General features: G+C 44.6%; 7 protein-coding genes across 14 annotated transcripts; 2 read left to right on the top strand and 5 right to left on the bottom strand.

Annotated features, from left to right (window-relative positions):
• The first annotated feature begins 15,170 nt into the window (after window positions 1–15,170).
• Window positions 15,171–34,527, top strand: STX1B (syntaxin 1B). The gene is made up of 10 exons (XM_074200770.1): window positions 15,171–15,200; window positions 24,629–24,703; window positions 25,175–25,274; window positions 28,110–28,184; window positions 31,333–31,406; window positions 32,038–32,146; window positions 32,446–32,519; window positions 32,967–33,104; window positions 33,201–33,311; window positions 34,447–34,527. The coding sequence occupies exons 1-10, from the start codon at window positions 15,171–15,173 to the stop codon at window positions 34,525–34,527; spliced, it is 867 nt and encodes a 288-aa protein (XP_074056871.1).
• Window positions 34,528–39,758: 5,231 nt separating this feature from the next.
• Window positions 39,759–43,959, bottom strand: HSD3B7 (hydroxy-delta-5-steroid dehydrogenase, 3 beta- and steroid delta-isomerase 7). 2 transcript variants are annotated; one of them, XM_074207042.1, is made up of 8 exons: window positions 43,782–43,959; window positions 43,455–43,537; window positions 43,155–43,316; window positions 42,751–42,906; window positions 42,389–42,497; window positions 41,658–41,757; window positions 41,172–41,334; window positions 39,759–40,836 (listed from the first exon to the last, which is right to left on the bottom strand). In XM_074207042.1, the coding sequence occupies exons 2-8, from the start codon at window positions 43,456–43,458 to the stop codon at window positions 40,376–40,378; spliced, it is 1,155 nt and encodes a 384-aa protein (XP_074063143.1). In that variant the 5' UTR covers window positions 43,459–43,537; window positions 43,782–43,959; the 3' UTR covers window positions 39,759–40,375. The 2 variants fall into 2 exon arrangements, with proteins under 2 accessions (XP_074063143.1, XP_074063144.1); XM_074207043.1 differs by lacking the exon at window positions 43,455–43,537.
• A 1,689-nt stretch (window positions 43,960–45,648) lies between these two features.
• On the bottom strand, window positions 45,649–59,386 carry SETD1A (SET domain containing 1A, histone lysine methyltransferase). Of its 3 annotated transcripts, none has more exons than XM_074207035.1 (19): window positions 58,640–59,386; window positions 57,828–57,980; window positions 57,552–57,650; window positions 55,532–55,802; window positions 55,162–55,283; window positions 54,690–54,916; window positions 53,298–54,156; window positions 52,389–53,162; window positions 51,497–51,673; window positions 51,303–51,390; window positions 50,750–50,907; window positions 50,343–50,424; window positions 49,755–50,096; window positions 48,273–49,313; window positions 47,627–47,799; window positions 47,429–47,539; window positions 46,966–47,085; window positions 46,275–46,412; window positions 45,649–45,917 (listed from the first exon to the last, which is right to left on the bottom strand). In XM_074207035.1, the coding sequence occupies exons 2-19, from the start codon at window positions 57,963–57,965 to the stop codon at window positions 45,744–45,746; spliced, it is 5,094 nt and encodes a 1,697-aa protein (XP_074063136.1). In that variant the 5' UTR covers window positions 57,966–57,980; window positions 58,640–59,386; the 3' UTR covers window positions 45,649–45,743. The 3 variants fall into 3 exon arrangements, with proteins under 3 accessions (XP_074063136.1, XP_074063135.1, XP_074063137.1); XM_074207034.1 differs by lacking the exon at window positions 58,640–59,386 and adding an exon at window positions 58,481–58,549; XM_074207036.1 differs by lacking the exons at window positions 57,828–57,980; window positions 58,640–59,386 and having other exon boundaries at window positions 55,532–55,873; window positions 57,552–57,640.
• Window positions 59,387–59,826: 440 nt separating this feature from the next.
• Window positions 59,827–65,400, bottom strand: ORAI3 (ORAI calcium release-activated calcium modulator 3). The gene is made up of 2 exons (XM_074207044.1): window positions 64,009–65,400; window positions 59,827–62,300 (listed from the first exon to the last, which is right to left on the bottom strand). Exons 1-2 carry the CDS (start codon window positions 64,234–64,236, stop codon window positions 61,584–61,586), a joined length of 945 nt encoding a protein of 314 aa, XP_074063145.1. The 5' UTR covers window positions 64,237–65,400; the 3' UTR covers window positions 59,827–61,583.
• Window positions 65,401–66,661: 1,261 nt separating this feature from the next.
• On the bottom strand, window positions 66,662–85,538 carry FBXL19 (F-box and leucine rich repeat protein 19). Of its 4 annotated transcripts, XM_074207039.1 has the most exons (13): window positions 85,171–85,319; window positions 84,064–84,127; window positions 83,543–83,743; window positions 82,338–82,481; window positions 82,020–82,106; window positions 81,638–81,850; window positions 81,029–81,061; window positions 79,690–79,915; window positions 79,404–79,509; window positions 73,546–73,709; window positions 73,285–73,446; window positions 67,210–67,428; window positions 66,662–67,102 (listed from the first exon to the last, which is right to left on the bottom strand). In XM_074207039.1, exons 1-13 carry the CDS (start codon window positions 85,230–85,232, stop codon window positions 66,924–66,926), a joined length of 1,860 nt encoding a protein of 619 aa, XP_074063140.1. In that variant the 5' UTR covers window positions 85,233–85,319; the 3' UTR covers window positions 66,662–66,923. The 4 variants fall into 4 exon arrangements, with proteins under 4 accessions (XP_074063140.1, XP_074063139.1, XP_074063141.1 ...); XM_074207038.1 differs by having other exon boundaries at window positions 66,663–67,102; window positions 79,404–79,915; XM_074207040.1 differs by lacking the exon at window positions 84,064–84,127 and having other exon boundaries at window positions 66,663–67,102; window positions 79,404–79,915; window positions 85,171–85,538.
• Window positions 85,539–100,640: 15,102 nt separating this feature from the next.
• On the bottom strand, window positions 100,641–104,510 carry CTF1 (cardiotrophin 1). Its single transcript, XM_074199926.1, has 3 exons — window positions 104,401–104,510; window positions 102,818–102,936; window positions 100,641–101,515 (listed from the first exon to the last, which is right to left on the bottom strand). The coding sequence occupies exons 1-3, from the start codon at window positions 104,423–104,425 to the stop codon at window positions 101,069–101,071; spliced, it is 591 nt and encodes a 196-aa protein (XP_074056027.1). The 5' UTR covers window positions 104,426–104,510; the 3' UTR covers window positions 100,641–101,068.
• Window positions 104,511–104,861: 351 nt separating this feature from the next.
• BCL7C (BAF chromatin remodeling complex subunit BCL7C) lies at window positions 104,862–108,748 on the top strand. 2 transcript variants are annotated; one of them, XM_074199924.1, is made up of 6 exons: window positions 104,862–106,186; window positions 106,483–106,561; window positions 107,628–107,736; window positions 107,855–108,019; window positions 108,104–108,189; window positions 108,322–108,748. In XM_074199924.1, exons 1-6 carry the CDS (start codon window positions 106,095–106,097, stop codon window positions 108,472–108,474), a joined length of 684 nt encoding a protein of 227 aa, XP_074056025.1. In that variant the 5' UTR covers window positions 104,862–106,094; the 3' UTR covers window positions 108,475–108,748. The 2 variants fall into 2 exon arrangements, with proteins under 2 accessions (XP_074056025.1, XP_074056026.1); XM_074199925.1 differs by having other exon boundaries at window positions 104,865–106,186; window positions 107,858–108,019.
• Window positions 108,749–116,395: the final 7,647 nt, after the last annotated feature.

The following is a 116,395-nucleotide window of genomic DNA, read 5'->3' as shown; positions in this document are numbered from 1 at the left end:
ACATGCTCAAAGATTTATGACCATAAAAGGAGATGGTACAGTCATGTAGCAAGAATGAGACAACAGATGAATAGTCTGAGTACTTTCCAGGTTTCCTATAAATACCAAAGGAATTACTGGAAGGTCTCTAGTCAGTTGGATGGGTTATCTATCCATTTATAGTTATAAAGGATATGTGGGAAAGCATGGGAGAAAATTTACACAGGAGGAAAAGTTGTAGAGAGGTTGAAGTTAAATCATGAATCCACCAAAATGACATAGTTGTTACCTGACTATCCACATTATCCCTTGAGGATAGAAATGAGATCTTTTTAAAAATAATATTTACAATATTTTAAGTTCCAAATTTTTCTCCCTCCATTTCTCCCTTCCATTCCCTCCCCTCTCCCTAAAATGGTAAGAAATTTATTTATTTGTTTGCTTTTTTGGGAAGTAGGTCAGTTGGAGTTAAATGATTTCTCCAGAGTGAAAGAAATAGAATAGTAAGAAATTTGATATAGGTTATGTATGGGTAATTCATGTAAAACATATTTCCATGCTAGTCACAGTTGTGAAAAAAGAAATAGAGGAAAAGAACCAAAAGAAAAATAAAGTAAATGAAAATAGTATGCTTCCATCTGCCTTCAGCATTCATTGGTCCTTTCTTTGAATGTAGATAGCATTTTTCATCATGAGTCCTTCATAATTGTCTTGGATCTCATCACTGGGATGATATAAATTATTCATATTTGTTCATGATACAATGTTGCTGTTATTGTGTATAATGTTTTCCTGAGTCTGTTTGTTTCATTTTGTATCATTTTATACAAATCTTTCCAGGATTTTGGGAAGTAATGAAAACTTAAATATAGAATCATATCAAGTTGGAAAGGACCTTAAAGGCTATCATTTTACAACCCTAACTGAGCAGGAAACTACTCTAAAACATCCCTGAAAACTGATCACCTGAACTCTGTTTAAAAATCTTCAGGAATGGAAATCTCATTAATTTGTGAAATAGCTCATTTTACTTTTGGACAGCCCTACTTGTTAGGGATTTCTTTTTAAATTTCATGCTGAAAAATGCCAATTTGAGAATTCCAAGGAGTTGCTTTTGACCTCTGAAGCCAAAGTTAATCCTTTGTTTAATTCTTTTATTATATAATGGAACTTACAACTACTTGAAGATAACATTCAAATCCCATGAGATCATTCCTCCTATAGGCTAACTAGTCCAAATTTTTAAAATCAGTTCTCATTTGGCAGAGACTTCAAATATTATGGATCATCTCAAGCTATTTATTGCTTTTCTTTTTTCATTTTTTTGGGGGGAGGGGAGGTAATCCAGGTTAAGTGACTTGCCCAGGGTCACACAGATTGTGTCTAGGGCATAACATAGCAAGGTTTTTACCTCTCTCACTCTGGATATAGCCCTACATTGAATTTACCTTTTTTTTTTGTCATCATGTCATCTCTTAACTCTTATTAAGCATATAGCCCCTTCTTTCTTGTGAATTATTGTCTAGTCATACATTTCCCATCATGTACTCATTATGTACTCAGCTGATTTTTTTTAGGGACCCCATTGTTCTATTAGTTTTCATTTTGATAAATTTGGCCTATCATTCAAATCTATTTAAACCTATTATGGTCTTTTTCTAACCTGATTCTGTGAACCAGAATATCAGCTATCCCCTCCCCCCCAGCTTCCTATCTTCAATAAATTTAATAAAGTATGCTAACTTTGCTTTCATTTAAGTCATTAATAAAAATGTTGAAAAAAGGGGAAGAACAAATTTTCAGTGTACTTTTCCTAGAAACCTCCCTGCAGGTTGAAACTGATATATTGATCACAACTTTTTGGAACCAGTCATTCATTCAGGTTGTAATCTACTTAATGCAATTATTATCTTTTTTATTAAGGTATTTGCAAGGTAAATGGGGTTAAGTGGCTTGCCCAAGGCCACACAGCTAGGTAATTATTAAATGTCTGAGGCCGGATTTGAACTCAGGTACTCCTGACTCCAGGGTCAGTGCTCTATCCACTGTGCCACCTAGCCACCCCTTTTTTTAGGTTTTTGCAAAGCAATGGGGTTAAGCGATTTGCCCATGGTTAAGTAATTATTAAGTGTCTGAAGTCGTATTTGAACTCAGGTTCTCCCAACTCCATTCACTATGCCAACTAGCTGCCCCTTGCAATTATTATCTAACCAATAATACTACCTAGCCATTTGGTCCTAAATCTGCAATACAGGGCCATATAAAATGATTATAATTTCTCTTCCACAGGACAATATTTCAGCTATTTGGAAATACTGATTAAAATCTATTTTTGTCTTGAATGAGTGAATGAATGAATGAATAAAAAAACATTTAATAGGTGCTTACTATCTGTCAGACACCATGACAAAAGAAAATAAAACAAGTTTATCTCTGTTATCAGACAGGTAACACTTTAAATAAGGAAGACCATAAATAAAAGAAAGTTAATCTGTCAAGTTAATTAGAAAGGCTAGAAAGTCCTAAGAATCTTGTGCTTGGAAGATGGCAAAATCCAGAATTATTTTTAAAATTTATTTAATCCTGTTAAAGGCAAAGACAATTGGAAAAGGAAGTGATAGTCACTACAAGGCAGTATGGTTCAATAAGAAAAACTTGTGCCAGAATAACCTCATTTCCTTTTTTGTTATCCTACCTATCCACCTACCACCTACCACCCCTAAGGCCCAGCAACCACCTGGCCCTGTGGTCCCAGACAGGCCATCCAATCCCAGCCCCTTGCAAGAAGTAAAAAAGACGTGTTATATCTGACCACTCTCCCCACGGTCTACCCTCTCCTCCAACACTCACATTCCGCCCCCCCATCCTCCTGTCCCTCTTCTTTCCTTCTTATTCTAGATGTCTATACCCCATTGAGTATATATGCTGTTTCCTCTCTGAGCCACCTCTGATGAGAGCAAAGGTTCCCTTATTCCCCCTCGTCTTCCTCCCTTCCATATCATTGCAATAGCTCATAGTAATAAAAAAAATCTTATTATATGAAATATCTTAGCCTATTCCACTTCTCCTTTCTCTTACTCCCATTACATTTCCTTTTTAACCATTGAATCAATTTTTACAATATATTATATCTTCAAACTCAGCTCTCTCCTGTGCTTCATCCATAAAAGCTCCTTATACCTGTTCTATTAAATGAGAAGTTTCCTATGAGTATTATCAGTATCATTTTTCTATGCTGGAATACACGTAGTTCATCATCATTAAGTTCCTCATATTTTCCCCTTCTCCTCCACTCTCTGTGCTTCACCTGAGTCCTGACCTGAAGATCAAACTTTCTGTTCAGCTCTGGCCATTCCAACAGGAACATTTGAAATTCCCCTGGTTCATCGAAGGTCCATCTTTTTCCCTGATAGAGGACATTCAGTTTTGCTGGGTAATTGATTCTCGGTTGCATTCCGAGCTCTTTTGTCTTCTGGAATATTATATTCCAAGCCCTATGAGCCTTTAATGTAGTTGCTGCTAAGTCCTGTGTGATCCTGACTGCAGCTTCACGATATTTGAATTGTGTCCTTCTGGCTGCTTGTAATATTTTCTCTTTGACTTGGGAGTTCACTTGGCTATAATATTCCTGGGGGTTGTTTTTTTGGATCTCTTTCCAGGGGTGATGGGTGGATTCTTTTAATTTCTATTTTTGCCCTCTGCTTCTAGGATATCTAAGCAATTTTCCTTTAGGAATTCTTTAAAAATGATATCAAGACTCTTTTCCTGATCATGACTTTCAGGTATCCCAATAATTTTTAAATTATCTTTCCTGAATCTGTTTTTCCAGATCAGTTGTTTTTTTTCAATGAGATGTTTCACATTTTCTTCTAATTTTTCATTCTTTTGGTTTTGAAATATCATGTCCTGACTTCTCATAAAGTCAGCAGCTTCCTTCATCTCCATTCTAGATCTGAAGGATTTGTTTTCCTCAGAGAGCTTTCTTATCTCTTTTTCCATCTGGCCAATTTTGCTTTTGCTTTTTTTTTTTAAGTTTTTGCAAGGCAATGGGGTTAAGTGGCTTGCCCAAGGCCACACAGCTAGGTAATTATTAAGTGTCTGAGGGCAGATTTGAACTCAGGTACTCCTGACTCCAAGGCCAGTGCTCTATCCACTGCACCACCTAGCTGCCCCCCAATTTTACTTTTTAAAGCATTCTTCTCCTCAATAACTTTTTGAACTGTTTTATCCATTTGGCCTAAGTTGGTTTTTAACATGCTATTTTCTTCAGCATTTTCTTTGGATATCTTTGACTAAACTGTTGACCTTGTTTTCATGTTTTTCCTGCATCTCTCTTATTTCTTTTCCCAATTTTTCTTCTTTCTCCCACACTTGATTTTCAAAGTCTTTTTTGATTTCTGTTATAATCTGAGCCCAATTTCTGTCTTTCCTGGAGTCTTTAGATGCAGGAGCTTGTACTTCCTCATCTTCTGACTATTTTGATCCTTCTTGGGATCACAGACAATGTATTTCTTAATGGTATTCCTTTTTTTTTCTCTGTTTACTCATTTCTCCAGCCTGTGCTTGGTCTTGGGGTGCTTCCTGAGCTTTTGAGTATTATTGGGATACTCCCCCAAGGATCTCAGTGTATGAAGCTCTGCCCTCCCTCATGGTCTGTGAATGACCACAAGCACACCCCTCTGCCATGGGGCTGAGGTGGGGGGGCCCTGTTGTTCTATGGGGGGCCTAGACTGCAATCGGGATCTGATTGTGGTCAGAGCGCCAGGGTCCTGTTTCAGGGACAGAGGACAGACCTTGGAAGTCTCTTTCTACTCCCCTACCTAGACTGAATACTCAAGGCTGAGTTGCCTGGGGGCTCCTGCTTACCAGCTCTGCCTGCTTCCAGTTCCCAGATCTAGGCTGCCATGGCCATGCTCGTTGAGTACCCTGAGGGCTGGGCTTCCATGTGCTTATTCTGGCAGAGGCCCCCTGCTGATTTTCCAAGTTGTGCCCTGTGTTCCCTGAGTGTAGGTCAGGAAACTACCCCTGCTGCTGTGAGCCGCAGCTCCTAGTGCCCTGGGGCTGCCTCTGGGAGGCTGAAGTTCCTTCACTCTGGCTGCTGCCCCTCTAACCCCATGGAGCTGAGCCTTCCCATTATTTTCTAGGTTACCTTGGGCTGGAGAACTGCCTCACTGGATCCCTCTGTGGGTTCTGTCTTTCAAAAATTTAGTTAGAGTTCTTATTTTACAAGTTTTGAGAGAGAGCACCTAATAAAGACTCTTCTCCAGCTGCCAACTTGGCTCCACCCCCTCATTTTGGAAAAATCTTTTTCAATAGTAATTACTCATTTTTCAATACATTAAATTTCTTAACTTCCCATGATTAAATAAATATTAAAATTATTGACTATACAATTTATTACCAAATGAAAGCATTAATAAAACAAAGACTTATTTTGAGTGTGTAAAAATCATAGCTAGTTACCTTAAACCCTCATTTTAATGGCACATGACTTCTCTTTACTTAGGAAAACTGAGTCCCACAGTGTTCAGTATTTCTCAAGACACCAAATCCTCTTTACAAAATAAAGATGAAAACAGCACCTGAAAAGTATATCCCTCCATATTTATTGTCTCTATCTTCTTCTTCTCTCGGTCCACCAGAGAAAAACAATCTCTTCATTAGATTCTTTTTTTTAATTTAAATTTTATTTTTTCCAGTTACATATAAGAAGTTTCTAACATTCATTTTTTAAAAAATTTATTTATTGATTGATTATTTTTTAGGGTTTTTTTTGTAAGGCAATGAATGGAGTTAAGTGGCTTGCCCAAGGCCACACAGCTAGGTAATCACCAAGTGTCCAAGACCAGATTTGAACCCAGGTACTCCTGACTCCAGGGCCAGTGCTTTATCCACTGCGCCACCTAGCCGCCCCTAACATTCATTTTTAAAGATTTTGAATTCCATATTTTATCCCTCCTTTCCTTCCTTCTATCCTCCATATAACAGCAAGTAATCTGATATAGGTTATATATGAAAGAAGAATCAGAACAAAAGGGAAAAAACTATGAGGAAAAAATACTGCAAATTTAAAAAAGCAAAAATAGCATTCAGGTTCCATAATTTTTCTGTGGATGTGAATGGTATTTTCCAACACAATTATTTTAAATTGTCTTTGATCATTGTATTGTTGAGAAGAGCTAAATGTCATTGATCATCACATATGGTTCTGCTCACTTCACTTAGTATCAGTTCATGTAAGTCTTTGCAACTTTTTCTAAAATCTGTCTGCTTATCACTTCTGAAAGAACAATAGTGTTCCATCACATTCATATATCACAGTTTGTTAAACGTTTCCCCAATTTTTGGGCATCCCCTCAATTTCCAATTTTTTGTCACTACAAAAAACAGAAGCTATAAATATTTTTGCATATGTGCATCCTTTCCCCTCTTTTTTTTTTAAGTTTTTTTTGCAAGGCAATGGGGTTAAGTGGCTTGCCCAAGGCCACACAGCTAGGTAATTATTAAGTGTGTGAGGCAGGATTTGAACTCAGGTCCTCCTGACTCCAGGGCGGGTGCTCTCTCCACTGTGCCACCTAGCTGTCCCTTTTCCCCTCTTTTTTTTTTAATGATCTCTTTAGCATACAGACCTAGTAGTGGTTCTGGACCAAAAGGTATGCACAGTTTTATAGCCCTTTGGGAGTGGTTCCAAAATGCTCTCCAGACTGGTTGGATCTGTTCACAACTCTACCAACACTGCATTAATAAGACTCATTTTATTGTACTTTCCCCCCACAATATAACAGCTATTTCTCATAAGAAAGTAATTTCTCCTCAACTTCATTCTTTCTTCTCCACAAACTAACCATTGATCCTTATAGATCCAAAGTTAAGAACACATACCCTTATCACTGACTCATAGAAGCACATCACAGAAGAACATTTTTCAACTATAACTACCAACAAAGCAAACTACCTTTTTAATAATTTAATATTTGCTTCTTAAAGATAAAGTAACAAGGGGGGGCTAGGTGGCGCAGTGGATTGAACACCGGCCTTGGAGTCAGGAGGACCTGAGTTAAAATCCAGCCTCAGACACTTACTAATTACCTAGCTGTGTGGCCTTGAGCAAGCCACTTAACCCCATTGCCTTGGAAAAAACTAAAAGGAAAAAAAAAGATACAGTAACAAACAGTACTGCTCAACCTTGAAAGAAAACTTAATGAATAGATGTTATATATTTTGACTGAGTAACTAGACTGGTGGGTCAAGTGAATGCTGTAGATTTCATATATATATATATATGTGTGTGTGTGTGTGTGTGTGTGTATTTAAATATTTATAGAATTTAATGAAGAATTTGACAAATTCTTTCTTAGTATTCTTGTGGAGAAATTGTGGAGATATAGATTAGGTGATTATATAGTTAGGTGGTTTAAGAATTGCGTCAATGGGGGCAGCTAGGTAGCTCAGTGGATAAAGCACCGGCCCTGGAGTCAGGAGTACCTGGGTTCAAATCCGGTCTCAGACACTTAATAATTACCTAGCTGTGTGGCCTTGGGCAAGCCACTTAACCCCATTTGCCTTGCAAAAACCTAAAAAAAAAAAGAATTGCGTCAATGGATTTGCATGAACTGATGCTGAGTGAGATGAGCAGACCCAGAAAAACATTGTACACCCTAACAGCAACGTGGGGGTGATGATCAACCTTGATGGACTTGCTCATTCCTTCAGTGCAACAACCAGGGACAATTTGGGGCTATCTGTGATGGAGAATACCATCTGTATCCAGAGAAAGAGTTGTAGAGTTTGAACAAAGACCAATGACTATTACCTTCAAAATAGAAAAAAAAATAATCTTATGTAATTTTACTATCTCATACTTTATTTTTCTTCCTTAAGGATATGATTTCTCTGTTATCACTTTCAACTGAGATCAATGTATACCATGGAAACAATGTAAAGACTAACAGAATGCCTTCTGTAGGCAGTGGGGGGAGGGAAGCAAGAGTAGGGGGAAAATTGTAAAACTCAAAATAAATAAAATCTTTCTAAAAAAAAGAAGAATTGATTCAGTGCCTGGAAGAATTTGCATGAACTGATGCTGAGCAAGATGAGCAGAACCAGAAGAACATTGTACACCCTAACAGCAACATGGGGGTGATGATCAACCTTGATGGACTTGCTCATTCCTTCAATGCAACAACCAGGGACAATTTGGGGCTATCTGTGATGGAGAATACCATCTGTATCCAGAGAAAAAGTTGTAGAGTTTGAACAAAGACCAATGACTATTACCTTTAAAATAGAAAATAGAACCATAATCTTATGTAATTTTACTATCTCATACTTTATTTTTCTTCCTTAAGGATATGATTTCTCAACTGAGATCAAGGTATACCATGGAAACAATGTAAAGACTAACAGAATGCCTTCTGTGGGGGTGGGGGGAGGGAAACAAGAGTAGGGGGGATAATTATAAAACTCAAAATAAATAAAATTTTTCTTAAAGAAAAAAAGAATTGCTTCAGTGCCTGGAAGAATTTGCATGAATTGATGCTGAGCAAGATGAGCAGAACCAGAAGAACATTGTACACCCTAACAGCAACATGGGAGTGATGATCAACCTTGATGGACTTGCTAATTCAACAGTGCAACAATCAGGGACAATTTGGGGGTATCTGCAATGGAGAATACCATCTGCATCCAGAGAAAGAGTTGTAGAGTTTGAACAAAGACCAAAGACTATTACCTTTAATTAAAAAAAAACCCTTTATCTTATTATACATCTTATTATGTAATTTTGCTGTCATATTTTTTTCCCTTAAGGGTATGATTTCTACCTCAACACATTCAATTTAGATCAATGTATAGCATGGAAATAATGTAAAGACTATCAAACTGCCTTCTGTGGGGTATGGGGGGAGGGAAGCGAGATTAGGGGCAAATTTGTAAAATTCAAAAATTAATTAATTAATTTTAAAAAAAGAATTGGGGTGGCTAGGTGGCTCAGTGGATAAAGCACTGGCTCTGGAGTCATTAGTACCTGGGTTCAAATCTGATCTCAGACACTTGATAATTTCCTAGCTGCGTGGCCTTGGGCAAGCCACTTAACGCCATTTGCCTTGCAAAAACCTAAAGGAAAAAAAAAGAATTGCTTCAATGACTAGTAATGATCCATAGAGTTGTGACTAGTGGATCAATGTCCATCTGAATAAAGGTCTCTAGTTGTATGCTTAATAGATCTGTTCTTTATCCTGTGTTTTAAGAAAAACAGATGGCCTCCTTACCAAATTTATAAATAACAATTAATAGGAAATAAGAGATAACATATTTAATGATAGAAATGGAAGCCCAAAAGATCTTACCAGACTAGAATGAGGGGTCTAATCTAATAAAAAATATTAATAAGGATAAATATAAAGTCCTATACTTGAGTTAAGGAAATCAATTGGACAAGTATAGGATGAAGGAAATATGGCTTGATAGTAGTTGGGGGAAAGCCTCTAGAGCATTATATATCTGAAGGGTCAATATGAGTCAACAGGATGACATGGAAGCCCCCTAAAACTAATGTCATCTTGTACTAGGAGAAGTATGATCTTCAAAATAAGAGATGTGATAGTTTGATCTTGGTCAGTTTACATTTGGAATATTGTGCTTGCTTCTAGGCAAGATATTTTAGGAAGGATGCTGATAAATTGAAGTGTGAGGACATCTAAATGGTAAGAAACACTTGAAACCAAGATATGCAAGTATTAGTTTCAGAGACTGGAATATTTCACTTAGAGAAGAGAAGATTTGGAGTGATATGATAAACATCTTCAAATGTTTAAAGATGTATTATGGGGAAGAGGACCTTATGCTCTTCTACCTGGCCTCAAAGAACAGAACCAGGAACTAGAAATGAAAGTTGTCAAAGCAGATTTTGGCTTAAAATAATAGATTTTTTTGACTCAAAAACAGATCTCTTGGCAGAGACTGGATAGCCAGTTCAGAGAGACTATTGACAGGATTTATGTTTCAGGCATGGCAGTATGGTGGAAAGAATGTTAAATTTAGCATCGGATGTTCTTGCTTCATATCCTAGCTTTGTCATTTGCTACATGTCCTTGGGCAATTCACTTACCATCTCTTGGGTCTAAATATAGTTAAATGTAAAATGATGGGGGCGGCTAGGTGGCGCAGTGGATAGAGCACCTGCCCTGTAGTCAGGAGTACCTGGGTTCAAATCCAGTCTCAGACACTTGATAATTACCTAGCTATGTGGCCTTCAGCAAGCCACTTAACCCCATTTGCCTTGCAAAAATCCTTAAAAAAAAAAAAGGAAAAATCAGTTTAACAAAACTTTTCATACAGAAATGGAATCCAATAGTAAAAAAAAAAACATAAAATGATGGAGCTAGACAAGTGATTCTCTGTGATACTTTTGTATTCTGAGCTTTTGTGGTTTTGAGTTTTCAGGTGAGGCACATAAGAGTATGAGTACATGTACTGTATTGATAATAACTATATAAGAAAATTAGAGTATTTGTGCCAGAGGCATTATGGACAGGATGGAAAGGAATAGGGGAGAGAAGATATTGGGTGAATATGGCAACTTACCTATTTAAGTAGCTATTTCAAAGGAGTCATAAACTTGGTATAGGAGATTATCCAGTCTCAATGAGTTTTTGTTGCATGATACTTCCTTTATTTTTTTTAAGCATGGAAATTTTAAAATTCAGGTCTCTTGAATCTTAGTTGAATGTATTTTCCTATAAGCCACACTTACTTTTATTTAGATTTTTCTTTTCATGTCTCATTTGTGTCCATATGGCTCATATTCAAGCCAGTGGGATACATGCTGTCTTATGTATTGATATACAATCCAATCAATTGCTAATACAATTCAATTCTAGGATTTCTTGAGTCAAAGAAACTGTGATACTTGTGTAACACAGAATGCAGATAGAGCTGCTTTAAAGACATCAAAATAGTCCAAATGAGTCAAACATGCATAGCATTATGTCATGCTTGCATGTGCTGTCCTATGACAACTGCAGCACCCTAGTCAGTCCAAATCAGCACAAGTGCTATTTTCCATAAGTCTATAGGATAATAGAATGTCATTGTAGTATAATTATACAGTGAGAAAAGTTCAATGTCTAAATTGCCCTTCAGGTGATGTTCTCCCTGAGCCACTAGCTCAGGTGCATGTATACATATCCTTTTTAAAGGCTGAAGTATCCCCACCAAAGGATAATCATTCTGTAGACTAGATTGTCACCCCTCACTCTTCCATTGTCAAGCCCATTCAAGTGAATGATATTGACCAATTCAAAAACTATGAGGAACCAGAGTTATTTAAGGGATAATATTACTCAAAGTATGAAAGTATGAAATCCATAGATCTAGAGCTTTCACTTCATGTCTTGCTTCTCCTGTTTCTATTCACTATCCCCTATATTCATAGAACTCAGATTCTGATTATACTATAATCAAGTAATTTCTTCAGCCTAAAATAAAATAGAAGAAAAACATTAGCTCCCATATGGAACTGCTCTCTTAGTTTGTCAAATGTACCTAGGGAACTTCTTGAAGTTTATGCACCCTTAAATTCTGGAAAGGGCAAGAAATGTGCATTCTAGAACCCCAGCTCTAGATTACAGACTATACTCGTGGTAATGAAAGAAGAGAAACGCAGTGTTCCCCCTCTAGCTCATCAGCCTAGCAGGAACTGTACCTACCAGATTTGGGACTTGAAATTGATCTGTATTGCTTTTGCAGTACTGGTCCCCAGAAGTCTTGGTCGACCAGTTGAGTCTCTGGCCATAGCCAATGTCAGCTGGGAGTCTAATCATCCCCATCACCTCATTGGTAGTTACACAGTTTTAGTCAGATGGCAAGGACAATCATTAGACACTCTTTGTCATTGTCTTTCTCTCTGAATCATCATCATCACCTTGGGCTCAGAGTAATATAATAATAACTCAAATAGATTATATTTCAAATGAGCAGAATAGACTACAATTCCTATAGTCAAAAAGCCAAGTCAACACTCTCAAAGTGCCTTCTACATGCCAGGCTCTCTGAGAAGGGAGAATTGATGCTGATCTAGAGTGGGTAGGGAAGGGTTCTTGGCAAAGAGGTGATAGATTTTAAAAAGGATAAAATTTAGCCAGGCAAAGAGCAATGGAGGTGTGGCTTTACAGGAATTAATCTGGTACGACTATGGGGAGATCTCTTTTATTGTTCTTCAGTTATTTACAGTCATGTCTGATTCTCTGTCCCTACCTGAGGTTTTTTGGGCAAAGAGCCTGGGGTAGTTAAACATTTTCTTCTTCAGCTCATTTTTATAGATAAGGAAACTGAAGCAAACAGGGTTTGAACTCAAGAAGATGATTCTTCCTGACTCCAGACCTAGCCCTTTATTCACTGTACCACCTGTGAGCAGAGAGAGAAAACATAAGTCTGAAAAGAGATAGAGCCCAGATTATGGAGACTTTTGAATGCTAGACTAAGGAATTTAGATGTGAACTAAAGAAAGAGTTATAGGATTTTAAGTAAGAATAATTTGGTCACATCTATTTCTCAGAAAGATTACCCTAGCGATGAGTCATGATGGGAATAGACTACAGGCAGAGAGACCAGTAGGGAGATTCTCATCACACAGTCCAGGGGAGAGATTTTGAGGGCCTAGACTCATGTGGTATTCTGAATTAGAAAATTATTGTGGAGGTAAGATTGATATCATTCAGTGTCAATTTGGTGAAAGGAATGAAGGAGAAGGATGAATAAGTAATGGTGGGGATACAAGGAAGTTTCAAGGCAAGAGATTATGGGGTTTTTATTTTGTTTTGTTTTGTTTTTAGGTTTTTGCAAGGCAAATGGGGTTAAGTGGCTTGCCCAAGGCCGTACAACTAGGTAATTATAATGTGTCTGAGGTCAGATTTGAACTCAGGTACTCCTGACTCCAGGGCCGGTGCTCTATCCACTGCACTACCTAGCCACCCCATGAGATTATGTTTTAAAGAAGAGTTGATCTAAAAGTGATCCTTGACGTGAAAGCTCTGTTTCAGAACCCTTCCTTCGTCCTTTAGACTCTGACCTTACCCTTCCTTCTCAAAATGTAAGACTACCTCTCAGCATACAGGTATCCAAATTCTCCTTTCCTTCACCCTCTGCACTAAACAACTTGCAAAATCCAGCTTCTTTTCCCAATGGGAAAAAGGATGAAAATGGAGGTTTTGCTAAGAGTTCTCCCCACTCCTGCCACCTGCCTTCAGTGCCTTCCTTCTGGGATTATTTCTCATTTAAACATTTGTCTATATCTTTTAAGTTTTAATCATTTATATGTTGTCTTCTACACTACAGTGTGAGTTCCTGGAGATCAGAGACCCATGTTTTTTGCTTTTTGGGGGGGGGGATCCCTAGTGCTTAACCAGAACTGCATAAATGGTAAATGCCTAATAAAGTTTTATTGATGATGATGATGATGACTATGATAGTGGTAAAAAGGGAATGGGAAGTGTCATGCCCACTGGGTGTGAGCCCTACCTAGGGACATTTGCTTCTAGGGAACAATAAATACAAATGAAGCCAGTGACAAGCAGTAAATTGGGGATGGGCAGAATGTGAAGCTCAGGGGAAGAATTCAGTTAGCTTCTTTTTATAAAACAGATTTTTGTCACTCTGATAGAGACTGGACTTATAGTTTCATTAGCATAGAGAATTTTCAGGTCAGCACTTTTTCCCTACAACTTACAGTCTCAGAAAGTTGCCTAGGGTACTGAAAGGTAAGGTACTGCTCAGGATTAGCCATTATTTGTCAGCAATCAGACTCGGACCTGGATCTTCCTAATTCAGAGACCAGCTCTCTATTCACTGAACCACATGACCTCTGTTCTTGTTAACCAATTGTAAAACTGTCATTTCTGAAGGATGTACAAATGCCCTCTAAATCTGGACTTTAGAGCTAAACCTCAGTTATCCATCTCTCCTGTTGCTCTGCATACCTTTATCTGGATGGACCCATCCAGATTTGTGTGTGTGCCAAAGTCCTTCCATTTGTAAGGGTGTGTATTTCTAGTTGTTTTTCTTGGTTTTTATCTGTCATTTTAAAAATAAAAACTGTGTGTTCATGGAGTCGTGTCTATTTTACCTTTCAATGTACTGAAAGGATGTATCTAGCAGGGATGGAGGTTTTGTGAATTAAAGCTTATTGGGCAACCAATGCAGCAAGTAGAGATCTGCTAAGGGGGGGATGGTGGTGGGGTAGAAGTTGTTAGGGGTGGGGGGAGGGCAGCATGAGTCTGCTGGTGTCTAAGATCCAGGTTGCACCAGGGACTCTGCAGTCTAGAACTGACCCCTCTATGTCTGTTATTATCACAATGAAAAGACCCATTTTTATTTGCTGAAGTTTGCACACAGAAACACATAGATAGAAACATAAAGGCATGTATACACACAGTTATAGAGAAACACACAGGTACACGGGAAAAACAAACAAAACCTAAATCACGTTCTAAGATTATATCTATATTTAAAGATACATCAACACACTACCCTCCCTGCTACCCTAATCTTCGTTTTTCCTATCTTCTCCTTCCAAATCCTGTTTCATCACTCTTCTTTTCTGTCTTTGTCTCTGTCTCTCTGCTCCTGTGTCTGTTTCTGTCTCTCAGTGGCTCTGCATCTCTGTCTCTCTGTCTGTGTCTAGCTCTTTGCTCCTGTCTCTCTGTGCGTGCCTGTCCTGACCTTCCTTTCTCTCCATCACAACGAATGTTTCCTACCACCCCTTCCCTTCCCTCTATTTCATCCCTCTCTCCCCTCCCCTCCCTTCCCTTTTTCTCCCCTTCCCCTGGACTACATCCCCCAGGCGCCCCCAGACCCTGTGTTGCGCATGCCTCCTGCTCCCCCCACCCCGTTCTTCCCCCTCCCTCCCCTCCACCTTCCCCCCTCCCCCGCGCCTCCTCTCCCGCATCCCTCCATCCCTCTGCCGCAGCCGCATCGCCACCGCAGCCCTGGTACAGCCGAACCCGGCCCAGGCCCCTGATCCTCCCCCTGTTCCAGCCAGGCTCAGTCCCCTATCCCCTCCACTGGGGAACTCAGGTGGCTCAGGTACCCCTCTAGTCCCCAGACTCCGGGGAACCCCTGCGCCCCCGGCCCGTGCCCCCTCACAGCTTAGGTAGGAGGGAGAGCCGAAGAGGAGGAGGAGGAGCCGCCGCAAGATGAAGGATCGGACCCAGGAGCTGCGGAGTGTAAGCTGGGGGGGAGGAGGTGGGGTGAGAGAAAATCAAGGGGTATCAAGTACCCCGTTATTTGGGGAGGGGGTATGTAGAAAGCAATGAGATAAGGGACGGAGAATTCTACAAGAGGTGACTTAATGGGATGGATATACAGGTTATCTTAGAGGGATTCCAGTTTCTCCAGAGTGTACCCCTTTATTCTGAGGGGATTGGGAAAGCCTGGGAGCGATTAGGAGATTGAGATGAGAAGAGAAATTTGGGGAGGTAGATCTGGGCCTCTGATACTCTGTATTTCCAAGAGAGTGCCTAGTAAATGGCAGAGGATAGGATATGTATAGCAGAGAATGGAGAAGAAGGGCCCCTTGGAGATGGGAGGTGAAGTGGTCTGGGGCCCAAAGACTATCATATGATGATATTTGGGAGAATGAATAAGACTAGAAAAGACTCTAATGGTAGCTGGGTAACAAACCCCAGTATTTTCAATAAGAATCATAATATTGGGGGGTGGGGAAATGAAGAACACTGAACTGCTTAAGAGGAAGCCCTGGGCAGCTGAGGAAGAGAAATGTGGGGGAAGGAGCTTGTGTAAATATTTCTCCCCACCTTTTCTTTGAATAAGGTCCTGAGATTTGAAGAACCTGAGAGAGCTTGGAAAGGCCTAGAGGGAGAAGGTATAGAGAGGCAGAGACTGTAATTATCCGGATACCCCAATATTGGATTGGGCTTGGGACCAAATATATCGATGTGGGAGAAAGGGGAGTTGGAGGAGAATGGCTCAGGGGAACAAGGCTCTGTGATAGTTTGTGTGGGATGGGAAAGCGCCTTGGAGTGACAAGAAGGTACTGGGTACACTGATTGGGGAACGTGATGGGAAGTGGTTTGGGGCAGCAAAAGTCCCCCTGTGACTGGGGGGAAGGTGAGATGTAGGAAAATGATAGAGAGATAGGAAATTCTGGACCTTTAAGAGACAATAGGAGACTCAGGGGAAGGATGAATTTGAGGGTTTAAGGGTCACACGTTTTGCAGAGGAAATGTTGCTATTTTGGAAGGAGAATTGAGAAGCCCAGGAGAATCTGGGATGTGGGAATTTGAAAAGGAAGGGGTCCACAGCCCCATGAGAAAGGACTCTAGTAATTAGGAACAGTGAGACAAGGACTGAAAGAAGCATAAAAGACTTGGGATGCATTTGTATAGGTATGAAGGTGTTTGGTTTGAAGCAGTGACTGATAATTCAATTAAAGTAGGATGTCCCCAGAGGAGGGGAAAAAGGTTTTGATAGTTGAGAGATGAGCAGAGGCATTGATACCTAGTCCTTGATATTTGAGGGGCAACAAGAGAAAGAAAATGCTAAATTAAAATAGTTTAGGAAACTGAGTCGCCTAGTAGAGAGGGAACTGGGACACTACACAAAAAGAAAGGAGTTAAGGGTTGGGAGATGACATTTTGAAGGATGGGGCTCCCCAGATTTTAGGAAGAAGGGAGATCAGGGAAAGGGAGACAAGTTTTGTGACCTGGGATGAAGTGGATTTGTAGGTCTGTGATACAAAAGGAAAGAATGAGAAGCTAGGGGATCCTTGAACATTTTCAGAAAGGATTTATTCTAGGGGGAGGTGAAAGGGGAGGAAACTTCATATCTGAGTAGGCCAAGGAGACACTAGTTGAGATGTGAGGAATTGTGGGGGTGGCAGAATTGTCACCCAAATGTTGGAGGGAGGGGTTGGAGGAGCTGGGGAGCTCTTAGGAGGAGTGACTAGTGGCTGGCTGGCACAGTCATTCTGAGAAATTAGGACCTTATGTATTTGTTGGTCAACAAATGACCATTTATACTGGTAGGAATGGGGGTGGGGGGTAGGATAGTAAAAGCCTCCATAGAAAGATTTGGAGGAGTTAAATTCTAGTAAAAAGAAAAAAGATGGGAGGAAAGGGGGGGAACTGAATGAAGATTGTCCTGGCTATCACATTTTTGGGGTAAAGTTCAAAGGGTATTGGAGAAGACAGATACATTGAAAGAAAGTGGGGAGGAAATATTTGGAAGAATTAGAAGGCATTGGAGTATAGGGAGACTGTCCAGAGAAATAAGAGGCATTTTAGAATTCACTGGGAAACATTAGGACGGGGACATTATTGGGCTGAGGTAGTCGCTGATCAGTGACCTAAGACCAGGAGTGAAGCCTTGGATTTGAGGAAAGAAAGGACTGAAAAGGGGAAAAGTAAAGGGGTTTTGTAGGGGGAACCTGAAAGGGAAAATATTGGATCCTGTGGGGAAAGGGGAAAGAGGAAGCAGAAGGAATAATGGGAGTCAGGAGACTATAAGACATAGAAGTCAGGAGCAGCTGGATACACCAGAAGGGGCAATGGACACCCGAAATTGGGAAGGACAGATGGAAGGAAAGGAGGTAAGGCCTCCAGGGTGAAAATGGAAAAGAACACAGGGTCAGGAGGGAACAGAAGCTGGATTGAGGGACTGAGGAGAAATAGAGAGGTTAAAGAAGAGGGCAGCAGGGAATCTGGGAAAGCAAGAGACTGTAAGAAGAGTTGGGAGAATGAATAAGCTCAAGGACAACAGATTAAAAAACTGCTTTACATGAAGAGGGAGACTTGGGGGTGAAAGGAACAAGAGACTAGAGCAGGAGTTCCTAATCTGGGTCCATGGATAGATTTCAATTGGTCTGTAATTGTGAATGGGGGGGGGGGATTATATCTTTATTTTTCACTAACCTCTAACTGAAACTGAGCATCCTTCCATTAAAAATGTAAACAATAAACCTCAGTAATAATTAGGTTTCACCAGACCACCAGATGGGTTCATGACCGACCCCCGCCCCCCCCCCCCCCCCCCGTTAGAGTTAGGTTAGAAAAGGAGACCAGAGTTAGATGAGACTTGGAGATATGAGAGATAAAGAACAGATGGAGGGAGGAGTGATGAAGAAATGACTATTTGAAGAAAAGAAGTGTTTAGTGTCAGAACCTGAAGTGTAAATGAGAAGGGAATTGTGAGTGGAGTACCCGAATGAGAAAAGAATTGGTCTTAGAGGAAGCCAGGTAGGAAGTCAGTCCGGGGGAGGGGGTAGAAGAAAGGGAATGGGGAAGAATGAAGAGAAGGTAAGTGAGGGGATGATATTGGAACATACAAAGAATAAACTAGAAAAGGGGGTAAGGGAAAGAAGACCTAGTTCTGTGGGATGAAAGGAGAAGGGAATTGGAAGAAGGTTCAAGTCTTGTGAGGAAAAGGGGTGTAAGAAAGGGACAGGAGAGAAAGGAAAAAGAGAGAGGGAATGGAGACTGGATCAGGATGGGGGAGCCAGAAGGACAGAAGCCATTAACACTGTTGCTCTTGGCCCCATTAGAACTCAGATTTTGGTATAATTGCCCCAAAGTGAGCCAATATTCCACTAGTAGAATATGATGTGGTGTGTGTGTGTGTGTGTGTGTGTGTGTGTGTGTGTGTGTGTGTGGTGTGTACATGTGCATGCAGACTTGTGTGTTTTCCATTTGATCTCTCACCCAGTTTAATTATATGACTTTCTGTTTGGGTTTCCATCTCAATGTCTCTGTTTTGGTTGTCATCTCTATAAGTCTCTCCATCACCATCTGTCTCTCTGTCACTACTTCCCTGTCTTTTGCTCATGTGCACTGACTCTCTCTGCCTCTGTTCCTTTCACTAACTCTCTGACTTTGGTTTGTCACCCCCTTCTCTGTTTTTTCCATTTTTTTCCTTTTTTTAAAAAAAATTTCATTTTCTTGTCTTTTTCTCCCTTTTCTGCATCTATCTCTTTATTTTTCCTTTCCATCTTATTTTGCTCTGTGTCTCTTCTTTTCTCTCTGTGTCTCCATTCTCCACTCTTATCATCTGTGGAGCTCTGATTCCCAAGGAGTTTGGCTTTATAGGGCTCTAAAAAGCTGGATCTACCAGGCAGGAGGCAAGACAGGATTTGGATGGCCTCCTCCCTGCTTACATTTCCCTCAGTGAGCCAGTGCCTGAGTAACAGCTCTTAGGTCGGCTGGAGGCCCAAGCTTTGTACCCTCCTGCAGACTTACAATCTGGAGCCAGCTGGAGGCAGCAGCCCAAGATCTGGTGTGCTGGAGGTACAAGGCAGGGAAACACCCTGGGTTGGAGGTTCTGGGAAGGAGGTTTGGGGAAAAGATGTAGGAGAGTTGTTTTGAAAGGGAGGGACCAAGTGGGATTCTCTCACTTAGCCTACATTCAGGGACCCCCTCTGCAGGAAGTTATTGGGCTTTGGAGGAATGGAAAACAGATATTTTCCATTTTTATTAAAATCTCAACTGCCTACAACATGCTTTCTACTGGTTGGAACTACTTCCTCTATGACTGAGAAAAATATTCTTGGAATCACAGAAGGCTGCAACTGGAAGACACTTTTTTAAGGCATTGTAGTGTCCCATCATAGAAGGGATCAAGAAGTCAGGACAGAGGGTCAAAATTTTTTTGTGTTATGGATCCCTTTGATTGTCTGGTAAAGTCTATGGACCTCTTCTCTGAATAAGGCTTTTTGGTTGTTTTCATTTATTTATTTATTTGTTTGTTTATTTTTTGGTGAGGGAATGTGGGTTAAGTGACTTGCCCAGGGTCACACAGCTAGTAAATGGTGTCTGAGGTCAAATTTGAAATAGGATTCTCTTGAGCTCAGGGCTGGAAATCTATCTAGTACACCACTTAGCTGCCACAGAATGATATTTTTAAAAGGAAAAAACAAACTACTTGTGATTACAGAGAAAAACAATTATGTTAAAATACAGTTAACAAAATGTAAAAAAACAAAATCTAGTTCAGCACCACCACCACCACCCTTTTTTTTTGGCAAGGCAGTGGGGTTAAGTGACTTACCCAAGGTCACACAGCTAGGTCATTAATTAAGCCTCTGAGGTCAGATTTGAACTTAGTTCTGCCCGTCCCCAGGCCCGGTGCTCTATCCACCATCCCCCCCTTTTTTTCAACAGTAAAGGAAACTGAATTGGTAGAAAGAGATTTGGTCAAGACTACACAAGCAGTCAGTAGTAAAATTAAGACTAAAACCCAGGGGAATCTTGTTCCAAGGGCAGTGATCTGAAATTGGACAGAGATTCCTAGGTCTGATGAAAAGGAACTACCAACCTTGAGGTTGGCCCCTGAACATCCATATAACTAAGAGGAAAATGGCAGGATGGACTTCTTTGAATAAACCAGCAAGAATAAAAAAAATGAGCCAACCCAAGTGGAGAAAAAGAGATCTGTTACACATAGAAATAGCCTGTTGATAGAAAGTAACATGATTTTTCAGATTTTGAGAGAGGACAGGCATACTGTGAGGAATAATTGAAAGATAACTGGTCAGAGTCAGAGACTTGGATTTCAGTCTTCCCTCTGACTTGAGCAAATCACTTCAAGTCCCTTAACCTCAATTTCCTGATCTTTTAAATTAGGGTAATAATTTCCCTGCCTCCCTCACAGATCGAATTGTGAAGCAATTCATTGGAGACACAGCTCAAGGGACACAAGCTAGACCTCAAGAAGAGATTTCTAAGGCCATCACAGGATGGAGAGAGGGAAGCTAGGGATTGGGAGAACATTCAGGTGATTTATGGAAACGAGGAAAGAGTTAAGAATTTAAGCAAAAGTTTCCAGAGGGAATAGCCTTTGCAGGGAGAGTTTTGAAGTACCGTGGTTTTCTCCTGAATAACTACCATCCACCTTTGGAGAGCAGAAAGCGCTCCTTGTTGGGGTCTTTGGAGCCCTAAGTTGGGGACAGTCTTTAGAGGAAGCAGGAAAGAGAGGTTGGTATGTCCTCCAGCCACTAGTGCTAAGAAAGGAGGAGGAGGAGGGAGGAGGAAGAGGAAGGGGACTGATAGGGAAGTTGAAGGCAATGGGGAGAGGGAGCTGAGAAGAGATAGGTATAGAAATTGAGATTGAGATCAGAAGCTTCCTTAGGAAGGTAACAACTAGAGAAGACAGAAAAAAAAAAAACAACAGAACAGAAACAGAAAGGGAATGTGCATCTATTGAGCTGCATCTATGTATATCTGTGTGTGTGTGTGTGTGTGTGTGTGTGTATGTGTGTCTTCCGTGTTGAGGTGTATGTACTCTTTCTGGTACAAATTTCCCTGTTGTGTATGTGTGACCATGTACACTAGGGAGGTGGCTGTCCCTGATGTACAACTACCTTGTGCTCCTGACTCTCTCTGTGTCCCCATCCATATATTCCTGTGGGATTCTGAGTATGTCTTAATATGTCTATTTCTTCCCATGTCCACATGTATCCCTATACATATATTCTTTTTTTTGGTAAAATTTTTAATGCATTTAAACAAATACAAACTGAGAAAAGAAAAAAGGATAATTCCATGTGCACAGAAGAAAATAAGAAGATTCAATATAAAACAATGAATTTTCATTTCAAGAAAACCTAGATAATAAATTCTACACATTTTTTTCAGTTACCCAACTTTGCTTTCTTATAGATTTTCTATTGTTCTTTGCTATGAACTTTTTAGCTTTTTTTGTTTTGTTTTTTAGGGTTTTTTGCAAGGCAAATGAGGTTAAGTGGCTTGCCCAAGGCCACACAGCTAGGTAATTAGATCAGATTTGAACCCAGGTATTCTTGACTCCAAGGCTGGTGCTTTATCCACTACACCACCTAGCTGCCCCACTTTTTAACTTTTTTCCCTTCCCCTCCCTCATCCCTGCCCTAAAGAAGGCTACAATTAAACTTGTATATATATATAATATATATATATGTACATATATAGATAGATAAAGAAAGATAAATACATATAGATATAGATATAGATATACACATACACATAGATATATACACATATATACTTAGATATCTATAAACATTCACATATGCACCCATATTCACTCATACACATATATTTAATGCTGTACTATGTATATTTCTACTGGTCATCTCTTTTTCTGAAGATAGCATCTTGCTTCATAGTTCCAAGTCTTTCCATATTTTTAAAAAAATTAATCAGTTTATAGTTTCCTATTTCACACTAACATCCTATTTGAGAGACTGTCTATGAAAGGTCCCCCCCTCCATTTTCTACATTTCTTTTATTCTTGGCTACATTGATTTTATTTATATGAGAAAATTTTCACTTAAAATATTCAAAATTATCCATTTTATGCTTCAACAAAGCCATAATATACTTTAAAATCTGATAGTGCTGAATTTTCTTCCTTTATATCTTTTTTTATCTTTGTTTTATCTTTAAAATTCCTGATTTTTTTGTCAAGTAAACTTTATTTTTTCTAACTTAGTAAGATAATTTTTAAGTAACTTAATTGGGATGACATTGAATAAATAGGTTAATTAGGTAATACCTAACTTTTTAACATTTAAAAATTATATTGTATATATAATTGGTAATCTATATTACCAATCCATGAAGAAAATAAACACTCCAATTAATTAGGTCTGACTTTATATGTATTAAAAGTGTTTTGTGTTTTCTGTTTATGTTCATATCATTTCTGTGTCTGTTTTGTCAGATTTATACATATAGTGTTGAGTATAGCTATGTGTCCATGTTATGTATGTACTCCTTTGTTCAAGAATCCTTGGATCTGTTTGTGTCTGTACCTGCCTGTTTTGATGATTGTGTCTGATAGTATCTGTGTGTGTGTGTGTATATATATGGATATATGTTGCTTTCTCTAAATGAGCACAGAGTCTTTCTATCTTTATGTCAATGAAGTCTGTGTATAAATGATACCTTGAGATCTCAAAATACTTAGCATCCCCAGAAGGGACAGAGACAAGACCACTCTGAGAAGGTGTCCCATATGCCTCCCTGGGGCATGGGTGATACAGGAGCATGGCAGTTGAAATCTCTATTGTCTGGGGTTTTACCTGGTTTCAAGTTTCTAGATTATTTCTGTCTGGGATTTCACTTGAAAATTCTGGGCTCCATCCTAGGTTTAGTGATGTCTGAAGTTTTTTTTGTTTGTCTAATTGTTTGTTTTCTAAGGCTCTGAAGTTTTTGGTATTTGGGGTCTAAGTGGCCTCTGCTTAAACTCTATCTGAGGCTTTGTCCAAACTCCGAGACTTGGAGTTCTTTCTTGGTTCTATTTGGACTCTGTCTAGGTTCTCTTCTGTCTGAAATCTGTCTAGAATTTGTCTAGGTTCTATTTCAGCTCTGTCTAGACTTTACTAGGGGTGTCTAGACTCTGTTTAGATTCTATCTGAGACTTTATCGAGGTTCTCTTTGGTTACTGTCTGGGTTTTGTCTAATCACTGTCAGAGAGTTCTAGGTCCTGTCTTTGGTTCCCAAGTTCAAATCAGAAGCTGTCTGGGCAAAGTTAGCATACTTGCTTCTATCTAGTTTTTATCTTAGGCCACCTCATGTTTGGGCTCCGGTGAAAATACTATCTAGGATGTCTTTGGGGGGCTTAACCTTCAATATGTCTTGGGATCTGGGCTCCTACCTGGACTCTTGTAGGACCACTAGCTTGGGTTGCTTTGGGGCTCTCATTAGATCCCAGACAGTGAGATAGATGTGCTCAGCATAGTGGACCCTGGAAGTGACCTGAAGGACCTTCTTTGACAGGACCTAGGGAGGGTTGGGAGTCTGCTATTCAGTATTCCAGCCTCTTCTCAAACTGGGTATTTGAGAGACTTAGGAATACTGAGATTTAGAGGGAAAGAAGTAGCCTGTAGAACAGGTGGGAGGGGATATGTGTGTGTGTGTGTGTGACAGTGTGTTTGTGTGTGTGAGGTGAGTGGGGGGCTTTCGTGTGTTGTGTTTGTGTATGTGTGTTGGTGCATGTCTGTGTGTATCAGTATGTAGGTGGATGACAGCAGTTCGTGTATCAGTGTGCGGGTGTGTCTGTGTCAGTGTGAGTATGTGCCTCTTTATGCCTGTGGGTATTGGGGGTGGGGGGCTGAACAGTGCCACAGGAGAATCCAAGCAATAAAAAGTAAGTGGGTGTCAAGTTAAGGGAATGAAAAGCAGAGAAATGCGTGGAGTGGAGTTGGGGGGGGGGTAGAGCATCTCGGAGGCCTGCGCAGGACATCGGGGCTGAAGAATTGTGTGAGGTCTCAGCCGTCTCCTGTTCTCTCCTGTCCCAGCTCCCCGCCTATGGCTCTGACTGCTTGGTTCCCCACAGGCAGGCAGCAGGGCTGTGACCTTGCAAAAGGGATGCAGTTAGCAGAGGGAGGAGTAAGAGGGATGTGGGTAGTGGGGACCCACTGGGGGAGGCTAAGGCTGAGCCAAGTCCAAGTGGGTGAGAAGAACTAGGGTGGGGTGTGGACAATTCATCTCCTCCCCACTCCCACATCCAATCCTTGAATTTCATGACTGGGTACCAAAGAAACCAAAGATCTTTGATCTCAAAGCTGGAAGTGCTTGAATAACGGGGATCGGGGGCGCTGGGGTCGAGGGTAGAGGCCTTAACCTTGAAAGAACAGATTTGCATATGGCTTGTTCTCCAGGCAAAAGACAGTGATGATGAAGAGGAGGTGGTACATGTGGACCGAGATCACTTTATGGATGAGTTCTTTGAACAGGTAAAATATTTCAAGGGAAGCTCCAGTCCCTGTCCTGGTATAGGCATCCCAGGTCCTCCTTCCTTCCTCCAAACTCAAATCCCCCCAAATCCAAGTTTTCTCTTTCTCTGGGCCTCATCAACCACTAAACTTCCTGGTACATTTTTTTCCATACCAGACCTATGATTCATGAGTGTAAGGAGCTCTCTATAAGGAACCCCAACAACCAATGTATACTGAACATTTCTTGGAAAATTATGGCTGTAGAGCATTTGTTTGGAGGGTCCAACAGCCCTCCAAGTGCAGGGACTTGAATCTAAGTCCCTCCTTGGGTTTTTGTTACCACTCACCCCATGCTACCAATGGACCAGGAATATTCTCACCTTCACCTCAAGATCTAGGGCCCTTCCTCCACTGCCAACACCGCTTGGTCCTTCCACCTGTTATTCTGAGTCTCTTCACCCTATCTACCCTTCTGTCCAAACTCTGCAGGTGGAAGAGATCCGAGGCTGTATTGAAAAGTTGTCTGAGGATGTGGAGCAGGTGAAGAAACAGCACAGTGCTATCTTAGCGGCACCCAACCCTGATGAAAGTGAGTGGGTGTGTGTGTGGGGGGGGAGAATATCAAGGAACTTGGACTCAGGCTGGGATTAGATCCTTGAGCCAAGAAAGGGGGAGGGGGGAAAAGTTCATCTGGATCTCCATCAGCTTATTTTCATAACCAGTCACCAAACCCTATGGGTTCCACATTCAAAGTATCTCTGACATCTGTCCCTTCTCTATTGTCACTGCTAACTAACTCATTTTTAGATAGGTCCTAACCACCACTTACCTTGACTATTACAATAGCTTCCCAATGGATCTTCCCACTTCCCCCTCATCCCCACCCTCATCTACTCTAGCTTCCAGAATACTCCTTCTTACACATAGATCTAATCATGCCTCTCCTCTAATTTAAAAACAAAACAAAACAAATAAACAATTTCATAATTCCCTAATTATTTTTTCAAAGTTCAAATTCTTCTGTATAGCATTTAAGGTCCTTCTGTGATTTAAAGCTAACATACTTTTCCAGCTTTTTTTCTTATTACACCTCCACGTACTCTTCAACTAAACTGTTTCTGTCTCCTAAACATGCCCTAAGCTTTTCTACCTCAGTGCCTTTGTTTGGGATTCCCTCTGCTTACATGTTCTCACTTTTTCTTTTCACCTGTTGAATTTCTCCCCAACCTGTAGGCCCAATTCAGAAAACCCTCTCCCTCTCCCTCTTATTGGTGATGAACTCTTATTCTCTTGCTAGATTGAAAGGTCTACAAAAGAAGGTGCCATCTTTTACCCTCTGCCCCAGACTATATCAGGACATGATATATCCACATACACCTCTTTTTTTCTCTTGCCTCAACTCTCTCCTGGGTTTCTTCATCCTAAAAATGAAAAGTTGATGATAATGAGAGGTCCCATTTCTAAATCTTACAAGGTGCTGACCTCATCTCAGCAATCATAGGGTGAAAATATCAGATGGGGTTACATGCAAAATGAAGCAAGACTTGCAAATCTTATCTTCATTTTATAGGGAGGAGAAAAAGACCCAGAGAGAGGAGGATCACTTGGCTGGCAAATTATCTAAACTGAGACTGGAACTTTTTCTTGAACATAGAATCAGAAATGAATTCTATCACTGAATTGAGGTTCACACAAGTGAAGAAACTTACTCAAAGTCACATAAGCAGCAAATGGCAAAGATGAGATTCAAACCTGTAGCCTCTGACTCCAAATTCAGTCCTTTTTTCATTTCAGCATGCAAGCCCCTTAGGTCTTTTAACAAGACCAGTGTACTCTCTGTTACATCATGGTCACTCTCTGATGACATGGTTTGCCTGCTCTATCCCCATCATCTACACAGTTTTGGGATTGTCAGGACAAAGTCTCCATGGCTGGCTCATCATTATCCTCACCCAGCTTGTGATTGGTTGAATACCACTTCACCACAACCACCACCATCTAAAAAACTCCTAAAGCACCCCTTTGTGGAGGATAAGAGTCCATATCCAGTGTTCCCAAATTCCCCATGTTAGTTAAAGTTAGTTACAAGGGATATTTAGCCCAGAAAAAGAGAAGACTGAGGGGAGGAATGGGGAGGTATATGATTGGCTGACTTCAAGTAGTTGAGATGCTATCATGTGGAATTAAACTTTTTCTTCCGGGTCTCAGAAGGCAGAACCAGGAGTAATGAATGCAATAGTTAAAAACTCAAATGGATAAAGATTTACAAAGTAATAGTATTCCTATTTTACAGATGAGGAAACTGAAGTTCAGGGATGTTAAATTATTTCTCCCAGAATCACACAGCTATTTAATGGCAGAACCATGACTCAATTCATATATCTTGCCTCTAAGTACAAAAACACAGTGCCTTTGGCAAAGATGCAGATTTCTGCTTCTTATTAGGAAGTTTCTCCCTATAATTTATAGATAACCAAGAGTATAATGGTCCTAGAAGGTAGTGAGTTCTCCATTACTAGATTTTCATTTGTAGAGGCTAGATCATTTGTCAAGAGAGAGAATCCTAACTGATTAGCTATGGGTTAGATCCTTTCGGATTGGTTCTAAGCTTTATTTTTTTTTCCATTGATTAATACAGAATTCTGCTCATAGAAGGAACCTAATAATTGCTTATTGAATTTGAATTATTTTGGCCTTTGACTATTTTTTTAAAATTTATTTATTTTTGAATTTTACAATTTTCCACCTAATCTCACTTCCCTCCTCACCCCCCACAGAAGGCAGTCTGATAGCCATTACATTGTTTCCATGCTATGCACTGATCTAAATTGAATGGGTTAAGAGAGAAATCATATCCTTAAGGAAAAAATAAAGTATAACAGATAGCAAAATTACATAATAAGCTAACTTTTTAAAAAAATTAGAGGTAATAGTCTTTGGTCTTTGTTCACTCCACAATTCTTTCTCTGGATACAGTTGGTATTCTCCATCACAGATACCCCAAAATTGTCCCTAATTATTGCACTGATGGAATGAACAAGTCCATTAAGATTGATCATCACCCCTATGCTGTTATGGTGTACAATGTTTTTCTGGTTCTGCTCATCTCGCTCAGCATCAGTTCATGTAAATCTTTTCAGACTTCTCTGAATTCCCATCCCTCCTGGTTTCTAATAGAACAATAGTGTTCTACAACTTACATATACCACAATGTGTTCAGCCATTTCCCTTTTGAGGGACATTCACTCAATTTCCAATTCTTTGCCAACCACAAACAGAGCTCCTATAAATATTTTTGTACAAATGATGTTTTTACCCTTTTTCATGATCTCTTCAGGGTAGAGTATTGCTGGATCTTATTGCCCTTTGAGCATATGAATTTGAATTTAGATTCAAACTTGCTCTTTTCCTCTTTTCCAAACAGAGACCAAACAAGAACTGGAAGACCTGACTGCAGACATCAAGAAGACGGCCAACAAGGTTCGATCCAAATTGAAAGGTGAGGAACATAACCCCAAGGCCCTAAGATATTACTGATTTAAACAATGAAGTAAAATGTTATCCCTCCACCAAAATAAAAATTGCCATCTCCTACAAAGATTTACAGGCAAATCCCATTTGTTTATCCAGAGTTACTGAGTACTGAGAAACAAACAGATGACAGGGACATTAACCCTCCAATCCTGAGGGCAGCTGGGTGACACAGTGGATAGAGCACCAGCCTTGTAGTCAGGAAAATATGAGTTCAAATGTGGTCTGAGACAATAAGTGCCTAGCTTTGTGACTGTGGGCAAGTCATTTAAGCCCATTGTTTTATATAAATAGAATTTTAAAAAAATTCTCCACTAAAAAAAAATAGAGATTCTATCTTCAATGATTTTACCAGCATCATGGCAGATGTGTCTCCTATCTGACTAATACCAATTTAAAACCAGACCAAACCACCAGCTTCTCCAGAATTTTCTGGGAATGAATCTTGAGCCTTTTACAATATTTAACCTTATTCCTGCTTAACAAATGCTTGTGAAGTCTTAGGCTGAGTGCTGACTCAGCACATCTTTATGGTACAATGGAAACAATTTAGGACTGGAAGTCATTAGACCTGAATTCTGAATTCTTGTCCTGACCTCTTTTACTGTGTAACCTTGGAGAACTAAGTTCCCTTCTCTGGGTCTTAGTGTTCCCATCTATAAAATGAAGGGGCTGGTCCTGGGTGATCTTTAAATGCTTTTCCAACATTCTAAGGTTCCATTTTTTAGGATTCCATCCAGTTCTGACACTCTGTGTTCTATATTCCAAATTCCCATCCAGTTAGGACTTTCCATGTTCTAAGGTGACTTTTTACAATGATTTTAGAGATCATCTATTCCTGAGGTTCCCAGACTATGGACCATCAGTCATAATGGAGAACCATGGAGTAATTATTGCAATATAAATTCTTATATGCTCTTGTTTAAGTCAATGATAATATTCACATATTCAGCTTCTGAATACTAGTAGTACAATAAAATATATTAGACTGTGAGATGCTGCAATGGATAGAGTACTGGAACTGAAGCCCTGAGTTCAAATTTGACTTCTGATACTAATTGTGTGATCCTGGGCAATTCCCTTTACCTCTGTCTGCCTCAATTTACTCATCTATAAAATGAAGGCAATAATACCACCTACTTCCCAAGGTTATAAACAGTGAGGATAAATTTAGATAATATTTGTAAAGTGCTTTGCAAATCTTTAAATGCTATATAAATGCTAGCTATTATTATTATTACATGAGATAATGTATGTGAAATGCTTTACAAACTTTAATGTACTATATCATTATTTTTATTATTATTATTGAATAATCATGTGAAATGTTTTGATGGTAAAAATGGTCCTTATACTTGAAAAGGAAACTATTATAAGCATCTGAGTCAGGGATCTGTATTCAGATCATACCTCTGACATGTAGTAACTTTGTGTCTTGAACAAGTCATTTCACTCCATCTGCAAAATGAGGGGGTGGGCTCGATGGCTTCTGAGCTCAGGGTCTGTGACTCGATTGAGATATTTCAATGGTAAGATCCAAGATTAAGATTGAGAAGGATGTGAAAATTTATCATTCCATCTCATTTTACATTTGAGGGAAACTGAGGCACAGAGAAAGGAAATGACATTTCCAAGGTTGCCACAGTAAGAGAGGCCAGAACTGATTTTTTGCTCAAGGTCTCAAGGGTAAGGAAATAACAAACCCAGGATTTGAATTGAGGTCCTCTATCCAAACTCAGCACTCTTTCTACTCTGCCACCAGCACTGCCACTCACTCATTTTAAATATAAAATTTTATTGATGCTTTTTTTGTTTTCTTAATTCCAAAGTTATTTCCTATTTAATACCATACCATCTCCACCCTCTCCTCTCAATCACCAGAGCACTCTCCTGAACAAAGAAAAACATTTAGACAAAACTGATTAACAGAGATCATGGGCAACATCTGAGATCATGGGCAACATTCCAAACTTGTTTAGTTTGTCAAATCACTCCATTTTACAAAGCAGGAAACTGAGGTCCAGAATAACTTGCCCAGGGTCACCTGTAAGTGACCTTAAAGTCAAGTTTCCTTCCCCTACAACATGGAATCCTTAGCAAGGTGGCTGCTTCCCCCAGTCATCTTAAATTTACCATTAACCACTAGTTATTAACCTTTGTCTTATGGTCCAAGCTCCATACATAGATGAAGGGAGAGTATATTCTTGGACATAGCCCTTGGTCTTAAAATAGTTCACAAGGTTCCTACATTTCTAGCCTTCTTACAGTCCATGATGCTCTACATGAAACTCCAACTCTTGGCTTTGTGCATTTTGCATCAATAACCCATTCCTGGAATGCTCCTGGTCTTCACTTCTACCTTTCACTTCCTTCAGATACCACCTTCTTCAAAAGATCTTTGCTAGTCTCTTCCCTCCTTCCCTCTAGTACCTTCCCTTCTGATATTTCCATACTCTGCATCTGTACATTTATATCTATGTGTTCATAGTTAATTACATGCCTTCTCTTCCAACTAGATTGTAAGCTCCTCGAGGGCAGGGGTTTTGTGTGTGTTTTTTGGAAGTTTGTTTTGTTTTTTGCCATTCTTTGAATCATCAGCATTTGTCACAGTGTCCAGTATATAGTAAGTATTTGATAGATCCTTGTTAATGCATATGTCATGAAGGGAAGATAGTATTACATTTGATAGTTTTAGGATCAAAATGTATTTGAATCATATTCCCAATTCTTTGAAGATTGCATGGCTATGCTCACTTATATAAGAAAACTATTACTCAAGATATGTTTTTCTTAAGCATTTCAGATAAATTGAAGACTTTTACAGGAAATTATGATTAAATTAGGAAGGAGGGTCATAGGAAGTCTTGTGGGTCACCCCTCTCTGCCTGATGGTCTCCTCTTCGCCCTGCCCCACCCTCATTTGGGGGGGGGGTGTTTGTTTTTGCAAGGCAGTGGGGTTAAGTGACTTTCCCAAAGTCACACAGCTAGGTAATTATTACATGTCTGAGGTCAGATTTGAACTCAGGTCTTCCTGACTCCAGGGTTGGTGCTCTATCCACCACATCACTTAACTGCCCCTTGCCCTACACTCTTCATTCTTCATACTCTCTTGGCAGCAATCGAGCAAAGTATTGAGCAAGAGGAAGGACTGAACCGCTCTTCAGCTGACCTTCGTATCCGAAAGACCCAGGTAAGAGGGAATGATCCTTTCCCAGAAATGCTCTTCACCTATTCTTTGCTCCAAACAATACCACAATCTCATAGAATCACCCCTGATCTCTCCTGATGGGTCCTTACTTGTTAGAAGTCTGCCCTGCCCTGGGCTCTAGAGGGGTGCATCCAAAAAAACTATAATCCTTTTCTGAATGGTGACCATCTCCAAACTAGGGGGTACCTCTATATCTCTTTTCATCTTTCTCTTCCTTCCCCATCTTACCTCTGCTTCTCCTTTCATAATCATTATCTCTTTCCACCTTTGTCTCTTTATCTCTCTCTCTCTTCCTCCACCATCATTCTCTTTTATCTTTTCTGACTATCCTTTGCTTCTCTTCTTCTTTCTCCTCTTCCCCCTTCTCTTCTCTTTCTTATCCCCTTCTTTTCCTCTTTCTTCTTTATCTTTCTCCTTTTCTCTGCTTCTTTCACTCTTCTTGCTCCCTCTTTCTCTCCACCCCATTCACTTATCTCTCTCTCTCCAATCCTCCCACTTTCTATTGTACCTTTCTCTCTTTCTCCCTTAACTTTTCTCTTCTCATCCCTATCTCTCTTGGCCTTACTTGGGAGTCTATTCCTCCACCCTCTTCTCTACCCCCCAATTCCTATAGCACTCTACGCTGTCCCGGAAGTTTGTGGAGGTGATGACTGAATATAATGCAACGCAGTCCAAGTACCGAGACCGATGCAAGGACCGGATCCAGCGACAACTAGAGATTAGTGCGTATCTGACTCTCTCTCCTGCCTGCCTACCCAACCTTCCCAAAATTCTGATTTGCTTCTAGTCTGTGCTTGAGACTCACACACTTTAGAACCAACCTGAGACCTTCAGGTTCTAAAAGGGAAATGGGGAGAGAGGTCTAGATTGAGACTGGGCCCACCTTTTTTAGGCCTACACTGAAGAGGCCTTGGGAGCTTCCCTAGGCCCAAACCTTTCCTTGGGTATCCATCCTGTTTTCCCTTCAACTAGCCCCCTCCCTGGGTATCCACATCCTCTAAACATCCCTTTCTCTCTTCAGCTGGAAGGACCACAACCAATGAAGAGCTGGAGGACATGCTAGAGAGTGGAAAGCTGGCCATCTTTACAGATGATGTGAGGGAGGAACAGGAGTGGGGGTGGGGGCTGCCATGGCATTTGGTCTAGGATAGAACTATTTTGATTCTTTTGCCCATGTCCAGAAACTGTTCTTAGTAATTCCTCCTCCTCTTACATTTTGCCCCTCATTCAGGCCCTATCATTCTATCTTGATATTTTTCCTTCTTCATATCATTCTCTTTCTGTCTTGCTCACCTCTTTCTTATACAGTAATCAATCAATCAATCTACAAGCATTTATTAAGTGCCTACTGCCTACTTTATTTGTTGGGATGGGCCCCCAACAGTGGCTGTCCCTTAGTCTCTGGGAGCTGGAGGGGAATTTCAGATCCAGGGATTGTCAAAAGGTCAGATCTATGATCAAAGGAGATCATTTCACAATGAAGGGGATGAAGCAAAGGTGTCTGCTGCTGAGACCGATTTTCCACCTCTCCACTCCCCCCAGATCAAGATGGACTCACAGATGACCAAGCAGGCTCTGAATGAGATTGAGACAAGGCACAATGAGATCATCAAACTGGAGACCAGCATCCGGGAGCTGCATGACATGTTTGTAGACATGGCCATGCTTGTGGAGAGTCAGGTAGCCTTATGTAACCCCAGCCCCTCTCCAGACCTGTACCATTATCCCTTTGGCTGCTGGGCCACCTGGAGCCACATGGGCCCCTTATCTCTGCAGGGAGAGATGATTGACCGGATTGAGTACAACGTGGAACACTCTGTGGACTACGTGGAACGGGCTGTGTCCGACACCAAGAAAGCTGTGAAATATCAGAGCAAGGCCCGGAGGGTGAGAGGGTTGGGTGAAGCTGGGCCAGGGTGGGTGAAAGGGGAGGAAGTTGGAGCCTGGGAGGCAGAAGGCTGGGGTTTTAGGGCGAGAAGTATGAGGTAAGTGGTGAAATAGGGGTGGAAGGACCTAATCTCCTGCTCTGACTCTTCCTTATTTCTGTTTGTCTTTTTTCTCCTGCCCTTTTCCTCTGCACCCACATCCCTTTTCTCTCTTAACATTCCCAATTCACCTCATACTCTTTGGCCCTGACTGTTACCTGTTGTCCATCTTTGTTTCTCCTCATTTCACCTTCTTCCTTTTTCTCCCATCCCCTTTCTTCTCTCTTTCTTCCTCTAACATCTTTTTTTCCCTCTACTTCCTCCTTTCTTCTTTCTCCCCATTCTCTTTCTCCTCTCGCTCTTTTTTCCCTTTCTATTTCTGTCTCCATCTTCTCTCACCTCTCCCTTCACCTTCTCTTCTTTCTAACCTCTTCCTCTTTTTTCTCTTCTGCCTTTCTTTCCTCTTACCTTCTTCCTTTTTTGCCTTTCATCTTTTTTTTTCTCCTTCATGTTCTTCTCTCTTACCTTCTCTTTTCTTTTATTAACTTCACTATTTCCTTTTCTCCCTTACTTTAAATTCTTCTCTCCCCTCTTCCTATTCATTTTCTGCTTTCTTCTCCCCTTCTTAATTCTTTTCTTCTCCTTTTCTTTCCTTTCATTTCTCTTCCCTCTTTTTTCATTTTTCCTCTTTTCCCTCTTCTTTTCTTTCATCCTCTCTTCTACCTTTACTGATTCTCTTTCCTCCTCTTCTTCCCCTTCTCTTTTTTCCTTTTCTACCCCTTTACTGCCTCTCTTTTCTCTTCTCTTCCTTTTTCCTTGTTTATTCTTCTTTTACTACCTCTCTTTCTCTTTCCTTCTTGTCTTTCTTTTTCTCCTTCCTCTTTACCTCTTTTCTTTTCTCCACTTTCTCCCCTTTCTTCCTTTTCTCATCTCTTCCATTCCTCCCCTTTCCCTTCTTTCTTCCCCCTTCCTTATTCTTTCATCTCCCTCCCTTTTCTTCCTGTCTTTCTCCTCTCCACTCTCCTTTTTCTCCCTTTCCTCCTCTCCTTCATCCCTCTTTCGGTCTCTCCCTGTCTTCTACTTTCTCCCACCTGCAGAAGAAAATCATGATCATCATCTGCTGTGTGGTGCTGGGGGTGGTGCTTGCGTCGTCCATCGGGGGGACGCTGGGCTTGTAGACCTGTCCCCTCACTTTTCCCTCATCTCCCCAAGACCCTCTCACCAGAATGGGAGCAATACCCCTCTCCCCATCCATCCATCCATCCATCCAATCATCCATCTATCCATCTATCCATCCATCCATTCCCCAGCTTCCCCCAACCCCTTCTTCTTCCACTCCAGTCTCAGCCCCTAAGATCGGATCCAGGCAGTTCCCTCCCCTCGTCCCACCCTCACTGCCCATAATGTGGACTTGAGCAATCCCCTCCCCACCCTGCCCCCACCCTGAAGTGGGACCCACATGTCCCATGCCTCACCTCCGCATGTAGATTACAGCAGGCATGAACCCTTGCCACCTGCCTTTCCCCACACAGGCCTAGCACTATGGAGGGCCCACATGCTGGCAATGTGTAGGGTGGGTGAGTGTGTGCTTGGGTGTGCGTGCACGCTGGATGCACCCCCACTCCCCTCCCCCATTGCCCCATCCCATGTGTCTGCCTGTGGCCTGAGCTGTCGTATACATTGTGGCCAAGTATACCCCTCCATCAATCTCCACCATGTGCATCCAATACAGATTGCAGGGGCTCTGATAGTGGGAGAAAGCGCACGCATATATGTGGATCTGTATACAGATCCCAGGCACTGACCTGATTTGTCTGTGGGACAGCTTCTGCACACACACACACACACACACACACACACACACACACACACACACACACACACACACACACACACACACACACACACACACACACACACAGAGGTCTCTGTATGCTCATAAATTGTAGAAGACATCCTGTGATGTGACTATTCATCTTCCCCCAGTTCATTCAGTCAGGATATATATATATATATAGATTATAGGTCAGGGTGTGTGTGTGTGTGTGTGTGTGCTTGGATACACATATGGAGGTGTAAATACTGTGACTTGGTATGTATATAGAGAAACACTCATTTCTTTCCAGCCAAGTATAGGTAGCTGTGTGTTCACATACACCTTCTTGCTCTGTTTATCCACATAGTAGATACTTTTTGTGTTTGTTGTAATGACAGTCTTTGTTTAAGCAGTATGAAAATTTACACACATACACACAAACACACACGCACGCAAATAGTCCTCTATACTAGATGTATATAAATTACCTTTGCATGTGTGTGTGCATGCATGTGGGTGCATGCTCCCACACATAGTTACCTCCAGGAGGTGTGTGTGGAGTATGATTGTATGTCCCCCCCCCCAGGCAGAACCCACCACACTGTGTATATAACATCTGTTTGTGTGGGCACAGAGATATATATTTCTATGACATATCGATACAAATTTGCGTGTGTGTGTGTGTATATGTGTACATGTGACTACATGGTGTGTATATAACCCGTTACGTATTACATACACACATATATTTATCAGCATAGCTGTGTGTCCAGTATGGGTTTATGCCTCATCTGTGTTTATCCGAGTTTGTTTCCCGTCCTCCTCTCCCCCTTTCAGGTCTGCACAAGTTCATGTGAGGGTGCAAGCACAGACACAGAATCATGCAAATATTGTGCAGCCGGGCATTTTGCCACAAGATTATGGATCCTTCATTTACACACAACCAGTTTGCTATCTGTACTGTTTCTGCCTCTAACCTTCATGTTGGTGCATACAGAGGCCCTGTTGCCCCAGAGCTGGCAGGGGCCTCACCTGGGTGGCCGCATAACAAATACACACACGTGCTCACATAACATATATATGTACACAAACCTGCACACATGATTCCTTTGTCTGAGAGAGCCTGGGAGAAATGACAGGTGTACATTTGACATACCTCCTGGAGCCTGACAGAGCTAAAAGAAGGGAGGGGGCAGGCAGCCAAAGGCCTGGAAGCAGGATTCTTTCTGTCCCTGCGAATGCCCGCTACTTTTGTCTTCTAGGCCCAACACCCATCTTTCTCCCAACTGTGTGATCCTGTTTCTGCTGTGTCCCATACTTATTTCCCCTGTGTCTCAGGACCAGGGGCCTCGGTTGCCATCCATAGCAGAACTCAACATGCCCCCAGATGTACTCAGCCTACGCTCGAGCTCCATAGTTAGTTTTTGAGCCATGAAGCTATTAATTAGTTACTTAATTTTGCTGTGTTTGTCTCTGTTACATCAGGACTACCGTATTTCCCTGTGTATCAACTGCCTTTGTTTTAAGGCCCTGCCTGGAGCAAAGAACAGTTCGTACAAGGGTTGGGCATTCCTCTTCTCCCCCTTAGCCCCCTTGGCCCTGAATTAAGCCGGGATTGGCCAGAATGTGCAGCTGCTGGGTGTGCAGACTCTTTATCCTTGAGGTGCAGCTAGGGCAGTGTGGGGGTGAGGAGGAAGGTTTCTCATGCTTTCACTCAGGGCCTTGTGTAGGTTGGCATAGCCTGGGAGTGCATGCTCTTCACACCTAGGGCCTCCATATTCCTCTCACTGGGTAGAGAGAGCCAGGCTGGATCTTCCTTATGGTAGCAATAAATAATTCCCCAGCCAGGAGAGACATGCCCTCTCAGGGATGGGCAGTTCTCTGTGTGTGTGTGTGTGTGTGTGTGTGTGTGTGTGTGTGTATGTGTGTATGTGTAAGTGTGTGTGTATGAGTGTGCATATGTGCATCAGTATGTGTGTGTGTATTAATATCTTTTTTTAGTGTGTATCTCAGTACACACAAGCACACAAGCACACATGTACACATATACACATAAGAGATAGGTTCCAGGGGTCCACTTTGGTCTACTAGTTGAATTATGCACCAGACATAGATAACCTTGGAATGTCCTCTCCCAGGTAGCATCTCCATGTTCAGATATATGTCCATTTAATATGCACACCCATCAACACGGTTGGATAAATGCACACACTCTACTCTTGGATCACTAATATCATTGCATTGACATAATTCCTCAGTCTCCCTCCCTCTCCACCCCACCTCTGAAGCCTACATATAGATGCTCCTGCACATACCTGGCTTTCATGAGTTTGTCCTCAGAGTATGGCTATTTTGGGATTTTTAGGCCTCACTGATCCCATATAGAACAGACATCATAGGTAAAGTTGCCAGCCTCCCACTCTCACAACCTCTTTCTCACACATATGTGCATCACCTACCCCCTTACCCAGATCTTTTGTGTTCATGGATATAGATAATGACTGTGGTTGCAGTGTCTGTTTTGAAGTAGTTGCCCACAGAAAATTACTTCCACAGCCCTGGTCAGCAGAGGCCTCTGTTTCCAGGAAAAGGCTAGTAGACTTCTCAGAACAGAAAGTTTTGCTGAGCTGCTTTTCTGCTACTGCTGTCTCTTTTTAACTTTTGGTTAAAGCCCTTTTCTAATGGGGAGCCACTGAGCCCTCAGCCTTCACCCTTCCAGTCTTAGATTGTCTCTCAAAGCCCCTCTGCTTCCCATCACTCACCCCCAGGTCCCCTCAACCTTTGCTAAAGTCCTCAAACCAGGAAGCCCAGACCAGCCTAGGATAAAGGCCAGTTAATGCAAAAACTCTCCCCACCCCTATGTACCTACACACATACATGAACACATAAGGAAAGGAATCTCAGTGTAGTGAAAGACTCCTGAAATGAGCATTCAGGAACCCTAGGTCCTAGTCTTTGCTCTGCCCTTCCAACTGTGACAGTTTGGGTACATCTCTTACCTTTTCCCTCTCTGGGCTTCAGCTTCCTCCTCTCAAAATGGTGGTGATAGACTAGATAGTTTAAGGTTTTTTCAAATTCTCACATTCTATGGTTTTGACACATACACATAGGTAAATACATACACACACACACACACACACACACACACACACACAGACAATTTTCTTACCCACTCTGTGTTCAGAGACAACTCCCACAGGGTGCTGATTCTGCATCACCTCACCCCATGCTGTCTTTGTGATAGATGTGCCCATGTGCCCCTCTCATGTTGGCCAGCTGTCCCATTTCCACTTCTCCCATCCTCCCATCTATAAGGGTTTCCATAAGGACCTCTGAGAAACCCATAAGAACTCCTTTACTCCTTTCACCATTTGGGTCTTCATGCGTTCTGGGAGGTTACACCCCCAGAGATCATTCCCCAGCCAGCCTTGTCTGCTTTACCCTGGGGTTTCTGTCCTTGGCTCTGGGGAGAGTGGTAGAGACACATCCTAGAGTCATCAGAGGCATGTGTTCATCCATGCTATGCTGCTTGTTGTGACTGTGTGTTCAGGTGTCTTGTCTGGGTGCAGATATGTTTGCATGTAACTGGAAAGGTGTGCACAGCTGTCCACACAAGAGAATACCCTCAGGGTAGGTGGGCCCCAAGTCAGAAGCCCTCCATGGATCCTGTCCACATGTATCCACGGGTTCAGGCTGGTCTGGAGCGGGGACGGAAGGGGTGCCTCGGGGGCTCTCCCCTCCCCTCCCAGACCCTCGCCCCGGTTCTGCCCCTCACTAAGCACATCGCGCGTCCATGCCACGCGTCCGTGGTCCCCATGCCACGCGTCCGTGGTCTCCACACGCGCCCCCGGCGCGCTCCTGGCGCCTACACTCTGTGTCTATGCATCCCCGCCCTCCCCCGCCCAGCCCCGCTCCGCCTCCCGGCCCTTCTCCAGCCTGACCCGCGTGGAAGGACACGGTGGATGGACGGCCCGGCTCCCCCGCCCCGCGCTGTGCAGCCGTGTCGCGTGACGTGTCCGTGTTCGCCCCCTCGCCCCTCCGTCTCTCCCGTTGGTTTCCAGAGCTCCTCTCATCCTGTGTCCACCCCCTCCCTTCCTCCCTTGGCCCGCAGAGCGAGGACGGGGTGCCCGGGACGCCGGGGTGCCCGGGACCCCGGGGGCTGGCACCAGGACACCTGATCCTGAGCGGCAGAGGGATGCGGCCGGGGAGAGGACCGCGGAGGGGGCGCCTGCCCAGACCCTCTTCGTCTCTCTCCGATGGCCCCCCTCCCCCCGGACGTCCTCACCATTGGTGCCCAAGAAGCAAACGGAAAAAAAAAAAGGAAAATGATGACCCCGACCCCACCCACCCTGCAGCCTTGCATGTCCCGTCCCGAGACCTCCCCACCCTGGGCCGGGCCGGGCCCCCACGGGAAAAATAGCAAACGTCCAGCCAGCGGGTCAGCCGTGTGCTGCCTCTCCTTCCCCTCCCCTCTGCCGGGGACGGGGGTCGCCACGGGCCGGGGAGGGGGCGGGCGCAGCGCCACGAGCCGGAGGCCCGGGGGACAAGGGCTCTGGAGGCAGAAGCCAGTCTGGGGCGGAGGTGGGAAGAGGGAAACGCAGTCACTTAGATCTCAGGAAGAATGGCTAATGCATTTAATATCAAAGTGATTGGGGAGGCCAATGGTGGGCTAATACCACAGTGCGTATTAAGTGGGATGGGGGGGTCCGATAAGAGAATAAAGCAGCAAATAGCATAGCAGAACAGACTGGGTCCTGAGTTCTCAGTTGGGCCAGTTGGTGGCTAGGATTAGGAGGGCACAGCTAGAGCCCTGGGAGCTCTTAGGAATCTAGGAGTCGCTGTCACTGGGGGATGGGGGTTTGGGGTTAGTGAGAGGCACTAGAATCTAGGCAAACCTCTCCCCAAGACTAGGTGTTTCTAGGCACACTGGAGAGGGATATCCCCTGGATGGGGGGGGGAGTGTCAGAGAATGGCATTTAACACCCAGGTCTACCTTTTCTCAGTCTTGGTCACAAGGAACATGCGTGGGATTTTCCTCAGTAGAGTTGAGAAAAGAATCTAAAAATATGAAACTTTCCATTCTTCTTAGGGTTTGATCCTTGAGTGAAAAGTCCCACAGACAGGGTCATTTATGGGAAACCAGAGTAACCTTGACTCAGGGCTCAGTCACTAGGTGAAGAGAGCTCCTGGCCGAGATCAGAGGATGGAACCTAGAGCACAGGATCTTCTGTTTTCAGGGTCTGGACATGAGGAAGAGGACCAGGACGTCCCTTTCTGGTCTTCACCCAAGAAACAGTCCGATCTCTGCAATCCTCCCAACCAAACAGAGGGTGATAGCCAAAATGTCTCTGGGCCTTGTCGGTGTGTACAGTGAAAGTAGTGTTTGCCAAGGCTAGAGTGTAGGGATTAATTAAAGCTGTATAGACCACAAAAGGCCGGAGTAGCCACTGCAAGAAAGCATTGAAGATGGCCAGGAGGAAAAGCAGGAAGTAGGGCAGAAGGGGCCGGGTCCCCAGCACTCGAATACCGCAAGGACCCAGGATTTCCATGTTGAAGTCCTCATAGCTCTTGTAAGGGGAGTCGTCATAGCAGAAGTAGACTTGCCCACCCATTATGGTGGCTCTGGAGCCTAGCTCCCTAGCTGCCAGCACATGCATCCAAGCAACATTGCCTGAGGGAATAGATCAGATGTTGCCAGATGTTGCTCAGACACCCCCACCTAGGACTGAAGGAACTCTCAGAGATACTGAAAATACTAACCCGCATGGGTCAGTCTCCTTCCTTGACCACATGGACCCCTCCCCAGCCATGGATGTCACCTGCACAGGCGGTCAGCCCCTTTCCTAGGTCTGACTCTTGCTCCAAAAAGACTATCTCCTCCTAGCCCTTTCCCACATACATAATGCAGCTGCTGCATAACTTGGCCCTGTCTGCACACTCCTGACCCTTATTTTGTCTATGCACTGCTGGCACCCACCCTTCTCCTACAAGAAGCTTGGTCCTCACCTGCATAAACTCGACCATGTTCCACAGAGGGAGGGATGGTCCTGAAAAGCCACCCCCCAGTGCGCTGGGCTTGGTGGTAAAAATCGATCATGAGCTGATGACCTTCACCATAGATCCCGGTGGGACGTAGTGCACATGTCACCAAGGGAAGTCCACCCCGGACCTAAGTAGGAAAGGTGGCTGTTGAGACTCAAGCTTTCTGTCCCTCTCCTCCCTCCTGGCTCATTTAACTACATTCATTTGTATGTGTCTTAGAGGGAAACTTCAGGACCTCAGGCACCTTCCAATGACTTAGTTCATCCCAGCCAGCCTTTGTCTCCTTTACTCTGGGCTTCTGTTCTTGGCTTTGAAAGAGTTAGGGGCCAGGGATTGGAATACCTAAATTTCAGTCTTGGCTCTGCCTCATGGACCTCAGTTTCCCCAGGGTGGCTCAATGCACTCCATACTCCAGTGCTGAAGGATTCCCAAGCATCTGAACCTCCTTACCTTTCTCCCATTGGCCTCAAGGACTAGCCTCTCTGCCTGGGCCTTGCTTCGGGGATAGGGCTCTGTATGTATTGCCTCATAGGCGGTGTCCTCATTGCCCCTGGATGTAGGAGACACAGAGCATACTCTTCAAGCTTCAGGGGGCAAGGAAAAAGTCTAATATCTCAGTATTTAAATTTAAGGTTACAATTTTCAAATATCTTTAGAAACATCATCTTGTTTTTCTCACAATTGCTTTGTGGAAAAATGCAGCTATGATGATATCCCTGATTTTTTAGAAGACCATGTGGTATATTGGATGGAAAGTTGATTTTAGAAGCTCTGGGTTCAAAGTGCTGACTCTGACATACTGTGTGATCCTGGCAAGTCATTTAATTTCTTAGTACTTCAGTCAATACTCAGAAGATTAAAATCAGGTTTGCCCAGTGGCACTCCATTCCAGGAATACCCAAACAGTGATGAATCTAAGGAAATGGGCTCAGAGAAGTTGTCACTTCTATAGCAGAGCTGGACTTTAACCTATTCTGGGTTCAGCGATTTCCTGAACTACTTTTTTTTCTAGCCCAGTTTCTCCTATTGTACCATTCTCACATAATTCTGGTTTAAAGTATATTTTAAGGACTCCCAGTCACCCCCACAATGCTGTGAGAGGAGTTCATTATCATTTTCTAGCACAGGGCCCCTGCAGGAGTTAGGAAGGGTGGGGGGAAGGAGAGAAAGATGGGGAATACCGGTAGAAGGGGTGTCCCTTGTTGTTGGGCCCCAGGGCCTCCATGCTGCTAGTGTAAAGCAGGAACCGAGTCCCAGTCTGTACACAGGCTTCAATCACATTCTGAGTCCCTGAGGGGAGAAGGCAGAGCTTGTTCTCCTTTCCCCCCAGCTTCCCTCCTATCCTAAGCACACCCCTACGCCCATCCTCCCCTCCACTGGCCAATTTTCTTGGCACAGAATTCCAGGGGAAAACCAATAAGTGGAAGGGAGATTGAGAGAGAGAGAGAGAGAGAGAGAGAGAGAGAGACCGAGACCTGGTCAGGTTGGCTGCACAAATTGGGGCAAAGAGCAACACAGATGGATAGGTTTAAAGATCCCATACCTTGAACATTAACCCTGTAGATGACCTCAGGGTCATTCAACCCCCACACATCCACCAGTCCTGCCATGTGAATGACTATATCTGCTCCAGCTACAGCCTCCACCACATCCTCGGCACAAGTAACATCCCCCTGGATTGGGGTCACCTGCACAGGCCCTGAGAGAGAACAGATGTTGGCCTTCCCCTCTCTGCTCCCACTGGAGTAACACCCTCCAAGTCATAACTTTCCATCCATGAGTCACTCCTCCCAGTCCAGATGCAATCCAGTCATAAACAGCTTCCCCATGAGGACTAGAGGGAGAAGTTGGGTTGCCTCCCTTTGTGATGGACAGCAGGGAAAAACAGGTCCTGGGGTGAGATAGCTGGGTCCCCGATGGGCCCAAAAGTACCTCCTTTTTCCTCACCTGGGTTGAGTTCCTCCAGCCAGGGCCCCAGGTGAATGTCAAATACCCGAAGCTCTCTGAGCCGAGGTTCCATCTGCAGCAGGGTCCTAATCATATGTTCCCCTAAGAAGCCACAGCCCCCTGTCACCAGGTACACCAGATTCCGGGCTCCGTCTGTCATATCTAAGTGCGGTGGGAAAGACAGGTTGGGGTTGGCCATGCCAGTCAGTATCTATTGGGATGCTCCATCCCTCTTTCAGGGGCTACTTGCTCTTCCCAAATGGCTTATTTTTGGGTTGCCAGGAGCCTGGTCATACTCACCCATCTCCCACAAAGGCTCTTCTAGGACTCTTGTCAGTGGAACTATTCAGGTCAGAGAGCTGGCTGGACTCAGCCTGACTTTACTGTCCAAAAATATCCAGGAGACAAAGTCTAATCAAGGGATGGGAACAGGGTGGCTGGAGCAGGAAGGAAGGTCTGATCCCACTAAGCTCTGAGCCCCAGCAACACTTTGTTCCTGACTTCAGCTGAAGGAATCAGCATGGGAAGGAGGATGGCAGATTAGCAGAACTGCAGCAGTGTGGAAGGGGTTGTATGAGAGTGAATAGAGACAGGAATTGGGTGGAACTAAGGATAAGAACTTCCTACCTGGAAGAGATCAGCTTGGCAGTGGTCTATCAGCTTCCACAGCTTAAAAGTCACCTCCTAAACGCTTTAGGACAAAAGCTTGGCCATCCCATTTCATAAGAACTCAGCTCCTTTTATCTTCCCTTTTCCGTCTTCCCTCCCCCATCCCAGCTGTTATCCTAAGCACGGCCCCTTCTAGGAAACAACCCACCTACAGTCCAGAGCGACTCTCATTTGGCCCCGCCTTCTCCTCGGGTGGAGAAAGCACCTCCTGCTGACCCAGACCAGCTACTGCATCTGCCAGCCAGCCAGTTGGACCCAGGGTGGGATTTATAGTGGTGACTGTCCACTACCGCTCAGGTCCCTTACCCTCAAATTGGGGCTGTCTGGACTCTTGGAAAACAGACAGAAGGAATATTAATAAGGGAGAAATGGCTTGACCCTGTTGACAGCAGTTGACCCATCACCACTAATCACCTCAGCCTATTTTCCTTCTCTGCTCCCCTCTTCCCAAATGAGGGGGATGAGTTGAAATGGGTATGGCAGGGCAAGGGACTCTGCAAAGGGAACCAAGAGCAGGGTAAGGGATCTAGAAACACCTCAGAGGAACCCACTGATATAATTTCTAATCACAATAGTTATATGCTGCAGCAGCAGCAGCAGCAAGAAGAGAGAATGGAGAGATGAAGAGGTACCTGAGTCCACCACTTCCTATACCCCTCAATTTAATAGATGAACTTTAAGGTCATCCTGGCTCTAAATTTATGATCCTAAGTTATCCATGATCATGTACCTCAAAGGTTCAGTTTTCCCTATTCATTCTCTCCCAAACATCAGGTGATACTGACAAATTCCCATCATCACAAAGCCAAAAAAGAATGGAAAACTTTTGTACAATAAAGTTTAATCACAATTATAAAAATGTGGCGTCGGGTTTGAGGCATCCGCGCTATTAACATATGTACAAAAACCAGGCCAACAGGAGTGGGGAGGATAGAGCTGGGGTCAAACCCTTGGGGCCTATGCCATCTGTCTTTTCCCAGCCCCTGGCCAGCTGTGCAGCCACTTATGGAGTAGGAATCTGAACATGGCCTTTTGAAGAATAGGGCAGAGGCAGCTTAGGGGGAACAGGAGACACCCTCCCATATCCCAATCCCCCCCTTCCCCAAGGCCTGGCCTTGACTCCTCTAAAGCCCAAGGGCCCGGGTTTCAGATACCCCTTGTGGCCCCAAGTTAGGCCTAGTATGGTCAGATAATAAGGCCAGGGAAATCATAGACCCCTGTCTTCCCTGGTTTGGGGGAGGAGGGAATATCAATACCAGGGAAGGGAGAGATTCCCAGCTGGGGTCCAGGAAAGAGCTCTCCTGAGTGGGGAAAAAATATGGCCAGCTGCTCCAGAGACCCCAAAATGGAGAAGAAAAGAGGTGTGGGGGAATAGTCCCCAATAAAACAAAGTGGGGGGGATGGGAAAGTCCTTCCCCCCTCAAAGAACAGCATCTGTACAGGCCGGCACCCCAGGTTTCCACAGGAAACAGCCGCTAGCAGCTACAAAACATTTACAGTTTCTTCTCCGAAAAGAAAAAAAGTGGGGGGCAGAACCTGCCTAATGTTTTGGGCATTCCCCACAACCCAGAATCTGGGAGACCCATACTCCCCACAAGGGGGAGGGGGAACACTCCAATTTTTTTCCTGTATCTAGGTTCCTGAACAGTGGGGTGGATTTCCCCTGCTCATCTAGCAGAGACCTCATGCCCCCAACCACTCTTCCACCTTATTTTGGGAACCACAGGAAATGGAGGCTCAGGGTCTAAGACTGAACCCCAGAACATAACTCAAAGGGCAATTCAAGCCCTAGCTGGTTCACTAGCATATGGTAGGAATAAATTAGGTGTGTGTGTGTGTGTGTGTGTGTGTGTGTGTGTGTGTGTGTGTGTGTGTCGGAGGAGGGAGTGGTAGGGTAAAGCCAGCCCCTCCATAAGGCCCTCAGTTAAGGGAACCCCGACAACTTTCAGTGCCACATAAACATGGAATTTTGTTGTCTTCCAAGGGAAATTTGTAGTCATAGGTGATCTCTTCATCCACCCCAATTGGTTGTTTGGAGTAGATTACAATCTTCTTTTGGGCCTCAATGGTGATCACCTTGGCATAGCAGTTGGGCTGTGGGTTAAAAAGAGAGTTATTAACTTTGAGTTTGGTCTCTCAGTCACTGCACCCTTCTCTTCTCAAAACCAAGTGTCCTAAGCCATGTATCTCCTTCCTCTTGTTCTCTCGACCTTTTAAAAGTGCCCTCCCATGGGGTGGCTAGGTGGCGGAGTGGAGAGCATCAGCCCTGGAGTACCCGAGTTCAAATCTGGCTTCAGTTACTTAATAATTACCTAGCTGTGTGGTCTTGGGGCAAGCCACTTAACCCCATTTGCCTTGAACCCCCCCCTCAAAAACCCCAAAATCCTAAAAGTGCCCTCCCAAACCCGAATAGAGTCCAAAACCAGTGCCTGCCTCCAGACCAGCTCTTACCGTGCAGCAGTGATTGATAAATCGTGCCAGATTTCCACATTTTGTGGCATCAATGATGGTGTCATGGTCCACTCGAAACAAATAGCTGCTGCCAATGCCCTCTTGCACATACCGCTTCTCCCTCATATCAGCCACCACCTGACAAGCCAAGAAAGGTCAGAAGTTTTCCAGAGAAAACCAAGATCTTTCTTCCCCAACTAAGTCTCTGAAGCTTTCAGTATAAATGATAGTCGATGTCATTCATGTTTTTCAGCAAAATGCCCTTTAAGCACACTTTCTCTGGCATGCTGGTTTTTCTGTTGTTTAGGTCTGGAACTCTCTACTCTGCCTGTGTTCACCCCATCTCACATCTCTTCCATGCCCATCATATTTTTCCATCATGAAATAGCTCTAAAAATTCTACCTCCTCCATGAAACCTTCCTGAGTTAATCTGGTTCCTTCCATTCACTCACTTGGACAGTTATTCCAATGGCACCACTATTATCCAATTGTATACTTGTCCTTAGTCACTATAAAGGATATTTTATGGAGAACGTGCCCTATGGATGGACGGATATATCCACATCACTGCATATCTCTAAGGTTCTAATTTGCCTCAGAGCAGCAACCATACCTCCCCTAAAACTATCACATGCAACTTGATACCTAATTATTTTTGCGATTGAAGTAAAAATAAGCTAGCTTGTTCACCTGGCGTATATTCTGTCCCACATACTCTATAACCATCTCATCAGCTGCAATGGGCTCCATTGCGAAAAGACCCCACTCATGGATCCGACTCCTGCCAAATCGGAGTTTTTTCTTCCGGAACTATAGGGATAGAGAAGATAGGAGAGAGAAGTCCAGATATACGGGATGCCATCAAACCTGCCTCTTTCTCCATTGCCCGATCCAAGCACTACTTTCCCACTATGAGCATAAGTGGTGCTGGAGACCTGCATCTCCCAAGATAAAAGATCACATCCTCCCTTCCTTTCTGTTCCAAGATCTCCCCAATTCCTTGCTCCCCACAATGGCTTAAGGTTTTGCTTAACCCATTTACTTAAGGTTTCTCTCTTGCTTTGGCTATGCCCCACACCCAACAGCTATGGTCATTGCACCCCAAAATCTCAGGGCTCTGAATGTCTGCTACCTCAGCTAAAGTTTTTCTCACCTTGAGCTGATTCAATTTCAGTAGGTCACTGTCCATAATGGCTGAGGTGCCAATGGCACTCAGCAATCTACGCTGCTCTGACCTTCTTTCAGATAGCACCCGGTTTGTCCCCTGGGAAGGAAAAGGATCTTCAGTAGGGAAATGCAAGGAAAAGAATAGAAACTAGTCAACTACAGAGAAGAGCCTTGGCATCATTACCTGGGTGTCTGAGCCTTCAAGTTGACGTGCTGAGACAGGACAGACATCCAGGTACTTATCCTTTTCTTTCTTACTGATGGGGTAGTAACCTTCGCTTCGAGCAGAACCCGTCTGATGTTCTCGAGGCCCATCCAGGGGCTTTCGTTTCCGTTTGGGAGTGGTCAAATTGGTGAGTGAGATAAGGTTAAGGAAGAAAATAGGTTTTTCAGTGGTCCAGCCCCAGACCCCTTCAGAGACTCAAGAATCATTTACAGCTCTCTCTGACCACCACCCCCCCCCCCAGTCTGGAAGGAAGCAACCTAAACTGGATACGAAAGTAGATGCTAGGGTAGGGAAGCTAGGTGGTGGGGAAAGACGGTAAGAGACAGACATATACAGCCAATTCTAATAACCTATCAACATCTGCCAAACACAGATCTCCCAAGAACCATGGAAATGTAATTAGGCAGAGAAAAATGAAATGAAATGAATAAGAATGAAGGTGAAAAGTAGCAGGTCCTCCCCCCACAAAAAAGAATAATTGATAATGGAGAAATAGCAATGATACTACTAGAATGACTGTTCAAGAGGGAGACATGAGACTTGAGGCTTCTGATGCAGTAGCTCTCACAACTGCTAGTCCCTGACCCACAGAGGTCTAGGATATTGGTGTGATGTACCCAGTGGGTATCATTAAGCCAATCGGCTCCACTGTCCTGCTGTAGCAACCTCTCATAGGTGAGTCGTAAGTAGCTCATGTCCTCAGCATCAAGCCCAGAATTCCAGATGTCATACAGGATGGTCATCTGCTCAAACTCACTTCTGGGCTCATAGCTGAGTGGAGGCGGAGGGGCAGGTGGCATGGGCTGTCGACGGTGCCTGGCATGGGATCGAAGGGTCCTTCGCCTCAAGGTACCCTCCCCATCACTGCTGCTACTACTACTTTCTGATGACTCTGACTCTTCTTCCTCTTCCTCCTCCTCCTCCTCTTCTTCCTCCTCCACCTCAGCAACTACCACCTCTGGAGCTTCTAGGACCTCATCTGCAGGTGAGCTGAAGACAGTGGCGGGAGAAGGAAGTGGTTCCAGGGGTTTGGAAACTGGGGCAGGGGGAGCAGGCCGGACAGCCAGAGCATAGTTGTGTTCCAGAAGAACATGAACAATTGAGGGAACTGCTGACCCCACACGCTCAGCCTCATCAGAAGTCTCTGTGGTCTCAGAATCATCCCCTACAGGTAGAGTAACTAGCCCTCGCCTAGCTGGAGTCAGGGCCAAATCTGCCAACACTGCTAGGTCTACTTCAGTACCAGGTTCTTCTTCTTCTGGCAGGCGACCCCGCCCTCCACTTCGGTTTCGCCCTGTCCGGAATCCATCCTCTGGCCAGCTCTTGACCAGAGAAGCATGGTCCAGGGGCAAATTTCGAATGGTTCGATCCCCACCCCGGGAGATTTTCCGGGGAAGGGGACCAGAAGGCTTAGCTGGAGGTGGAACAGGTGGGGGAACCTCGGGTGTTGGGGTGGTTGGAGTTTCCTCTGATGCAGAGAAGGAGACTGTTTTCCGGCGCTTCTTCGGTGGTGGGAGCAGTGGGATAGGAGAAGATGGACACTCCTCAGGACGAGGGGCAGGAGGTAGAGGAGAAGAGGCTTGGGAAATAACTGGTAGCTCTGGGGGATGTTGAGGTGCCTCAGGCAATGGCTCCTCAGGAGGTCCTGTTGAAAATGATGCGATAAAGAGTGTCAATAAACTCAAGTCTTCAATCTGATACATTCTTGTAATAGCCTGGGATTTATCCCCAAGCTATTGGCCACTACTCAGTAAGACATGCTATCATGAGAACAAGAGTCACAGGAGATCTTAGTTGAAAGAGATCGAATTAAAAGTGCATTTTACAGATGGGAAAACAGGCTCAGAGGGGAAAATAGCTTTTTCAAAGTCACAAAGTTAATATGTGAGAGAATAAGAATTTGAACCTAGGTCTTTTGATACTAAATCTAAGTGATCTTTCTATAACTCCACAATGATTTCTCCATTCCTGTTTCTTCTATTCACCAAAACTCAAAAGCCTTCCTTTCAAACAGAAGGCATATACAAATATACATAATCTCACAGCTTATGTTTTTTATAGTAAACCCTCCCATGAAACTACCTACCTTGAGGCCTCACTGGGATCTTCTCCAGCTCAGAGACAGGCATGACAAGTGGGATTGAAGCTTTCTCTTGTTCTGGCTCCTCCACAGGGACAGGGAGGTCTGATGGGATGTCCCGAGGGGGTGACAAGGCTGAAGAAACTGATGGCTCCTCTTCCTCCTCCTCCTCCTCCTCCTCCTCCTCTTCAGATGCAGAGGAGGAAGATGAGGAAGAGGAGGAAGAAGAAGGGCTGGAGGAAGAGCTGCTAGAGGAGCTGCTGCTCTCAGAGTCTGAAGTGCTGTCATTCTCACCTTCTGATTCAGCATACAGAGAAAATTTGGAGGAGGCACTCTCCTCATCCTCACCTAGAAGTCCAGTTGAGAAATGGTAAAGAAAAGACAGCCAGGATAGCAGAGCATGAGCCCCCTAGAGATCTTTATAATTAACTGTGAAAGGATAGGAATCAGAATTTCAAGGAATGCTGAAGAGAATCAAAGGAACCAAATACAATACTGAAACACGGGGCCTTGTGAAGGGGACAGCTGACATCAATAGGAAATGTTTTCCTCCTACCCTCCCTTAGAGTTTCCAAAATGATAGTTACAACTCACCTCCAGATGCCTCCTTCTTACTAGTCTCCATGGTTTCACTGTGCTCTTCTTCCTCTTCCTCATCCTCATCCTCTTCTTCCTCCTTGAGAAGAGAGACAATAATAATCAATTGATTCTCCAGACTTATGAAATGGGACCCAAGCCCCTAACCAAAACAGGAGTTTATATAAAGTCAGTGAGGAGACTTCCTGGGCCACAACACGCTTGGATCCAAAGTGGAGAGGTTTGAATGTATGCCCCACTGCCCAGAGTGAAAAAGTAAAATGTGCTCGGTTCTTTGAAAGGAGAAATGAAGCAACTGGGAAAGAAGGTCCAACAGGACAGCCAAATCACAGACAAGCACAGAGGTACTCTGCTGATATACCTAAGCTCCTCACCACTATCACCAGCAAAGACATCTCACTCACCTTCTCTGATGAAGACTCTTGTGATGCCTCTTCCCCTTCACTGTCCAGAGCAAAAGGTTTTCGGTGTTTGCCCTGGGTCTTACTCCTCTCCTCTTCCCGTTTTGGGCCCTTCATCCCTGGGCGATTTGACTCTCCAGATTCCTTCTCTCGATCAGGTTCTAGACACCAATGTTATTATTGTAATATATTATCAGGAAGAATCCTTAATATTTCTCTAATACTTCTAAAAGATTTCAAACAATATCTCATCTTTTATATTAATGAAATAGGTAGTGGGAGAATCCTACCTGTGTGCGGGAAGATGATGACAACACACACACACACACACACACAGTGAAAGTTATACGCTCAAAGTCAGCAAATTACTAGTAGAATCAAGACTACATCCACTTAGCTTCCAATCCAGGAAGTGTTCTATCCAATTTCGAAATCTTCCCTCTATTCAACTTCTCAGGATATCTTAGCCCCAGGTCTCTAATTCTTTCTCCATTGTTCCCCACTTCTCTCAGAAACTGGATAATGTTTTGTCCTCCAGAATGGGACTCTTACTTACCATCTTCATCCTCTTCAGCTGGGGTAGAAGGCCGAGGCCGCTTCTCTTCTCCACCCTCTGAAATTTCAGAAGGCTCTTTCCGCTTAACCTGAAGTAGAGAAAGAATAAAGAAGAGACACATGCTTACCTAGGCTCCTGATAATTTTTATTTTCCTACAACTTCCAACCCTAAAATGAGAGCTCTCATCCTGTACCTTGAATGAAGGTAGTCGAAGTGCTCCTCGAAGCCCAGAGCCAAATCCAAAACCCTCAAGACCTGTAGCACCCCCACTCTTGGCCCAGTCCACAAGGGAAAGTAGCCCTGGCTCCTTTAGTTTTGTCTTCTCCTTGTCTTCCTCTTTTGCCTGCTGCTTGGCTGCATTCTGGAAAGGCTGTGAAGAAGGGATGGGTAAGTATAAACACTGAGTAACCCAGAATATTAGCAAACTGATGCCTTTCATTCAAAAACCATTCCAGATCCTATGTATCCAGCCAATTCCAATGTTTTCCTCTTTTCTCTTTTCTTCCCCAAAGTTCTGCTTAATTCTTTTAACTCCTATTTATCTCTTAAACCTAAGAAAAGGATTATGGACTCCCAGAGATGAAATTTTCTTGTATAGTTCAACCTCCACCAACACCTCTGGATCACAGAGCTCAACAAAAACCCCTCAAGGATAGCATACAGAATTCCATACTCATTCATGAAATCAATGCAACACACCACCAACTAAGCAACACTGGCCTGATTGAATGAGCACCCTGCAGCCAGTAGATTGCACACACCAGAGGTCCCAGACAACACTTGTACTGATGGGTGGTTTATTACTATCAATTCATTTCATTTTTGGAAAGCTCTAAGATTTTATAAATCTTTAGAGTGAGCTGAAATCTGCCTCCTAATAATGGTCATTCACTTATTTTCATTTTGAAGCTATAGGATAGTCTTTGGGAAATCTGAAGACTCAATCAATGTATCCTCTACTGCCTATCCCTTGGGGAAGTCTTCTCTTTTCCAAACTAAATACTCTCAGTTCCTTCAACCATTCCTGAACTTCAGTTTTCATCCCAGCCCAGAGAGGCCAGGTTCCCACCAGCCCTCACTCTCACCTTAGCCTTTTCTTCTTTACTTTCCCACCACTGGTCAAAAGCTCCAAAAGCTACATTCTCCACCATCTTGCGATTAAGGTCCCGTTGCATGATGTTCTTCATCTCTTGCACTAGGGTGGCGAGGACCCGGCCCACTGTGCCAGCAGGAGGTGGTACTTTCCCCTCTGCCAGTTCTACCTCTTCCCCAGAAGGTAGGTGCTCTTCCTCCCTTAAGGAAGAGGAGGAAGGCAAGGGCTCTGCCTGCAAGGGCAGGTGGTAGGTCTCACGGGTATAAGCCCCTCGGTTCTCCTGTCCAGGGGTATACAGAGTGTAGGGTAGTGCATAGGCAGCTTCTTGATGTGGAGGGAATGGAAGGAAATGCTCCCCAAAACCTCCACTAGGGGGGGCTGCTGATGTGGCAGTTACCCCAGTACCCTGCCTCAGCTGGTGTAACCGGGTCAACATTTGAGTCTGCATCTGGAAGGACATAGGCATCCCTCCCCACTGAGCCCCAAGTCTGTCCATGAGCTCAAGGGAGTTGACAAAGTCATAGATATGTGGGGGAGGGGGAGGGGGTGGAGGATACTCAGGGGGAGGGGGTGCCTCTGGTCGGGGTGGAAGGAGGTAGGCAGGCTGATGGGGATAGCCTAAGGGAAGGGGAGCGAGAAAGGGTGGAGGTGGAGGTGGGGGAGGTGGGGGAGGTGGAGGTTGTGGGGGTGAGGGGGCTGTTGTAGGTGATCCTCCACCATCATCATCTGAGATTTCCATGTCCTCACCAGAAGAATGAAGAGAAGCCTAGAAGAATGTGGGGAGAGAAGGGTTAGGATTCCACTCTCTCTGCTTCCTAATTCATTAGTTTATTCCTTAAAATTGAGAAGCCAAGATCCTCTCTCAGAATTTAGGCTCTTTCTCAGGTTTTTATCTTCTCACCTGGTCCTGTCCATTGGCTTTGGGAGATTCTCCAGCTGCCCCAGGTTCAATGCTCCCAATAGGAACTACATCCTCAAAATTGGCTGGGGCTGGAGGAGGTGTGCAAGGCCCATGAGTTGGTCCGAGTAGGACCTCAGTCCCAGTTTCTTTGGCCCCAGGACCCAAACTACTGTTGTCCTCCTCTTCTTCTGTGTCTGAGGCCAGGAAGGAAAACTTAGATCGCTGTTCCTTCAGCAACATTTCAATCCGGGAATCTAGGCTGCTGTGCTGGGCAAAGGGCACACTCTCATTGGTGATCTCTGGGGCAGGTGAGCAAGATCGAATGGGGGATGCTGGGCGAGGTGAACTCCTGGTTTCCTCTTGTTCAGGGCTGGCGCCCCTACCCCCTCCACCTCCAGGTTCTGGAGGCTCTGGAGGTGCAGCCTCTGGGGCAGGAGGTCGATAGTCCTGGTCAGCAGGGCGACTAGGCTCAGGGGGCAGGTAGGAAGTGTAAGAGGGTGGGAAGCGCTCAGGGAAAGGGGTTCCTGGGGGCTCCTCGCGGGGTGCACGCCGGGGTGGGTAGGAGGCATGGCGCTGGTATCGGCTACCGCTCTCGTAATATGCTGGATAGTGTGAGTCAGAACTACGGAAGTGAGAAGAGGAGGAGGAAGAGGATGAAGATGAAGAGGAAGAGGAGGAGGAGGATGACGATGATGATGTTGATGATGAAGAAGAGGCAACAGTGGTAGCTGAAGAAGTGAAGTGTCGGCGGGAATAGGAATCCTGGTAGCTGTTCTCTGACCGACGAGGCTTATAGGTAGAAGAAGTGGTAGAAGAAGAGGAATCTGGATGGTAACTGGAATAGCCAGGAGTTCCTTGCCTAAAGGAAAACATAAAAAGTCAAAAAGGCTTAAAAATAAGAAATCTCTTCCTAAGCTTATATATTATCAAATCTGAGTATTCTAATTTCAAGGCCCTTAAAATTCTTTTAAAAATACAATTCCCAGGGGCAGCTAGGTGGCGCAGTGGATAAAGCACAGGCCCTGGAAGTCAGGAGTACTTGGGTTCAAATCCAGTCTCAGACACTTAATAATTACCTAGCTGTGTGGCCTTAGGCAAGCCACTTAACCTCATTTGCCTTACAAAAAAAAAAACCAACAACTAAAAAAAAAATAAATAAATAAAAATACAATTCCCACCAGAGCCAAACTTCCCATATTCCTAAAACAAACTGTAAATTTCCTGACTGCAAGGATCATTATTGCACACAACACCTGGCCTTGCATATTAACAATATTTTTTCAAAGCATAACAGAAGCAAATTCCTTTAGGCTCAGATGTTTCTTCTTCTAAGTAATAGTTCTTGGACTTCAATAGCTGAGGGAACACAGGTACTCGACCCCCCCCCCATACCTGCTGGAATAGGCAGAGTCCTGGGAATATGGGGTGCTGCCCCGGGAAGTATAAGGCGTCCCTTGGGAGGACTGTGGTGTGAACTGGCCATAGGAGGATGGGGTATCTTGCCGGCTACTAGAGTAAGTTGTGTCCTGAGAGCAGGGTGTGCCATTGCCAGGGGTGACTGGCACAGAAGTGCTTGATGGGTAGGCTGAATCAGATGAAGGTCGGCGTCGTGATTCCGTCTTGAGAGAGAGTGGAAGAAAAAGTCAGCAGCATACTTACTGCCCCCTCTTTGAATCAAACACTTTTTCCACTTAAGAAAAGACCCCAGCACTTTTCCCCAGGCCCTTCCTATTCACATTCACTTTTATTCCTCCCCCGGAATCCTTACCCATCTGTTCTTCCCTCTTCAGTCTCCCAACTACCCTGAGTACAGGCCCCTCTGCAAATCCAGAAAGCCCAAGCTCCCGGGGTGCCAGCTTCTCACCGTCTCAGTGGCTATCCCAGATCCTTGGAACTTCTCATTCAGGACTTTGCCCTCTGTGGGCACTGTCTGGGGAGTATAAGAGCCATTGACAATCAGCTCATAGTATTTCATTCGTTGTTGCCCTGGAAGATAGGAATCAAAGAAGCCAGTCTATCAGATGAAGAGTAGACAGTCCAGCTTCTCTCTCTGGCTTTAAACTCCCTGTCTCTATCCTTCCTTCCTTGGTCTTAGCATATATTAAGGTTGTTTTTCTCACCCATCTCTAACTTCAGGATTTCAATTCTTCTACCCTACTTTTTCCAATTATCTAGACTGTTTTTCCCCCACCAAGAACAGATCAGGATTGTAAGAGACAGGGAAGGGACATCACCTTTGATGTCAAGCTGGGCGTGGATGATATTGCCCATAACCGGGGTGTGATGGAGGTGTTTTACAGTCTCTTTGGCACCCCGAGTGCTGGCAAAAAGCACTCGGGCTAGGCCTAGATGCTTTCGGGTTCGGGGGTGCAACAGGATCTCCACCTCCTCCACCTCTCCATACTTGCGGCACATGTCCTTCAGAAAGGTCTCCCGAACGTTGTCATTCAGCCGGGCAAAGGTCACTTCCTTCAGTGGAACCTGCCCAATGTAGAACTCGTCAAGCTGTGGAGGGGAAAGCAGGATCTGGGTCAGGATCCAGTCATCCTGGCATGGAATAGAGGCTTCAGGAAGATCTGGTCATGGATAAGAGGCAGAGCCATAGGACACTGAGCCTTGGTCCAATCAGTAGATTCATGTATATGTATTATGAGCAAGAGGGATGGGGAAGAGGGAATTCTGTTGAACGCTAAGAGAGATGACTTGAACAAGATGTCCCATGACCTAAAAATTTGAGAGTCATGGTCCTAAGTCTAGTTTGCTTGTGCTCCTCCTACTATGAAATGAACACAGGAGCTAGGAAAAATAATCTCTGAAAAAAGTCATAGAGAAAGACTAAATGGGCACAAGAGGAAGTATCAACAAGTCCCAAAACCTGAACCCCAAGATAGGGAAAGTCAAGGCAAGGAAGTCCTATGAAAAGACACAGAATATAGAGTTGGAAGAAACCTCAAAGGTCATCTAGTTCAATATAAATCTGTGTAGCAATCCCCTCTATGGTATCCTTGACAAATGCTCATCTATCTGAGAAGAGTAGTAAAGCGGAATTTACTTCCTCTGTTCTCTTTTGGATAATTTCAATGAATAGAATGATTATCTGAGGTACCTAGATAGAACTCTGACCTCAGGCACTTACTAGCTATAACCTAGGGCAAATTGCTTACTCTCTTTTCATGTCTATTTCAGCAACCAAAAATGGAAATAGTTTCAGTATGTACAACCAAGATTGTTCTGAGGATCAAATGAAATACTATTTGTAATGGGGTTAGTTAGCATAGGGCCTGGTGCTCAGTAGAGGGTTTAATAAATCCATTCTTCCTTCTCTTAGACAAAATTTGCCTCTTCTAACTTCCACTCACTCTTGAGGTCACAACAATCTCTTTTCCACATGAGAATGAAAATAAAGTGCTCTGCTAACCTTGAAACACATATTCTGATTGTTATTCCATATAAAATTTCAAAATCTTTCAATTTTGAATTTCAATTTCAAATATTTAAGAGACAGTGACTATGTATGCTTCTACTCCCCAGCGTCCTCCTTTCTCCACCCTATCTACAATGCCTTCAAATCTTGTATGTAATGATCTCAATTCCTTTACCATCCTGTCTCTCTCCTCTAGAAAGGTTCTACATTAAGTCAACATCTTTCTAAAAACATGGCACTGAGAACTGACCTATTACTCCAGATATGATCTGACCAAGTCCCTCTCATTCAGGACACTGCTTTTATTAATGCAGTCTATTTAAATTAGCTCCTCATTTTGTGAGATCTAGAGTTCTAACAAGCATGCCAAAGAAGACAATATGAGAGGGAAACTTTTGGGACTCCAGTCTTTAATATCATCCCTATTAACTAACACAAGGTCAGCAATGGAAACTAGAGATAGAGCTACTATCATTTGGGATACCATCTTATTTCTTACCACACAAAAACCAGACTCAGAAATCATATGAAGTGGACTTCTTTTCTGCTTTCAGAGTTGTCAAGAGTTCCCATCAGGATGTCAATCATCCTTCTCCAAAGGCCAAGGTCTTTTAGTTAGGACTCTCGTCCTAACTAAAAAACAATAGTCAATCTATAATCACTAAGAAAAACTCACTCGGACTTAACCCAGGAAATGAAATTATGAGTTAATAGGGACGGGACACCAATCACAAAAAATGCTATGGACAGACTATTTTGCCTATGCGGATCTGCATCTACCTGTCATTCTACATAAAAACATTCACATCGTAAAGATAATGCCGATTTACCTTAAACTTAGGAACTGGGAGGGAAAGGTCCCTGTTTTTGGACCAGGTGAGTCTTTGACGGGGGTCTTGGAGCTTGCTGACAATTTTGTATCCTGCATCCTAGGACGAAATATAGGGGAGGACAAGTTAATCACTTTGGGGGGGGGACAATTTAAGCACTTAGGCACAGAGTTGGCTAAGTGTAGAACTGTCAACTTTCTGCCACAAGAGCGAAATCATAGGAGGTAGACAAGTACCTAGCCAAGAACTTTAAATAGTTTAGGCAAGATAACTCACGTTGACACTGAAGTGAATCCCATCATAGCGGTACACCTTCTGTGGGAGTCGGTGCAGTGCAGGGTCCACGATAAGTTTGTAATTTCGCCACTGGAAGTTGGGGGGCTTTTGCCCATCTCCCCCTCCTTCCTGGTCCATCCTGGCTCATTTACACTGTAAGCAGTTGGGGGGGGGTGAGGCCCGGAGCTCTCTTCACCCCGTCTGCCTGCGGGGCCCCAACTCATTCTCCTCCTCACCTGACCCTCTGGCCCCCAGCACCCCGCGATGCCTCCCCCACGCTCTCGCCCCATGCGGCCGCCCCTCTGGGCCAGGCTTGCCCGCGGTGACAGCCCCCCGCGCGGCTGCCGGGGCGCCGCGCCCCCAGCCCCGCCCCCTCCGCGGCGGCGGGGGCCCGGGCCCGGGCCCGGCTCCCGACCCCCTCCCGCCCCCCGGCTCCCCGGGGCCCGGAGCCCCCCGCGGCTCCGAGCCGGGCAGGTGGGAGCCCCCCGGGCCCGGGCCCCCGGCCGGGGGGGGGGGCGGCAGCCGGGCCGGGGGAGGAGGCAGCGCGCCGCACTTCCCCTTCCCCGCGCGCACCCCCGCGAGCCGCCCCCTCCCCACCCGCGCGCGCCGTCCCACCCCGCCGAGCGCGCGCGCGCACCGCGTTCCACACTCACCCGCTCGGGGCGAGCGAGTCGCTCCCTCCCCTTCCCTTCCCCACCTCGCTCCACCTCAGCGGCGGCGCGAGACCCGGGCCCCGCAGCGGCAGCGGCGGCGGCGGCGCCCCCACCACCACCTCCCTCCTCCCCGGCGCGCGCACCAAACACCACCGCCACCTGCGCGAGGCCCGGCGGGCTCTGCGTTCAGCGGAGCACATTCGACACGGGCGCCTCCAGGAGCCTTGCGGGTGGAACAGAAGACGTTCTGCCTCTTTCTTCCCTCCGGACGGTCTGGGAAGGAGCAACGGGGGGAGCCGGCAGGCCTGTCGCATTCCTCGAAGAGCACACCTCGCCACGATTTCCTCCTCGCCCGGTTCCGGACGCGTGACGAATCCGCCGCTGCTAAAGCGGCGCCGAGTCCCTGAGGAAAAGGGGGCGGAGTGCACGGGCGGAGGCCGGGCCGGAGCTGGGTAGGAAAGGTTAGAGCGTTGGACGGTCGTAGATTCGCCAGAGGCGAATCGGCGGCAGTAGAACTCGTGCTACTTCCTGCGTCGATCTCGCTGCGAAGAGGAGAAATTCTGGATTCGCAGATTCACGACAGGCGCCTCAGTCTGTCCTCCTTCAACCTGCTGAGTCTATATCGGAAAAATAACGCGGGTGTTAGTGTGCGGGTACTGATTTCCCTACCAGCGGGCCCATTTGGCTTCTCGTCCTTGGTTGGTGTTTCTCACAAATACCGCTAAATCTTCCTACTCTGGCAGTAAACGGAGAAAATACATCCAATGGGACGCACGTCTGGATTAAAGGGCTGGGTCGGGGCCATTCTAAATGGGCTTGTCATCGCAGGCACGAATCTGCAGATCACCATCCCGGGTTTGACAGGAATGCGAATCTGCGAGCGGGAGCCGACGACTAGCGGGAGGGGCTGTGCTTGTAGGCAGGGCCTGCGGGGGGCGGGGCGGGGCGAGTCGCCGCGGCCAGCGCCGGGGGGAGGGGCTTCCAGAATGCCCGGGTCTGGCCCCCAACCTGCCCCCCCCCCGCCCCGGGCGCTTTTGACGTTGGCGTCGTAACTGTGGGCGCTGCCGCTGGCCGGCCGTGACCTTGGACTAGCCGCTTGAGCTTTCCTTATCTGTGAAATGGGGAGAACTCGGCCCAGCGCGCCGGCCGCCGGCCTGGGAGCCGCCCCGGGCCCGAAGCCGGGGGCCGGGGGCCGGGCAGCTCGGAAAGGGCGGGAAGGGGGCCCTGGCACGGTAAACCCACAAAAGAAGTTCAGGATCCAGGGCTAATGCAATAAAATCTGGGAGGAGGCCACGTTGGACCTCCCTCCCTGGGCTTCTCTCCTCCCTCTCCCACCCCCATGAAAGAGTAGGAATGTGTTCCCAGGCAATTCTCCGGATTTCCATTTTCTAGAAGGACTCCTCGTAATTCTCCCAGACCCCCTTTCCCAAGTAGCCCTCTTGGCATTGGGACAGGCCGGGAATTAGGAAATAGGGAGCTACAGTTCCCAAGAGATGTCAGAGATCGCAGGGAACCTGCTGGACCAAAGCTGGCTTAAGGGAGTCCGTGCCTGGACCTACAGGCTGTATTCCTATTGGTGGGCCAGACCCTTCATCTCCAGTAGCTACCATCCTCAGGCAGCCCCCCTTGGATTTGAGTCATTTTTCTGCTTCTCTCTGAGCCCTGGAAGGACTTGGTATGAATTTTAAGACCTAAGTTGGCAACTTCCCAAGTCTAGAAGCCTTGCCCTCTGCCGAGTCTTCTGCTGTCTCCAGGTGACAGCAACCCCTTTGAGCTTTACCCCATGTTATTTCCTCCCCACCAAGGCACATGCCTTTTCTGGAACCCAAGCCCCCCAGACTCTGCCCTCAATATATCCCTTTACCAGGAATAAATGATTCCACCTGTTGCTCTTCCCTTCCAAAATACAGTCAGCCCTACTCCACCAGTGATGCGTTTCAAACAAGGTTTATTGTACAAAAGAAAAGTGCAGTGAAAATTCAGTGTCAGAATTGATCTTCCATCCTTAGTGTGAGGCAAAGCCTATGTGGGGTATGACTGCTGGGATTGGACAGGACCTTTTCCATGGAAGCCCATCTCTCTATTTCCCCTTTACCAACCTCTCTCCCCTGTTCCTACCCTGACCAGGAGGAAAGAAGGATGAAACTTTGAGAGGGACAAGTGAAGTTGGCACAAAGACCAGGGGAAAAAAGGCTGTGTTTGGAGGTAAGGCATTTCTTCTGCTGCATCAGAGCCATGGGGCAGTACTTACAATAGAGGCAACAGGAGGGGATTCCTCCAATTTGGAGGCAATGTTGTGTGACCTATCCCTAGGGCTACTAAGAACTTGGAAACAAAAACATAAAAGGAGAACCTATCCAAGTGGAAAGGGAGACAAGTCCTAAGGAGAACCTGACTTGATCAAACAGCCCTGAAGCTCAAGAGGTAGGACCAAGACTAAACTTGGTCAAACCTGACAGATTTCCTAAACAGCACATTTGGGGATTACTCAGAGAACTCTGCTCTGGCTTTGGCAATTCCTCTAAGAAGCATAAACCTACTGGGAAGGAACAAATGGGAGGAACTAACAGGACCTACTAGAATGGGCATAGCTGCCATCAATAAATTCTCAATGATATGAAAAACCACTATGGATCAAATGTATTTTCTAAAGAGAATGTTTTTTGTGGGGAGGGTCTCAGTATATACCAAGCCCCATCACTGTAGGCTCTATGGCAAAGGGAAGGCAAAGAAAGAGGGTTCAGCTTAAAAGAAAATCAAATGGGTAGTGCTGTGTCACTGGAATCTCCCTTAAAGGCCAGCCTGTTCTGTCTCCCTCCCTATCTGCAGGACTACAGGGAGAGGGGGAGGAAATCATGTCCCTCTACCTGAGTGCTTTCTTCCACTTTGTGATGGGTGGTGAAGGGTACCTCCTCTGGGTCCAGGGCCTCCTGGTATAGGGACGTGGACCTGGGTCAGGCTGCCAAGGGCCTCCTTCCTGAGCCTACCCTGTAGCTCTGTTGCTGTGGCTCCTTCCAATCCATTGCTGTGTGATGGCTGCCATGGCTTCATCTTCTATTTGCTTCTTCCCCAAAGCCCTCTTCATTCCTTACTCTCTCCCATTTCACACAGCCTGAAGTTCTCCCTGGAGGCGGCTCAGCTCTTCTAGCTCCTGCTGGTGCCGGTCTGTTTTATGAGTGACCAGGGATCGGTAAAAGTGGAGGGCAAATGCAACAAAAACCAGGCCCACGGGTACCATGATCACTGTTGAGGCCATAGCAGCATGCCACCCAGGTCCATGTGGTGAGGCCACTTGCCCTTCACACCGCTGTGGGCAGGTCACAGCCGAAGGCCCGGCCCTAGGTGGTGTTTCTGAGGCTGAGGTCACAGTTGGGGGATTCAAGGGGACCACTGGTTGTGTCAGAGACAGTCCAAGACTTGGGGCTATGGAGGGTGCTGCATCAGGTAAAGGGCGCTCAGGACCTCTTGAGGTCAAGGAGGAAGGAATCTCAGGTACAGGGCCCACTGTAGGCCCCCCAATGGGCATGAACTTTACCCAGCCAACCAAGACCACTTCAGCTAAGAAGAGAAAAGTGCCCAAGGCTGTGGAAAACCCCCAGGCCAGCTCCACATATCGGTGGAGTCGCTGATGGGGAGACTGGTGGACAGAATTGAGGTTGTGAATGTTGCTGACGGCCTCAATGTGGGGCAGCAGGCAGGTGGACACCATGAGGGCGAAGAGGTGGACGGCTACCAGCACCGTGGTACAGGCACTAAAAGCCACCAGCAACCCGGGGGGATAGTCGTGGTTGGTCTCTAGTTGGACCTCCACCATGGCCACCTAGAGAGGAGAGTCAGGGGTTCAGGGTCCTGGTTTCTAATTCCCAAACCTCCCCACCTACACCCACCTGGTAGACTTTTTTTCCTTTTACAGAACCCAAGTCATTCAGTTCTCTAGCTGTATTCCTTCTATGAATCTTAGAGGGTTTACCCAATTACTCTGGAACTTGATAGGAAAGGGAAGGAGGGCATGGAGCCAGGTAAGGAGGTAGGAATAACGTGGGGGGAGGGGAATACTTTGGACCCAGTTATTTTAGGAAATTGGGACATAGCAGATAACAGGTGCTGCTCAAGGATAGGGATCTGGGCCAGTTTCAGAGAAAATGCAGCCAGAAGTCCTCCCCCCACCTTAATTATCCTAGCACCCTGCTCCCATTTCTCTACATTCTCCATCCCCTTAGTCCCTTTTCCATCAAAATTTTAGAAAGCTGCCTTTGCAGACTAGAACTCACTTTACCCTGGCTTAGTTTCCTTTCAGAACCCAGGCCATCAGTCCTCCTGCCCTTACAGGAAGGTCTGGCCCCTTAAGCCGTCACCTCAGCAACATGGCAGCAGGATCTGGATGTCTGCCTAGGAACAACTTTGGGCTTTAGGACTAAAATTTGCTTTAGCCTTGTTACAAACCCTACATACAACGATGCCCTATTTTTCTCTGGCATTAGCACTCCACTCTATCTACATTTTTGCTTTCCATCCAGGAACTACTACTCTCTTTAGAAGGCCAAGTCTTTCTTTTCCCCAATACCACCTTCTAAGTTGCCTCGGTCCTCAACAATCCATCCTAGTCTTTCCCTGAACAGGCAGAAACACAGGAGGGGGAAGAGGGAGGAAATGGGACAGAGTATATGTGGTAACTATTTTATGAACTCTTGACCTTTCTCTACCTGCTCTCCCCCCTACATACTTTTCACCCCCTCAGAAACATAACTTCATCCAATTCTCCTTTTTACATGAGGAAACTGAGGTCCAGGAAGGTAAAGTCACTTGTGAATTAGTAGCAGAACTCAAGACAAGAGACTAGGTACTAACTCCCAATTTAGGGCTTTCTACTTCACTTAAGTCTGGACCCCTGAACCTTCTCTTTTCTTTCATCAGAATGACTTTGCCACTAAAATCTTTCTCCATCAGATTGGGAAATTCCCACTCTTCATTCCTGGTATAGCAGAAAGGATACTGTACTAGTCCTTTAATTTGGAGATTTGCATTCTATTGACTCAGTGAGTAACCTTGGGCAAGTCTCCATAACTTCAGTTTTCCCAACTGTAAAAAGGTGTAGATTAGACGATTTCTAAGGCCTCAAGTAGCTCTAAAATTCTGCAATCCTGTACTCCTTAGCACTTTCCAAATCAGTTATCACCCTCCTGATCTTCATTCCAAAGTTTTCTCACCAGAACTTTCTCCAAATACCCTAAGCTCCAGGCATTCTCTCCCTTTGGTCCTGTTCTCACCCCTACAGGAATTATTGCTTGACTCTCAGGTTCAGTCACTAGCCCTGGCTGTGTACATCTTCTCCACTGAACCACATCCGGATTGCAAGTTGTAACACCCAGTGTTAGTGGCTTTTAGGGAACCTACTATCCTGGATCCCCATCTCCTTCCCCGCCCAGCACTACCCTTTATTGTCCCTACAAGTCTTCCCTTACTTCCTTTCTCACTGCTCCATCCCCAAGGCACCCTCACCCCCATGTCTCTAGCAGCAACCTCCTCACCATAGCAAAACCGGAGAGCAAGGCAGATGTTCGGCTGGAGGCCTTGAGTTTGGCTCGGCTGAGGTAGAGGCGGCGCCAGCTAAGGGCTCGCAAAGAGTGCTGGCTGGCTCCCATGAGGTCCAGGTAGCCTCGATGCACAAAGTCCCGGTAGGTGGCTGAACCTCCCGGGCTCTCTCCAGCCTCAGGGTTAAGGGGAGCCTGTTCTCCTGCATCCCCCTCTCCTTTCATCCTGGAGAGTCCAGGCAAATGGGGAGGGGGGGGGTAAATTAAGAGCCTGGTGCTAATCCTAAAAGGGAGAGACGCTCTAGGAACTGGACCACCTAAGAGGGAGCAAAGCAGAACCCTCAGATTTTAGGATGGAGACCAAATAGCTATGTCCGTGCAGGGAGAGTTCTAAGAATTCAGAGAAAATTGGGGCATCCCCAATTTTTTGGTCAGCTCTAGAAGTGGGGTGGATGCTAGGAATAGGAGAGGGGAGCATCAGAACTAGAGGGAGCTAGGATGCTTGGGTTCCCGGAAGGAAGAAGTCAATTTAGCGCCTCAGGCAAAGGGCCCTAGAGGAGTAGGAGGCGGGAGCCCCAGGGGCTGAGAGGGAGGAGAGGCAGAAACAGGAACTGGAGCTAGGGGTGGGGACAGGGAGCAGCCACATGATGAGGGAGGAGCTGGGGAACAGACCAAATCCACAGTACTCTGGCCCAGAGACCCAGAAATGTACCTGCATTGAGCTACCCTCTCCAACACTTGGGAATCTTGGTTCCCAGCTTCCTCTTGAGTGAAACCAGGTTACTTCCCTTCACTCCCTCCCCCCAGCCCTGTGTTTCAATCTGAGGAGAATGTTGGTGGGCCGAGGGTGGGAGGTTGCGGAGGGAAGAGAAGCATCATCTGCATCTTAGCTATGCCCCCTACCCTTTGGGTCAGAAGAGTTCAATCTTACAGAAGCAAAGCATCATAAAACCAAAGCAGTCAAAATCTGAAGCTCAGAGCAGAAGGAGAGATGGGAGTATTCTTAACATCCTAAATGTAGGAAAAGACCATGGAAATTAGCTAGTCCAATCTCCTTCAGTGCAGGAATTCACTCTGCAGGTAACTTACTGTACCGGCACTTCCAGGGCCAAGGAATTAGGGTTTCCTCCCAAACTACCCCTCCTTTCCACTTCAAAAAAGTTGACACATCACATCCCTCAGCTGGAAGATTTTATGTTTTATAGCAAACCATATTGTACAATTCCAAGATCCAGGGGGCCTGGGGCCCGGCCCGGCCCAGCCCAGCCCACTCCCGTGTTCCCATTTTATCAGTTTCCCTTTGTGTGCCCTCATCCTTCAAATCCTCTCAAGTTCCATCTCCAAACTGTCTCTTCCTACCCCAACCCCCCCTCCCGGCCTTTGGTCCACCTCTTCCCTCCCTCCCCACAATCCTTTTCCCTCCCTGTTACCTGAGGTATGTAGTTCACTCTGCCCTCTCCCCTCCCCCCTGTCTCCCAAGTGGTTTAGTCCATGTAGCTGGAGGACAGCCCCCTCAGCCACTCCTCTCTTTGGGTTTGGGGGGTCTTCCCCCGGACAAACCCACAGGGCGGAGCTAGCTGCAGAGCCCTCAGAGCCACGCCTCTTGGGTGGAGTTTCAGGGGGAGTGGCTGTTACTATAGTGACAGGGATGAGGAAAAGAGAGAAGAGGAGGAAGGGAGAAAAAAAAAACCCTGGAAGTTCCCATGGCAACCTAGAGGGGCCTTTCCAGCTAGGGCACTGGCTTTGGGAGTGTGTCCATTGGCTGCTATTTCCTTGGCAACCAGGAGTGGCATTTCCCTGGGCAAATGGGATGCAAGTTTCCATGACAACAGAAGGGTGGAAATAACCAGCTTTGGGGAGTCCCTTCTCCCCATCACTGGCCGTCTGGCCCCTGGGGGAGGGTGGGAGAGGATAGGTACAGTAAGAGTAAGACTGGGAACATCCCCAGTCTAAATTGCCAACAACCCAATCCAAACTGATAACTTCCCCGATCCCCTTCCCCTCCCCCCAACTCCCACCTCCCCATCCCCAAAGTCCCCTAAGTTCAAGTAACACTTCAGTACAGATGAATGTTCAAGTATTTTTCAGGGAAGTAGGGTGGTCTGGAGATCCCTCACTCCCCTGGCAGGGCCCCAATTCCCTGTACAGCAGTAAAGGCCCCTGTCCTCCCCCCACCTCCACAATTAGCTGCCATGTCAGTGAAGGTTCAAGAGTTGGAGAGGAGAGAGGAAGGGACAGAGTCTTAGGGTGATAAGAATGGGAAGGGGGGAGCCCTTGGCTTGCCTGATGCTCCCCTGTAGCTCGCGCCCATCCCCCTCCTTCCCTCTAACAGCTTCACCTCATCCCTCTTCCCCCAACCCCAATTTTAGTTGTTCCCTTTGAGCTGCCCTCAATCTGACACCCGTTTCTCCCACTTCCTGTTTTCCCTTTTTAACCCTCCCCCACCCTCCCCCAAATATGTGGTCCTTGTTCCCTTTATGCTTCAATTTCTGTTTGTCTGCTTACCGCCCCTCCCCCCATCGCCTTCCCCATCCCCCTGGATCCCCATTAGCAATGTGCAGATTGCCCCACCACCAGAACCTTCCCCAGCCACGTTACCAATCCCCTCCACCAAAATGCTGCCCCCCTAAACTTCCCCCCTCCTTTCAAGCCCCCCAGTCCCTCCCCTAAGTCAGTACCTCTGCCCCACTTCCCCCCAGGACAATGAAGTAGGCAGGGGCATGGGAAGGGAAGACATGAACCCCCAGGGATATATCAGTGCAGGGGGTTGGGGGTTGTTCTTGAGTCTCTATGTGGGAGAATCAAGTCAGAAGGTAGAGAGACCCAGCCCCTGGGTGATGGTTTGGAGAGATGGGAAAAGGGGCCCCAAGAGAAGGGCTTGCAAGTCCTGGGGGAAGTTGGGGGGCACCCCACTAGCTGTCCTTAAGCAGCAGCTTCTCCTCAGGGCATCGGAAGGGACCAGGGGGACCTGCAGCTGCCAGCCTGGCACAGGCTTCAGGCGAGAGTTGGCGACAGGAGCGAAGGTCCAGGCGTCGAAGTCTGGGGCATCGTCGGAAAAGCGGGAGGCAGTGATCCGTGAGGCGATGGCAACCTGAGGGTGGCAGCGGCTGACATGGGGTTCACTCTGGGGAGGGGGCAAAGCTACTCATGAGGGCTGAGGAGCTCCAAGTATCACAGAAAGGGGGGAGGGTTGCTTACCCGCTAGGTTGAGGTGAACAAGGGTCTCTCGGAGTGGGGAGGTGGGGGCTGTGAGGAGGTGGACACTGGGATCCCCAACATGTGCGCAGTGGCTGAGATCAAGGGCACTGAGCTGGGGAGCATGGCGTAGGAGAAGGCGAAGGGAGGCATCTGTCAGCTCCAGGCCAGCCAGGCGCAGCTCAGCCACTCCCTGAAGCCGTCCCCTGCTCTCCGTTTGGCCTAGAGGTACAGGAGAAGGAGTCAGGCCTTAGATGAATCCTTACTCTTTCCGCTGTTCTGGGTACTAACCAGAACCCAGCACCTACATTTCCCACTCTAACATACACACAGTTAAGAATGGGTGATAAAAGAGTTTAGGAGGGACAGATTAAGAAGATGTGAATTCCTGAAAGGAACAGCCATACCTTTTTCACACTCTTCCCCTATCCTACATAATAACCCATGGTATCCTCTCTACTCAGATAAATTCTAACAGAATTGATGGAATGAGAAAATAAAAGCCAAGTTTTGACTTTAGTTCTATCAATGTCTTATAAGAAATAACTTGGTCTGCCTACTCAGGAAGGTATTAGGAGGTACAAACTGGAAATGGATATGAAAAATCTGAAGGCCTACACAGAGAGGAGGGATAATAGTAATAATAATAATAATTATTATTATTATTAGCTATTCTTCAAATCCTGCTTAGCCCAAAGTGATCTCTTTCTTTTCACACTTTTTAGCACATTTTCCATGTCACTTTTATAGCCCTGAAGTAATAATATATTGTATTATTTGCTAACGTTTCAAGTGCAAAATTTCCATTCAACTGCATTGAAAGCTACCTGAGGACAAGGACACTGTCAGCAGTCACAACTGGAGATTGAGAAGACTTAATGAATTATGAAGAGAGCTAAACTCTGGTCCCAGTTCTGAATAGCCTATGCCCTTGATTAAACACCTTTACCTCTATGACCCTCAGGTTTTTGGGGTTTTTTAGGTTTTTGCAAGGCAAACAGGGTTAAGTGGCTTGCCCAAGGCCACACAGCTAGGTAATTATTAAGTGTCTGAGACCGGATTTGAACCCAGGTACTCCCGACTCCAGGGCCGGTGCTTTATCCACTATGCCACCTAGCCGCCCCTACTATGCCACCTAGCCGCCCCTTACCCTCAGTTTTCTTAAACTTAACTGGGTTACAGTTATATTGGGGGCAAGAGGAAGAAAATTTTTTAAAAGGGACAGAATTATTGCTTACGGGATATAACAGATAAACAATAACAAGCAGAACTACTCAATTCCTATTGTGCTTTGGCTTTTCTCTACCAAGGATAATGATCTTCACACCAAGAAAAAGGTGACAAAAGTGGTTACCAGGGAAGTAAACTTCAAGATAAGGAAGGAGGTAGGAAAAGGGCATTTAGTTACTCTCAGTGACTTGAGAGTCATTATCAGGCCTAGATACATTAAATTCCAGGGAACTAAAGAACAAGATGACATTACTGTTGAGTTGCTTCTGGTGATCTTCAAAAACTGGTAGGTAAGAGATGCAAAAAACTAAAGATAGGCAAGCAAGAGCCCATTTTCAAAAATGAGAAGACAGGTTCTTACAAATAATTTTGAGTGAACTTGACTTCAATTCCTACAAAACTCTAGAACTCATTTAATAAAGAGGCCTTAGGAAAGAAAGTAGCAATCATGGTAAACATTTCTATCAAAACAAGTCATGCTTTGGTCCCTTTGTCCCTTGGTTTTGCCTGTTTTCCTTTATTATAAGAGAGAGATCTATTTAGGGGCAAAGAATAGAGATCAAGAAATTTTGGTAGTATAAAAAAAAAGACATCAATAACATTTTTAAGACACAGAAAATAGAAGTCTTGCCAAACTAAAAGTTCATTTTTTTGACATACTCACTAGAATGGTAGAACAATATAGCTGTAGTATACATAGATTTCATCCAAACAACTGAAAAAATCTCTCAAGAGATATGTAATTACATAATGATACAGCTAGTATTCAGAATCAGACCTAATATGTGGATTGGGTTCACTTAGTGGATTGTCAAATTAGAAAAAAGACACTAATGGAATGCCAAATGGATCTATTCTATTCTGCTCAATATTTTTATCAATGCCTTGCATGAAGACATAGAAGGAATGAATACTCCTCAAATATCAATTCTACTAAATAAGATACATCATTCCTCAGTAAGATTTTTGCTATCATTTCACTAGGAAGATTCAGATATCTAAGATCTATATAAAACTAATGTAAACACTTAAGAATAAAAGCCATTCCCCAAATGACAAGTGATCAAATGATTTAAACAGATTAGTTCACTTGTAAAAGAGAATTGCAAAACTATGAGCAATCATGTGAAAGATTATTCTAAATCATGAATAATAAGATAAGTAGTAATCAAAACAAGTGGAATTTTGCCTTACATTGAACAAACTGGGAAAAGATGGGAATAGTCAGAAAAAAATGAGGATCGTCAATGTTGGAATGGTTTTTGAAATATAGGCACACTTTTTGGGGTTTTTTTTTTTTTTGCAAGGCAAAGGGTTCAGTGTCTTGCCCAAAATCACACAGCTAGACAATTATTAAGTATTCTGAGATAGGATTTGAACTCAGGTCCTCCTGACTTCAGGGCTGGTTCTATCCACTATGCCAACTAACTGTTGGTGAAGTTCTGAATTAGTCTAACCATTCTGGAAAACAATTTAGAATTATGTTAAAAGGATTAAAATATCTAAACTCTTTATCCAAAGAGTAATTTGAGACACATATCCCAAGGAGGTTAAAGATGAGAAGGCCCTAAATATATTAAACTAATATACTATTAGCACTTTTTGAGGTAGCAAAGAAAAGGAAACAAAATAGATGTCCATATATAGCTAAAACAAATTGTGATGCAGAAATATGTGGCATGGGGTGGCTAGTGGATAGAGCACCAGCCCTGGAGTCGGGAGTACCTGGGTTCAAATCCGGTCTCAAGCACTTAATAATTACCTAGCTGTGTGTCCTTGGGCAAGCCACTTAACCTCATTTGCCTTGCAAAAACCTAAAACAAACATGTGGCATATTATACATAACTTAAGAAATGATGTACATAAAAAAGTATGGGAAGACTTATATGAACTGATACAAAGTGAAAAAAATGGAACCAGGAAAATAAATACAAAAGCTGAAAATAGTGTAAAGAGCAACATAGTCAAAACTAAATGTTGTGAAATTACAATGACCAAGCCTGACCCCAAAGAAGAGATATGAGAATGAACCTTTGGCAGAGGTGGGGAGCTGAGGGTATAGAACACTGTATATACCCTCAGATGTACTGTCTTGATTCTTTTCTTCCCTCCCCCTTTTGTTATAGGGGTGATTTTCAAGGATGGACAGAGTAGTGATACAGTAACATATCAATCACTTTTTTAAAGGGTCAAGGGGAAACATAAAATTACTTAGTTCAAAACATTAACTGCATTAATATATTTGGAAAAGATACAAACAGATCACAGATTTAGTTTATGTGGAGTTTTAGTGAACTAAGAGCTCACCAATGACATCATGGGACGACGTTCTGACTGGCCTGGGAGCTGGATTTGAGTAAGGCAGAGCTGTACAAAGTTGTCAGCCGCAGTCTTCTGGAGTAATCAAAGCCCAGTGGCAAAAGTCAAGACAAATGGCAATGATCCCTCATGTAGGGGGCAACCTAGATTTTCAATACCTGATCAACTTCTAAACTCCCATGGTGCCTGCTTCAGCCATAGTCAGGGCCACTGGAACAAACTGTTCTCATCTAGCCCACTCCACTGGGGAAGTCTTCATATGCTTGGAGCAAACACCCTCCTAACTCACCAATAGGTTTAAGGTTTCAACCTGGTTTTCCCAGGGTGTGGTTGCTGTTCATGCTACAGCTTCTAGGAGACACAGGTGAGAGTTGGGTGATGGGTGAACACCAAAGGTAGAGAAGCAGCCCTGAAAGGGGCTTGGCAAGTCCTCACACCAAAGATGTGTTAAGGGAAGACTAGCAACTCAGGTTTAAGCAGACAACATAGCAGGATGAAGGAAAGCTCCTTGAGGGCACCCATATCTTTTTTGTACATTTCCTCAGCTTCTAGCAGAGTGCTTGGGTAAGAGCTTAATAAAAAACACTAGTGCAATTTTAGGCTGCATTAGGATGGTCTGATGACATTTAGATTAATATTGTGTTCAGTTCCAGATGCTACATTCTAGCAATTAATATCAACAAGTTACTTAGAAAAGCTTAGACTAGAGGTAGCTAGGTGACGCAGTGGATAGAGCACCAGTCCTGGAGTCAGGTGGACCTGAGTTCAAATGCGGTCTTGGACACCTAATACTTATTTAACTGTGTGACCTAGGGCAAGTCATTTAATCCCATTGTCTTTCCCTCTTTAGTCCACTTTTTTTTTGGTTGTTTTTTTTTGGGGGGGCAAGGCATGAGTCTTCAAGTTTTTGAAAGACTGTCACATGGAAGAGGGATTAATCTTGTTTTATTTGTTCTTAACGAGTGATACTTGTTGCTATTTTTGTTTGCAGTTAGGTCGTACATTTGATTCAGGAAGACCTGAGTTCACCTTCCTGAGTTTCAATATGACTTCAGATATTTCCTAGCTGTGTGACCTGGGCACCCCGTTTGCCTCAGTTTCCTCACCTGTAAAAAGAGCTGGAGAAAGAAATGGCAACCCACACCAGTATCTTTGCTAAGGAAACCCAAAGTGGGGTCACAAAAAAAACCAGACTCAACTGAAGTGAACAACAACAAAAATAGGTGACCCCCATACTGTTTGACATAAAGTAAAGTCCCTAACAATTATAAGCTGTCAAAAAGTGAAATGGGGGACGGCTAGGTGGCGTAGTGGATAAAGCACCAGCCTTGGAGTCAGGAGTACCTGGGTTCAAATCCGGTCTCAGACATTTAATAATTACCTAGCTGTGTGGCCTTGGGCAAGCCACTTAACCCCATTTGCCTTGCAAAAAAAAAAAAACCCAACAAAAAACCTAAAAAAAAAGTGAAATGGGCAACAGGTAGAAATATTAAGTTTTCCATTATTGGAGGGTTTTTAGAGGAAACTGACTAACTGTTACAAAGGGTTTCCTTTTCATGTATGAATTCCCAGAAATGACTTCTGTGATTCTAGTTAACTCCAGAATGTTTTCCTTCTATGAAAATGCCTGCCCTATCTTCTTCTTCTTTTTTTTTTTTTAAAACATTTTTCAAGGCAATGTTAAGTGGCTTGCCCAAGGCCACACAGCTAAGTAATTATTAAGTGTCTGAGGTCGGATTTCAACCCAGGTACTCCTGACTCCAAGGCCGGTGCTTTATCCACTACACCACCTAGCGGCCCTTGCCCTATCTTCTTTATGGAGCTCATTTGAAACTCAGATGAAATATCATGCAGATGAAAGTGTCTACAAAAGCTAAAATGTCACACAGAATTAGGGTACTTCTGATCACATGGAACTACTCCCAATTCTGAAATACTTTTCACCCTTTACTCATGCCATGCCTTCTGTCTCAACTATGAGTGGAATGAAGGAAAATGTATCAGTTTTGAAGACAGAATATGAGTGTCTGAAACTAGTTCTGATATTGATTATTCTGTGACCTTAAGCTCACATTTAACTTCCCTTGTCCACAGCTTTCCTTCGCTTTAGAATTCTAGTGATGGATTATGATTCTGTAATGCTACCTGTGATTCCTCATTCTTATTACCTAGTGACTATCTATTGAAAGCCAACCCATCTTACAAATCCCAACTTAATTCTCACCTACTTCACAAACCTTGGCCTACCAGTTAAGTCAGAAGCAGCCTGCCTTTCTTTGATTCTGTGATCTCTTATGGCATTGATTATGTCCCACCTAGTGTTAGTAATACATGTCAGAATCTCATTTCTCAGCTTCATAAATGATCACCATCACAGAAAGGACTGTTCTTATTTGTCTTTGCAAAGGCTATGGAGTCTTGCACCCAGTAGGTTCTCAACTGATGTTTGAAGAATAAATGAATGAATAGGATGCAGATAGGAATGGGAGAGATTTCACACATTGAAAGAACCTGAAAACTAGGCAGCACCTGGTTTGGTGTCTGGTGGAGGCAACAGTAGCTCCCTGAGCTGGGAGTCCTTGACATCCTCAATCCAGCGGAGGTCCAAAAGCCGCAATGCAGGCAATGGCGCTGAGCCCAATGCTGAAACTGAGAGCCAAGAGCAGCCCGACAGCACCAGCTCCTGCAAGCCTGAGGGACAGGGCATAAATTCAAACTCATCCCCAGGGAGACAACCCCCCCCCCCCCCCCCGGAACAGCCCTCTGTCGTGACTGCCTCCATCATCATACCTTGAAGCCTGTTCAGGAGCCACATGAGCTGCTTCTTGGAAACACCTGTCCAGCTGAGATCCAGGGCCCGAGGTTGCCTCCTAACCACACCACTCAGCATTGGTGGGGTTAGTGATTTCCTTCGGCTCAGGTCCATTCGGGGCCACAGACGCTTGTCATAGCACCTGGGAGCCACAAGGGGAAGAAGATCAAAAGCCACAACAAGGCTCAGTGTTTCAGAAGATTCACTCACTGCTCCATCAAGGCCCTGCCTTGGGCCTGGACTCTTGATACATGTCCTGGCTCCCAGGTCTCCTGCCACTGTGTCACTGTTCTTTCTTCCCTTTTACCCCTTACCCCTCTTTCCTCCATGTGGACAAATGATTATTATGAAGAGGGAGAGAAGAGTTATGGGAAAAAGGCTCTTCAGCAACTTCTCTGCCTGACTTTGGGGCTAGTAGCAGCAGTCAACCCATGTGTCCACCTGGACCTGAGCATAAGAGGATCATCCAACCCCACAATCTTGCCAACCTCTGTCCTGCCCCATCCTTCTCTCTTTCAATCCAATAACTTTTGAGGTTGTCCTGACTCCTAAATCTGTTATCTTCAGTTCTTAGTTATACAAGATGCCCAAATATATGATAGACCTCTCTCCCTAGATGACCCCCAGACACCTCAAACTTAGCAAGTCAAATGCACTATCTTGCCACCAAATCACTTTGCTGACTTCTCCATTTCTGTTCTTGGCATCATCATTTATCCCATTTCTCCAAATTCCAACCTCAAAAGTCATCTTTTAGCTTCTCCTCTCCCCCAGCATTCAACTATCTGCAAAGTCCCATCAATTCTCCTATAATATAATCTCATATACTCATCTTCCTTTTAACTTTCAATACTATTTTATTATCTCAAGGTCTCATTGTCTCTTTCCTGAACTATTACAATAGCCTTTAGTCTCTCCTTCAGTCAATTTATTCAGATTAATTCAATTAATTTATGTCACTTTTTAACTCAAAAATTTCAGGTTGCTTTACCTACTAAAAACAAAAATCCAAATTCTTTGGGCTAGTATTTTATGTCCTCCACAATCTTGGCCCTTTCTAGCCTTACTTTGTATTACTTCTTTCCATTCACTTTTTAAAAAGGTTTTTGCAAGGCAAACGGGGTTAAGTGGCTTGCCCAAGGCCACACAGCTAGGTAATTATTAAGTATCTGAGACCAGATTTGAACCCAGGTACTCCTCTTCAGGGCCGGTGCTTTATCCACTATGCCACCTAGCCGCCCCATCCATTCACTCTTATATGCCAGTACCCCTTCCTCATGAAATCTGCCCTGAACTCCCAAGCCAACCTAACAGAATCATAGAACTGGAAGGGACCTTAGAAGTCATGGAACATTTAGTCCAACCCCCAACTGAGCAGGTAACTGAGGCCCAGGGAATAACCTACCTATGGTCACACTGCTAAGAATGTATTAATTCATGAAGTAGCAGAGCTCAGACTTAAGTGATTTCTTATTTTGGGGATATCTTAATCTTCTTTGGTAACTCTTGTAATCATTTGTGCCTATATTTTATCTTCCCAGGTAGATTATAAACTCCTAGAGGGAAGGGCCACATCTTATTCCTTTTTGTATCCTTAATACATAAGAGAGAGCTATGTATTAATACATAGGCAAAGCTGAAGGACCTTGCACATTTTTTCCCTGGAGCTGTGTTTTTATTGGTGTAGAGTACTGAATATTTTCCTCTAATTATTTTTTCTACCCAGAGACCAATGATGGCCTCAGAGAGCTCCCTGGAGTTCTAAAAGGTTGACCTAGGGTCACACAACTAGTATGAGATAGGAGGTAGGTTAGAAGTCCAGGTCTTCCTCAGTCCTGAGGCCTGCAACTTCTTCTACCTCAACTATAGAGTATACCTAATAAGTCCTTCACATTATCCATCTCTAGCACTTGCCTAGGTCCTTTTTCCTATCCCTACTAACCTCCAAATCATTCTCCCTCCTTTCTCAATGAGCTTAGTGGAGATCAAAGTGTCTATCCCCTATCCATAATTACTCTTCCTTGTCCCTGGAGACATTTATATTGATGATGCTGTGAACATCCTTACCCCCTAGTTTATCAAAGTTCTCAATTCCTACAACTCCATTCTCTATCTCAGCCACAACAGTAGTCATAATTTAAACCAAACATCACTCAAGATTGTTCTATTTAAAATATCTGAAATTCTCTCTCCCACCACCCCCATTCTGATCAGTCTCCTGTCCTTTCATATTTCCTACTGAACCTCTTAAACCTATTCTTTATCTTGGTGGTGACATCTAATCACCTCATTTTCTGTACCTTCATCTCTGTTCTGACCTCACTCCACTCAGAATCTTTGGTTATCAATTTCAAAAATATATAGTCCTTCATCGTTGAATTCCTTTCCTTCTTGTCTTTGTGGTATTCACAATCTGTGAACTTTGGTTCCCCTTCACTATCTACCTTCTTTTCTATTCCAAAGCTGGTGGAGGAACTTATAAAGCTATGCTAACTGAGTTCCCTTCAAAATCATGTTAGTCAACTTCAAATGAGTGCTCATGATAGCATGACAATCTTTTTGTTCATCTCTGAATGACTCTATCACACTTCTTAGAATAGCTACTGCAAAACTTCTTTCTCCTCAAGTCTCTAGCTCCATCTTTACACCCATCTCTAGAAGCAGATAACTTTGCTTTATGCTTCCCAGAGAAGATCAAGCTTATCTATCATGAAAAGTCTCATTTTACTTCCTCCAAACTTCAAAACTGACTCTTTACCCAATCCTTTGTTCCAGTCTCAAAGGCCTTTCTCCTAACCAAAGATAACCCCTCCACCATGAGCCCTTGCTCTAATCACCTTCAAGAGTTTTCCCCACATCAGCCATTTCTTTTTTTCAGTTTCTCTGAGTTCAGTCCCCAGTGCCTACAAGCATGCTCAGGTCCCCTGGCAGTGTTTAAAAGGCAAAGAGCTTGGTGTTTCATAAATGTTTATTGACTATCACCTTACTAGTAGCTCAGCTCTTAAATCTTCCTGCCTCTAGTTGTCAACAAATATTCATTCACTTCTCAAGTCCCTGTAACATGGATTCTGATCTCACCATTGTACTGAAACTACTCTTCTCAAAGGTCATCAATAACTTCTTGGTTGTTCAAGCCAGTGGACTTTTTGACATCCTCTCTAGGGTTTCCTCCTACCTATCTGACTGCTCCTTCTCAGTCTCCTTTCCTTATTTAGGAACTACCTCCTGTCCCCTAAATATGGGTCCTCCTCTTCCATTGCCCCCTCCTCAGGCTCTGTCCTAGTGCTTATATTTTCTTTCTTTATATATTTTTCCTTAGTAATCTTATCTGTTGCCATCTCCAAGCTATGAAGATGACTCCCAAATCTATAGGCCTATTCCTAAATTCTCACCTAAAATCTAGTCCTCACATTTCCAATGGCCCAATGATCATCCATTCCTGTAATTCTAAAGCAGTGATATGACACTCAAATAGAAATGGAGGTCCCTAAACCCTATAAGTCCCCTCTATGAGTTGCAAATTAACTTAGAAAATCACATGTTTAACATTATCTATGTTATATTATATTTTTATTTATTTTGTTAAATATATCCCAATTATATTTTAATATGATTTTAACTGCTCTCAGGAATATTGTAGGTCACAATGTGGCAGCCAGGCTCATGTTTGATATCTCTGTCCTACAGATATCTAAAACTCAACTTGTCTTAGACTGAAATCATGTCTCTGCCACTCTTAATCCCAACTTTTCTTTTTTCTGTTGCTGGCTTCACTATCCTCCAAATCACTCAGATTTGAAACACTAAAGAATTATCTTTGATTATTTCCTCTACCCCTTCCTCCACACATATTCAGATGTCAGGTTTAACTAACTCTTACTCCACAATATTCTTCACAAAATGCTCTTTCCCTCTCCATTCACATATGATCCCAGTTCAGGTCCTCATAACCTTTTTTTTTTTTTGCAAGGCAAACGGGGTTAAGTGGCTTGCCCAAGGCCACACAGCTAAGTAATTATTAAGTGTCTGAGACCGGATTTGAACCCAGGTACTCCTGACTCCAGGGCCGGTGCTTTATCCACACCACCTAGCTGCCCCTTCATAACCTTTGTTTGGACTACTGTAATAGCTCTACATTTATTTCTATTTCCACTCTCTCCCTTCTCCCAAACCATCCTTCACACAGTTGCTAAAATAATCTCCTTAACACAGATCTGACCATGTTGTTACTAAAAATAAAAAAGTAAAATAAATTCAGTGGATCCTTCTTGCCTTTGGGAGGCAGACTCCTTCCTCATCTTGGCATTTAGGACCTTATGTAATCTGGTTCTCACCTATCTTTCCAGATTTATTTCAAATTATTCCTCTTCATATATACTATGACCCAAACTAGAATTGAGTTTCTTGAACTTAATCTGCCATTTCCAAGTTTCATTCAAACAGACCTTCCCCACTCCAATGCCCTCTATGTCCTTCAGAATCCTTATCTTCCTTCAAAGTTCAACACAGAGCCCATCTTTCCTTTCTTCCATAATCCTTCCTCCAAGTTAAATCATTCTCTACCTCCTAGAATGCAATGCTTTCTCTGGTGCCCCAATTCACACACTCTACCTTGAATTATACTATTTATTCTACATATCATCAACCTTCCACATATCATCTACTTCATTCTGTAGAATATAAGCTCCTTGAAAAGCAGGGACTGTCATTTTTTAGTCTTTGTATTTCTAGCCCTTAAAAAATAGCAAGCACTTGATAATATTTATTGCTTCTCATTCAATGCAAGCTTGACCACATCTCTATTTAAACTAGAGATAGCAGTTCAGTTACACATTTAAAGAGAAAAATATAGCAGTCTTTAGAGAAAATTCTGTTTATCTATCTTTTGCCCCTTTTCCTTGTCTAACACTGCCTCATCCCCACCCCAACAAACACACACACACACACACACACACACACACACAGTCACCATCAATCTCCCCATTGCTTCCAGGGTCAAATAAAATCTCTGCTTGATTTTTAAAAGCCCCTTCCTTTCTTTTCAGTATTTTTATACCCTATGCCCCCCCCCCATCTTTTCATCAATACTATTTTCTAGTATTATTTGGGCTCCTTGTGGTTGCTTGAACAAGATACTCCATCTCTTGACTTCAGACATTTTCACTTGCTTGTCCCCCATGCCCTGAATATTTTTCTCCTCACCTCCCTCCCCTAGCTTCCCTGGTTTTTATCAAGTTTCAGCTCAAGTCCCAAACCTCCCTTTTTCATGATAGTCCCTTCCCTCTGTTGATTATCTTTAATTTATCCTATCAATATCCTGTTCATAGCTGCATATTTTATCCCCCATTAGACTATAAGTTCCTTAAGAACAGGGACTGTCTTTTGCTTTTCTCTGTACACCCATCAATTAGCACAGTGTGTTGAACATAGCACTTTAATTCATTCTTTTAGGTTGTTTTTTTTTGCAAGGCAAATGGGGTTAAGTGGCTTGCCCAAGGCCACACAGCTAGGTAATTATTAAGTGTCTGAGACCAGATTTGAACCCAGGTACTCCTGACTCCAAGGCTGGTGCTTTATGCCACCTAGCTGCCCCGCTTTAATTCATTCTTAATGACTTACTTAAGAGTAAAGTTTCCACCATCTAGCAGACCAAGAAAACCATTTTTACAGATCTTTCCCCACTGCCTACCCCTTCACCCCTGCCCAAGTCTTATCAGACAAAGGAGGAAATATAGAGGAAGGTGAAATGAGTTGACCCACTGAAAGGAGAACCTATTGTTAGATGACCATAGGTAGAAAACAAGTCACAATACCCTCTATCCAAGGAACCACTCACCATCGGCTCCAGGTCCGGCAGACCCTCATACAGATGCACAATTCTCTGGGTCCGAGGTGCTGGAAGACTCGAAGCCAGGCAGCCCTGGGTAGAGGGTGGTCAGGCCCTGCCACCAAGGGCAACGTATCAGGCTCTGGGCTTCGTGGTGGTGGCCTCACCACATGTCTCTCAAGCTGTGGGGGGCGGGGTGGGGGTGCAGGACCCAAAGGCCAGCTCAGCAGAGGACCCCCACTCCCAGGCCGCCAGGCCCGACGGCCACCCCTATTCTCCTTCTCCCCAGAATTGCCTCTTGGGGGCCGGCGTCCATTTCGGGCCTCCCCAGGAGCCTCATCCTCACTGAGGGATGTAGCTGATGAGTCTGAATCTGAGTCTGAGTCTGAGGAAGATGATGAAGTGTCTGGCACCCGCTCTAACAACTGGCACATCCGCTTGAAACGCTCCAGCTTTTCCCGTTGTGGGGAAGGGGCTGGGGCTGCAGGACCCTCGGGAGATGCTGACGGGGGCTTTGGTTTCTGGAGAGAAAGCAGATAAATGTTTGTTCAATGGCTAGCCTAAAAAATTCTTGTGAAATCTCAAGGGAGTTGAGTTGAAAAAGAATCAGGCAGCCTCAAATTTTCATGGAAATACAAGAAATGACATAGAAAAGTCCACAAAGAACCCTGAAGGAACAAGAGATGCAAGTTCTCATTCTGGTTCTGTTGATAAGCAGCTATACAACTTTAGGCAGTCATTTAAACTCTGTACGGAATGAGCATAGGAAGAATCCCTTACATTTATGTAGCACTTAATAACAGCTCACATTTACAGAATGAATTACTTTACAAAACTGCCAAAACTCTATAAAGTGGGAAGTAGAAGTACTATTGTTCCCACTACAATTTACAAAATCAAGTCTAAGAAAGGTAGAATGAGTTTCCTACCATCATACAGTTAGTAAAATGGATGGTTTATAAACTCAAATCCAGATCCCGAATTTCTAGCCCATTTTTCTTTCCATTACACAATTAGGCTCTACTTGTTTACAAAGTACAAGCTCTCATTTGGTCCTCAAGACAACTCTGTGACTTAAGGCAGATTAGGTATTATTATCTCCATGTTATATATATATATATATACACACACATATATATATGTATATATGTTTACATACATATATATATATGTATAAACTGAAGTTCAAGTCAGATTAAATGATATACCCATGATTATTCTGCTAGTAAAGTGGTAGAATGGGCTCTCAGACATTCATTATTCATTTTAACTCATCTTAGTCTGACTTAAACCAGTGTTGTGACCTAGCCAAACCTTTCAGCTCTAAGAATCTGAGCTTTAGGATCATTTAACCTTGTTCCATTGTACTCTCTCATCCCTCTCCTTTCCAAGCTCTTTGGAACTAGTTGAAAAACAAGCAGCTAAGATTTTTATTTTCATGGTAAGTGAAAGCCATGATTTCCCTCCCACCCAAGCTCTTAGATCTTAAGATCTTGCCCTAAGGTGGAAGGCTATAACACCTTGGCTCACATCCAGAGGACCTGGAGGGCTAAGGTGGGGCAGAATAGGACAGGACATCCAGTTCCAATCGGATGAGGCCTCAAAGGGAAAGGGTAATCATCCATTCCACTCACCTTTTTCAGGTGCTTCTCTCTTCCTCCTTTTATCTGTTCAGGTGGGTGGGATGATGGTAGTGTAGAAAGTAAAAGAAACTCTGTTAGGTCCTTTACTCTCTGTAAAAACTTAAGTTTCTTCCCCTACCTTGGACTACAAATCCCAGAAGCCCCCATCCCAGACAAGACTCTGAGCATGCTCACCTTTCAATCATACTGTCTCCTTTCCACTGAGCATGCTCCTGCTCTTCTTTCTTCCTACTCAGGCCCTCTCCAGCCCCTCCTTTTTCCTCCTCCCTAGGAGCCAACTTGAGCATGCTCTCTTCTCCTCTCCAACTCTGTCTAAATTACTCCCCTTCTCCCTGGAGTTCCCCTACCGCCCCCTCCCTCACCTATACCTCCCAGACTCCTACAAGGCACACTGAGCATGCTCCACCCTCCCCCATTTCCCCACCCACCCCTTAAACAACATTCCAGCTCAAGAACTACATCTCCCAGAAATCCCACAGGGAGCCCACAAAGTGCTGACTCCCAATCCTTCGTCTCTTTTTGTCATCAAGACTACATCCTCCAGAATCCCTTCTACCTGGCCCTCAGAGGGCGTGATTCCCCACCCCCTCCAGCCTTTACCTTCTTCCTAGATGTGGGGGGTTCATTCCCCACCTCTCTCTCTTTCCGTTTGTGAGGTCCAGGGCCATCCTCTGAGGGAGCTCCTGGAGGAAGGGGGCCTTTTCGTCGGGGGAGGGGTGGTGGCAGCTCCTCGGTTAGCTTCCAGCCGCTTCCCAGTCCTGGCCCCTCCTCCCCATTGTCAGCTCTTCTGCGTCCAGGCCCCTCCCCAGAATCCTAGGGTAGGGAAGAAGAGGTGCAGATTCAACCTCTTCTCCCATTTCTTCCAAAATTCTTCCCACCCAAACTTCCAGTTTCCTATCCAGCTGGTGCAGAAGCCAAGTCACTTTTTATTCTACCCCACCCCATCCCACTCCCACCACTGGCCCTCAGATCCCCACCCTACCTTGCTGGTCCTGCCTTCCTGGGTACATCGAGGACACTCCCAGCAGTTTGGGATCTCAGTATTGATGACGCCCTCAGCCTTTCCCATCTAGTAAAAACAGAAAGGATAGAGGGAGTTCTGTGTATTTTATCCTTATCTGTAAGCAAATCCCCTTTGTTACATTCTGCCCCACGAGTCTTTCCCATGTTAACATTCTACTCCTCCTCTAGGTTCTCCTCCAGTTGGCCCTCAGTTCTGCTTCCCAGCCTCTTCTCATACCTTCCCTGTTCTTCCTCTCTGCTCTTGTCCAAGCTACTCTCCCCTGTCCCCAAACCTTACCTTGAGACAGCCTGGGTGTACGATCTCATTGCAGATTGTACACTCCATGAGGCTCAGAGCAAATTTCTCCTCTTCTCCCTCCACTGTGTCCTCCTTTCCAGCCTCTCCACACAACAAACACACAGCTGTGTGGGGCAGTACGGGCTGCAGGCAAGAGGAAAAAAAAAGTCAGACAACCCCCTTCACAGGGCACAGGAAAAGAAAGGACTAGTAGCTAATCAAACAGTTATGAATGACTCTGAGATGGAGAGAAAGATAGTCTTCAAGCATAAAGTAGTCAATTAGTGAATAATGTTTGTTGAACTGAATTGGAACATAAACTGTGGCTGGTTCTGAAGAATGTAGCGAAAGAGCAGCTAAGTCTAACAGAGGGATCCAAAGGTTTCTGGATAGGGTGGCAGCAGGAGCTAGCTGGTTGATACAGAGAAGAGCAGAAGGAGGATATAAGAGTATGACTTTGTGGCTTTGGGAAGGAAAGCAGCCACAACTGAGAGTCTGTTGGTGTTGAGATTTTCCAGAAAGAATAAGGGAAAGAGTGGGAGAAAAAAAAAAGAAGAGACTCAAAAGTCATCTCTGAGATAAGTGCCCCAGCATGGAGATTGAACTTTTTCTGAGGAGTAGGGTGAAAGGGCAACCAGGACATCCAGTTGGTTTGAGGGTGAAATCTGGAGAAAGGGTAGGGAAGAGGGAGACAGGAGGAAGTGGACAACAGAAAAATAATGAAGAGTAGAGATGGGCAAGGAAGAGACCAAAAAAGGAGAAGGAGAATCAAGAGGGAAGAGAAGTCACAAGAGTAGATACAGTTGTAAACGTCTGGTGTCTGGGTATCAGTCCCTGGAACGATTCTCAAGTATATCCATCACATGTAACATCCCCCTCTTAATCCTGTTGGGGAGGAAGCCATTCTGGTGACAAAGACTATTCCTACACCCTAGGCTACAGTCCAGGGTTCAGCAGAGTTTTAAGCGCAACAGCTACATAGGACCTATTCTGTGGAGAGAAAACATCAGCAAATTCCCCAAAAGGAAACCGAGGCTTCCTCTGTGACAGTCGAGGAAAAGGTATATTCCACCAGCCAACCTGAGAGCAGTAAGGGCATAAGCCAGCCTAGTGGGAGGACCAAAGGCCTAGAAATGGCCTGCTGGACTGAGGGAGCCCAAGCAAGTCAACTGATGGGTTGCGGGAGGGAGAAAGGGAAGACTCACAGCAGTACACTGGCGGAGCAGGCAGGACTGCTTCATCCGCCCGGGACCCCCAAATTTCTTCATGTCCCGGCAGAAGTGGCAGTCCCCGCACTCGGTGCGCACACAGGCCCGGCAGCGCCGGCAGCGGGTTCGGCGTCTGCGCGCTCCGGCCCCCGGCCCCCGGCCGCTGGACGACATTGGGGGCGTCAGCAACGCCGAGGGCTGCATGAGGAAGGAAAAGTGTTAGGAAAAGTCGGGGCAGCTCCCTTTTCTCTATTCCCTTCATTGCCTCCACAACCTCTATCCAGCTCTTTCCTCCTCTCCAGGGGGTGAAATGGAATCTGGAAGTCCTAATCGACTTTCCCCCATGGCTGTTCTTCAACCAGATCCTTCCTCTCCCCTCCCTCCCTCCTGGAGGCCAAAGGCCACCCATTCAGTCCACACCCGATCTCCCTCTACTCCTCAGAGGTCTGCAATCGATCCATGGATCCCTCAGATCCACCCTCACCTTCCTCAGCGCCTCCCTTCCCGGTGGAGGTTACCTCAGGAAGCTCCTGAGTCTTCCCCTCGATCTCCAAAGGCAGCTCTCCCCAGGTTCTCCCCAACCTGAAATTCCCAGATATACCTCCAAGGTCCCCTCTGACCCCAGGCTGTGTTTCACACTCCCCCCACCCCCCCCCCAACCCTACCATATATACAAACTGGCTTTTGCCCACCAACCTCTCCTCGACCCAACTGAAAAGCCTTTGAGATGAAAATACCCCCTCGTCTTTTCGACTACTGAAATTTTCAGCTTCAAGAAGCCTCTAACTCTCCAGGAAGCACACACACACACACACACACACACACACACAAACACACACCCCTTCCACATATCCCCCACATCCCATGTGATAGTATCCTTTGCCCACAAAATTCCTGCTTCTTTCTTTTTTCCTTGACAGTCTTGGACTTCCACCTCCCTAAAGAAACTGAAAAAAGAAACTCCTGATACTGTAAACTCTCCTCTGCCCACATTCTAAAGCACCTGGCTCCTTCACAAAACCTATACTTCTACCTTCAGGTTCTTCTGTTTAACTAGGCAATCACTCAGATGTTCAAAAATTTCAGATTTCAATCTGATCTCACATTATCCATCAAGTCCCAGATCCCTTAGTTCTTTTCTGCTCCTAATTGTGTAGAAAGCCCTCGAATTTCCCTTTTCTCCAAGATCCCATCTAGAAATCTCTGATTGCAGGGAGTTTTCCACCCCGCCCCCCCTGGTCCAGAGATTTCATTCGATGGCACTCCCCAGCACCCTTCTCAATTCCCCTCGGCTTCCAAGTTTCCTTAATTCTCTAGAATCCCTAACTCTCGTAGTTCATAAAAGAGGAGAAAAGGAGAGTGGGGAGAATTCTGCGGATTCCCAAGGGGGAGCCAAGACCCACGAAGGGACTATACACCCCAGAGGAGCGTAAAAAGGCAAAGGAGGACTACGGGGTGAAGTGGGAGCTGGGATAAAAGGAAGCCAGAAACTCGGGTCCCGGGCATGGGCAAGGGCCCCACGACCCAGGGCGAGCCTGGAGGGGTCCGGGAGCGCCGGAGCCCAGCCCAGGACGAGCAGATGTAGGCGGCGGGGAGCCCAGGAGGAAGAAGAGGCACGAACCCACCTCACACGTGTCCCAGGAGCCATCTCTCCCTTCTCGGAAGCTCCCGGTGGGTCGTCGGCCATCGGCAGGGGGGCCAGGGGGCGGAGGGCGCTGGGGGCTCGCGAGTCCGGGGTCCACGGCCCCCCGCGGCGGCACAGCCTCCGCCGGAGGCTGGGGCGGCGGGCCCGGGTGGCAGACGCGCCTCTCGGGGTGCCCGGGCGGGGGTGCCCGCGGAGCAGAGGCCCTCCTCCCCCGGCTCTGCGGCGAGGTCTCCACCGGAGCCCCGTGCAAGCCCGCAGGCTCGGGGTGTCGGGCCCCGCGGCCCCCCGGCCTCGGCCCGGCTCTGGCCTGCTCTAGCTCTCCCCTCTGCCCCCGCCGCGCCGGCCCCCCCCTCCCCGCGTCCCGGGGCCCGAGCCCTGCCCCCCGCTGGCTCCTGGGGAGGGGAGGGGGGGGTCACCGGAACCTTCCCCCCTCCCCCGAGCCGCTTCCACCCTCCTGTGACCCCCTCCCTGGCAGGGAAGGGGGGAGGGGAGGGGGGGGTGAAGGAAGCGACTCTGGCCCCGCCCACCCCGGCCCCTGCGCCCCCCCCACCCCCCTCCCCCGCAATCGCCCCTAAGAAGAAATAAATTTAAATAAATTTGAATAAAACCCCCCTCGAGTAGGAGGAAGGGAGGGAAGGAGGGAAGGGGAGGGGAGGGGGGAGGGGGCAGTTGGGGGTGTCTCAGCCCCCCCGGCCCCCCGGCCCCGCGCTGCTCCGGCCCCGGGCCCCAGCCGCCTCTCTCATCCCTCCTCAGCTCCTTCCTCCTTCCTCCTCTCCTCCCCCCTCCTTCTCTCCTCCTCCTTCCCTCCCTCCTTCCCTCCCTCCCTCCTTCTTCCAGGCCAACCCCTCCCCCTTTCCCCCTCCCCCTCCCCCTTCCTGGACTTAGGCGCGCAGAGCACGACGGATACTGTAGTCTTCCAGCCTCGGCGCAGCCGTGGAAGACCACGGAACGCCGGAGAGGACAAAAACTACAACAAAGATGGCGGCCAACGGGCCCGGCCGCGGAGCTCCCTGCGAACCAAGGACGACGGGAGTTGTATTCCACCGGGCCCCGATGGCTTCATTGGGGAACACGGATCGGGAACAAGGACAGGGACTACAAACAAGATGGCATCTTCCTCCGCCCTCGTCTCCGGGATCTCAGGCGCTTTCCCCCTTACAGCCCTCTCCGCATGTGGGACAGGACGGGAACCTCGGCCCGTCCACTTCCTTTCCTCTCCACTTAGCCCCGTCGGGAACAATGGAAAGGTGAAGGCGCAGGAGGACTACGTGCAAGATGGCGGTACAGGGACTAACTGGCTCGCCTGCCGCGCGAGGTGCGATAGGAGTAGTAGTCCGCTAGACTGCAACAACACTTAAGGACAACGAACCCGGAAAAGGGACAAGACTACAATCAAGATGGCGGCCGGGGCTGACGTCCTCCCCGCCGCCTGTCTTTTTAGCTTGGGCTACATCCCCCCCCCCCCCCCCCCCCCCCCCGCCACCAGCATCCAAAAACCCCTACGACATCGCAAGCAACGCCGGGAGTTGCAGTTTTCCAGACTCCACCTCTTTTCAGCGGAGACAATGGGAAAGGGAATGGGGCGGGGACTGTAGGCAAGATGGCGGCAAAAAGAAAAAAATGAAACGAGCATTTATGGGCTTTTTGGGAATTGTAGTTTGCAGCCCTCGGCAACTCATTTCAGACGAGTCCGAAAAGTACTCTGGCGAAGATGGTGGGTGGCATGAGTGGGCTCTACCTGCGCGGTGTATGCTGGGAGGCGCAGTAGCTTCCCTAGCTTAAGGGAGAAGGGACATTGGCCGGAGGAAGATTGCGTCATGGTGATGACGTAGTGGAGAAATCCACCGGAGGGGAAAAAGGGAAGTCAGTCGGGTTTCGCACGGTCCTCTGGGAAATGTAGTCGGTTTCTATTGGCGTCTTAGCGGAGGATAAAGATCCCAAGTGTGCAAAGGGCACCCTGGGATTTGTAGTTCTTGGGATAATAGGCCGCTCTTTAAAGGGGCCTCTTAAAGACACAGCGCGAGATAACAGTGACTGCTTAAACAGGCTGCGAGCCTCCTACCCTGCAAGCTGCGTTTGCTGTCGGAGATGGGGCAGAGCCCCCCGGATGCTTTCTCCTCCCGATGCCCGTGGTGGGGTGTGTGTCCCCCCAGCCCTGCTTGCCGCCCCCTCCCCCAGCGCCCCTGTGGGAGCGGCAGAATCTGCCGGTGGTGTTTCTGTCCGAGTCAGAAGCGCTTTGTTACAGCACAGCGAGGGTCCGGCGGTGCGACCTGTGGCTCCAGGGGATGACGGCCCCTCCTCGGATCCGACGGATCCGGGGTGCCAGGCCCGTGATGACGGCGTGTGGGTAGCTGGCTTCAGCCAAAGGAGCTTTCCTCCCGGCCGGGGAGAAGGTCCTGGCAGGGGCAAGTGGGAATACCGCACCCCATCCCCACCCCCCCCATCACCCCCTGCCCACGATCACTTGTGGTGTTTTGGCGCCACCTTGAGGTCAATAGGACTTCAACGACATTCGTTTTGGGGGGCTTGGAATGGGGACGTGGAAGGACTCATGGGGAGCAGTCTTTATTCCCAGTCTCTGAACTGTGGATTGGAAAAGTTGGGGGGGGGGAACCTTCTCCTTGAGGTGAACAAGAATTTAGAGAAAGGCAGGCAGCTAACTCCGCAAGGACCAGATGTGTCAAGTGATGTAAAAATGTTATTACAATTTTGCTTTGGAATAAAAAAAAATCATCTTATCCCTGTTTTCTTTGCCTTGTGGATTTTTAAAAAATGCACTGCATCGACGCAGCATAGTCCTACAAGATGTTGTTGAATTTCAGTCTTTTTACTATTAAACACTCTCTGTGAAAAGAAAAAAAGCAACCCTGGGAAGAGTTCTGCTGGGTGTCACATACATATGGTCTAGCTTCATCGGTGTGGGAACTTCAGCTACCAAATCACCAAACCATCCAACTCAAACACGACTTAGTAGATTTGCCCAGGGTCAACCAGCTAGGAAATGTCAGATATGGAATTCAAATCCATGATTCAAGCCCAGCACTCTATTGCTCTCCCTTGTCACCTATCTGCATTTTTGTGTGTATGTTTTTAATGTTTTTGTGCGTTTTTATGGCCCTCCCAGAAAAAAAGGTCCCTACTTTGTACTCACATAAGGGTTGGATTCATCCTGGAAGCAAGTTGACCCTAAAGAGAAGACTTGGGCTTTTCTTTCATTTTTCTCTTTCTCTCTGACTCATTGCTCCCCAGCTAGAGTTCTAGGGAAAATCTCTAAATAAAACTTAGATATGGCATATATTTAGCATCTTTCCCAAGGGGATAAAAGAGTTTTATTTTGTCATAAAAATGTTCAATATACATAATGGATAGCAATAAATTGCATTTATTTCCTCTATCACCAAAGAAAACCATAAACACAAAAGACTTATAAGCATACATTAACAAATATCTTAAAGATAAAACAATTTATCATCATTATGGTATTCTGGACAAATATTTCACTTTTGCCTCAGCCTTGGTTAAGATCCAGATCTGCTTGCCACTCATGCACGTTTCTCTAGTTCCTTCATAGTCTGGACAATCTTGTTGGTGCCATATATGCAGGAATCACATTTTGGATAATCAACTTTGAATTAACCATTGACTCAGGTAACCAGATATTCTCCAGTTCATGGGGTAGCAACCAAGACTAGAAACATAAGTATCAGGTTTGCTAACATATAATAATCAGAATCCATAAAGCAAGAGGGATAGCTATATTGTTAGTGTTTTTATCTCAGTGTTTCATATATATAAAACTATGGAGAATATAGGCTTCATGAAATCTCTTTCTTGTGTCCTCTTTCCTGCTTAATCTAGAGGATGAATATCAGTTTGCCCAGAACCCTGGTGCTATGAACTGAATTGAGGTACCTTACCCCTACCCATCCCTTTTACCTGGCTTGGAGAAATGGGCCTGGGATCTCTGTTTTGTATTATCTGACTTTTTCTTCCATCAAGCTCTAGAGGTTTGAGCCACAGCAACTTTGGAGCCAAGATGGCAGGCAGGATGTTGCAGCTAGCTAGCCTGGTGGGGAAACCTGAAGAAATTAGGGTGCTTGGGATTCTAACCCAAGTGGGTTTTGGACTTGGAACTAAATCTGTGTGTTGTATGGAAATTGAGCTGAATTATCAACCTAATCTCCCTTTTCCAGTTGACTGAGATGGCATGGGGGAAAGGGGATTATGCCTCTCATGTTTGGGGGGGGAGTAAATTTGTATATTTGCTATTATGCCTTTTAAAGTAAATATTTCTTTGTAAAAATTAGTCCAACTGTTAATGGCTAAATGTAACTGGGGACAAGGAACCTCCCCCTAAATTTGTAGACAACCATTGGTGGGGGCTGGAGTCATTTGCCGAAAGTCTAGACATCCCCAAACCCCTAAAGGATATTGGAGGACAGGGATGGCTAGGTGGCGTAATGGATAAAGCACCAGCCTTGGAGTCAGGAGTACCTGGGTTCAAATCCATTCTCAGACACTTAATAATTACCTAGCTGTGTGGCCTTGGGCAAGCCACTTAACCCCATTTGCCTTGCAAAAACCTAAAAAAAAAAAAAAAAAAGATATTGGAGGACAGTGGGGAAGGCTGAAATATAATACACTTGACCTTCAGACAGTAGGAACCAGAATAGTCAGTGTTAACTGCATTGTAAGAGAATATATGTTAGATGCATTTAGAGGAGCATGGGAAGACTTAACATGAATTGATGTAAAGTGAAGTAATCAATGGGAACCCCCTCCCCCAACTGCTTGTCAGTTCTAGTCAAGATACTCAATGCCCTCCAGACTTTTTAAACTCACAAAATCATCTTCAAACCAGGACTCACTTACCTCAAGGTCACTATTCCAGCATCCACATTCAGGAAAGAAACCCAAAATTGAAGAGGCAGCTAAAGTTCTTATATTCCTTTTTAGGATTGGTAGGCAGGACATATATTTTAGATCCCATTTAGATCCCAAGTGCTTGGGCAATGTGAAAATTAGCGAACTATCATCCCCCGCCCCTCTTGGGAAGTCTCAGAGTTACAAATATCACCTGAAGAATCAAAGGAAGAACGAGCCAGAGGGAAGAGTCATTCACTTTTTAAAGGTCTACTGAGTCATCAGCTCTATCTGTTGAGTGACCAATAAGAAGATAGTTTTGTCATCTCCAAAGTGCCTAAACTCAAACACATGGTCGTCCTGAAGCAATTAGACCCCCCCCCCCCCCCCCCCCCCGCCAAGTTACAACTAAAACTATGTAAGTGGAAAGACCAACATGCTGTGAAAGTAGAATGACCAAGTTTGACCTTAAAGAGCAGATGTGAGAATGCACCTCCCTTCCTTCTTTTCAGAGCTGAAAAACAATGGGTATGGAATACTACATATAATTTGGGATTTTGTTTCTATGTTAACTTGTACTGCTGAAGTGTTGGGGTTTTTTTCTGTTTTATGATAAGGAATGGGTTTTTTAGGAGAGGAAAAGTGAGATATATTGAGAAGTGAAGATAATATAAAAAGATGCCTCAATATTTTTTTTCCTAAAAACATAAAAAGATCTGAGGTATTTAATAGATGAATCAGTACTATATCATGGCAGCAAAAAGGGGAGTGGGGGTAGAGAGAAAGGAGCAAGGATTTATTAAGCACCTACTGTGTTTTATAAATATCTTCTCATTTGATTGTCATATCTTTATGAAGTAGGGGCTATTATTATTCCCTTTTTTTCAGAAAACAAGACTAAGGTTAAGTGATTTGCCTAGGGACAAACAGTCAGTGTCTGAGGTCTACACAATTAGCTGCTTCAAAAAAAAAACCCCTTATGTAATGATGTCCTAAACTACATTAATAGAATCAATGTCCAGAAAGAAGGAGGCAATGGTTCCACTCTTTGCTGGTCATGAATCATCTGAAATATTGTGTTGAATTTTGCATTACCACATTTTGGGATTAGCTAAATAATAACTATGTTATGAATAAATTATATATAATTAATTATGAATAACTAATTAGATAAGCTAAAATCTATCTTACCAGAATGGGTGACAGGACTAAGAATATGATATACATTGATTGGTTGAAGAAAGTGGACTATTTAGACAAGAAAAGAGAAGTCTTTTGGTGGGGAAAAAGGGAATGATATCTATATTTATTCAAGTATCTGTTAAGTGGAAAAGGTATTTCAGAGCAGAATTAGTGACAATGGGTGGAAGATGCCTAAAGACAGAATTGAGGTTGATGAAAGGAAAGTCTTTCCAATAATGTGAACTGTTCCATACTGGAATATGCTGCTTTAAGAGGTGGTAGGTTTCTTCTCACTAGAAGTCTTCACAGAAAGGTTGATTAATTGTCAATGATACGGGGTGGCTAGGTGGCGCAGTGGAGTCAGGAGTACCTGGGTTCAAATCTGGTCTCAGACACTTAGTAATTACCTAGCCCTGTGGCCTTGGGCAAGCCACTTAATCCCATTGCCTTGCAAAAACCTAAAAAAAAAATTGTCAATGATACTATAGATAGAGGATATCCCTATTAAGAGACAGTTTGATTTAAATGACTTCTGAGATCCCATCAAACTCCTGATACTCTGCCTTCAAATAAATCCCTTCAATGTGGCTGGGACTTCCATGAACTGAAGGTGGGGTTAGGAGACAGAGGACCTGGATTTGATGGAGAAACTGAAGGTCAGAGAGGGGAGGTGATTTGCTCAGAGTAACTCTAGGATTAGTATTGTAATTAAAGGTCAGGTCTCTTGACTCCAATTATAGTACACATCATATCCTAATATCTTCTCAGAGGTTAGTATCTTCATGATCTTTCTCTTTTTTGGTCTTTCCTCAAAGTGGAATAACTACTACCACTATGCCTCATGGAGAGAATAATGGATTTGGGACAAAAAAGATGAATCTTAAGACAAGTTCCTCACTTATGGCCATCCTAGGAGGCGAACCAGGCACATATCCACTAACTAGAGTTGGGGGAAGAAAAAGAAGATGGCACCTCTCCCTTCCCTAGTCATATCTCTCCAGCTAATCCAGATAGAACAAGAAAAGAGGGTTGCCATATATTCCCTTCATCTATAGTCTCTTGTTTTTTTATTCAATCCTCCTCGTAAAGATGCCTAATTAGTCTTCTTAGAATATATGTCATTCTTTTATCAAGGGTCAGAATCATAACTGCCCACTACACCTAGTCTAAATTCTTCCCTTGAAGATATCTCCATTTTGACTCCACCTACCACTTTGTCTCCTACTTTGCTCCAGTCAGACCAGTGCCATGAAAATGTGACATTAATACTCTTCTCTATATAGCTTGTGCTATTCACTGCCTGGATCACTCATGAAACTAGTGCTACTTAACTGAACTTAGATTAAGGATACCAATAGTATTGTGGTTGAAGTACATGTTTTCATTTAATTTAGAATGGAAGCATGCTAATCTAACCCTAACATCTTACATATGAAGAAACTAAGTCAAAAAGAGGTATCTGTTCTAAGTTATGCTAGTGTTAAATAAAAGAGAGGAGTTTTTTGGGTTTTTTTAGATTTTTTCAAGGCAGTGGGGTTAAGTGGCTTGTCCAAGACCACACAGCTAGGTAATTATTAAATGTCTGAGGTCAGATTTGAACCCAGGTACTCCTGACTCCAAGGCCAGTGCTCTATTCACTGCGCCACAGAGGAGATTTGACCTCAACTCTTATGACTCCAGATTCAGTGTTCCTTCCAATAATTACATTGCTCCCATATCTTTAGAATTGAGGTTAGATATATCTATAAAATTATGTGTGGAATACCAATAGAATTGAAGTTATTGATTTTTGTAGAGGATATTCTTATCATCATCATCATCATCATTGATTCAGTTTTGGGAAAAGATGATTGAAAGACAGTGGACTTTGAGTAGTAAGGTAAGTATAAGCATATGGCAGCCTACTAGCCACTTTCTTCTCTCTCTCTCTCTCTCTCTCTCTCTCTCTCTCTCTCTCTCTCTCTCTCTCTTCCTCTGAGGCAATTGGGATTGCTCAGAGTCATAGCTAGTAAGTGTCTGAGGCTGGTTTTGAATTCAGGCCCTTCTGATTCAAGGGCTCTATCCAACTGAGGCATCAAGTTGCCCCAGCCACATTTATTTTTAAAATAAAAGATATTAAAAAGAATAAATTTGACCCCAAAATGAGGTGGGTAGATCCTGTAGAGAGTGAAGAGGTGAACACAAATATTACCCCAGTTCTCTAATATATTAAGAAAATATGAGAAGGATCTCCAACTCATTGGATGAATGTTTTATGGGTATTATATACAAAGACAAAGGCAAGAATCAATTTGAAATGCTAGAAGTGGTTACTACATTAACAAGATCTCACATCCATCTATATATCTAAGGATGAATTGAGGTGATTAATGCATGTAGAACCAAATCCAGCTTTGGAACAGAGAAAAGAGTCAGACTCTCAATTAATAATCTGAACAAATCAGTAGAAATCGTGATGTTAAATCTGAAGCAAACCTGGGATAGGACTATCAGGATTCCCACCAGCTTGGGAGAAGTAGTATGGCAGTATGGACAGGGTGCTGCTCTTGGGAGTCAGGAAGGCCTGGGCACAGATCAGTCTTAGTTTCTTTCTCTGTAAAATGAAGGGGTTGGACTCAGTGATCTCTTAGCTGCCTTAAAGCCACTAAACTTATGATCATATGAATCTTGAACATTAAAAACATGTAGAATGCCTCCTTAGAACTCTCTTTTTTCCCAAGGGTTGGGAGACACTCGAAAATCCGTATGCTTTGCTTTCTTGGGAGGATCTGTTACTGAGAAAGAGAGTAGAGGACACAAAACAAATTTCTAGCACTGGGGGAAAAAAGAAGGGAAGAAAACAAGGTAAGGGGATGATTAGGCCTAGGTATAATGAAACCTAGAAAAGGGGAGCGAGAAATGAGAACTAGAGAGAGAGGGAAGAAAGATGAGGCTCAGAGAGTAGTGAGAACAGGTCTTAGAAGATGGAAAATAAGGTCTAAGTAATAGCAGAAGACCCAGAGAGAAAAGAGAGCAGAATCTTAAGACCTAAGGCATGGAAAAAAGGATTGCTGAGGTGGTGAGGGAGAAGTACTACCCCAGATGACTAAAGGAATAACCTGCAGCTAAGGCACCCTAAATTGCCCCCTCCCCTCCTGGCTCCACGTATACCCTTCACCTGTGAATAGGTCCCAGATCGGGTTCCTGCCTCCTTCCCCCTCCTGCCAGCCCCACGCCTCACTGAGCCCTCTCAATGAGCCTAAGCTAATCCCCTGACATCACTACTCCCCCCATACAGCCCCCTCAGCTAGAGGCCTGTTTGCTAAAAGACCAAGGCAGTCTCCTAGCCCTTGCTCTTCTTCAGATATCTGGGTTCACATCAGCTTCCAAATATATTATCCATACTTTTTTTCCTGATTTGTCATCTTGGAACTGGTTCCTAAGTCACTTTTTTTTTACTCTGACTTTGGATTCTCTGACTTGTCCCTGATTCTCCAGCTATGCTTCTATTCCTTGGCTTGACCTATCAGCCCCAAGACCTCAGGAAGCTGTTATCTCTGTGGCCTAGGTAGCTGCCTATTGCTCTCCCCCTTCCATACAGCAGTGGAGGTCTCAGGGCAGGTAGGATGAAACAGTTTCTTGATTCCGGGACCTGTATGGGGCCTGGTCCCTGGGTGTCTGAGACTGGGCAGTGGGTGAGACCTGAATACAGGACTCATTGAAAATTGGGGAGGGGTTAAGAGAGCACGATCTCTCCCAATGGTTTTCAATTTTTTTCTAATATGACAATTCTTATTACATAACAAAACATCAATTCCTGATAGAAGTTTTTCCTATTAGTATCTGTGGATTGAAAAAACACATGATAACAAAAGTGACTATAAATCCATTGACATGCAAATGAATTTATAGTTTATTAATCACAACAATCTCTATATGAAAAATAGTAATATGTGTTTGAGATGTTATGATATGCTTACTTTACAGAGACAAAAATGACATGATTTGATATATATATATTTATATATATATATTTATATATTGGGTCTCAGATCCCTTGCAGTAACTCAGAGACATCGAGATATTAACTCCTCTACTGACCACCCCTACCTTTTCAGCCCATAACCTTAAGGGTGAAAATCACTGCTCTCATCAAGGGATCCAGCTGTCCTGCCCTTAAGTTCTTAGGGGGCCTGCTATATGTTTCTACATATTATATTTCTATAACCCCAACAGAAGAGAGGAATCACATAGTAGGTATTTGGTGAATTTTTGTGGAATAATTGTTCCCAGTTCAGAATCCAGATGTTCTTACCTTCTAGGATCCTATTTGCCCTCTTCTCCTAGCCAATAGGCTTCACAGTTTACTGGATGCCAAGGGTGAGGTGGGGGTAGGGTTGGGAGGGTGCTGAAGGACAGAGGAAGCCTATGCTGAGAGGCGGAGTAGAGCCGCCTCTGGGGGAAACTAGATCTCAGGACGTGCGGAGCTGCAGGGATTGGGGCGGCCCCATTGTCCCCCATAATCCCCTCCCCGCCCTCAGCCCTTTCCCTCCCTTGTTTCTGACTTATTACAGGCCAAGCAATGGAGAAAGAGTGGGGGAAACCAGGGAAAGCTGGATTGGGGGCCATGGTCCTTCTATTGGGGAACTCTTTTGCAGCCTTTATAGCTACCTGTTGCCAGACCCTTTTCATCTTGGATTTTCCTTGGCCTCCTCCCCATACATCCTTTCTTTCCCTATTTTCTCCCTTCCTTTCTGTTTCTTCTCTAATTCTCCCAAACTTTTCTTCCCATGACATCTCTCACCTTCTACAGCCTCCTTCCTTCCCTTTCCCCATGTCACCTTCTTTTCTGTCCAATTCTTACTCCTGCTTCCTGCCCCCCCCAACACACACACCTCTTCCCTCCTCCAGGGTGTGGTCCTCTGCCTGTCCCATCCAAAGCCTCAGGAATAAAAGGTATAAAAAACCTTAGGGTAGGGCCAGAGAAAACAGGTGCCCCAGGGACCTAGAGAAAGACAGCAATGGAAAGAGGAACAAACATGACCAATTCACTATGTAAGTAGTTGAAACTTATGGAGGAGAGCGTTCTGAATTATAGGACCTATGGGACAGAGGATGAGCATGAAGAAATTAGAGAAAGAATTTTGTCAGTCTGGTCCACATATCAGTTTGTGTCTATCCTTTCAAAGAATCTGTCTATAGTTGCCTTTGGTCTTGGCTTATGGGGGCTTGTCTTTTTTTTTTTCTCTTCATATGCGGGAAATTTTTATAAGTCAAGGCTCTTGTCTTCTGAAGAAAGAGAGATTGGATCCTTACAGAGAAATCTCAGACTTGCCTTTGACTTTCTTTCCTGTATCCCAACCAGTTGTTCCCTGCCTGTTGTCTCTGCTGTTGGCACCCTTTGCCTTGGGTGCCCCAATATCCCTGGCTGACCCCATCAACCAAGCCTATAACTTGGCCCTCTACATGCAGAAGAACACATCGGTGCTGCTGCAGACTTATGTGAGTGATGGTGGAAAGTTGAACAGTGGGAGGAGGCTTTTACATTGGAGATAAGATGGGGCTGCAGAAAAAAGACTCTTCCCCTAGGGGAAAGGAAGGGATGGCAAGAAGTCTACTTCTCCAGGGAGAGTCTGGAAATAGGAATCTGTGGGAAGAGACACAGAGAAAGCTCTCAACTTCATTTTAAAAAATATAAAGTCCTATAATAATTCAAATTATTGTATTGTACAAATTATTGTCCTGTATTATTGCATCAAGAACTGTCAAGGAGATAGAAGGTGAAGTAGTTTAGGAATCAGGAGAATGGGGTTTTAGCCAGAGGTATGCTGGAACCAGCTCCTGACATGCAACTATGAAATTTTCAATGTATGCATTTACATCTCAGAAATTGGCACATGGCTATAAATTAGAGCCTGCTTTATTGTTTGGTTGACTGTCCAGACTTAAGAAAATGATGGGAGGAAATTTTAATAGTATAGATTAAGTTTAAAAATTGCCCATTCCTACATTTATTTTCTGGGAAAGTCAGTTATTAAACATTTACCAGTATATCCATGATTCTAGTCCCAGCTCTGCTATTAAGTATATGAACAAGTTATTTCTTTTTTCTGGTGCCTGGATTTCTTTTCTATAAATTAAATGTTAACATACATTTTATACATTTATTGGGGTGGGACTGGGAGGTGATAACTCTTTAGAGAGCTGTCTTATGGAAAAAGTTTAGACTTTATCTCTGACTCCCAGAGGGTAGAGGTGACAAAATAATTTTTTAAAATAAATTTATTTTTTCAACTACATGCAAAAATAGTTTTCAACATCCAATTTTTTGTAAGATTTTGATTGCCACATTTTTCTCCCTCCCTCCCTTCCCTTCCTTCTCCTCCCCTTGATGAGTAATCTGATAGTTATAAATATATAAAATATTGTTAAAAATATTTCCATATTATTCATGTTGTGAAAGAAGCATCAGAACAAAAGGAGAAAAAAACCACAAGAGGGAAAAAAAGAAAGAAAAAAACCCCAAATTTTAAAAATGAAAAATATGGGGCAGCTAGGTGGCACAGTGGATAGAGCACCGGCCCTGGAGTCAGGAGTACCTGAGTTCAAATCCGACCTCAGACACTTAATCATTATCTAGCTGTGTGGCCTTGGGCAAGCCACTTAACCCCATTATTGCCTTGCAAAAACTAAAAAAAAAATGAAAAATATGCTTTGTTCTGCATTCAGACTTCATGTTTTTTTTTTCCTCTGGATGTGAATGGCATTTTTTCTAAACAGGTGTCTCATTGTCCTTGATCACTGAACTACTGAGAGGAGTGGAGTCCATCATAGTTGATCATCTCACAATGTTGCTGTTAATGTGTACAGTGTTCTGGTGCTGCTCACTTCACTCAGCATCAGTTCATGCAGGTCTTTCCAAGCTTTTCTGTTGTCTGCCTGGCTCGTGCATCTTATAGGACAATAGTACTCCATCACATTCATATGCCACAATTTGTTCAATCATTCCTCAGTTGATGAGCATCCCCTCAATTACCAATTGAAGTAAGCCAGCAAAAGTAGAATTAGCTGCTTCTTACAATCAGTAAGTTCCCTGTCATGAAAGGTCTTCATGACCAGAAGGCTGGTCACTTGTCAGGGATTTTACAAAAAAGGTAAATGGTGTAATAGAAGTAATTGACTTAGAGGAGAATGGGGCAACCAGGTGGCAGAGTGGCAGAGTGGAGAGAGTAGAGTCAGGAAGACCTGAGTCCAAATCTGATCTCAGACCCTTTCTAAGGGTGTCACCCTGAGCAAGTCCCTTAACCCCCTACTGCCTCCAAAAAACAAACAAAAAAGTAGAAAGTCGCTGTTGTGAGTGAGCATGGGCAGGTCAATTGACATTCAATTTCCTCATCTTCAAAATGAGCATAGTGAAATCTACAGTGCCTCCTTCATAGGGCTGCATCAAGAATCAAATATTAAGTATGGAGAGTGTTTTTCAAATTTGAAAGGGATGTAAAAATGACAATGGGATTCTCATGTCAGATTATGAGTTGGACTAAAAGATCCTTATGCCCTTTCCAACTTTTAAAAATCTGTGACTGAATAATCTCTAAGGTCCTATGAATGGAAATTCATAGGATTCTGTGGTTGTAGAAATTCAGAGGAAGAGGGAAGGGAAGAGAAAGGAAAGGAATAGATATTTGTATAGTGCTTACTTTTTGCTGGGCACCGTGCAAATATTCTTTTATTTGATCCCCACAACATCCCTGCAAGGTAGGTGATGTTATCCCCATTTTATAATTGGGGAAACTGAGGCAAATAGAGATTAAGTGACTTGCTCAGGATCACACAGCTAGTATGTACCTGGGATCTGAACCCAGGTCTTTCTGATTCTAGGCCCAGTTATCTATCCACTGTATCACCTGAAGGGAGAAAGTCTTCTTGTAAGGAGAGGGGAAGAAGGGAATGAGCATTTATTAAATGCCTATCATGTCTGACTGCTAAGTGCATTATGACTATTTTATCATTTTGATTCTCATAACAAATTATTATTATCTCCATCTTACAGTTGAGGAAACCGAAGCAGGCAGTGACTTACCCGGGGTCACATAACTAGTATTGGACATGGGATCTGAATTCAGGACTTCCTGACTCCAGGTCCTGTATTCTGTTCCCTTACCACATGGGGTCTATGTGATTTGAATATCCTGGTCACCCTTTCTATACTTTCTATCATTTGCACAGCTCCAGTACCAAGGCAGTCCTTTCAGTGACCCAGGCTTCTCTGCCCCTGAGCTCCAGCTGAGTAGCCTACCCCCTGCAGCTGTGCCCTTCATGTCATGGCGTGGCCTGGGAGATGGCGAGAGACTGCTTCGGGCCCGAGGCGCTTTCTCAGCCTTGGCCCAGCACCTGCAGCTCGTGAGTGATGACCAGGCTGACCTGAACCCCAGCAGTTCTGTCTTGCTGTCTCAACTGGCAGCTGCCAGGCTCCGAGCTCAGGGCCTGATTGGCAATATGGCTTCTGTCATGACGGCATTGGGGATTTCTATTCCTCCTGAAGTGGATGCTCTTGGCCCTGCACCATTTGGAGCCTCTGCCTTTGAGAAGAAATGTCGAGGCTATGTGGTGACCCGGGAATATGGCCACTGGACAGACAGGGCTGTGCAGGACATGGCTCTGCTTAAAGCCAAATATGTGGCATAGTGAATGGGTTGGACATCCTGCCTGAAATGGCAACCTTTGAGCCTCACCGTGGACAATTTCCTTTCCTATCATTGCACACTTTTGAGAGGAAGGAAACGATCTGCATGTGCTATTCCTTAGGGGCCAATCAGCCAGCTCCCATGAGGTTGGACCTTAAAATCTGTCCTCTGGAGCCATTGGTTTGATTTCCCTCAGTGTTCCTTAGGGGAGAGTCCCCAAACTGTCTTTCACCAGTGGTGTTGGTTGTGCCCAGGGGCGCTGGTAGGACCTCCTTTGTAAAGGGAGGCAAACAGATGGTTTGGGGTCAATTATGTATGGGTAAGCCTTAGTTATTTTAAGCTTTCTCATTTATTTGGGCACATGCAGAATATAGGGTATGATGTCCTGTATGAATGGATTTCACTTTCTACCTCTGTTCTAGAAGGACTAATTTCCTCATTAAGCCTACCTCACCACCTGTTGACTTCAGGCTCCTGCTGAGTCTCAACAGATACCATTGACTTTTCTATGTTAGCTATTTCATATGACTTAATGTTAAAAATTCATTTTTTTCTTCGAATTTTATCCATTCCCCACCCAATGACCTTTCATTTTCTGGCTCTCAGGATAGAAGTATGTCATTGTCTAGGAGTTCTTAGTTTATTTAATGCCCTATTTATTTTGCATCCATGAAACAACCCCAATTCCAGCCACACCAATCCTCCCAACTCCAAGAATTATACATAGAAGTGTATTTTTTTTTAATTTACCAAAAATTAATTTATTTTCAGAAATAAAAATCTCCTTTTCAGGGACATCTTTTTCACAGACCTCATAGTTTGGTATACTAGAATTGGGAATTAGAGAACTGAGGAAGGGAAAGAGGTATAGAGGAGGCAGGTATGAATTGAGGATGAGACAGGAGATAATGTGGGTTTTAAAGGTTCTTCTAGGGAAATTTCTTGGAACTTTCTTCTATAGTGATCTCTTAAGTAGATAGTGACTGATCCTAGGGCCCAATCCAAAGCTGAGAAACACAGAGAGAGAATAAAGTAGACAGACTCTGATGGTGATAATAGAAGGGCTATGCTAGTGAAGGGATAGTGACAAAGATGAGAATGGAGTGGGAAGGAAGCTAGTTGGTGACCCTTCATGGAGAATGGTGTGGGGTAAGGTGGGCTTCTCTCTCAGCCTAACCCTTCCCTCATCAGCTGACCCAGGTCACCTTCTGTGCAGGTTACCCACTCCTGGTACAACCCACATACCCTGTAGCCCAACAACTTCACCAGGAAGACCCCAGGGGATTCAGGGAGTATGGGATGGGGTCCTGGGGGCCCTGGGGTTGCACCTAGTGCTCCCAGAACAACCTCTACAGCATTCCCCAGTGCCCTTGACTGGTGAGAGGCATCTTCTAGCCGTCGGAGGAGCCGACGGGCAAAAGGGTTGAGGTCAGCCTGGAGGTGGCGAATGGTGTCCAGCAGTGGGGACAGGGAGTTCAGGGCAACTGCATCAAGCTGCAGCCGCTCAAGGGTGGGGAGCCCTGAATGAGTTGGGGCTGGGGAGTTCAGCCCAGGCACTGGTAACCCTGGGGGAGAGAAGCTGGGCAGCCCAAAAGGGTCCCCTTGGTGCTGGACCTGAAAGGGAAGGGTGGGGAGAAGTGTTAGGAGGAGTCATTTCTTTCTCTTGGACAGACCCTCCCCGGAGGATCCCACTTAAGGCAACAGATTCTGCAGTTTTCTATACAAGTTCCAGGCAAGAGCAAACCCCTGAATAAGTAGCACTTGCACTATAAAAATCACCTTATTTTCTATCAGCTTTGGTGAAACCCATGAGGCCTCTTTACTCCTCTTGGTTCTTATTAGGAAAACCCTTTATGTGCTATAACACAAGATTTTTCTTCCTCCCCTCCCCCCCCAACAATGTTCTACAGTTGGAAGACTTTCTGTTCTTTCTCCTAGGGGAATGCTCCTCTTTGCAGGGCAGGATCCAAATTAGAATAATAGAATCTGGAATAGTCTTATAGGAAACTGAGGTGCAGAAGGGATAAATGAGTTGCCCAAGGTCACACAATAAGTGTAAACAGAGTCAGAAATAAAACTAATTCTTTGGCTCTTGTACTGTGGTTTTTCCAAGTCAATGTAAATGAGGAGGTCCTATAGCAGGGATAGCCCAAAACAGTGATAATCTAACAGTCAATAGCCTATGGATCATTGGGATTTGAATTTGGACACATGGCATAATATTTCCCTCCCTCCTTCTACCAATTTTATTTGTGCTAGTATTAATGTCTTTGTCTCATCAGCCCTTAGTGGCTTTTCAGGGAAGCTTGGTGGTGGTGAGGCAGGTGGGGTGGGAGGGAGCCTGCAAAGATAAAGCTTTTGGTGAGTAACAACTTGACTTGAATGGTAAACTGACTGGAGATGGATTTTCCTACATATGTAGGAATGAGTTCTCATCTTCCTTATTCCTAAATCTGAAGCTACCTAACCTTTAAGACAAAGACAAATCTGGTCTTGTGTCAAGAACTCAAATTTGAGAATCAGTGGACCTGGATTCTAATCCTAGTTCTGACATTGATTCACAGTTTGGCCCTGGGCAAATCCTATCCATTTCTCAATTTCTTCTTTTGTGTAATGGTGAGGTTGGATTAGATGGTTTTTCCAGGATTTGCTCCTAAACCTGAATAATTCAAAGAGCACAGAGCAATCTTCCAACCCTTCCCCATCCCATCCCATCTTTTTTTTTTTAGGTTTTTGCAAAGCAAACAGGGTTAAGTGGCCTGCCCAAGGCCACACAGCTAGGTAATTATTAAGTGTCTGAGATGGGATTTGAACCCAGGCACTCCTGACTCCAGGGCCGGTGCTTTATCTACTGTGCCACCTAGCCACCCCCCCATCCCATCTTCCACCCTACAACCTTGCCCCCTCCATACTCACATATTCCTGGAGCAGCTGCTCAGCATAGCTAGTGAGGAGCCTCGCAAGACTGTGGGTCTGACGGATCTTGGCCTCAAGGTGGGGGAAGGTTGAGGCCGAGGAATGGGACTGTAAGTCCACTGGAGGGGATAGGGGAGGGATGAGGAGGGATCAAAACCCAGGTCCCCTGACATGACAGATATTCCCCTCCTCCCATAGTATGCTATTTTTAGTGTTTAATTCATGACTTGGTTCCACATTCTCACTTTATGCCAGTTAGGGTTCCAATCCTATCTTCTCTTACCCTAGTTATTTGAAAGGAGAAATTGATCTATAGGGTTTGGAGTCAGGGCAGGGCAAGGAGGTGTGGGGCCTGGAGGGGAGGTTTGAATGACTGTATTGCAGATAATCACAATTCCTAGGTGATTATGTATTATAATACTCTGAAGTACCTTTTGCTAAACCAACTATGGTTCAGAATTCCTGACTGATTATTAACTTGGGTTAGCCTTAGACTCCTCTAAAATGGTAGTTCAGTTACTCAAGGGATTGAAAAAGATTTAATTCTTTAACACTTTCTTTTATAACCTAGTCCCATTGTACCCCCAAAACCAAGAAGCAGAGATTCTAGGTCAGGAATTCTTAACTTTTTTGTGTGTGTCATAGACTCTTGGCAGTCCATGTACCCCTTCTCAAAATTATTCTTGAACATGCATAAAATACATATTAACTATATTATAAAATAATTATCAAAATATTAAAACAAAAACAAATTCATGGACATTAAAGTTTTGAATCCCTAACCTAAGGTATTGAAGACACTTGATTATGCATCCTGGCTCCTCTTTAGTCTTGACTAGGAGAAAACTATATTTCCCAGGAAGTAAAGAACTTAGACACTAGACACATGGTACTTAACTTCGTGGGGGGAGGATGAGTAAAAAGGCATCAGCATGTAAAGGTAACCAAGTTCTTTAAGCCATGTGTGGCCCCACTTTCCATATCTTTTTCTTCACAGTTTCACACACATACACACACACACACACACACACACACACACACACATACACACACTCCACCTTTCTCCCAAGACCCTCCTTTAACTCAGATAACATTACTTAGTTCTGCTTCTCCTTTATAAAAAAAGCAAAGATCTTCCTAGCATCCTACCCTCCCCTCATCTCGGTCCCCCACCTAGTCACTAATTGATCCTCCTATTCTAAATCAGACTGAGACTTACTCCTCAACCATAGGCTAGTATTTTTGCCGATGACTTTCAGCCTCAGACTCTTTCCTCTCCAACAGTGTCCAGTTCTCCAACTCATTTCCACAACCCCACTTCCACCTCAAGTCCTATCTTTTAGTTTCCTTCTCCAAACCCTTCCCCTCCTTTTCTCAGTCAGGTGCCTTTCCTTTCTCAGAATCTGTACATTTTGCCCCTTTAACCACTAAGCTCTCTTTTCTAGAACATAGACATTACATTACAGCCCCAGGCACCTAACTTGCAGTTCCGAACCCTGCTCCTCTTACTACCCTGCAGTCTTGCCCAAGTTCCCAGCTTTCTCTTCTAGACCCAATTTTTCCAAGACCCAGAAGTCCCTTACCCTTGTTTCCCTCCCTCTGGCTCATGTTGGCCCCCTCCGTCCCCTGGCTGGTCCCGGTTCCCTACTTGCCCCCTCCTCCCCTTTCCAGAGAGAAGGAGGGAGGGAAAGGGGGGGCAGGGGGCGTGGTCCACTATCGACCAATCAGGGCCCACCCCCAAACTCCCCCCACCTCACCCCGAGCCCAGATTCCAGGGCCCTGAGCTCACCTTTAAGCCCTGCCCTGAGGAGTGGAGTAAGGCCGGGGAGAGATACAACAGGTCTTAGGGAGATAGAAATCGTCGAGTTATCAGGGTGCTCCCTCCCAGGGAGCTGGGACTTTTCTTCTAGTCTAGGAAGTGGACAGAGAAGTTGTCACCTTGCTGATGAGGTCACCCAAACAGCCAAGGGGCAGGGACTTTCAGAGTTCTGAGAGGGCAGTTAAGAGGAAAGAAGCTAGGAGTTGGGGTGGGGGTGGGGGAAAAGAAGAGGAGGACTCCTGGGTTCAGGGAGGGAACTGGCATGTCTGGAATTGGAGGAATGCGCCTACTGGATATCTTTCCTGGGAATACACCAGAGGAACTACTCGTGTGGTGGGCTGTGGAGGAAGGAAGGGGAAGGGACTTGCAGAAGTCGATAGGGAAGGTGGCATTATCATCATAGGGATGTGCAGACTGTAAGTTTGGACAAACACATTTCAAACCCACCAATTAGACACAATTTCAAGGACAATTTCAATGGGCATATGGGTGCCTGCATGGAATCAAACAGTGGCATCCATTAACTCAGATCCACAGCGTTATTTCCACTGGCTGACAATTAAACCAGCACTCACAGATACTGTACAGTGTGAGACATGCGTTCTGAAAGACTCACAAACATGCTCAGAAAGAAGGTACAGACATGCTCACCAGTTTGATACAGTTGCATTAACACCCACAGTGATACATCCTTGCCAACAGATTCATAGGGGTACACACGTGCACACAAAGGTAGAAACTCCATGGGCACAAGGGGGCAGTCAAAGGAGTTCAAACTGAACTCGTTAGGACCTCCCTCTGCCCCTAGCCCTGGCCCTGCCTCTACTGGCAGGCCCCGGTCCTGTGTCTGGAGGGCAGAGGGCGCTGTGGAGGAGCCAGGGTGGGCGGGGAAGTAAGCCAGGACAGCGGGCGGAGTGTCTGGTCCGGGGACTGCTGCTCCTTGGTTTCCTGGCTGCAGCAGGGAAATCCCCAAGCCAAAGCTGGACTGGGGGAGGCTGGGGTAGGGGCGGGCTGGCAGGAGAAGCAAGCCGGAGAGAGGTGACAGGGAAGGAGACACACTGACGACAGGGAGCAGAAGAAAGGGAAGGAAACACAGCGAGGGAAGCAGGAAGAGTGACTCACAGAGAAGGGAAGACGACAGACAGCACTGGGAAAGAAGGAGAGCGAATAAAACACTATTTTTTTTTAAAGCAGGAAGACAGAATGGAAAACCAAGACGAAAAGGAAGAGAGGGAGTGAAACAGACAGACGGGAGATTGAGAAGTGAGGAAACAGGAAGCCAGTGAATAAGGGGTAGGGGGAGAAAAAAGGCAAAACTGAGCAAGACAGAGGAGTTAGAGGGGAAGGGAAGGGCATTAAGTGACCCAGAGAGAGGGGTCTAGGGAGTTCAGGAGGGACAGAGCTAGGGTCCCTAGCACAGGCCAGGTGGGCCTCAGGAGAAGGAACACTTCAGTTCTCATGGCGGGCCGGACAGTGAGGGCTGAGACCAGGAGCCGGGCCAAGGATGACATTAAGAAGGTGATGGCAACCATCGAAAAGGTCCGGAGATGGTGAGAGCTGGGGACCCAGGGACCGGAAGGCTTGGGTTTGAGACAGGGAAGAGGGAAAGGAATAAGAGGCAATAATATGGGATGAAAGGAGTGGGAGGAAGGACCCAGACAAACCACTCTCCAAAGCTTTAGATCTAGGTTCACCTTACATTAGGCTGCTGTTTTTTCTTTCTGTAAAGCTAGCTGTGCCATAGAAGAGTGTGTGTGTGTGTGTGTGTGTGTGTGTGTGTGTGTGTGTGTGTGTGTGTGTGTGTGTGTGTGTGTCTGGTTGATCTGGTTCTGTGGATCATCTCCAGGGAGAAACGATGGGTGACAGTGGGAGACACTTCCCTCCGCATCTACAAGTGGGTGCCTGTGGTGGACCCACATGAGGAGGTGAGAGATTTCTGTTCCTTCTCTAACACCCTCACTTCTCTACTATTCCTTTTCTTTACCTTCTTCATAACATTAACCTTCTTTCCCCTCTAAACCAGATCCTCCCTCTGCTTTACCTGGTTTTCTCATTGTCACTACCATATATTCCAGTCTCCCTAAACATTGGATTCTTCCTGTTCATATCCTATAGATTACCAAAGCTCTGTTGAATCTTATCACTGCAGTAACATTTTTATCTATCCCTTTTTCTATTTTTACTTGCTACCACCTTAGAACAGGCTCTCATTATTAGCCACGTAGGTTTTTGCAATAGTCTCTACATACATCCTTCATCTTGCTGCCAGATGTTTTCCTCCACCACCTCCCCTCACCCCAGCTTTCCCCATCTACTCATAACTCTCCTTTGACCAAAATCTTTGGCGGTTTCCTACCCATTGAAGGTCAAGTTCCTTTGCTTGGCATTCAAGGCCCTCTAAAACTAGACGTCACCCAGTTTTGCAGACTTCTCTGCAAAGACATCTTCCATCTTTATCAACAGCTTAAGGCAAAATAGACTGTTTTTCTGTCTTCTTTGTTTTCCTGCCAATTTCTTTTGCCTGAAATATCTCCATCCCCTTCTCACCTGTTGAATTTACCTATTTTAAAAGTCCAACTCAAATATTACCTCTGCCATGAAGCTTTCCCTGACCTCCATTACTAACAGCTGCACACCCCCTCCCCAAACCCTAGAATACTCTTGACAAGTCTGCAATGAAATGATGATTTTGCATTCTTTTGGATTATTGTTATATAACAATATATGTCCCATCTCCCTAACTGGGCAGTTCCTGAAGAGCTCATCTCTTAATTTAATAAAGAACTCTAATTTAAATTCTTTGTCCCCTCTATTCTTTAGCACAATCCCCTGAACACCGGAGGTGCCTAATGAATGTAGAAAAGAGTTGAATTCCTTCAGGGTCATATTCCTTTCCCTTTCTTGGAAAACTTTCCTGCTCCCTCCCCCAACTAATTCATTCCTTTTTTCTCTACTTCTCATGAATTTCCTTGTTCCTTTTCCATTCTGCAGGAACGAAGAAGGGTGGGAAGTGGAACTGAAAGACCCCGAGTCAGAGAGCGGAGGGGTAGGGGAGCCAGTCCAAGAGGGGGAGGTCCCCTCATCTTGCTTGACCTCAGTGGTATGTATATAGGGGATCTGGAGAATGGAAGTCTTGAGTGGGGGGGGAAGGGAGAGGGATCCTAAGGCAGAGGGAGTCGAGGCACCCAAAGCCCACCCCTCCCAGCCTCTCTTCCCAGCAGATGAGAACAGCAACCAGAGCTTCCACTCAGAAGGCTCCCTGCAAAAAGGCACAGAGCCCAGCCCAGGGGGGTCTCCTCAGCCTAGCAGACCAGCCTCCCCTGCTGCTCCACCAGATGGGACTCCTGAAGATACCCAGCCCCCAAGGTTGGGTCAGGAAAGAGGTAAGAACTCCTCCAACTCCTCCATTGACTTCTATGATCTTTAACTCCCTGTTCCCTGGGTACCCTGCTTTCTTGTTATTCCAGATCCAGGGGGTGTAACTATGGGTGGGACAGATGAACCCCCAATGCTGACCAAGGAAGAGCCTGTGCCTGAATTATTGGAAGCTGAGGTGAGAAAGGTTGGAGAAGGATGCCTGGCTACGGAGGGATAGAGTTTGAGGGTGGTGGGAAGGACTGAAGTGGGGTAAGGCGATTAAATTCTTGGAATCTAGAAAAACTTATTCCTGGTTCCTCCTCACCAGGTTCCTGAAGCTTACCCAGTCTTTGAACCAGTGCCCCCTGTGCCTGAGGCAGCTGTGGGGGAAGCTGAAGACTCAGAGGGAGCACCCCCTCTTAAGCGTATCTGTCCAGAAGCCCCTGAAAGCAGTCCACTCCCCCCAGATCCTAGAGCCTAAAAAGCTGATCTTTAGCCAGCCTGTGGTGTTCCTCTTAACTTTTTACAAATAAAGAACCTTTTGTAGTCAATTATCCTATCACTTCAGTCAGAACACCAAGGTTTTGCCTGATATTCTCCTGCCTCTATCCCAGGAATCTGGGCTGTTCCAACAATGCAAGAAAAAGTGGACATTGGCACCCATAAACACCCATATCATTACTATTTAAGAAGGGAAGTGAAGAATAGGGGAAGGAGAAGACAGAGTATATGTTAGTTCCTACAAATCTTAGGGTTCTTCTCTATCTTCTTATGCTCTCCCCCCTACCCTTTTCCATTTTCTTTTCTTCCTCTCTTACAACCTAATTCCTCCCCTGTGCAAGTTCCTCTTCCTTGAAAAAATTAAGCAAAACAAACTAACACATTGATCATGAGTGAGAATGTGTTTCTCATTCTTCACTTTTAGTCCACCATCTGCCTACCAAAAGCAGGAAGTAGGTTTCATCATGAGTCTTTTGAAGTCATAATTGGGCAGTGCTTTGGAGTACTGAGGTCTCAAAGTTGTTTACTCTAATAATATTATTATGGTCTTCTAATTTTTTTTCCTAATTTCATTCTACATTAGTTCATGTAAGTCTTTCCATACTTTCCTGAATGTCATATTCATCATTTCTTATGATACAATGTGCCCTTATATTTCTATTCCACAATGTGTCAGTTATTCCCCAGTTGATACTTATTTTTGTTTCCAGTTCTTTATTGTAACAAAAAGTGCTATTTTCTTGTAAAATTATATGGGTATTTAATCTGACTGGAGTATAATGTTGGGCCATTTTTTTTCTACAAATATTGTAAGATCATTTGGACTATATTTGTTACAAATGTTTGTTCAGATGGATTTGTAGTTGTACTCCTAGGAGAAACCATCTATCTGAAACCTTATATTCTTCTGATGCCATGTGAGTCATTTATTAATCCTTTGCCAGTTAAGAGTTGTGAGCAGCTAAGTGGTACAGTGGTTAGTGCACTGGTCTTGAAATTAGAGGGACAGGAATTTGAATCTGGCCTCATACATTTGACACTTATTAGCTGTGTGACCTTGGGCAAGTCATTTATCCCTGTTTGCCTCATATCCAGGGCCATTCTCCAGTCATCCTGATTAATATCTAGCCACTGGATCCAAATGACTGGAGGAGAAACTGAGGTTGGTGATTTAGAATACTCAAATTCAATTCATGTGCTTGTTATAGGTTCATCTCCCTGATATCATGGTCTTTCTTCAGAACAAAAGATAAACATCACCATCAAGAATTGTTGAGAGGGGAGTCATACTATTATAGCATCAGTTAGCATATGGCATCTTTTAATGGTTTTCTCTATGTGTTTGGGCCAAGTTTTCCTTGAAAACTCCCACATATACCCTTGTTTACAAGTCTCATTATTTGAATGAAGCTGGAATGAGATATTTCCAAAACATTTTCTAGAGTAGGAACAGTTAAAGGGTCTCTTTATGTTGATCGTGGAATGGAATATATATTTTCTCATAAGCCTTATATTACAGGTCCTTAAGTCAGGTTTACTGTTTAAAGCCTTCAACAGTACCTTCAGGGAAGTAACTGAGCATGTAACAACAAACCTAACTCATTCAGAAGGATCTTATTTTAGAGCTGAAAGATGACTCAGAGGCCATCTAGATTAATGGTGTCAAGCTCAAATAGAAATGGTGGCTACTATTCCATAAGGAGCCCTAAGGGTTGCATGTTGACTTAGTTTTCTAATGTAATGTTATCTCCATTTTATTGTATTTTTATATATTTTGTTAAATATTTCCCAATTATATTTCACTCTGGTTTTGGCTTCAGTCAAGAGTGCTGTGGATCATATGATTGCCTATTTGACACCTCTGATCTGGCCCAACACCTTAATTTTTTCAGGTGAGGAAAAAAGTTGAGGTAAAGTGACTGTCCAAGGTTATGAAGGTTGTTAAGTAGCAGAAGTAATATTTATACAATCCTGTCTCTGTCTCTGCTAAGATCAGGAGATAAATCCTAAACAGGGTCATATATTTACAATTGGAAGGGATATGGGCTAGAAAGGACAAGAGACTATAATGTTAATTCATCTAATTCATCTATCATAATTCCTTCATTTTAAAGATTGGTTAATAGAGGCTCAGAGAGTAAACATTTTCCAAAGGGGGCTTGTATCCAAGTCCGCTGATTGTAAGTCAATGCAGTTTGCTTTAGTGTTGCTCTCTTAGTGGTGGTAGCACACTAAGCCAAGGGTTCTCTAAGAAACAGAGTTCCACAGAGGCTAAAGTATTTCCTACTCTCTGGTCTCTCCACCTACCCCTATACAAAGAGGTAATCAATTATTCATTAGCTAAAAACTTTCCCTCTTGTATAATGAGCATTTTGGGAATGTATAAGAAATAAGCATCTCCCACAGCAAGTCTTCTTCATGGTCTTTCTGAAGAGGCTTCCAGATTTGCTTCTTTTCCATAAATGATTTATATGGATTGAATGTCGTTGATAGAAACCATTGCTTTATCTGCAGCCTGAGACATGATCTAATGGGAGAGAGAAATTCTCTGACCTTGATCCTTGTGCCCCTTCTAGTATAACCATGCTTTGGTGGATCTTTATCCATGAGGACTCAAACTCAGATATTCTATTTAACGTATACATCTTGCAGGTACATCTTCAGGTTCCTTCCTCATTTCTAGCCAGTCCTTCTGAAGACTTTTTAAAAAAGGATTTACTGATACATTGTTTTCATATCAATCATTTCTAATATGTCATCATCCTTCTCCCCTCTCTTTACACCTTGCCTACAACAGAGAAAAATAAAGCAAATACAACAGTCATATTTGGCTTTGTATATAACATTCTGCACTCATATTTCCCTATGTCTCCAATGAAAGGTTGAGTTCTATTTTCCTATTTTATGTCCTCTGGAGCTAAGATTGACTATTATGATTCTTACACTGTTACTAGACTTTGGATTTTTTATTGTCTACTTCACTCTGCATTAATACAAATCTTTCCATTTTCCTCCCCCTTTTTCTTCCTTCTGTGTGCAGAAAAAGAGAACTATTAGAATTAATATAGTCCAAACTACTTATTTTATAGGAAAGGAAACTGAGGCACAAAGAACTTGAGTGCCTTGTCCAAGGTTATAGTGGTAGAACTGAAATTTGAATTTAAGTTCTATCATCCCAAGTATGGAACTCTTTTTTTCAGGACAAACTTCCTTCTCCAATCCTCAAGGCTTTGAGAGCATTAAAAAGGAATTATTTATCTGATTTCTGGTCTATGAAGTAGGATTCTAAGTTATAGGAAGAGGAGAATATTTAGCTAGGCTCAAATAGTATAGTTCTGTCATATTATATCCCTGTATTTCTCCTACTGAAAAGGCAAAAGGTATCCTCAATTTTTCTAAGAGAAATATGTAGCCTGATAAGTATTAAGTCACAAACATCTAGAATCAAGAGTTTAGTTCCATTTTGTTAGTATCCCTTAATGGAGGGAACTGGACATTAATACCTTGGTTCTGGGGAGTGAGAGGTCATAAAACCTCTTCACAGAATAAGTCTAATGCTAGCCTAATAGTGCTCACTTGAACTCCAAACTCAATCTACCCTTCTAACACAACTGCTTTCTGAAACAGAAATGTTTTCCAGCTTAGCTTACTCACCACTTTGGACAGCAAAAAGGACAAAAGAGAAATAAATTATTAAGATAACTACTTCCATTTGAGAAGACCTTATTGTTAGCTGTCTTCTTGGTTGGGGAGATGATTAGAAATTTGTGGGAATTCTCAAATGATAAATGACCAAAGGATATGAATAGATGCTTTTCAGAAGAAGATATCAAAGCTATGTATAGTTATATGAAGAAATGCTCTAAATCACAATAATCAGAGAAATGCAAATTAAAGAATTCTGAGGTGTCACCTCATATCATCAGATTAAATGACAAATGCTTAATAGGTACACTAATGTAATGTTGGTAGAGTTGTGAACTGGTCCAACCATATGTAGAGAACGATGTGGAACTATGCCCAAAGGAATACTACTTGTAAATTTGTATCCCAAAGAGATTAAGAAAAAAGGAAAAGGATTCATACACACACACACACACACACACACACACACACACACACACAGCAGCTCTTTTTGTGGTGGCAAGAAACTGGAAATTGAGGGGATATGTATTCATTGGGGAATGGTAGGACAAGTTGTGGTACATGATTATGCTGGATTATCACTGTGCTACAAAAAATGACAAGGGATGATTTCAGAAAAATCTGAGACCTATGTGAATTGATGCAAACTGAAGTAAGTAGAACTAGAACACTGTACATAGTAACAGCATGATCAGAATGATAATCAACTTTGAAAGATAGCTACTGATAATACAATGATCCACAACAGTTCCAAAGAACTCATGATGTAAAATGCTATTTATCCATCTGCAAAGAGAAAACTAATGGAACTCTAGTACAGAATGAACCATATTTCCTTTCACTTTATTTTTCTTGCTTTTCTAAAAATATGAATAATATGGAAATATTGATATGGTTGCCTGTGTATAATGGATATTGTATTTCTTCCTTCTCACTAGGGTTTTTAAGATTAAAACCCCTTGGCTAATTTATCTTCTAATCTAATAAAAATATGGTCTATATTTTATCCCCTATTTTAGATCTAAGCCATTTTTATCAGTTTAAGAAGACAAATATTGGTTTGTAAAATACTGCTTTGATGTAATCCCTTCCTTGGTGCAGATGACACATCCAGGCTGATTGTCTCAGTCTTCCCACAGACCCAGCACAGCGGATACACACCTAATGCACTTGGAGAATCCTCTAGGTCTTCTAACTTTTTGAGGTCATCTTCACCCAAGTGCAGCACTTGGGCTGTCTGTCCATCCTCATCTCTGGATACACCTTTTCTGATCATATGCATCACAGATAAAAATTTTTAGTATAATTTGAAGATGGGAAAACATAGAGCTAAGGGGCTGGTGTTTTGTTTTGTCCTCCCAAGCCCCTCGTCCCTTCTCCCCCGGAATTTCCGAGCGTTCCCGGGTCTGGTCCAGAGCTCTGCAGGCCGGCGCTGGGTGGGAGCCGGCCTCGGGCGTTCCTGGTCCTGGGCCGAGAGGGAAGCCCGGGCTTTGAGGAACAGCGGGGACCGAGGACGCGGCGGGCCGGTCAGCCCCACCGCGATGCCCACGAGCGGGCCTGGCCCCGCCCAGTTCGGAGCCCAGTCCAACCTCAGCCTAGTTTCAGTTTTAAACAACTGGGGGCGGCCCCTGCCAGGCGGACAGCTCCTCCCTGATAGGCCAGAGGGGGAACAGGAGGCGGGGCCCCGCGGCAAAATCAATGCTTCCGGCAGAGGCCAGGCCCGGGAGCGGACTGGACCGGGAAGCACTGTTCTCTGTGAAAGGCCCCGCCCTACCTCCCTCCAATTGGCTAGTCCCGGCTGGGGCGGGGCGGCCTCAAGTGTTTCCATTGGACAGACCGGAGCATCAATTGACGGCCTTTTCCCTAGACTGCAATGCTAATCTCTGTTTCTAATTTTGTTTTTAAAATTAATCTCTCCCTTCCACTAACCCCCCCACTGAGCAAATTAAAAAACAAAAACAGAAAACAAATCTCTCCCTACGAACCCACATAAAAGGAAAAACAGATCCCCACCTGCCCAAGTCCAACAATGTTCATTTAAATTCATTTCTTTGGCAGAAGGGGATTGTCAATGCTTCGTCTTCATTCTGTTGGATTAGAGGTTTCTTTTTTGGCCGGACAGAACTGTTCCAAGGAACTGGACTATCCCTTCTTCGCATTTCATTCTGTTCTCTCCGTATCCTCCATCTGTAATGGACTCATCAATATTATTTACTTCAAGACTCAGCCCAGGTACCAACCATCTCTAGGAAGTCTTTCCTGATTCTCGGCAGTGATTATTTCCCTCTTGAAATACTTAGTATTATTCAGCAGTATTCTCTTCCAAGGAAGGTACTGTTATCAAGCATTATAATAATGAGCTCTTGTGTCATCTCTAGTCCTCTTAGTCTGTAAACTCCTTGTGGGTAAGTACTGTGACCTAGTGTTATAGACCCTTCTTTAGCACCTAGCATAGGAAAGTGTATTGTATAGAATAAACAATACATTTTTTCGTTTTGTTTTAAAATTTGCTTTCAGTTCTAAATTCTCTTCTCTGCCTCTCCCACCACTAAGGAAACATGCTACCCATTATGCTCAATAAATCATCAATCAATAAACATTTATTAAGTGCCTACTGTGTGCCAGATGCTGTACTACAAAAGGAGGCAAAAGACTGTTCCTGATTCAAAGAGCTTACAATTTAAGATGGGAGACAATATGCAAACAAATATATACAAAATAAAGCACACATTGAACAGAAAATAGGGAAGGTACGGGGCATAAAAGGTTTGGGGAAGGTTTCTTGTAGAAAGTAGATTTTTAGTTGGGACTAAAAAAAGGCCAGGGAGGTCAGTAAGTCAGAGTGGAGAAGGGAGAATACGCCAAGCAAGAGGGACAGTCAGATAAAGTGCCCTGAACCAAGACAGATGGATTGCCTGGTGGGTGGAAAAGCAGGAGGTCAAGAGCCATTGAATTAAAGAATATGTGTGGTTGAGTAAAGTATAGGAAGACTAGAAAGGGAGGAGGGGCTAGGTTATTAGAAAGGACTCCGAATGCTAAACGAGTATTTTCTATTTGATCCTGGGAAATAGGAAACTACTGGAGTTTCTTGAGAAGAGGGGATGACAGCCCTTCGATTTAGAAAGATCTGTTTGTTGGCCGAATGGAGGGCAGATTAGACTAGAAAGATGATTTACAGGCAGACACACCAACAGGCTGATACAATAGTCCAGATATGAGGTAATAAGGTCCTGCACTAGAGTGGTGGCAGTGTCAGAAGAGAGAAGGGGGCCATTTGGGAGATGCTGCAAAGGCAAAATTGACAAACCTTGGCAACAGTTTGGATATGAGGAGTAAGAAATAATAATGGAAAATGATACCTCGCTTATAAGCTGACGGATGGTGTTGCCTTCCACAGTAATAGGGTAGGGGTGGGGGAGGGTTTAGGGGGAAATTAATGAGTTCTCTTTTGGACATATTGAATTTAAAATGTCTTTTGAGCAACCTATTTACTATGTCTGAAAGGCAGTTGAAGATGTGACTTTGGAGGTCAGCAAAGAGTTTGGGAAAGATAGGTAGATTTGAGAATACCCAGCATTTAAACCCATGAGATCTGATGAGTTGGCATCAATTGCATTAACACTTATGTATCCCATATCACCCCTCCCCCCAATTAAGAGGGCTCAGGAAAGAATCCTGAGATCTATCAGAGAGATTCTAACAGGATCAAAATAGGAGACAGAAAAAGGTCAGTTGGAAGTACCAAAAGAAGGTGGTTTGCTGAAAAGAGAGAAGAGAGTTATCAAGAGTGTCAAAAAATGCAGAGATCAAGAAGATTATTGGTTAAAAATAAGCCAATGGGGCGGCTAGGTGGCATAGTGGATAAAGCACTGGCCCTGGAGTCAGGAGTACCTGGGTTCAAATCTGGTCTCAGACACTTAATAATTACCTAGCTGTGTGGCCTTGGGTAAGCCACTTAACCCCATTTGCCTTGCAAAAAACCTTAAAAAAAATAAGCCAATGGATTTAGCAGCTAAGAAATCATAAGTAACTCTGGGGAGGCCCTAATGGATCTCTTCCATCAACAATCAGCTAGTAGAAACAGTAGCAAAAGCATTTGGTGATCCTAGAAAAAAAGAGTAGCTATAAAATATTACATTCTCTCTCCCCAAATAGAGGTGTATTCTTTTTCTTATAAACACACACATGCACCATGGAAAGAGAGGGTTAAAAATTAAAGTACAATCATAGTGAAAACACTACACATGACAAAAATA

The sequence above is a fragment of the Macrotis lagotis genome, chromosome X (genome assembly GCF_037893015.1).
Source record: "Macrotis lagotis isolate mMagLag1 chromosome X, bilby.v1.9.chrom.fasta, whole genome shotgun sequence".
Taxonomy (NCBI): Eukaryota; Metazoa; Chordata; class Mammalia; order Peramelemorphia; family Peramelidae; genus Macrotis; species Macrotis lagotis.
This window is presented reverse-complemented; position numbering and strand designations above follow the sequence as displayed.

Coding starts and splice junctions, on each gene's coding strand:
- STX1B (XM_074200770.1), top strand. CDS start 15,171: ATGAAGGATCGGACCCAGGAGCTGCGGAGT. Junction 24,704..25,174: donor TGGATGAGTTCTTTGAACAG/GTAAAATATTTC, acceptor CAAACTCTGCAG/GTGGAAGAGATCCGAGGCTG. Junction 32,520..32,966: donor TGGCCATCTTTACAGATGAT/GTGAGGGAGGAA, acceptor CACTCCCCCCAG/ATCAAGATGGACTCACAGAT.
- HSD3B7 (XM_074207042.1), bottom strand. Junction 42,907..43,154: donor GCTGGAGGAACTCAACCCAG/GTGAGGAAAAAG, acceptor GTTCTCTCTCAG/GGCCTGTGCAGGTGACCCCA. Junction 41,758..42,388: donor AAGGGACACCCCTTCTACCG/GTATTCCCCATC, acceptor TCCTACATCCAG/GGGCAATGAGGACACCGCCT.
- SETD1A (XM_074207035.1), bottom strand. CDS start 57,965: ATGGACCAGGAAGGAGGGGGAGATGGGCAAAAGCCCCCCAACTTCCAG. Junction 55,284..55,531: donor CGCCCAGCTTGACATCAAAG/GTGATGTCCCTT, acceptor CCTATCTTCCAG/GGCAACAACGAATGAAATAC. Junction 50,908..51,302: donor AGCTGAAGAGGATGAAGATG/GTAAGTAAGAGT, acceptor ATTGGTGTCTAG/AACCTGATCGAGAGAAGGAA.
- ORAI3 (XM_074207044.1), bottom strand. CDS start 64,236: ATGAAAGGAGAGGGGGATGCAGGAGAACAGGCTCCCCTTAACCCTGAG. Junction 62,301..64,008: donor TGCTCTCCGGTTTTGCTATG/GTGAGGAGGTTG, acceptor TCTCCTCTCTAG/GTGGCCATGGTGGAGGTCCA.
- FBXL19 (XM_074207038.1), bottom strand. CDS start 85,232: ATGGCCGACGACCCACCGGGAGCTTCCGAGAAGGGAGAGATGGCTCCT. Junction 82,107..82,337: donor TACACCCAGGCTGTCTCAAG/GTAAGGTTTGGG, acceptor TGTTTTTACTAG/ATGGGAAAGGCTGAGGGCGT. Junction 67,429..73,284: donor TCCACCAGACACCAAACCAG/GTGCTGCCTAGT, acceptor CTGTACCTCTAG/GCCAAACGGAGAGCAGGGGA.
- CTF1 (XM_074199926.1), bottom strand. CDS start 104,425: ATGAGCCAGAGGGAGGGAAACAAGG. Junction 102,937..104,400: donor CCAGAGGGAGGGAAACAAGG/GTAAGGGACTTC, acceptor TATCCCCTCCAG/TGGACTTACAGTCCCATTCC. Junction 101,516..102,817: donor AGCAGCTGCTCCAGGAATAT/GTGAGTATGGAG, acceptor CTTCCCTTTCAG/GTCCAGCACCAAGGGGACCC.
- BCL7C (XM_074199924.1), top strand. CDS start 106,095: ATGGCGGGCCGGACAGTGAGGGCTGAGACCAGGAGCCGGGCCAAGGAT. Junction 106,562..107,627: donor TGGTGGACCCACATGAGGAG/GTGAGAGATTTC, acceptor TCCATTCTGCAG/GAACGAAGAAGGGTGGGAAG. Junction 108,190..108,321: donor CTGAATTATTGGAAGCTGAG/GTGAGAAAGGTT, acceptor CCTCCTCACCAG/GTTCCTGAAGCTTACCCAGT.